The 144,179-nt window shown below is 39.4% G+C and overlaps 10 protein-coding genes and 1 long non-coding RNA gene across 14 annotated transcripts; 5 read left to right on the top strand and 6 right to left on the bottom strand.

Annotated features, from left to right (window-relative positions):
- Window positions 1–2,380: 2,380 nt before the first annotated feature.
- On the bottom strand, window positions 2,381–3,803 carry LOC144654938 (uncharacterized). The gene has a single exon (XM_078515174.1). The coding sequence runs from the start codon at window positions 3,629–3,631 to the stop codon at window positions 2,921–2,923; it is 711 nt and encodes a 236-aa protein (XP_078371300.1). The 5' UTR covers window positions 3,632–3,803; the 3' UTR covers window positions 2,381–2,920.
- Window positions 3,804–16,395: 12,592 nt separating this feature from the next.
- On the bottom strand, window positions 16,396–20,053 carry LOC144654937 (uncharacterized). The gene has a single exon (XM_078515173.1). The coding sequence runs from the start codon at window positions 19,453–19,455 to the stop codon at window positions 18,742–18,744; it is 714 nt and encodes a 237-aa protein (XP_078371299.1). The 5' UTR covers window positions 19,456–20,053; the 3' UTR covers window positions 16,396–18,741.
- A 41,314-nt stretch (window positions 20,054–61,367) lies between these two features.
- On the bottom strand, window positions 61,368–63,688 carry LOC144653935 (uncharacterized). Its single transcript, XR_013570846.1, has 2 exons — window positions 63,108–63,688; window positions 61,368–61,525 (listed from the first exon to the last, which is right to left on the bottom strand). It is a non-coding gene; the product is annotated as an uncharacterized LOC144653935 (long non-coding RNA).
- Window positions 63,689–66,190: 2,502 nt separating this feature from the next.
- Window positions 66,191–67,584, bottom strand: LOC144654935 (uncharacterized). The gene has a single exon (XM_078515172.1). The coding sequence runs from the start codon at window positions 67,368–67,370 to the stop codon at window positions 66,558–66,560; it is 813 nt and encodes a 270-aa protein (XP_078371298.1). The 5' UTR covers window positions 67,371–67,584; the 3' UTR covers window positions 66,191–66,557.
- A 132-nt stretch (window positions 67,585–67,716) lies between these two features.
- Window positions 67,717–69,407, bottom strand: LOC144653965 (uncharacterized). The gene has a single exon (XM_078514102.1). It carries the CDS (start codon window positions 69,006–69,008, stop codon window positions 68,343–68,345), a length of 666 nt encoding a protein of 221 aa, XP_078370228.1. The 5' UTR covers window positions 69,009–69,407; the 3' UTR covers window positions 67,717–68,342.
- A 754-nt stretch (window positions 69,408–70,161) lies between these two features.
- LOC144653827 (alpha-mannosidase 2C1-like) lies at window positions 70,162–103,390 on the top strand. 3 transcript variants are annotated; one of them, XM_078513932.1, is made up of 35 exons: window positions 70,162–70,271; window positions 72,333–72,458; window positions 73,173–73,269; window positions 73,977–74,003; window positions 74,687–74,757; window positions 75,072–75,249; window positions 76,116–76,216; window positions 76,484–76,575; window positions 76,981–77,087; window positions 77,238–77,348; window positions 77,541–77,633; window positions 77,915–78,031; window positions 78,145–78,182; window positions 78,648–78,705; window positions 79,072–79,163; window positions 79,752–79,805; window positions 80,431–80,557; window positions 81,284–81,374; window positions 81,922–82,013; window positions 82,154–82,184; window positions 82,835–82,893; window positions 83,423–83,588; window positions 84,314–84,399; window positions 84,551–84,645; window positions 85,072–85,176; window positions 85,389–85,461; window positions 87,186–87,272; window positions 87,955–88,098; window positions 88,829–88,938; window positions 91,929–92,008; window positions 93,000–93,083; window positions 94,118–94,182; window positions 95,050–95,153; window positions 101,492–101,609; window positions 102,762–103,390. In XM_078513932.1, the coding sequence occupies exons 1-34, from the start codon at window positions 70,168–70,170 to the stop codon at window positions 101,601–101,603; spliced, it is 3,177 nt and encodes a 1,058-aa protein (XP_078370058.1). In that variant the 5' UTR covers window positions 70,162–70,167; the 3' UTR covers window positions 101,604–101,609; window positions 102,762–103,390. The 3 variants fall into 3 exon arrangements, with proteins under 3 accessions (XP_078370058.1, XP_078370057.1, XP_078370059.1); XM_078513931.1 differs by having other exon boundaries at window positions 101,492–103,390; XM_078513933.1 differs by lacking the exons at window positions 70,162–70,271; window positions 72,333–72,458; window positions 73,173–73,269; window positions 73,977–74,003 and adding an exon at window positions 74,488–74,544 and having other exon boundaries at window positions 101,492–103,390.
- LOC144653884 (neuropeptide FF receptor 2-like) lies at window positions 97,363–99,554 on the top strand. Its single transcript, XM_078514012.1, has one exon. It carries the CDS (start codon window positions 97,651–97,653, stop codon window positions 98,782–98,784), a length of 1,134 nt encoding a protein of 377 aa, XP_078370138.1. The 5' UTR covers window positions 97,363–97,650; the 3' UTR covers window positions 98,785–99,554.
- A 124-nt stretch (window positions 103,391–103,514) lies between the features above and the next one.
- Window positions 103,515–106,043, top strand: LOC144653891 (prolactin-releasing peptide receptor-like). Its single transcript, XM_078514017.1, has one exon. It carries the CDS (start codon window positions 104,494–104,496, stop codon window positions 105,499–105,501), a length of 1,008 nt encoding a protein of 335 aa, XP_078370143.1. The 5' UTR covers window positions 103,515–104,493; the 3' UTR covers window positions 105,502–106,043.
- Window positions 106,044–111,282: 5,239 nt separating this feature from the next.
- LOC144654934 (prolactin-releasing peptide receptor-like) lies at window positions 111,283–115,103 on the bottom strand. 2 transcript variants are annotated; one of them, XM_078515170.1, is made up of 2 exons: window positions 115,051–115,103; window positions 111,283–112,837 (listed from the first exon to the last, which is right to left on the bottom strand). In XM_078515170.1, the coding sequence occupies exon 2, from the start codon at window positions 112,743–112,745 to the stop codon at window positions 111,555–111,557; it is 1,191 nt and encodes a 396-aa protein (XP_078371296.1). In that variant the 5' UTR covers window positions 112,746–112,837; window positions 115,051–115,103; the 3' UTR covers window positions 111,283–111,554. The 2 variants fall into 2 exon arrangements, with proteins under 2 accessions (XP_078371296.1, XP_078371295.1); XM_078515169.1 differs by lacking the exon at window positions 115,051–115,103 and adding an exon at window positions 114,263–114,838.
- Window positions 115,104–123,949: 8,846 nt separating this feature from the next.
- Window positions 123,950–125,905, top strand: LOC144654663 (neuropeptide FF receptor 2-like). Its single transcript, XM_078514858.1, has one exon. It carries the CDS (start codon window positions 124,302–124,304, stop codon window positions 125,250–125,252), a length of 951 nt encoding a protein of 316 aa, XP_078370984.1. The 5' UTR covers window positions 123,950–124,301; the 3' UTR covers window positions 125,253–125,905.
- Window positions 125,906–141,569: 15,664 nt separating this feature from the next.
- Window positions 141,570–143,007, top strand: LOC144654225 (substance-K receptor-like). The gene has a single exon (XM_078514315.1). It carries the CDS (start codon window positions 141,693–141,695, stop codon window positions 142,752–142,754), a length of 1,062 nt encoding a protein of 353 aa, XP_078370441.1. The 5' UTR covers window positions 141,570–141,692; the 3' UTR covers window positions 142,755–143,007.
- The last annotated feature ends 1,172 nt before the right edge of the window (window positions 143,008–144,179 follow it).

Raw genomic sequence — 144,179 nt, 5'->3', positions numbered from 1 at the left:
CGAAAAAAAACGGATGACGTGACACGAGGTGACGTGACGCGAAACAAAAACGTGCCGTGGATGTTGTGTTGACTAAAACACGTCACAAGGCGAGCGTAATAATTTTTTATAACAGTTTAAGCGTAACTATATGTAGTTCATAGCGCCAATTCCGTAATTTATCACAAAAATATTTAAGTGTAACCTTTGAATCTTTTTAGCATTAAGTAAATTTGTTTTGTGAATATGTTTACTTTTTTTAGCAGCGAATAAAATTTGAGAGAAAGATGCGCGTTTCTGCACGACTTAAATAGATCAAGAACGGATGACGTGACACGAAGATGATGTGACGCGAAACAAAAACGTGCATGAATGTTGTGTTCACTAAAACGCTTCTTTGAATGTTTTCTTACGTGAATGGGTCATTGATAGCCTATGCTCTGAGGCTTCGTTGAGCGAATTCTATTCTCTTTTATCACCAGAGGATAAGTGTATAAGTGATCCTCTTTCGATTTGTTTTGTGAAATTCAATTTAGTTCCCTGAAAGAGAGAGACCCTGGAACGAGGTTGAAGAATAATTTGTTTCTGATTGACATGTGCTGAATGCGTTTAAAGGACCCTTCTGTCAGCACGTTTCTCGTTTAATGCATGAATTAATTGCGGTTTTATATCGGAATGGAGTGAGTGAGTGAGCCCATGAGTGAAATAAATCGTCATTTTTAATACCTCATTACCATGAGGTAAAAAGTAGCAGAGCGCGTGAGTTTTCTTCACTTTCTGTAGCGCCAATAGTAGATACTATTTCTTTTCTTTGTTTTCTGGCATCACCGTCACAAGTTCCATACATCAGTCACATACCGTCACAAGTTCCATACATCAGTCACACACCGTCACAAGTTCCATACATCAGTCACATACCGTCACAAGCTCGATACATCAGTCACACACCGTCACAAGTTCCATACATCAGTCACACACCGTCACAAGTTCCATACATCAGTCACATACCGTCACAAGTTCCATACATCAGTCACACACCGTCACAAGTTCCATACATCAGTCACACACCGTCACAAGTTCCATACATCAGTCACACACCGTCACCAGTTCCATACATCAGTCACATACCGTCACAAGCTCGATACATCAGTCACATACCGTCATAAGTTCCATATATCAGTCACATACCGTCACAAGTTCCATACATCAGTCACACACCGTCACAAGTTCCATACATCAGTCACACACCGTCACAAGTTCCATACATCAGTCACATACCGTCACAAGTTCCATACATCAGTCACATACCGTCACAAGTTCCATACATCAGTCACATACCGTCACAAGTTCCATACATCAGTCACACACCGTCACAAGTTCCATACATCAGTCACATACCGTCACAAGCTCGATACATCAGTCACATACCGTCATAAGTTCCATATATCAGTCACTACCGTCACAAGTTCCATACATCATCACACACCGTCACAAGTTCCATACATCAGTCACACACCGTCACAAGTTCCATACATCAGTCACACACCGTCACAAGTTCCATACATCAGTCACATTCCGTGTAAATTCCCACCGTAACAACACCCGTTACTTTCAGATTTAATTGATTTAGCTGTCAAAGGGTTCAGTACCCCAAGCAGCAGGGCCGTACCTAGGATTTTTTGTCTGCGGGGGCAAACTTCGCTAAACTCTCCTGCAGGGCCAAACTCCAATATACTAGCTACCAAAAATAGCCCAGAAAAATCAAACACTATGTCAAAAATTTAGTTTTCTTGGCGGGGGGCACTCTTTTTGTATAGGAAAATTCACGGCATCTTCGACGTCACAAACCGCGCGAAAACACGCAAAATTGCGTGGGTTCTCGCGTGGAAGTACCCGGAGTTGCGTGATCTCAAACGTCGCAAGTTAAGTCACGTTTTTCTCTGCGAGAACAATACATCGCGTGCCTTTGTTCACGATATCGTGTGACTTTCTGTCACGATTTCGCGTAACCTGCAGGAATGGCCAAATGGGTTAAACTGTTGTGATATGACGGAAAGTATATATAATAAAAATCTGCAATATTACAGCGACAAACTGATGAGTGGTGTCGGATCTCTTGACGACCTAGTTTCCCTCGCAGCCGTTTTTAGTGTCGTCACGCAACGCTTCTCAGTAACCGTAGTTAAAACGGAAAATATAAAAATATGCTCGTATTGTTCTAATTCTGGAATCAATTCATATATAGTAGATGCCTTATCCATGCAAAGTCGTTATGCTCAATTAGGCAAACTGTAGACTGTTCACAGCCCTTTATTTTTTCGATAAATGATCATGAGTGCAGGGAAAGAACAGCGAGAGAACTGGTGGACAGTCTAAGCAAAATGTAAACTTACTCTTTATTTAACTCTTTATTATTATTTTACGAACATTTTACAACAAATTTTTAACCAGAGTAACGTTTTTTATTTCTTAATGAACTCTTTATTAGTTTGCAAAATACATTTTGAAGCGCGGCATGAGTCGATCAGCTCTCGGATTGTGCGATAATCTGGCGTTGATTGGTTCCACCTTGTAATTCCTTTTGTGATACTATCTTTTAGTTTTTCAAACCATTGTTTATACAAAAATTCAAGCAATAACTTATAACTTTACTGCCGGGCTTAGTCAGATTTGTCGCTGCCGGAAGATATGAACACTAATAAGCCATAAGTTAGCCTATTAATAATAACCTATAATAATATAACTCCACCCTGAAAACTTTTCATCTCTCGGCTTTATGAAAATCCATTAGTGCTCAAAACCGATTATTCTGAAGGCTGGGGGGCATAAAAACATCAGTGTGGCTTTTACACAATTTCTCTTTACTTTTTCAGTGTTGCCGCTAGAGAGGTGGTGCTGATGGAACAGCAACTCCCCCTGATACTCTCTGTGTTGCTTCAGTCTAAGAAGGGGGAGGCTGCTCACTCGCTGCCATTGTTTCAGGGTTGTATGGTGCAGGATTTGTCGTGCGCTGGTGCTGTTCATACTGTGCTGGGGGGTGGTGGGGGTAGCTTTGTATGACTCTAGCGGACGGTTGGTTGCTCTGTATTGTGATTCCTTCTATTACTCTGCCGTGACGAAGTGCTCTCTGCCGACGGCAGCAAGCGCAGGCAATACACAAGGAGATCATGATGATGAAAGCGATTGTGCCAATGATTGGACCAACAATGATGGCGGCGGTGTCGGCGGCGGTAGATCTAGAACTAGAACAACGATCATAGCAGTCTCCGTCACAACATTTTTTAATACCCTGGCAATCAGAGTCAGTGGAACAAGAATACCCCCGGCAATTGAAACCATGTCTGCATTTTTTGTTACAACAAGTCTCCGTGGTTGAGCAATCAGAATCAGACGAACAGGACTGACCGACACAACTTGATCCGTAAACACATTTGCTATTGCAACAACTCTCCCCGTTAGAACAATCGGAATCAAACCAACAGGACTGACCGACACAACTCGATCCAGAAACACATTTGTTGTTGCAGCAGACTTGACCCCATCTGCAGTCACTTTTGGAAGTACACCCATCGCTTACAGCAAGTAGCGAGAAAGCGATCAGGGCAACTAGTGCCGCGTATTTGAAGAGAATTGCGAAATAAATTGCTGCCATATTTAACTCCTTATCGACGGTTTTCTCCTTACGTATTGAAGTTAACTTCGAATGTCGCAAGTAAAGATCAATCACGTCGAATTATAACGGCTGCAGTGGCGTCAAAGCACGTTTTTCCTGCTACCACATATCGCGTGCCTTTTTTCACGATATTTGCATTTAACACGTACGAGAAATGTAATTTGTGATGATCTTAAATTAGCATAAATTACTATTTTGCCGGCACGGATCAGAGGGCTGGGTACGGGTTTGAGGTGTGCAGTGTATAGTGGGATTTGAGTTTAAATAGGTGGCCGTTAGAAAGGTGAGACATTCTACGGTCAGCCTTTGTCACGTTTTGGTCAATGTTTGGTTTTCCACCGGACAATACTAAAGTCAGAGAAATTATTCCTCGGAACAATCGTGATCTTCTTGGTCAGATAAAGAATCTTGTCGCGACTATAATTTCAGTTTTACCAATATTTTGTCTTGGTTCTACGAGATCGAGCGATGAGGTGCCGCTGAGCAGATGCGGGATGTTGAAAGAAGCGCGTTGCTTCTCCTTTCGTTCAATAAGAAGAGTAATGAAGATCAGTTTAGAGCTAACAAATCGGTCCTAGAAGCAATTGAAGACGATATCGTTGGTCTTTGTCGTAATGACTTTGACAAATCCAAGAAAGCGTTCTATCGGGGAATGTCTTTTAATTTTAGTCACCGTTCTGCTTTGAAATGCAAACATCACGACGTGGCGGATGTCGGACGAAGACGATGAGAAGAAAACTTATAGAGCTGAAGCAAAACCAGGTCTCTGTAGAGACTCCTTTCTTGTGCTGGTCCTGCCGACTTACGATCAGAGTAGCTAGGCAACAACGCCCAGGATCAAGGTGTAGTTTGTTCCATTTTACTTTTGGTTTGATTTCTTTTTTATTTAACAGTTTATTCATGTTTTGTTTAAAGGCAGATTGCGTAGATCACTTCAGTTTTGGAAAGTAATTCCCACGCCTTGTTTCATAATAGGCACTATTAGTCGGGCTTCATGTTGCCACTACTTATAATTCCACGGCTTTTTGTTACAACGAACAATTAATCACTAATTCATTGGTGCTGAAAATTTATCTGTCTTTGTTCAGATCACTATAACGGGCTTATTAGTTTTGAGTGTATCACTATATTTTCTACACCTTCTATCTGTTCCTATTTTGATTCCTTGTTATTGCGTTTATTGATCTCGGTAGCTTTTTGCGCATACATTATATTGTTGCTACGGGCTAAGGTTTCCCGTTAGTCTCCTGTGCATTTTACGTCCTACAGTATTAGTACTTTGCTTTATGGCTTTTTAGCCTTCTGCTTGAAGAGCACGTGCCCTTGAGGGGTCTATTATATGAGATTGTTTATGTTTTAGATTTGAATACAGTGCCCTTGACGGGTCTATGATACGGTGATCGAGATTATTTATGTTGAAGATCTGAATACAGTGCCCTTGAGATTGCATAGAAGAGCCAATATTGTTGGAATGCAAATAAACCATTATTATTATTATTATTATTATTATTATTGTTTATGTTGAAGATTTGATTACAGTTCCCTTGAGGGGTCTATGATATGAGATTGTTTACGTTGAAGATTTGAATACAGTGCCCTTGAGTTTGCATAGAAGAGCCAATATTGTTGGAATGCAAATAAATCATCATCATTATTATTATTATTACCAAAAATAAGTCGTATTTGTAATGTTTGCTCAAATTTAAGTCAGAATGTATTTTTAGCCATTGTAAATATTTTAGAAATAGACAAATAAAATTATTACTATTATTGTTATTATTATTGTTGTTGTTGTTTTTGTTGAAGATGTGATTACATTGCCCTTGGGGGGTCTATGATATGAGCTAGATTATTTATGTTGAAGATTTGAATACAGTGCCCTTGAGGGGTCTATGATATGAGATTGTTTATGTTGAAGTTTTGAATACAGTGCCCTTGAGGGGTCTATGTTAAATGATTGATAATGTTGAAGATTTAATATAACTCCCCTTTAGGGGTCTGATATGAGACTGTCAATGTCAAGTATTTATATATTTTCATAGTGCCCTTTAGTGGTGTATAGAGTACATGTATGTTTCTTGTCGTTTTGTTTCTTTCTGGAGTAAGCGTTCATAAATATTGAATTGCGTTTCTCTGGAAGTTGCTTGTCTGTGTGTATTAGCTTGCTTAGTCTCTCTTTTGTTCAAGTACCATGCGCCTTTTTTCCTAGCCGGGGTTTAGTTGTAATGCCTCATATTTTTTCTCCCCTTTTTGTTTGTTTTCACATATTCCTTTATTATCACTTTGTTTCGTTTTTTCTTTAGACATTTCTGGCACGAGGTTATAGTCTTCATCTACATGTGATACAGGAGAGGTGTCTTTATTATTATTAAAAAAAAAAAAAAAAAGAAAAGAAAGAAAATGAAATTTTATACAGCTCTTGTTTTTGAGTGCTTCAGCGATTTCTCTTAGTTACACAAGAGTTTTCAACAGATGGAGATCTTTTGCCTCAACTGTGTTGGGTACCAGTCCCATCCCTGTAAAGCCCATCAATTGTGCCTCGTTCATGCAGTTATAGAGGATGTTACATGGTTGCGCGGAGATATGAAATTTATCTTCGAGTGTTCAAATCGATATCGATTGATTTGAACACGAGAAGATAAACTTCATATCTCCAAGCAACCATGTAATATTCTGTTTATTATATAAACCTACTAATTACGATGTTTTTGACGATTTTCCGAAGATTTCCGACCATTTTCCGAAGATTTCCGAAGATTTTCAAAATGTTGTCCGAAGATCGTACGAATGTTTCCGAACTTTTCCGAAAATTTTCGAAGATATCCGAAGATTGCCGAAGACTGGCGAGGAAGATCCGAGGATGTTTTGACTTAATATCGATTTTCTTTGGCACATTAAGCATTAAAACAGGGCAAACTTGCCAAAAAATGTTCCGAAATCGATATCTTCACATGTGAAAATAACATGTTATTTTTACGTGTGAAGATATGTTTTTTTCGTGCGAAAGATTTCCTGGTATTTCACTGATGTTTATATAATAAAATGCTTTATTCGAGCACATCAGTGTTTTCTATCAGTTGTGCATTCCATGGTTTCAAGTCGCTGCACGATCTGGCAAGCTTGAGTGTCCCAATTATCCTTCACTGCTATAGCAGTTAAAGAAAGTACGGTCCACCAGCTAATCACTGAAAAGAATGCCCTGAATCAAGGTGTAGTTTGTTCTGTTTTGCGTTTGCTTTCAGTTTTGATCCTAGTTATCCTATGGTTTTTTCATACTAGTCGCATTTAGCGCTTTTCATCTTATTTTACATTAATTCAATTGTTTTTGTATTTTATTTCCTAGATCATGAGTCTGAAGCTTTGCCATTGCCATTTATTGATCCCTCTTTTCGTTTACTTGTTCTGTTGGTGTATTGTGATATTAAATCTGGTGTCAAGTAAAAAGATTGTGTTTAATTATCACTTCAGTATTTTGGAAACTTTTTGGTGCACCTTGTTTCATATTAGGCACAATAAGTAGGGGTTCAAGTTGCCACTACTTTTAATTCTGGGGTTTTTATTACAAGAAACATTGTTAGATTTACCAGTAGTGATGCTGGAATCTGTTTTTGCTAAGATCGCTTTTAGGAGCAATGTTAGTTTTATAATGTTGCTCTGTCTTTGCCGAGATCGCTATTACGAGTTTTTTAGTTTGCAATGTTTCGTTTTATTTTCAACACCTCCAAAGATATTTAATCCTTTATCTATTCCTATTAAAAATTTGAGGAAAAGCGTTTGTATTATTGATCTTGATCTTTGTAGCTTTACGCAATAATTTTAGTATTCTTACAAGCCAAGGTTTCGCGTTGGTTTCCAATGCATTTCGCGTCCCACAATGTTAGTACATTGCTATTTGGCTTTCTATCCTTCTCCTTGAAGATGACGTGGCCCTTGATATGTGCCGTTTACGGATCTATAATATCAGTTTGTAATTTTCGATCATTTGTTTAACAGTGCCTTTGATGGGTCTATGATATAAGATTCTTAATGTTGAAGATTTGCATACAGTGCCCTTGAGCGGTCTGTCATACAAGTTTGCTTATTTTGAAGATTTGTAAACACTGCCCTTGAAGGGGCTGATGTGAGACTGTTGATGTTGAACAATTGTATATCAGATAGTACCTTTGAGTGGTATATAGAGTATGTTTGTTGTAGTTTTGTTTCTTTCTGGATAAAGCGTTCATAAATATTTTATTGTGTTTCTTTGGAAGTTGCTTGTCTGTTAGCTTGCTTAGTTTCTGTTTTGTTAAGGCAGGTTGGGGTTATTTTTAATTTCGTATATATTTCCCCTCTTCTTTGTTGTCACATACTGTTTTATTTTCACTTGTTTTTTTTTTACGTTTTTTCTGCAGACATTTTTGACACGAGGTTCTGGACTTCATCTACCTGTAATACGGGAGAGGTGTCTTTAATAATGGAGAAAATGAAATTTACAGCTCTTGTTCCGGGGACTTAGTTACGCAAGAGTTTTCAACAGATGGAGATCCTTTTATGACTTTTATACAACTGTGTTGGCTACCAATCTCATCCTTGTGAAGCACATCAATTGTACATTGATCTGCAGTATCTGCTGGATTCAAGCAAAATAATCAGTTTCCTTTATCAATTGCGCTTTCCATGGTTTCAAGTGGCTGCACGATCTGTGAACTACCCACTCAGATGATGGTCTCTTTCAAGGAATTTCCGCTAACATGGCCCTTTGGCCTCAACCTCTGTTGTGAACAATTAGTTACATTCTGTTGACACTCTCTAGCAAGTAGATGAGAAGTTCAAAATTATAATCACTTTGCTCTAGCCCTTTCTTTTTATCTCTATATGTTGGCTTGGCTGGCCAACGCACCCAATTTAATCAATGTCTTGTGTGTCCGGATGTGTAGTGGAGGCAAAATATGTAATTTGTGAGGATCTTAAATTAGCATAAATTACTATTTTGCCGGCACGGATCAGAGGGCTGGGTACGGGTTTGAGGTGTGCAGTGTATAGTGGGATTTGAGTTTAAATAGGTGGCCGTTAGAAAGGTGAGACATTCTACGGTCAGCCTTCGTCACGTTTTGGTCAATGTTTGGTTATATTTGTTTTTCCTATGTCATCAGTGGATGCAGGATTACGCTTCGTTTTGTTTAAATATTTAGTTCTGCTATTATAATTGTATCACTGTAAGATTGTATATTTCGAATGACGCTTCGTCTTGTTTAAATATTTAGGTTTGCTATCAGAATTGTATCACTGTAAGATCGTATATTTGGAAAAGTATTTGTATATTTGGAAAAGTATTTGTTTACAGTAGTTAGATAATAATACCCCAAACCCCCAAGGGTTGCGCCACTGCCTTGGTCGGGGCCACACGTTCCCCGTTTTCTCTACTTGCTGGTTTTTAGGGGTTTTCGTGTCCGGCTTTGGTGCACTTAGTATTTGTCATTTATTCATACCTTGTATTATATGTTGAGATGGAATAAACGGGATGTTGGCTTGGCTGGCCAACGCACCCAATTTAATCAATGTCTTGTGTGTCCGGATGTGTAGTGGAGGCAAAATTTGCGAAAGTACATGCTGCCATATTTAAATCTCTTAATCGACGGTTTTCTTCCTTCCGTAATGTGGTTAACTTCGAGCGTCGCAAGTAAAGACCAATCACGAGTTATAGCGAAAGGCTGTTACGTCACGTTTTTCTCTGTGAGAACAATTACAATATATCGCGATCGCGTGCCTTTTATCACGATATCGCGTGACTTTTCTAATGATATCGCGTGACTTTTCTCAGGCTTGTTTGTCTGTTAATGGAAAAACTCAAAAGCTGCGTACTGTGTTGGTTTAGATATTTCCGTTGTGAATTCTTTGTCCTTTACAATATTACGCCTTTAATAAGGTATGCTGGGTTGATTTAATTTAGAGCCAATATGATAAACAGTTATAGTAATAGGACTATTAAAAGTTCAAGCAAGCAAACCGTGTACGATCTCCTACCGGTATACGTTGGATCAACTGAGTGATCTTATCGGTTTGACACATAGAAAACTGAATTTGAAAAGCAGAGACCGATACAACGTAGAATAAGAGAATTAGTTTTGTACTATATTTCGACTGGCCAAACCAGCCTTCTTCAGGTACAATGGAGTTTACATTGGCTATGTTTAAATTTATATGGTGAAAATGGTATCTTACGAAATACCGGAAATACGTAAAACTAAATACAGGAAATATGTAAACAGTGTACTAGTATAAAACAAAAAAATTAAAATATGCTAAGCTTAAAAATGACAACAAAATAGTATAAGTAAACAAACTAATAGGTTTCTTCGCGTATAGTAATAGGGCCGCGTCGAGTACAACTCAGAGAGTAATCTGGCGAGTAATTTCAAATGAGCTGTGTGGCAGCATGAGAATGATTTTAAATTGCGAGCGCTATTAAATAAATATTCGATTGTTATTATTATTATTATTATTATTATTATTATTATTATTATTATTATCGTTAATTTGATTGTTATTATTATTGTTATTGTGCTTTCACTTCTTACTTACTGCAACCATGCTGGTTGCTCTTTACAGCAACTTATTACTTAAATCTTTTCTTGCTTACGTTTATTCCTGTGTTTGACTATCAGCTCAATGACAACAGCCATTGAAATTGAAAAGAAAAATACAAAAGCTTTTGTGTCTTTCGTGTTTTACTGAATATATAATCATCACACATTTGGGAAACACGAAAGGTGCGAGAAGGCCATGCGAGGAGAAGTGGCCTTCTTACACCTTTCACGTTTCCTAAATGCGCGCCTTAAAACTACACAGGCCCCTGCTATGTAGGCTTATCAGACTTAAGTCAGCCTTTTATAATATAAACAATAATACAACTCCCCTCTGTAAAACTATAAATCGTTTAAGTTTATGAAAATCCACTGGTGTTCACCAGTTATTTTAAAGGCTGGTGATCATTAAAATCATCAATGTGGCTTTTACACCACTTGAGTGAAAGTTCCTGGGTAGGGTAGGATTCCTTAACTTTACCAGTGCAGTTGCTAGACAAGTGGTGCTAAAGGTATAGCACGGTAAAAGGGTTTATAATTGGGAGCACAACCCCCCCCCTCCCCCCCCCCCCGATACTCCCTGTGGTGCTTCAGTTTAAAGGGGGAAGGTTGTTCTTTTGCTGTCATTGTTTCGGGGTTGTATGGTGGAGGATTGGTCAGGTCCTGTTGCTGTTCATACTGTGCTGGGGGGTAGCCTGGGTAGCCTTGTCGGTAGCTACAGGACGGTGGAACCTGTCCTGGGTGGGGTGGGTTGCATGCTCTGTATGGTGAAAGTGGTTGCTGTTTCTGTTGGTTCCTCTTTTGCTCCCAGACGACGGCAAACGCAGGAAACACACACGAAGGTCGCGATGATGAAAGCGATTGAGCCAACAAGTGATCCAACAATGACGGCGAAGGTAGAATCAGAACAACGATCATACGAGCATTTTCCGTCACAACAGTTCAAACGAATTCCACAATCAGTGTCGATGGAACAAGAAGACCCCAAGCAATCGGAGCCAGACATAGGCGTACGGGCACCTTCGGACCTGGGGGGGCGGAGACCTTATTGCCCGAAAAAAATAGTGACATGCGTTAAAAGCTGAATATAGAGGCAAATAAAATGGACAACAAAACGTGCATTGAAATAGTCGTGTACAAACCTTGCCTGCTTGCGATAGTTCTTTAATTTATAAGTTCATGGCGAAGATGTCAATGCCGAGGCCCTTTATCTTGGAAAATATTTTATTTCTTCACTTGTTTAGCAAAAATGGAAGTATTTTTGGGGAGCCAATTTACATTGTCCCCCCCCCCCCCTCCACTTGAAAGTTATACAATAGCGTGCATTCAAGGGTAAATGGGTTAAATCATTACGTTGAAAGTTTTGAGCTAGCCCTTAGAACATTTGAGTCAAAAATGTTTATATAATGTTTATAAAAACATTAGCTTGATCACATTTGTAATAGCTTCATCAAGTTCTTACACTGGATCCACCGCACGCATACGCTTAAGCTATGGAAAATCCAAACTTCTGGTCGCCCTCGCCAATTTCCTACTCACTTCAAAATGATTAAACTGACGGGTCACGCAGAATTTGCGAGAAAAATCGAACATGTTTATAGCAATTTAAGAGAGGAAACGAAAGCAGATGAATGAGAATTTAGGCTTTTGAACCAAAAAGTTCGGAATATTTCCAATACTTTTTCTGTTGATGTAATTCTTTTTGAACGTAATGTTGATATTTGTCGGCTTATTTTCAATATTTTTTCTAGGCTTGTTGCCCGAGTTCTAAGCATTTTGCCCGAAAAATTTCGGCACGTGGGGGGGGGGGGGGGGGGGCTGCATATGTTTTCTAGGGCGTCTGGGTCAGCGTCTGATGATCTTGTGTTCCTAGTCGGCTAACGATTTCTTTCTGAAAACTTCACGAGGCAAGAAGTTCCGAGAAGAAAAAGATTCGAGGCAGGTCTTGCAAGATTTGTCTAAAGATTTTTCTTAATGTTTGTTTCCTATAGCTTCCCTTGCAGTGAGGAATGTTTTTCAGCCGTTTTGTCTGTGCAGGAATGTTTTTGGTAATTGCCCAATCCCCCACTCTCTATTCCTCAAAAAAAAAATGATCGATTCCTTATTAGATGCGTCGCGGGTTGTCACGTTATCGCGTGACCACTTAACGATATCGCGTGACTTTTCCACAGCACCCGTTTTCCGTTGGATGGCAGCTTAGCAACCTGCGAACTGGAAAATTAATTACACCATGACTATTTCAAAGGTCGTTAAATGAAAGTAAACTCCCTACTTCAGCAGAAGTCCATGTCCAGCACAATCAGCAAATCACACGTTTACTGTCAGCTACGTATTAAATGCCAATAACTCCCAAAAAAAAAAAAAAAAAAAAGAACGCGAGTTGTCACGATATCGCGTGACTTTTTTCATGATATGGCGTGACTTTTTCATACTAATATTGCGTGACTTGACGACTGATTAAATTTGATAATCTCCGTGAGCGTCCGTTTTAACATTACATCGCAGTCCTACCTGCAAATATAACAACATGACTTTTTATGGAGATCGTTTGTATCATCCAGCAAATCACAAATTTATCAGCCAAGTACATAATGTCAGTGACTCAAGGGGCATTAATCCAGGCTAGTTTGTCATTCAATGGTAAATCCTTATCTGCATGTTAAGTAGTCTAGGTGTCTCTGTTGTGAATTCTTTGCCCAACAAAAGACTGAAAGACAACCCGGGTTGGGATAACTGGGAATAATCACTCCCATTTTAGTAATTACCTCTTTGAAAATTTGAGGCGTGGGTTAAAAATAACTATATTTGCACATAGTTTATAGAGGTAAATGGTTAGGAAGCCTGGCAAAGTTCTTTGTTGTATGTTTTTGTTCGCTATTTTGGGGGTTGACCCTGCACAAAAACTGACAAAATACAATAGGTGGTTACGTGTGTTCAGGTAGCTAACCAATAGAAACATTGGGATTACGTAATTCATGCATAGTGTATGAACACAAAACAAAAGATGTGCAGGGTAGTGGACCTTCCAACATAAATCAAGGCCTCTTTGTTTGCTCCTTTGATGTTTGCCGGGCTTCCTAACCATTTCCCTCTATTAACTATGATTTGCAGTACAGCTAGTATGTTGTACAGTTTACTAAAGACTTTTATTAGGAGCTACATATAATTATTTTAAAATTATATTGTTCCTTTTTTCATAATCCTTGTCATCTTTCAAATCTGCTTAATGACACTGTAGCATATATCCCATATTCCCAGAGCCCTTTTTTATACCTCTAGCAAATGCAAATGCAATTTGTTCTTACAATACAACAAACCTATTACTGAAATCTTCCGTGCAAAATATTCTGATGCTTGACTTTGTTCAATGATTAAATTCTTCACACATAAAAATAATAATAAAAAACAAAACAAAACAAAACAAACAAACAAGGCTTTGTGCCCCTCATGTTTCACTGAATATATTATAATCTATGGCACCCTTTGACTCTGGCTTTTCTTTTGTAATTCTTTTGCCGGTTTCGTCAAACCGTTTCTTATAAAAACTTATATAGCAGTTTTGACTGCAAGATTAAGCTGAGGGCCTGTTTATATGGAAGAGAGTTGTCCCTTGTTGGAGGGTTACCCTCTCCCCCGAGCCATCTTTTAACGAGCGTTTATATGAAAAAAGTTGTCCCTGTTGACCGAGCCAAAACTTGGCCTTCTCGGTTCAAAAGACTGGCGAGAGTTGTTTTGAAACATCTATTATGGTTGCTTTTTTTCTAAAATCAGGAACGCTAAATCGTCGACTAAGACCTTTTTTTGGATTAATTTACCACCGACTTCGATTTCAATCAATCTGAGATTTTGTTTTAGCTGATTTTAGCGTTTGCGCATGCTCCGTTTGTGTCAACTTGTCCCTGGTAGGCGAGGCAAACTGTTTATATGGCAAAAAGTTGGCTCGCTCCCCAGGGTCACCCTACCTTCAAAGCGAGTGACCCTCCACCCAGGGTCACCCTGCCCCCCGAGCCAACTTTGCAATTGTTCATATAAACAGTTCGCAGCTATTTATAATAAAGAAACGTATGAAAAGCTCTCTCGTCTGGGGTGGCTCGGTATGGAGGGTAACCCTTCTACCAGAGACAACTCTCCTCCATATAAACAGGCCCTAAGTCAGCCTGGTCAGAAATGTCGGCTTTCTCGTTACCCTGGGTCTAACTAAGGGCTTTTAAACTGCTGCTTTAAGAGATAGAGAGGTTACTAACACTTATATATCAGTCTTGTATAATATATATTATCGGGTATATAACAGGCTATGATTCCTCTCTCTAAAACTACTTAGTACTACTATTTTTCAAACGCCATGCGATGTTAACACCTTAGTGTCCCTGTGTTGTTGCTAGACAGGTGGTGCTGATGGTGCAGCATCATAAGACGTTTTAGGAGCATATACTCCCCCTGACACTCCCTGTGGCTCTGCAGGGTAAGGGGGAGGCTGTTCACCTGCCGCCATTGTTCCAGGGTTGTGTGGTGGAGGGATATTAGTCGTCTGTTGTGGCTGTTCATACTGCACTTGGGGGTGGTATGGGTAGCTTTGTTGGTAGGATGGCGGAACCTGTCCCAGGTAGGGTGGGTTGCTGTGTACATTACCAGTGGTGGTGACAGTAGTTGTTGTTGTCCTCTGCCCATCTATTACTCTGCCGTACGGGTTTTGCAGCCGCCTGCGACGACGGCAAGCAAGGAAAATGATCAGGAAAAGTACTGAGCTAAACACGATTGCGCCAACTACTGATCCAATAATTACGGCGGTAGTATCAATGCAGTCGTTGTACGAGTATTGGCAAGTTCCGTAACAACATGTCATTCCAGAAACTCCGACGCCGCAATCAGAGTTGCTGGAACAAGAAGATCCCCAGCAATCGGACGAACCCCAGCATTTGCTGCTACAACAACTTGAAGAGCCGGGGCAATCGCTACGAGAAAAACAGGAGTGACCGATGCAACTTGAAGCGGCAACACATTTACTGCTACAACAACTCTCCCCGAGAGAACAATCAGATGAATACGACTGAGACGAACAAGGTCGACCGACACAACTTGATCCTGCAATACACTGTTTGGCGCAGCACACTTGGTTTGATTCGCAATCGCTCCGCGAATTGCAATATTTGGCATCGTTCACAGCAAAGAACGAGAAAGCTACCAGGGCGAACAGTGCCACGTGCTTGAAGGAAGTTTAAATACGAACGGTACAGGTGCCATATTAATTATAAGCTCTCTTTATCGACGCTTTTTCTTCCCACCCTTTTGGTTTATTGTATGTTGCAAGATGTTTCGGTAAAACACTTCATATTAAAATACGATCGCTCCTAAAAACGACCTGTATAATACTTTGACGTAACATTGATTTGTCACGGTCGCGTGACCTATAGATTATCGTTTCTTTGCTTTTCATTCTCGTTTAACGCCCGTTTATTATTGACGTCAATTCACATCAGTTGCCTCGAAACCGGAATGTCCTATATCATAGATCGCCCCTAAAAACGATCGCATAATACGATTAGTAACGTTGACGTAACATAAACGCTTGCGAGCAGATTTGTCACGAAATCGCGTGACCTGAAAAATATCAAATTTCTTTGCTTACGTATCTCTATTTAACGCCCGTTTATTATTGACGTCAATTAACATCAGTTGCATCTATCTGAAAACTGGAAAATTATGATCCTATATACATAAGATCGCCCCTAAAAACGATCGCATAATACGATTAGTACTTAACTTTGACGTAACATAAACGCTTGCGAGTAGATTTGTCACGAAATCGCGTGACCTGAAAAATATTGACTTTCTTTGCTTACGTATCTCTATTTGACGCTCGTTTATTATTGACGTCAATTCACATCACATCAGTTGCATCTGAAAAACGGAAAATTTTGATCTTAACTAATCATGCTGTTTTAGAAGTTGTTGAAGTTAGTTGGAATTTGGGCATATTTTCACTGGGAAAATGGGGTTTGGGTCACTGGGACTGGGAATCACAAACAAAAAACAATAGAGCTGGGAGTGGGATTGGGGAAAACGATTGACTGGGAAATAAAATTTGGGCAAAATTTGGGCTTGGAAAATAAGATTTATACCCCCACCCCCTCCCCTCCCCAAGGACCCTTGATTTAGTACATCGAATCATGGCAATGACAATGAATTAAAAAAAAGACATTTATTCAGGCCAGCTAGTTAGTTTACGTCAACTACAAAATCACACATCACTACAACAAAGTAGTGGATTCTTGTGACAATCAAACTAAGCTTAAAAGATGCCGCCTCCTTGACTTTCTCAAGTGGTACAAATTATTTATATACAGGCTTGACCATCATTATTTCATTCTATTTATCCTTTGATCAATTTTAAGGTTCACTTTAAAATGTTATGGTGAGTGAATGGAACACAGGGACCACGGAGCATTTTTCCAATTTGGGGGGGGGGGGGGGCTGACTAGTTACTTGAAGTGGGGGACTTTAGATACTCTTCTCTTAGTGAGTCTTTATTTCTTCGAAAGTATTGGGGAGGGCTTTGCCACACCAAGCCCCCCACCCCCAACCCCCACCCCCTGGCTCCATGGTTCCTGGAATAGTGGTACCCAGGCTACCAATCCTTTTGGTCAGAGCCAAACCTAAATGGATCAGGGGTCCTCAAATTATAAATGATTCTGGTTAAATAAGCAAGTATCTAGTACTGCAAGTAAAACAGCCCTGAGATCTCTACATCAGCCATGTTAGAGTCATGTTACAGCAAGTTGGATGCTCTTAAGTTTCTGGGGGAAATAACTACCGACATATTAAGCCTAAAATAGATAATTATAAATATTTTTTATCCCCTCAAAAGAATTGCCAAAGCCTTCCCTTTCTTGCTTATCTAATTATCTTTAAACTTGAAAACTTCTTGTGTTTCACTTAATAATGGTTTCCTGGTACTTTTTTGTACAACTTTCTCTTATTTTTCAAACCATAACTAAATATCAATTTGACGGCAACTTAAAAATTATGCATGACTTATTGTTTTAAAGTCAGCCTGATTGGAAGTGTCAGCCATCAATAAATCTCCTCTATCTGATAAATTTATACGTCTTCAAAGTACATGTAAAACCTAATTATCAAAACTGAGTTCTTTTAAAAGCTGGAAGGCACTTAATTAAAACTTAATCATTATACATCACTGTATTTGTTCACAGTTTGTTTTGTCAAAAAGACTCTTGCACTGGCAGAATTATGCCATCAACTGAATCACACTGCTACACAGTGTGCCCAGACCCTTTGATTGTGGTAAAGTGGACAAATTGTAGAAACGAGAAAAGAAACAGTTTTCTTTGTTGTCTCTCCTCCTGACAAAGAGTTAGTATGTGTCTGTTACCTCACAATCCTGCAACCTGGCTTAAATGTGTTGTTCAAGAAAATATCCATACCCCTCCAACAGAAGACTTTTTGGTTTGAACTCCCCAACTCCTCTGAAATTTCCATATTTAAGCTTCATTAATCAAGCCAAGTGGCCCATACCAACTGATCTTATTCCGGTGTCCCTAGCATTGAGCGACTAGGAGTATTTCTACTCCCCTCTGGATGGGATGCTAGTCCATTGCAGGATTACCCCCAGCACAATTCACCAGTATCTATTTAGACCCTGTTTTTATACACCTGGATGAAGAGAGGCATTATGAGAGTGAAGTGTCTTGCCCAAGACACAATAACCCCAACCAGGACTGGAACCAGACAGTTCAATCCAGAGTTCAGTGCACAAACCATTATGCCAAGTGCCAGGTGCGGATCCAGGAAAAATGATGACCATTTCCTGATAACAGAAGCGCCGAAAGCACGAGCCTCAGGTCCTTAAAAACATGCTCTCCTGACAAAAAAAAATTAGATTTTGACTCCCTTAAGTGCCATTTCCGGGTATTTTCGGATAAGATGATAACAAATTATTTGATTTTTGGATGTTTAGACTTGGAAATTTCCTTTAACATAATAAACACTAAAATATTTATTTGTAATAAAAAATTTGACCGATTTCCGTAAAATGGTGGAAACCAGTCTGGATCCGCGCCTGCCACTCCTAGCCTCCCACATTTATCTTCGTGTTTCCTTTTAAACTTTGGCTTGTGCTGGGAATTTCCAAAAATCTTCCCCTGGGGTGGGTATGGATGAGACCTTCCAAGGGGTTTTAGCGACAGGTGACATTGCGCCAAAATAGCCAAAAATTTAGTGACCATCTTAAAAGGGTGTATATTTGCGACAGCAACAATGTTTCCCTCACCAAATAGGCACAGGTTGGTTGAAAACAAGCGACAAAGTGACATCAGAAACCCCCTTGGAAGGCCTCATGGATATTTCTTGGAACTATACACAATACATATATTGATTCACTACTTTGCTATGTACAATAATTTCCTTACAATGTGATAACAATGACTTTGTTTTACTTGATCCTTTTTTCTAAGAAGTCATGAAGTTAAAAATATATTGTCACAACTCAGCTTTTTGCCTTTGATCTTGTTAGACAGGTGGTGCTGATGGTACAGCACCATAAGATGGTTTAGGTGCATATACTCCCCCTGAACTTCTCTGTGGTGCTGCAGTGTAAGGGGGAGGTTGTTCACTCCCTGTGGTTGTTGCAGGGTTGTATGGTGGCGGTACGGCCGTCTGGTGCTGTTCATACTGCGGTGGGGGGTAGTATGGGTAGCCCTGTTGGTAGGATGGTGGCACCTGACCATGGTAGAGAGGGTTGCTCTGTGTCGCACATCTTGTAGTAGTGGTTGTTGCTGTTACTCTCCTTCCAACGATGACTCTGCCGTGATGAAGTCTTCTACGACGACGGCAAGCGAAGAAAATGCAAAAGGAAATCAAGATTAAGAGAAGAATCGATCCACATACCGAGCCAACAATCACGTCTGTTGGATCGTAACAGTAATACGAACAAGATCCGAAACAGCAGTTTTCGCCGTCGGTTCCGCAGTCAGAGTCGATTTTACAAGAATATCCGATGCAGTCGGAGCCAGCTTTGCATACACTGTTACAACAACTTTCATCGCTAGAACAATCGGAGCCAAACGTGCAAGAACGACCTAGGCAATTTGAGCCATCAACACATTCATTATTGCAGCAGACTTTGAACGAACCACAGTACCTCCCGTGTGTACACCAGCCGTCGCTAGCAGCAATTATCGAGCAAGCAATCAGGGTAAAAAGTGTCAAAGAAGTCGCAGCCATAGCTCTGAAAATACGCCTGATCTTGAAGCGTTTCACTTTCTCGACTCGAAAACCGTCGCAATCGCAAGATAGACACTTCCCAGAATTCAGCTGGTCACGAGATCACGCTATTGACGTCACCACTGCCTGTGCAGCCCTATTTTTAAAATTTATTTACATTTCGTGCGGTGCTCAAATACGCATATCTTTTGATTATTTCTCCCTTTAGATACGTGGAGCATTTCGTTTACACAATCTTTTTGTCTTAAAAATGGTTTGTTTGTACATTATGCAGGTTTCATGCAATTAAAATTCGTGAGAGTTGTCACGTTATCGCGTGACCGATCCGTCATGATAAATGATACTCTTTGAGTACGTTGACTGATCAAATTGTCTCTAGTTCGTCATTCCTACGTCACATCACAGCTTACATTCGTTAACTGTTATCTTACAACTTGAAAATCTTCTATCATCATGATTATTTTTGATACATTTTACGAAAGCTGAATGCCCACTGCGTCAAATCTCCAAAAGATTACTTCTGAAATTTCGCACAGTTCTGGGCTCGTCACGCAACGCCAACGAGAAGAAGCGTTGCGTAAAGCCCCAAATAACAGCTGCGAAGAACTTTACCGTTCCCCACAAGCCTAGCCCTTTTATTCTTTGGCCTATTAAAAATTGCAATATTTTACTCTGGATGCCTTTTCTTCCCTTGGTTTCATGTTGACAACAGTTGCAACATGTTGCAACAGCGAAGAGGAATTTTTAAAATCTCCACTTATTGGTTGATATCCACTTTTACGTCGCATAGATGTTTTCCTTCTCGCGATTTTTACAACCTTTTTATCTGGGGCATATCCGTGGTGATACGTTATGTTTGGCAAGATTTTCAGTCGCGGATAGAAGTAAGAGATGGGATGCCTCGTTGTTCCATTTTGGTTTCGTGAAGTTTTGGAAAAGCTGATTCTTTGAGGTGAATGGTTGCAGACAAAATTGTCACGCAACCGCGTGACGGTTGTTATTGCGATTATCGATAGTTTTGCGTCATACCAGCTTACATGCAGAAACCGGAAAATAGCACAACGGAAAATATGCATAATCATGGTCATCTATCGCGTGACTGTTGTTTAAGGAGGTAAAAAAATTAATTCCCAGTATCTTAGGTTGATGAAATTTTAATTGCGATTATCGATAGTTTTGCGTCATAACACGGCAGAAACCGGAACAAAGCACAACATAAAATATGCATAATCATAATCATCGTTTGGTGTTTATTACAAATCTTCAGTTCGTTCAAAGTCCAGATAGCCAGTAATCATAATAGACCTTTTAAGCTTCGTTTGTTTGTTGAATAGCGAAATGCGCGATGTCTAAAAATAGAATGCGCATGACGGGTGATAACCGTCACAAGGCTCAAAAAACATTAGCGTGTTCTGAGAGAAATAAAAGGAATCTAGGCGAAGGAATCTAGGTGAAGAGTCGTGAATGGTTTATAATTAAATTACACAGACGATATGCAGCAATGATGCTTATAATGATGCAATTACAGGGCCGTAACCAGACCTTTGCGAAAGACGAGGCAAAATCTTGCTAGGGGGCCTGACCGGCATGCTCTCCAGAAATTTATGAAATCTAAGAAGCTCAGAACCACTTTCAGAGACATTTTTCATAAGGTATTTCTTGAGAAAAATCAATCTTGTTCAACTGGGGATTATTTTCTTAACAAAACATATCAGTTTTTAACTTTGGGTAAAAATCTAGACGAGGAAAGTGCCTCGTCTTGCCTTTTGCTAGCTAGTTACGGCCCTGCATGTTATTATATTCATGTATAAACGAAATGTGGAAATATTCAAACGACCTCAAACACTTTTATAAAGTTAAGGCGTTACAACGGTCGGTTTCGCAAGGACTTTTACACGAATGACTCGCTACTCTTTAAGAGAACAATAGAACAAACCACAAGACCAATGCCCCTAGCCCCCAAAACAATACAACTGCTACACCATTTCACTAGTAGAATTACAAGCTTTAATAAAGTGCGTTCTTTACTGTTACTTCAAAGAATCGGTGTTACAACTAGATCGAATCTCCGTTCGCATACACGAAAGAACTGACTCTCCTGACTCTAACCCCTTTTTTTATTTTCTGTTTTTGGTATCCGTGATTTGATTTGCAAGGCCCTGTCCACACTGACCGGGGTAAGTTTGAAAACGCATCTTTTTGTCCCCGGTTAGGCCAACCGTCCGACTGAAACGGCTTTTTCGGTCACCGAAAAAAGAGCTTTTCAAAAACGCTCTCCAAAGTGAAGAAATTTGAAAGCGCAGTAGTGTGGACGGCGAAAGTGTGGCTTTTTGAAAACACTGACGTCAAATAGTCACTGATGATCACTGTCAAAACAAAAGCTTTTTATCTGCAATTAGCTTTTTGTACAGCTAATTTTATTTAATTATTAGCTATACAATGGTAGGCCTAGACACAAAAAGCCGGATATTTTTTTAGGATTTTTAGAGCATCATGAGATTTTTAGAACTTTTGGGGATTTTTAGAAAAAAATGGGACTTTTGGGTGATTTTTAGATGATTTGAGGGAAAAGTTGTGTTATTTTCTTTGCCGCTTTATTTAAAATTCCTACGAAATGATAATTTTGACTCATTTTTTACTTATTAGTGGCTGTAAGGTGCAATCCAATTGTGCATGCACAGCAGTACTTCCTATTTCTACTGCACCCCAAGATGTCCAGGGGAAATAAGTTTCAAACATGGCGGAGCCAGCGGAGGAGCCAAGTAAAGCTATTTCTATTGAGAATGAGCCCAGTGTCACTCGAAAAAGACAGAACATTTTGGGATATTTAGGGATTTTTAGCAAATTTTGGAAATATTTAGAAACTTTTTGAGATTTTTAGAGAAAAAACTGGGAATTTCCGGATAGATGTTTAGAGCATTTTTCGGGATATTTGTGTCTAGGCCTATACAATGGCGAAGCGCGCGAGATCTTAAAATAGAATGCAAATGATCATGAATATAACCGCCATGAGGCTCAAAAAACATCAGCGCCTTCTGAAAGAAATGGAAGGAATCAGGCGAAGGTCTCGTTTTATGAAATTGTTTAAGGAATACCGGCTGCTTTAGAAAGTGTTTTAGGAAAATCGACCGCAATTTCGATTTGTTACTCGCGACGTCACTCGCGCGCTTCGCTATAGCTCTGTGAATGCGATGGAGCGTGTCGTTTCCAAATTTATCCGATTAATGTGGACAAAACACGTTTTCTACGGCGTTTTCAAATTTCTCCGTTTTCATATTTATCCAGATTAATGTGGACAGGTCCTTGATATCCATGTAGCCTGTACTCGGGATATAATAAAAAGCAGAGTGCAGTACTATAGTGCAGTCCACAAGTTTCCGCCTATGCGCACTTGCTACTTGTAGCCTTGAATATATATTGTCAGAACCGACTTGCTGATTGTACAGTACCATATGAGGGCTTGGGAACATGTATCCGCCCTGATCTTCCTGTTGATGCTGCAGTGTAAGGGGAAGGTTGGCCACTCGCTGTGGCTGTTCCGGGGATGTATGGTGGAGGAATGTGCGTCTGTGTCTGCCCAAAACGAGTTGGGGGAGGATAAGAGTAGCCTTGTTGGTAGGAAGACGCAACGTGAATGTCGAAGGGCGAGTCGCTTGTGGTGATAACTGTTCGCTCTATTGTCACTGTTTTCTCTCTACGACAACAGCACGATGTGATGATCCCTGCGACCACTATGAAGCCAAATACTGAACCGATGATTATAAAAACGGTGTCGCCAGGACCAGTATCAGAACTACTATCAGGATCAGGACCAAAACAGTCAGCTTTGCACTTGCCACTGCAACAATATTCAGTGCCAGGACAAGAAAAATCAGATGTACATCCACTGGGTGGCGTGCTACAACTTGATCCCTCAACACATTCATTGTTGCAACAAATTTCGAAATTTCCGGGGCAGTCAACTCTGTCGAAACAGCCATCGCTTACAGCAGCTAATGAGAAAGCCACTGTGGCAAACAAGACCAGGTGCAGTTTAAAGGAAACAACAACTACTGCCATAATTCTGTCTCGATGCGTTTTCAATGCACGGAAAAACTTCAGAGTACTTTGCGGCTCTGCACTGAGCTGTTATGGTCTAACAGGCGACTTTGATTTAGAAGGATTCAGCTTCACAGCACACAGACAAAGAAATAAATAACCATGCCTGTCAAATTTCCATAATTTGTATCCATTAGGCAACAGAAAATCAATGGGATGCCTTTTTTTTTTTGTATCAACAATGCTACTGCGCAAGGCCGGAAAAAGGTTCTAGCTCAAGGAAATAGTTTCAGTTTTGGTTAAAATCAAGTATGTTATAGTCCAAACGGTAAAGCTTTCTATTCCTCTCAAGAAGAAAAAATACACACAAAAGCAATCCACGTCGTGTTTGATTCAAATTTCGAATTTTCAAACATTAGTCGCGTTCATTCAACTGTAGCCTCAATTTGTGCGCGATGACGTCATTGTTAAGGCTGAAACAACTTCGTTCCCAGGGTCTCTCTCTGTTTCCTCCCAAGTCGTGAGAGGTCCCGGGAAACGAGGCTGAGACCGAAAGTTTTTTGGGGACACGTGAATAATGTTCTTTCTCTTCAGAAGCCATTTTGATATTTTGTATCGAGTGAATCCCGGAATTTTGAGTCTGAGAGAGCTGTACAAAGGGTCCTAGTGGGGTTCTGAAATCATAGTTAAATATTCGATGATTTCTCGGCTATCAGTTAACATATATGCGCATTTCAGCCCATTCAGTTTCAGCACAAACTGCGGGCAGCGTTGAAGCTGAATTACGATATCGATGAAGACTGATTTCTCAAACGAAATCATGCCAAGAAATTAAACCGGGCTACCTTGTAAATTGTTGCAACAGACTTCGTTCAGTCCGCAATATTCAAACTTATGGTATTTTTTGGTAATAATAAAAGAATATTTCTACTAGCGCTCATTCTATAAAAATAATTATCAAAAGCGCATTAAGGTCGCGGGGAATACCTACAGCATGAATAAATTCATGAAGGAAAATTTTGCTTGAACTGCATCTTTTAAAACTCTTATTTCTCAGCTGTTATGGGTACACTTAAGCTCAAATTTTACAGAGACATAAAGAAATGATGAAAGATTGTGAATGTCATCTTTTATTTGGTAGATTGCATTTAACGGCGATGTTATAGCCTCGTTAATGCCAAATTGGGAAAAACACAATTTTTGTGGCAGAGTTTGCGGAACGAGTAGGAGACAGCACACTGTGATCTTGTCAAAAACTAATCAGTCAATATCTCTAGAGTGTCATAACAGAAGCGGATTTTTTAATTTAAAGTTTGCCAGCAAGTTATGACGGTTTAAGTGCGCAAATTTGAATTTAATGTCTTCTACCTCTTTCTAAAAGCGCTCTTTTAAAATTCCGCTTCTGTTATGACACACCTATCTGCAGTGGCAAGTCATGAAGTTCTGTATCCGTGCTGTATTCTCTGCCACAAAATTGTCGGAAAAGTCCAAACTTTGAGATTTCCGAAGGTGTCCCGACCTAAATACGATCATTTTGCCAAGGAGAGATGTAATTAAGGTAATTATATTCCACGCTTTTATGGTGAGAACAATGCGTTTTTAAATAGGACACGATTGTTTATGCCGAATATTTTTGTGATTACTCTGAGTTGCAGAAATATTCAAATTTAGATGAAAATAAGCTCAAACACTTCCTACAAACTATTTGAACGTATATCGCTAAGTGTTGTTTTAAATTGGTTAAAATATCAAAGAAACAGGGATTTTTTACAAATCACGCGCACGCGCCCATATTTTTGTCCAGTCATAAATATCTCAGCGTAAAGTTGTCGATGTCAGTCGTTGTACTTTGTGCATACGCTTTAAATAAATGCATAATGATGAGCCTAAGGTGTCCCCCGCGACCTTAACATGACTATGAAACAGTAAAATCTAAATACCAGCGCAAATTAGATGAGATCATTCGAATACGTAATTGTACAGATTAAGTCAAGCGTGCGAAAAACATCTACCGTCAGTATCTTTCTACTCTAATGCCTTTTATTCCTTTATTTTGCTAGTCGCTAAGGATTCTAGAAATCATTAAAAAAACATGCATAAACGAAAAGTAAAAAGTCAGCTGTAGCCTAAGTACGATAAAGGCAAAGTTCAATCCTTATTCACAAGTTTCCGGCCATGCTGACTTCGCACGCATGTTTGCAGCGTATATTGTCACAACCGAGGTGCTTATTGTACAGTACCATATGAGGGTTTTGGAGTATATACTCCCCCTGATCTTCCCGTTGATGCTGCAGTGTAAGGGGGAGGTTGTCCACTCGCTGTGGCCGTTCCATGGATGTATGGCAGAGGAGTGTGCAGCTGCGATTGTCCAAAATGAATTGGGGGAGGATGAGTGTAGTCTTGTTGGTAGGAAGGCGCAATGAGACTGTTGACGGGCGAGTCGCTTGCGGTGGTGAAAACTGTTCCCTCTATTCTTATTATTGTTCTTCTGCGATAACAGCACAAACTGATGATCCCTGCGACCAGTATGAAGCCACTCTTACCGAAAGTGCTAGCACTTTTTTTGGCATTATTTGGCTTCGCGAGCATTTTTTTCACATTTTATCCCAAAAAGCACTGCTAGCATTATTTTGGATTTTCGACTGACTATTTGTCTAATTTTGTGTTAAAAAGCACAATCTGACTTTATTTATGGCGTCCAAAGATGCATTAGCCCTCATTTTAGTCAAAGGAGCCGTGGAGGCCTGGAGAATAGGTTTGATACGTCAGTGGTTGCCTTCCAGAAACCCAGTCCATCACGCTCGTTCCAAGATGACGTCATTCACGTTCTCATCGAGAAACAATGGAAGTCAGCCAGCCAAGGCAGAGATAGCTCGAGAGCGTACTCTGACATCAAACATTGATCGTTACATTTTATTGTTGAAAAATGTAACTGAAAATCTGAAAAATGTAATATTCTTTGTTTAAAAAAATCGGAAAAAAGTGAGCATTTTTATGTTACCCACGAGCACTTTTTAAAAAAATTAGCATTATTTTAGCACTTTTTTGGCAAAAAACGAGCACTTCTTTTAGCATTTAATGCTTTTTTTACGAGAACTTTCGGTAAGAGCCTACCAACTGCTGCAACGGTGTCGCCAGGATCAGTATCAGGACTAGGATCACAACCGTCAGCTTTGCACTTGCCACTGCAACAGAATTCAGCGTCAGGACAATCAAGACCAGACGTACATCTGCTGGATGGCGTGCTACCAATGCAGATATTAAGCAATGAGTGCTTTACGGCTCTTGATTTTTGTTATGATTGAACAGGCGACCTTGATTTAGAAGGATTCAGCTTCCCAGCACACAGACAAATAAATAAATATCCATGCTTGTCAAATTTACATAATCAAAATTAACAAAATCCATGGGATGCCTTTGTTTGTATCAACAGTGCTACTGCGCAAGGCCAGAAAACGTTTCTACAAGGAAATGGTGCTAGTTTTGGTGAAAATCAAATGTGTTGTAGTTCAAACGGTGAAGCATTCTATTCCTCTCAGAAAGAAAAATACATATAAACCCAAACTGTGTCTTTGTTTCATATTTCGAATGTTCAAACAAGCCGCGTTCATTCAATTGTGGCCGAAATTTGTGCGCGATGACGTCATTGTTAAGACTGAACAAACGAACAACCTCGTTCCCAGGGTCTCTCTCTTTTTCCTTCCAAGTCGTGAGAGGCTCTGGAAACGAAGCTGAGACAATCTCGTCCCCATATAGCCCTTTCGTTTCTCTTAGCTGTCTTGGCACGAGAAAACGAAGGGCTCTGGGGATATAGGATTTTTGAATTAATTTGAATTTTTTTGATTGCATGGCTGTTTGAGACAAGAAAATTCCTAAACGGGAGTCGAAAACGTAACGACTCTCTTATACATCTCATACATTCTTTTGAAACGTCATGACTGCATACATGAAGACCGAAAGTTTTAGAAGCTAGGACTGGAAATCTTGTGTCCCCAGAGCCCTTCGTTTTCTCGTGCCAACGCCCAGCCGGCTATAGCTAAGATGAACGAAAGAGCTATGGGGACAAGAATGTCGCTGATACAGAGAGGTTTCGGGGGGGACATGTGGATGTTGTAGTTTCTTTGATCACGAGAAGCCATTTTGAAATTTTGTATCGAGTGAATCCTTCAAAATCATTGTAATCCGCGGGATACTGAGTCTGAGAGAGCTGTACAAAGGGTCCGAGTGGGGTTCTGGAATCATAGTTAAATTTTCGATGATTTCTCAACTATCAGTTAACATTTTATCCCATTCAGTTTCAGCACAAACTGCGGGCAGCTTTGAAGCTGATGAAGACTGATAACAGGGAAGCTTCGAGCCAAGTGGCTTTCCGGAGCTTATCCTGGTTTCTGTAGCATTAAGCGGCTAGGAATGTTTGTACTCCCCCCCCCCCCCCCTGAATGTCGCCGGCACCTATTTATACACCTGGGTGGAGAAAGGTACTGTGAGAGTAAATTGTCTTGCCCAAGAACACAAAACAATGACCCCGACTAGGGCTCGAAATCGGAACGCTCGATCCGGAGTCCGACGCACTAACCATTAGGCCACCGCGCCTCCCAAGAGTTATATAAAAGTGTTTTTTCTGCTATCTGTTGAGATCAACGTTTCTCACTTGTGATCAGTCTTCCGTAATCGGCCTTGTGTTAGTTATTCAAACTAATAGGCCTTTGAGACGATTTCTGAAACCCATAAAGCTTATTAGCTAGTATAACAACGCATGTATAAAACGTTCGACTTGGAATAGTGATCTGACAATTAATCCGTTGGAAGCGTTCGTAGAATCTTGCGGTTAAGTACAATTTCCTAATATTCTGATAAACTGAGAGGGCTTTGTTTTACTTTATGTTTTCTTTGCGAAATATCGAAACTTTTTAAACGTGTATCATCGCAACCAAGTTGATGCCAAGTGCTAGACGGGTGGCGTTGATGGTATAGCACCATAAGAGGGTTTAGGAGCATACGCTCCCCCTGATCTTTCCTGTAGTCCCGAAGAGTAAGGGGGAGGTGGTTCACTTGCTCTTGTTGTTCCAGGGTGGTATGATGGAGCAATACAAATATAAAGTGATAAATGTTAATGATACATATAATGAGAGTCATTGTAAACACTTTTGTATTTTCAAAATGGCAATAAATATGTGGAAAAAAAATAGTGGAGCAATAGTGGTCCGCAATTGTTCATATTGCGGTGGGGTCAGTATGGGTAGATTTCTTGATATAGTAAGGGACCGGTCATTATTTATGTAGAGGGGGGGGGAGGGAAAAATATGTTGGAAAGGTCAAAATTTCTGTAAGGCCCCCCCTCCAGGCCATGTAAGTAGCAAGTGACCCCCCCTTCTTTATTCAATATTTACGTTATGACCCCCCCCCCCCTCACCTCATATCTTCTTTATATGCCTTAACTAATTATTAAATGCATGTTACATACAATCTTAATTGCACACTTGTTCTGATGCACAAAGGCTGGATCAACACTTAATAGTCAGCCAAGGCTTCTTTGCTATGGATACTCTTCCAGCAATAGGGCAAATTTTGGACAAGTTATGTGTATAGTAAACATACCTCAATTATTAACTCCTCAACTTTGGAAAAGTGATAGTTTTTACAAATTATGCTCTCATGGTGAACACAAATGTAATAACCATGCAAAATATAATCTTTTCCAATGATTTTCCTAAAGTGTAAAAGAACTACTTTCTTGTTGTTATATCATGTTTTATTACTTCTTGGGCTATTGCAGTGATAATCATTTTGTAAAAAGAAATAATTTCAGTCAAACCAGATATTAAAGCAGATAGGTCTGGATTCTTTTAATATTTAACTAAAATTTGAGATAACAATGGAGTTTAGAGTGCAAACAGTATTTCTGTAAAATACAAATCACTATAAAAGTTGTACATAATTAGTGGAGTTTAAACAAAAGAAAACAATAGAAATAGCATGAAATTGTACAATTTAGCGTCACTGTTTCACTTATAGTGTTTGCACTCTTCTATTTAACTGTTTTACCCACCTCAAACTGCTGATCCCCCCCTAAACTTCTTTACAAAATTTTTTAGCCCCCCCCTCTTGCCACTCTGAAATAGCCTTGACCCCCCCCCCCCTTTTTTTTCCCTCCCCCCCTCTACATAAATAATGACTGGTCCCTAAGAAGGTGGCGCCTGATCACCCAGGTAGGGTGCGTTTTTATGTGTTTCACCTGTTGTGGTAACGGTGGTTGCTGTTAACACTCTCCTTTGGTCGGCATTAGCTGTTCTACGGCGACAGCAAGCTGAGACAATACACGGCAAGGCTGTAACTTAGAAAAATTACTGACTTTATATTATAAGAAAAAACTATTATATAATGATAAAATACATCAAATAGAATAGAAAAAAGACATCAAACTGAGTACATCAAAGTACATAATAAACTAAAAGTGCTTCATATTTTCCAGTTCAATTGTAGGGCCCCCGAGGTGCTATTAAGATAGAAACCTCGAACTTGCCGTCTAATTGTTAAATAGTATGTTGTCAGCCTAATACTAAAACTTATTTCTCGAGTAGGTATAAAGTGTCATGTATATCCTACTGATTGAAACATGTTTCTAAACGCTGGTGATTAAATTTAAAGCTTTAACAGTCTTCCTCAAACGTGATTATTAAAAGTCAGAGATTTACTTGATGCTTGGCAAGTCAGGGACGTGCATAATTGAAGACCAATGTAGTAAGTACCAGTAATCACATGATTTCGAGTGCAATTTAGAATAAAAAAGCACGAGTAAATTTTTCAAAGGCTAACAAAATTGCACGAGCCCGCAGGGCAAGTGCAATTTGTAGCCTTTGAAAAATTTACAAGTGCTTATTTATTCCAAATTGCACGAGAAAAATCATGTGATTACTTGTTAATAATATACAAGCGACAATTTCGGTCACGCTTTGATAATTTTCGTGACAACTTCAGAGTAGCGCCTGGCTAAAAATTTTGACGTGTGAATTCATGCGTAAATATTCATTCACTCTCTGGAAGTGCTGCATGAAAAGTTTTCAGAACAGTCTTTTGACTCTTTTCGCCGTTGAATTTGAAGAATGTGAATGACAAAGCAAGGAAAAAATTTCTAAGGTTCTGCTGCTGTTCTTGGCTGAGAGGTATTTTTTTGGTACGTTTTATCCGTGCTGTGTTTGTGTTCGCCCGAACAGAAATCAACCTCAGTTTAACACATGTTGCTCTAGCTGACAAACTAGTCAAACTAGAATACCGAACTGAAATACTGAACTATAAAAATCTACCGAACGGATTTTCTTAGTACAGATGAGCACTCTGCTACAACTCCGCATTGCTACCTGATTTCACTGGACGTTTTACAGGTTAGATTTGCCTCTTACAGTTGTAAAACTATCTTTTGTGCCTTTTGTTGTTGGGCGAGCTTTTAAATAAACAAGCTTCGGCTATTATTAAACAATCATGAAATGAAATGCTTGCTCCTTCTGTGTTCAAAACTAGGTAACCGGTTCCTTGGAAGTCTGGTCAGTACTTCTTCGCGTTTCGCTTCAGAGAAGTGAAGCAATGTTTCGGCGAGAATTTTAATTTACTATCGGCCGTCGGCCGTGAGCTTATTTCCAATTTAGTTTATGTCTTGTCCTCTTTGCCTTTTTGATAATTCTACGTCTTTTACAGTAAGTAATGTTTGTTGTTCTTCTGTACTTTGCGTCGTTTTCAAGTCTTTTAATTAAAATTGCGTTATTTAAATTTTGTCTCACTTTCGTCCGCCATTTTGTTTGTTCAAGATGTATTTTTCATGAGGCTGTTGTCAATTACACCGTTTTGCACTGCTAATTACACGTTTTGCACTGCCAATTACACTTTTTGCACTGCCAATTACACTTTTTGCACTGGTTTGGGATAAATTGACGTGTTCTTAGCCAATCAGAATGGAGAAATTGCTGCTTGTATAATATTAGTTGTGTTATACAGGCAACCCAGATGGATTTGAAACAGCACCATAGGCGTTTAGAGAAGTATTCACTCCCCCTGATTTCTCCTGTGGAGTTGTGCTGTAAGAGGGAGGTTGCTCACTTCCATTTGTTGTTCCAGGGTTGTATGGTGGAGGATTAGTCGTTTGAGGCTGTTCGTACTTGGGTGGAAGATGATATGGGTACTCTTGTTGGTAAGGCTGTGGGGCCTGGCCATGGCAGGGTGTGTTGCTTTCTGCTGGGTATCCTGTAGCCATGGCTGAGGCCGAGGCTGTCAGTCTCTGTTCTGATATGGTTCTTTCGCGTGACGATTTCTTGCGACTGCAAATTCCGAAATGCACACAGAAGGAAACCAGACAACCGAATACGATTGAACCAACAACCGTGCCAATGATGAAACGGGTTCGATGGTCTGGCTTAGTACTACTTGTAGTAGGCGTAAATGAAAAACAGTCTGACTTAGAGCAAGTCCCTTGGCAACAGGATTCCCACTTGTAACAATCTGACTCAACTTTACAGGGAAATCCTTCGCAATTAGGGCTGTCTCTACATTCATTGCTACAGCAGCTCTGACCACCGGAACAGTCTCCATCATAGTCACAGTATCGACCGATACAACTCGTTGCGTTCTCGCACATATCATTACAGCAACTCTCGCCTCTGGAACAGTCGGCATCAGAGTCACATTGTCTATGGAGACAGCTCGATGCAAAAATACATCCATGTGTACTACCACAACAGACTTGACCGTCGCCACACGATCCCTCTGTACATCCGTCGCTTTTAGAAATTAGCAAAGACAAAGCGACAAGTAAAATCATCGCAACGAATTTAACGGAATGCACTGAAGCACCAAATTTACTCATTGCAATCACTGATTAAAACTCGGAATGGCTTTTCTTGATTTTAGTGCTTTTTGTAATGATTTTCCTACTGTGTCGCAATCTCGTGGTGTTGAAATTGATTTTGGATCACTGACGTCATATTGTATAGCCACGCAAGCGATCGACCCCTCGCATAAAGCTTTCCTTTTCATCTCTCGTAACAAGATCTTACGAGGTTTTCACATTCAGTTATTAGTTTTATAGTTTCTTTCTCTCTGAAAACAAATACACACTTGCAATATGAGGGTTTTGGCGCAAATCCAAAAAAATGCGTTCGGGGCTTCGCCTGGCTCGCCTGCCGGCTTCGCCATTCTCGCCCCTCACTGTTTTTTTGGATTTGCGTCCAAAACCCTCATATTGCAAGTGTGTCGGGGTTAGATGACAGCCTTTCAACCCATGCACATGTATCTAGGCAAAGGCACCCTTTTAACACTTGTTGAGGACTGTCCTAAAACAAGTGGCCCCCGCCAAGCCCCAAAGAACAGGCGCGCCAGAATTATTTTTCAATTGAACAAATGCTCTTATTGAGTAAACGAAGATGGGAAGAGGGAGAACTGGAGAAATTAACTTGAGTGTAAAGAAAAACTTGAAAAGATCTCGTGGAAAAGCGTTTACAACCTACAAAAAAACTAAAGAAAATGAAAAACAAATAACAATCTTTTTAACAGACGAGCTGATTGAAAAATTAAAAAAATTAGACAGCAGTGTTGTCGCAAACGTTTTAACAAGCTAAACAAAACTTGCACGCTCCGGTGAGTGCATAAATTATTGAGTAACACAGGAAGTCATTGTTTACCCTGTGCCAATTGCGTGGGAAACCCCCTTGACGTAATCTAATTGTTTTTTTTTTCATTTTGAATATTTTTAGCCGGAAAACAACTCAAACTCTTTGTATGTGTGTTTTGAGAGCTATGATTTATTCAACAACAATATTTAATTTGACTAACATGTAAATATACCGTGAAATATTGAGCTAAGAACTTTCTAGCACATAAAAGAACAATATAAGATCACGGTAATTTTATTTACCAGGCGTCATTACTATTTTTAGTTAATAGGTTATTTCCCGATGTAATGACGTCTTTTGTGACCAATCACAGTTAAAATTATAACTTTATATTATTCACATAAGCTTTTTTGTATTACACAAGCAAGTATGGCCGATGTATAAAGACGTTTATCAAACCTTCATTGAAAAAGAAGCAAAGACACAGCTTACGGACATGAATCATTTGGAAACGACAAACGAGGATCCGATTTTAATATTTCATATCAGCTATTCGTGCCGAAGCAATAATTACGGACAAAAATCAGACGCTTGGTCGTGAAGTTTGATCGCAAGGTTAAGTATATCGGAAGCTTGAAGACGTTTATCAAACCTTTCTAGATCAAAAATTAAGAAGTTTTAACTCAGTTTATCGACATAAATCATTTGTAGATGTCTAACGATGGGATGATACAACTTTAGCGTTTGCTAAACTTGACCAAAATTATCTTAGTCACAGGCAACATCACACGCCAAATGGGTTACGGCGTAACCCGAATTGACACTTAAAACGTCAACACATTAGAATACCAAATGGGTTACGGCGTAACCCGAATTGACAAAATTATCTAAGTCACATGCCTTAAAACGTCAACACATTAGAATACCAAATGGGTTATGGCGTAACCCGAATTGACAAAAACTTGCAAGTTTACAAGCTTAAAATATTCTGACGTTGTCAAGGAACAATTTACCTTAGTTACCGTGGCCATGAATGTCCGCCGTTGTCAACGAACAATTTACCTTGGATACCGTGGCCATAGATGTCCGCCGTTGTCAACGAACAATTTACCTTAGTTACCGTGGCCATGAATGTCCGCCGTTGTCAAGAAACATTTAACTTAGCAACTGAATAAAATTATTTTTACTTAACACACTTGTAATGTTTATTGATTGCTTATATTAATAGATACAATATTGTTTCACGGCTCCCAAGAAAAAAAAATAAATAAAAGTGAAATAACCCCCTGCTTCACACCTATTTTTTGGTCAAAACAAATAAATACGTGCGGCCCATCTTTTGCTGGCGGTCGCTAAATTATTTTGTCGCAGTCAGAGCGTGACGTGCAGGTCGAGGGGGCTTGGGTCTTTTGGAAAAGAAGGATCGTGGATCGTGGATCGTGGAAAAAGGAACGACAGCCTCAAATGTTGTTCAGACAATCAACAACCTCTTTAGTGATGACTCGAATATTTTTTTGCCACTCTGGCGTGAAATATTCAATCACAAAGTAAACAACAAGATGAGCGCAGACAATCATTCTTTCATTAAATGAAAAAATGTTCTATTGGACTGAAATTTTATTTCGAAATGTCGGTGGTGCTTTCGAGAAGTTTTTTTTTCATTTTTTGTCTTTCTGCTTTCATGATCTCTTGTCGTATTTTTTCGATGTCTGGCTGTGAATTTGTTTGTTTGTGTGCAAAGCTTGAACGTAAAGTCTCTTTAAGTTGACGATATTTCTGCATTTCTCGTAAGATCAGTTGAAACTCTTTGTCAGAAACAAGATTATCATTCAGAGCTTGTGAGACAGAGCTGTTTATCGAGTCATGTTTTGCAACAGCCAGAGCGAGGATTCTTGAGTGCTTATTAACTTTACGTTCAAGCTTTTTGTTGATAACTGACAGGCCAGTGGAAGCTGCGCCAGATATACCTGCTACTGCTGCAACAGGAACGCCGATAACAATTCCAACACCAGTAAGTGAAGTCGCAACAGCTCCAGAAGACAGAGCTGCCGTCACGGCGCCAAGACAGACCACGGAATAGTGAATAACTTTCCGGACTTTTTTATATTTTTTTAACACAAGCCTGTAATGCTCAGCTTCAGCGGATATTTCTTTTTCAATTTTACTTATTTCAGTCAGCCGAAAATTCTCGGCATTTGTTGGGAGGCTTGGATAAAGTTGTGTTTCCTCGCGATCACCATAAGCAGGGGCACTCGGGAGAACATTAGCAGATGACATGGCCTCGTATACATAAAAGTTAATTTTGTATTTAATTTAATTCAATTCCAACTCATATGTAAGATTTGAGCCGTTAAAATCGAATGGCTTTCCATTCTCATCTCTAATCGAAAGAGTCAGAGATGATACATTTTCTTCAGCAGAAACGTCGCGCAAGACGTTAAAATGTGTATTTTGGTAATAAACTTTTTCATACGGTTTTCCACGTATGTCAAAAAACGCTAAAAGGCTTGATGGCTTACCATTTAGCAAGCTTTGTTGCTTGTCGATAAGGTCACAGTTGATGAAGTAATTTTTAGGATTTGAAACATTATTTACCTCAATTGTTTCAAAAAATTCCTTTTCAATACTTGCGTAATTCTCAAACCCAGGCAAATTAAAGAACTTAATAAGACTTTCATTCAGTCCAAAAGTTTTTAAATTGGGCTCTTTTGCTTTTATTATCAATGAACGGCCTGCAATGCCTTTTGTTACAGAAAACATGTTTTTCTCTGGAAATCCTTTTTCAAAAATACTCCCAATGTCATCGAGTGAGAAGTTTCCTTGCCGTATATAACGCGCCTTCTCTTCCTTGTTCACTTGTTTATAAAAAACTATTCCATCCTTTTCCAAACTATTCCAGCTGTTGTAAAGAGAACAACTTAAAAGCCGGATATAGCTCGGTTTTGGAATAGGCTGGTCAAAATAAACAGTGTTCGGATTTTCTTTTGTGGTGACAGTCAGCACAACCATTTTTATATTAAATAAAAAAAAAAATGTTTAATATAAAAGAGGACCATGGATGCAAAAACAAGAGGTTTTATGAAGTGGATGAAAACCCCAGAAGCAACTACAATTTCTAAAGCGGCAAAAGACAATGCATGGAAACCTTTTCTTGCAAAATATCCAAACGCTGACCGAACAAAATTTGTTGCACAGGTTGAGTTCGCGTACAACCACACAGCAACGGCAGACATTTATTACAAGGCAGGGCAAGGCCATTTGATAAATGTTTTTGGCTCTGACAGCAAATATTGGAGCCCAGAGATGAAAAAAGCACTGGGGGTGAATCAAATTTCAGGCGGTTTTCCACAACAGCTGTCACCAAGCGGCGCAAAAGGCTCATCTTTGCCAATTCCCGCGGTTGGATTTCACGAAGCCGCACCGAGTTTGAAAAAAATATTTAACAGCCAAATCAACATCTACGTCACACCAGATCAATATTTCACAACGAAATTAAGAGAGATTTTTCAAAAAACAAAACTGAAGCATACATCAGGAAAAGAGTCAAAAAGGTGGCTTGCTAGCCAAAATATGGGCTATTGGCCACAGCAACTTAACTTTGCGGTATGGTGCGCGACAACAGGCTGCGGTATAAGTCGAGATATTTTCGATGAAGAGCACTCAGCTCTTAGCTTGCCACCGATTGTGCGTAATTTTTATCTTTTTCACGTTTATTTCACGATAAGGCGAATATTGTTTCAGATGGGGGGAATTCAGAGCGTAAGCGCCTTGCCAGGCGACCCCACTTTTAGCCAGTTCGACAACAAGTACGACGTGGCTTCTTACAAAAGAATATGCGCTGAGTTCGGTGTCGACCCGTCAAGCGATTTCCGTTTCACAACAGGCGCAAACCACGGACTTGGTAACGTTTATATCTGGATTACTAACATTGGACCAAACAAAACTGGAGCAAAATACCCCGATTACGATAAATTTTCGGACGAAGGGGGAGCTGCAAGCAAAGGTAACTTGATTCAATACATCGAGCCAGACGACGCTGCATATGCACAGGCAGACTGGTTTTGTCCTAACGGCACTGAAGGGCTTACTCAGGCAGGTTTGTCGAGAGTAAACCAGTCGATAGAGGCTTTTGTCTACTGTATTCTCGGTTCGCAGGTCAACGTTCGAAGTAGCATACTTGGAACAGGCGGCCGTGCAAAGGAAGCGCAAAGTGAGTTCCTCGTGTTGGTTGAAGACGCTATAAGGCAACCTGATCTGGCAAAGTCGGTCCAAAGATACCAATTAGCCATCGACGAAGCTAAGGTTCGGCTTAACCTTGCAGTCTGCCCAGGTGCCTGGCTGATGCCCGCTCGTATGGTGATAAACACAGAAAGCGTTGTTGGTTACAATAACCAGCTTAAGCAGGCTGTTGTTGGGATGAAATTAGGAGTGAATGATGAGGTTAATAAAGCTACAAAAAAAGCAGCTCTTAAACTGATGGCCGGAGGAAAATCAAAAATCAACCCACCAAACAGCCACCCTTCAAATCCAATACACAAGAGCGCCACAGCAAAAAAAAATCAGGCACCCGCCGCAAGCGCTGCTGAAACACCAGCTAGCAACGCGCAAAGCGCTAAAGCTACGAAGGCCGTAGCCAATGATTCACACGAAATAAACAAAGCAACTGTCGCTGTTGGCGCGGTTGGAGCAGCAGCTTTGCTCTACACCCTTATGCGTTAACGTCTCTTTTTGATGTATTTTTCAACAAGAAAAGCAACCACAGCAAGGATAAGCAGCCAGGTGTGCTCTGCAAGAAATCCAATTACTTGACCAGCGGTTTTGAAAAGAAATTTCGCAATCGAGCCAATGAGACCAGGCAGAGCTGATGCTACCTTTGAGCCAATATCACTTAGGCCTTTCCCCAACGCTTTGCCGGTGGCCTTCAAAGAGTTTGTAATGGCTCCAATAACAGAACCAATCGTGACACCAGCAGCAAGAAGTATTGCTGTTAATGTCACGCCATGTTTTTTGAAGATCTCTTTGATCCTCTCACGAAGTGGAAGCGCTCTTTCTCTTTCTGCAATCTGCGTTTGCAAACGCCCCAGCTCTTCGGTTCTTTCTGCGACTCTGTCTTCCGCTGCTTGTTTTTCAGATGGCGAGGCATTATCATCTTCAATAATTTTTTTGTCTTCCTCGTTTTGTTGTTTTATCTCGGCTTCTTTTTCTTTTAAATCATCCAACCCTTTTGTGTTGTTGAGATTTTCTTCCAAAGTGTTTCTTTTGCTCTTTTGGGCAGCGAGGACTGCCCTTAGTTGGTCGGCTTTTTTTTGTTCTTTTGCCTTATCTTTTGCCAGTTTTTCAAGAGCAGCAACTTCTTTTTCTGAGTTTTTTACATCAGCTTCAAGATTTTTATTTAATAGCTTAAGTCTTTCTACTTCTGATTTATTTTCAACAGCTGACCCAAGTTGATCAATAATGGCGTTATTTCGCTCGATTTTTATTTTTTTTTTCTACTTCTTCGATGGCTTTTTCTTTTTCTGATGCGATTTTTTGGCCCTCTTGAACTTGGATTTCAGATTCTCTTAATCTTCTATTGGTTTCTCGTATTTCTTCATTTTCTTGAGCAATCAGAGATTCCGCTTCTGGCCCAAGGGGGGCTTTAAACTTGTCTGTGAATTTTTTGAGAAGGCCAGTTCCGTCTTTTTTGAAAATTTCGGTCTCGCCACCTTTTGATCCAAAGGATACAATTGTAGTTTCATTGCCACTCTTTTTGCTAAAACCTATTGGGTCTAATTTTGCGAAGTTCACTTTGGGGAATTTTCTTTTGATAAAATCTTTAGCTCTGTCAATCATTGCCGGTTTGTCATCTTGATGAATAAAGCTTCCCAAAAAAGGTGTTTCTTCGTAGGATGTGTCTGGCAGCCCGCTCTGTTCGTGCTGCATCGTTTGCATTTCATGTTGTTCACCCCCATGGTAGGGTGTGGATGCCTCCCCGGGCTGAAATGGTCGGGTTGTGTCGACCTCTTGTTCCTCTTCATCATCGTTATCACTGTTGTGGTCAAGATCTCGGTCCAAATCATGGTCCTCGTATCCAAACTCACCACCACCTTCCGCCATCACGTAATTTATATATATTTTCAAATTAAACTTTTCAATTTAACAATAAAACCAATCGAGAGATGGCTGCTGTTCAAGAAAACCTTCGACCGGGACGCACAGAGAAAATACTCGGCGCACTGAAAGCCGAGCGCGCTGTAAAACGAATCACTTTTGACCGCACAGAAGCCAATCCAGAGGAAACGTTGTATGTTTCAGTGCCCAAGCTGAACGAAAACGAGGTCATTGTGCCCGGCTCGCTGGCGCTGCGCTTCAACATCGACTTGAGCGGAGGCCATGCCAACAACTTTCTGGTTGACAACGTCAGCCGAGCTCTGGTCGACGATTTTGTTGTAAAGTACGAAGGCACCGTCGTGCAGGACACGGTTGGCTATGACATCTACAAAATATTTGAGGATTTTTTCCTTTCGCAGGAGGAGCGCGACGACAGGGTGCCAGAGGGCATTCAGAGCGAGGACCTTAACAAAATTCGCTCAAATGCTGGCGATAAGAAAACTTCAGGTGTGGACGCAGAAAAAAAGCTGAATGAGATATATGGAAATAAATACCGCATCCGCCTGGATCACCAGATTTTAACTGACCATGGGGCATTTTATCCTCAGGCACTATACAACGATCTTGTGTTCGAACTGAAGCTCGCGGCAGCCGAACATGTGGTCAGAGGCTCAGATACAACAAAACTAAAATACAAGTTGACAAACATCCAGCTGGAGTACGAGATGATAAGAAGCGAGGAAATTGCAGATGAAGCGTTCAGCGCTTATTCGGGCGGCAAAGAGTTCGCTTACGACCACATCCAGCGTGTTAAAGTGGTGACTTTTGCAAAAGGCTCCGACACACGTCTGAATCTAAGGGTCAACCCGCAGAGGAGGTCCTTGAAAGGTATCTTGCTCCTATTTATTGAGCAATATAACAAAGGTGCAAGGAGCTCGGAAAAGTACATTAACCCGGACCTTACAAAAGTAAGCATCACTGTCAACGGCTCGCCAAACATGCTGTACAACAACGGCATCGAAGGAATGGACATTTGGGGAGAAGTTAAAAGATTCTACATGAAAGAAAAAAATAAAACGCAGCACATGACTCTGCAAAAGTTTTACACAGAAGACAAGTTTGGCCTTCTTATTGATCTGCGTTCCATGGCTGACCACTCGATGCACGGAAGCGGCACGCGCCTTGTGAACACAAAGGACGGTGTCCAGCTTGAGCTAGAGAGGAAAGCAAGCGGCTCAGGTAATTTGAACTGCCACATTTACGTAATCAGCGACGCCCAAATGAATATACTTGGCAGGCAGTTAGAATCTGTGCTTTTATAATTTTTCTTTGAAAAAGTGTACCTTAGGTACATATACGAACGAAGATGGATCCTGCCAATATACCCTTCAACGCCCTCATTGTGGGACCAACGAACTCAGGAAAAACAAGATACGTGGTCAATCAGCTTTGTGGCCCTTTCCGAGGCAAGTTTGACTACATCGTGCTCATCTGCCCGACTTTCGAGCACAACAAGACTTATTATCGCTTTGCTGAGGAAGATATTCGATTTTTTGTTTTCATTTGCGAGCAGCACGAGGTGGAATCTTGGTTAAGGCTTTCAAGATTTCTTTTTGAGGGTACGAACACGCTTATCATCCTCGACGACTGTGCTGCTTCGAAAGATGTAAAAGGAAGAACAGGGGAGTTGGTGAATCTTGCTTTCTCTGCTCGCCACGCAGGCTTGAGCATATGGGTGTTAACTCAAAAATTGACAAGCATAACATCCTCATTCCGCGAAAATGTTGCGGCAATCGTTTTCTTTTACACCCCCTCTGCCAAGACCACGAAGGCAATCTTTGAGGATTACGCTGGCGAACTTGCCAATGAGGATTACAAAGAAATCATTTTAAAGCTAAAAAAAAATAAGTTTTCGCATCTTGTCATTTCTCATCGCCACCCTTACGGCATAAAATTTTCTTATTGAACATATTTTTTAGAGTAATAAATGGCTGACCCGTTCGCAACTTCTCCTCCCGAGAGCGTCAAGGGCGCAGCAAGTGAACAAGAATTAGCTTCCGTAATGGAACTGCTAGGAGCTGAACCAGAAAGTACAGAAAGCGCTATGGCACTCATTCAAGGCCCTGACATTCCTGCTTTGCGTGAACAGCTTGCAATCCTTGTTTCAACAGGAAAAGCCAAAGAAGCAATCGGTGTGCAACTGACACACGAGCAGGTGAAGCGCTTGACAGATAAAGAAGTTGAAAAGTACTTAAAGAGATATGAGGCATACGTTGGATCCAAAACAACCGACAGCTTGATTGACAGCTTTATTTTTCTTGTTACCAAAGCCGTTGGTATGGCCGTAAATATCAAGGACGTCAATGATTATCAGAAGGAACTCAAAAACGACTACATTATCAGTAAAGAGCTGTCCACTTTGGCAGGCGGTCTGGCTTTGAAATGCGGCCGATTTCTTGCCGTTGCAAATGCTGCGCTCATCACAACAAAGCACATTGATTTAAACGAATTGACAAAGTTGCAAACCAAAGGGACTCTTGAGTCCCAGCGCCATGGCGCTGAAACACCAACTACTGAAGATTTTTCTGAGCAATGCTAAGAAAATGCTAAGTAATTACTGAACAATGCTTAGCAATTGCTTAGCAAAAAAGTTTGCTGAGCATTGTTCATTTAAATATTATTTTTTTCTCATTATATTATGGCCGAGCTCGAACAAACTCCGATCGCTCAAGAAGAACAGAAACAAGTTACTTCAACAACTCCAGCAACAAAGCCTGCCAAAAATCCAAAGCGAGTTGCTGCTGGCAAGCTTGCAGCTGAAAAAACAAAACAGGCTCGTGAAGCACAGAAAAAAGCTGCTGTTGAGGCTGCTGCAATAATTGCAAAAGAAAAGGAAAAGAAATCTGCGGCTGCAAAGCGAAATGTAACACCACCGGCCGTAACGGAACCAGCTCCGCCCGAGGCTCAGCCGCAATCAAGCGGTCTCACCACAAATCAATGGATATCTTTGCTTGGTATCGGCGTTGCAATCGTTACAACTTATGTGAAACGCGAAGACATAAAAGCCTTTATAAACGAAAAAAGAAGTCCAACATTTAAAGCTCCGCCAACTCTTATAACTGATGACACACCAGTTACAGCAGAAAGTATTGGAAGGGTTGCAACGCGTTCTTCAGACACGCCTTCGACAATCCAAAATGCCATTAGACCTCGCAAACAAAGAGGAATCCGTCCGATGGATTAAAAAATTTCTTTTGAACATTTCTTTTTCATTTATTATACCGACAATGTCCCTTGGTTTTATTCTTGACAGCCTTGTTAAAGGTGCAGCTATGGCTGGTATTGCATTACTTTGGTTTGAATTTTCCAAAACTTGCGTTAAAACCGCTGTTCGGGTGCAAAAGGATGAGGATACAATTTTTAAAAGAGGTATAAAAAAAACAAAAGAAGTTGAATCTGGTGAAGAAGTTGCAAACTTTGCTTCGCAAAACGGTGAAGAATAAACAAAAAAAATTTTCAATTGAATATTTTTTATTATTTTATACTGAACCGCCATGTCTGACAACAAACTCGTAAAAACACTCATGGATGCCGCGACTCTCACTGGCCTTGCCGCCGGAATCGGCTGGGCTGCCAAAAAAGTTGTAAAAGAAAACTTCACATCCGACCCAAGCAGCAGTTTTATGAACTATGTAAAGTTCACAGCCGTCATGGCTGGCAGCGTTGCACTTAAACAGTATCTCGAGGACCAGAAAATTCTCCCAACCAATTAAAAAAAAATTAGAATAGTATAATAACAAAATGGCAAGCGTCGCGATTATGGCTGGCGGAGCTATCTTGAACGCTGCTGCTTTCATTGGCGGCAACTATCTTGCTCGAGCTTTGGGTGGCGGAGATGACGCCGCTTTGAAAGAAAAAGAAAGACACGACAAAGCTCTCGAGGCTTACCAGGCAGCTTACGCGAAGTACTCTCGCGACCGCACGAAGCTTCTCGACTGGATCGAAACCAACAATGAGATCAAACAGCAAGCGAAACAAAACTTTACGAACACAGACTACGCTTTCAAACTCTACAACCAGGCACATCCTGACAAACAAATGATTCCTCCGAAAGAACCCAAGTTCTCTGATTTTTATCAGCCAAGCGAGCAGCAGAAACAAGGTGAACTGATGTTTGTTGGCGCAGGCGCTCTTGCTCTTGGGTACGCTGCCTTTCGGTTTCTTTAAACGTTTCTTTTTTTTCTTGTATACGCATGGATGCAAAGATCTCAAAAGTCTACTATAGCCCCCAGGGCTATTGGAAGGGAATTGCAGCGATAAAAAAATTAGCCGAGGCGGCCAAGGTTTCCGAAGATGCCGCAAAAAAGTGGCTCGTTAAGCAGGCCCTTTGGCAGATCTACCTTCCGGCACCACGATACGTTCCTCGCCCAAAATTCGATGTTTCTTCTCCAAACGCGGTCCACCAGGCGGACCTTCTTTTTCTGCCACACGACAAACTGCCGCGAGGGCGAAAAGTTTACAAATACGCTCTGACTGTTGTTGACGTTGCCAGCCGATTCAAAGAGGCCGAGCCTTTGACCTCCAAAGATTCAACTGAGGTTGCAAAAGGTTTTCAGACAATTTACAGGCGAAGTGCACTAAAATGGCCACAGATGCTGCAAGTTGACCCTGGTCGCGAATTCATGGGAGCTGTTACCAAAGAAATGGAAAATCACAAAACCTATATTAGACGCGGGCGTGTTAACATTCACAGAGATCAAGCTATTGTTGAACGTTTTAATCAAACACTGGCAGGGCGCCTGTTTGGTTATCAGTACGGTGTCGAGATGAACCTGCCATCTGGCCAGCGGTCGACAGCGTGGGTAAAAAGGCTACCCGAAGTTGTTGCCGCTCTGAACAACGAAGTAACCAGTCTTACTGGTAAGAAACCTGCTGCTGCAATCAAAGAAAAGGCTGTTTCGTCAAAACCGTCCTCAAAATATACAAGACCTGTTGGCAAGAAAGAAAAAAAACTCCCCTCTCTCGTTAATGTGCGCTATCTCTACCAACCTGGCGAGCTGGAAGGCGGCGTAAAAAGGGCTACAGATCCGATTTGGTCATTAAAAGTCTACAGCATTGAAAGGTCTGTTACTAAACCTAATCAGCCAGTTCTTTATTACTTGCACGATGGTCCAAAGCGCGGCTTCGTGCGTGAAGAATTGCTTGTTATTCCTCCAAATACACAGTTACCACCAAGCCCTTAGTGCTTGAGCCCCTTGGGCACTCCTGAGTGGCTTTTTATTTATTAAAGCACTCTAGAGAGACCTTTGCTTGGCGGCTAGTTAGTTTTTTCACTCCCTTTTATGGGGCGGTGGGCTCTTTTTTTTGCCCCTTCTCTGCAAGAGCTTCGCTCTCGTGCTCCGCACCCATCCGATAGTGCCCATATGCCAAAGTGTTTATCCCATCTTCATTTATCCATCTCTTTGTGTCAAATGGCGACAGCGATTTTTTGTTTACCACTATTGAATGCATCTCGTGGGCATAGCTTCTTAGCATGTGCATTTCGTGAAAGCTTTCCTTGTTTTGAAAAAGTGCATCTTTGAAGTCTTTATGATTTATCTCATTTTTCGTCACGCACTCTTTCACCCCCTTTGCCTTTTTTATATTTTTTTCGTCCACTTTCAGCGTGTTACAACATTTTGACTCACTTGCTTTCGGATGTTTCTCTTTTATTTTTTTGACCAATTCTTCGTCGTTTGCCATTATTACCTACATTTTTTCCCCTTCGCAAGTGCACTCTTTTATTTTTGCCTCAGGAAAGTTTTTCTTTATTTTTTCGATTTCATTTTCGCTTTCACCTTCTGTCATTATTGAATACATTTTCGGCCTCAAACAAACACACTCTGAAATCAGTTTTCCTGCGCATTCGTCTTTCATTTTCCCCAACACCTTTTTGTTTTCTTTCGAATAAAGTGAATGCTCTTCGGGGTAGTCGCTTGTGTCGTACTCGCCGATGTTTTTTGCCATGTCCGCGTAAACGTCTTCTGTTTCTATCACAAGCAAAAGGCTGTCTGTGTCTGTATACAAAAGCTCGCAACGCTCCCCGTACTCCTTTTTCAGATGGTTGTAAAAGAAGTCATACATGCATAGCTTGCTTACGTCAAGGATAGTCATGCCTGTGTAGACCGGTTTATTGAGAAACAGCTTACTTTTTCGCATGTCTATTCCGACAAGATCGTTTGAAAACATCACGTGCCTTGAATACAATGGACTTGCGACCAATTTTCTTATTTTATTTGTCTCGTCGCTTCTTACTATTCTTATGTCTACACGGTTTCTCAGGTTTTCCATTGTTTTTTCCAAAAACCGAGTTGTTCATTAGCTTGTAAAAGGTCTTTTCAAAGTTGTTTTTTGCTTTTTTTCGGAATTCTGTGTTCATCCGGATGTAGGGCTCCATCCAGCATTCCTGTTCAAACTCTAAAACCCTGTGCACTTTTTTGAGTTTCATTCCCTGTTTTAAATAAAACTGCAAGTTTCGGTAATGCACGACGTAATTGGTTTTGTCTTCAAGCGTTAAAACAAGCTTTTCAGTGTTTGGGGGGTTTAATTCAAGATCATTCATTAATTTCTTTTGGTAAGGCGAATACATTTCTTTGTCTATTTTTTTTTTCTCTGGCGCTAATGGGTAACTGTCGTGAGCGTCATGCAGCTCTTTCGGATATTCTAACTCCACCTCCATAATCCATCCAGTTTTTGCATGCTCTTTTTTTGTCATTATTTCTTTTTCTGTTGGCATAACCTTTTTCCATCTAAAACCACTTTTCGGAAGCGGCTTGCTCATTGCCCACCCGTAAAGGTTATTCGCATCGAGATACATTATGTATTTTTTTGGTTGACTCGGATCAAATCCCTTAACATATGGGTTGTTCGCCTTTGCATATCTCTTGCTTACCGACGAAATCCCGCCTCTTATTCCCCTTTCGACGAAGAGGTGCATTTCGTAGTCTGTGAGTAACTCAAGCTCCACACCTGTCTTTTTCAAAAGCGCATCCCAAGAAAGACCTGGCGACGTGTAATAATTTGCGGGATCCAGATTGTACTTCTCAAGGCATAATTTTCGAAAGTTTTCAAAAACGTCCGCTAACAGGGTAACGTCCGTTTTGATATACAAATCGTGGTAGTCTCCAAGATTTTGGCAGCCAAAGGTTTCCCACACTTTTTGCGCGTGTGCATACTCTTTGTCTGTTATGTGCTCGCCTGTAAGTTTACTGTAGAACTTTTCTTTTTTCGGCAAAGTTGTTTCTTTAAATCTTTCCCATGAGTCCATGTATTCATAGGGATAAATCCCCTTTTGTGTTAACAAGCCAAATTTTTCTATAAAAATGGTTTTTGCTTCTTTGTATCCTTCATCTGTTATGTGGATGTTATTGACAATTTGCCATTTTTCTTTAGTTTCGTCCCCACCTTTAAAAAAACTTTCACTCAAGTTGTTATAATTAAATTCCTCCCACACTTCAACGTATTCGCTTGGATATTTTCCGTTGTCTAACAACAGTTCACTTTTTTCAAAGAAAACCTTTTTCGTCATATTTAATGCATCCTTCGGCGTATCTTCTACAAGTTTTTCAAGCTTTCCAAGTAAAAAGTTCAAAGTGTCAATAAACCTTAAACCCCCCAGTGAAAATGTAATGTATTTTTCCATGTTGTTTGCAACACACTTTACCTCTTTCTGTGCCTCTTTTGAAATCTTCGAAATTGACTGCATCAAATGGTGAGCATCGTAGCCACTCAGGTTATGAAATGCAACTGGTATTTGAATATTTTTTGGATTTATTTTCATCATTAAGTTACACACGTTGTGCGCGGCTCCTCGAAAATTGCCTGTTATGTGACAATGATCCCTCACCGCATCCTTGTAGTTCGGCTGGATAAGCGGCTCTTTGCACGCTAGGCAGTTTTTTTGGTTTTCAGCGGCTAATTTGTGTGATTTTTTTTCAAGCTTTTTTAGCTTATAATGGTTCCCGCTATTAAGAGTATTCGCCAATTCTATTCTTTCGTAATAGCATTTTTTGTGTAACTGTCCTAAGTAACCAAACTCCTTTTTATTAGATTTAAGCCAAACCGGCAAAGAGTCTAAAAAGTTTTGTTTCACCAACGATTTTTCGCAGATGTGGCAGTTTTCGGCTTTTTTAAAGTTTGCCCAGTCTTTTTGCGTCATAAGGAGAGGTTTTGGCTTTGACAATTCACATCTTATTTTCTTTTCTTCAATTAAAAGACAGTTCAAAAATACTTCAACGGCGTTTTCTCCTCTGTAAACGAATGGTTTTTCGTGTTCACCATCACTTCTTACACGCGTGTAAGCGAATCCGCATGCCTCGTGCTTTTCTGTTTTGTACGTGTAACTTTTCTGGCGGTTCTCGGGCGTTTCTCGGCGCTCTTTTTTTAACAATGCCTCGCCGTCGGCGTAAATCGTATAAGGCGCTTTCATTTGTTTTTGGTAGTTTTTAAAAGAAAGGGTGTTTTTCTCCTCATCTGGCATTTCGATTCTTGTTGGCTTGCCTTTGACCCCATTGCAATACTTTTTGTGCTTTTCAAGCAAGTCTTCTCTTGTAAAATTTGTCAAACACATCATGCAAAAGTGTTTTTTGTTACTGTGTTTGGTTTGGTCGTGTAACAAAGCGCTAATTCTTTTTATAAAACAGTAGTGCTGTTTCAATCCTGACTCAATCAACATAAGGTTTATACGGGGTATTTTGTTTTCTTTTTCGCTTTGTCTGAGAGGTATCACACACCCGTCTTTCAAGTGCCACCCAAAAACATTTATTGCAAGGTTTCTGTTTTGCGCCTCAAGCCTGTCAATCTGCTTTAGGGGTGTCGGAAAATCGATTCCGTTGTAGTTTATGCCGTCATCAACGGGATATTTACTTGTTCTTTGAGGATCTTTTCCGTTCGCAGGCGGGAATAAAGCAGCTCTCAAAGCCCATTTTAAACACTGGTTGTCACTGTTTTGCACGTTAATAATTGCTTTTTTGTTTGCCAGTTTGGGAGGCAAAGGCAAGTAAGTTCCTCCGCGCAATGGCCGATAACGCGCAACATAGGTGTACGCCCTTGTTATTCTTTCAACAACCCACCCCGAGCCCCTCTCCGACCAAGCCTCGATTTCTCCCTTTGCTTTGTCAATAAATTCGTCAAACTCTTTTTTTATTCGGTCTTTGGTGTTTTTTGTAAAAAGACGCGGTTCTCTTTCTCTGAAATAGTGCTCCATGTGTTGCGTAACTCCGTTTCTTTTCATCGAAAATTTTACTTTAAGCCCGAAGCTTGCTTTTATGTCATTCAATTCTTCAATTTCACTTTCCAAAAGATCATAAAACTTTTTTTTGTGTTTTTTTGCAAAAATTAAAAGATCTTTGTTGTTTTTTTCGGTTTCGGGTATGTCCATTTTCCATACTCGGAGCCAATCGTTAAAATCGGTGTTGGCCAGTAAAAAAGACAAATTTCTTTGCGGGTTTCTTTGAAATTCACGGAGGTTTTCCTCCATCATAGCTTGCAAAACTTCTGACGAATATCTTGCAGCAGCCATTTGGTGCATATACAAAGTAAAAAATATTTGTTCAATTGAAAAATAATTCTGGCGCGCCTGTTCTTTGGGGCTTGGCGGGGGCCACTTGTTTTAGGACAGTCCTCAACAAGTGTTAAAAGGGTGCCTTTGCCTAGATACATGTGCATGGGTTGAAAGGCTGTCATCTAACCCCGACACACTTGCAATATGAGGGTTTTGGACGCAAATCCAAAAAAACAGTGAGGGGCGAGAATGGCGAAGCCGGCAGGCGAGCCAGGCGAAGCCCCGAACGCATTTTTTTGGATTTGCGCCAAAACCCTCATATTGCAAGTGTGTCAAATCAATTTTATTTTCGCGAAGTGCTTGTAGCTGCATTTTCGCTTATGTATGACTCTGTAAATCAGGGTTATAGCGTGACTAAGGGCTAATAATACCAGTGACCTCCGGATGTAAGGCTTGTGTGATCTGTGAGCCAGTAATCCAGGTGTCTCCAGTTCACGTCATATGCCTGATTACACTGCATAAGTCGATACGCGAAATCAATACTCAAATTACGCACTTAACTGTAATTGCGAAAGATGAATTTCGACTATATAGCCTTTAAATTTGTCCGTTCGCCTTCCTTATTGGCAGCAATTCACTTTCCCTGTCAAACGGCACATCGACATAAGTAGTCAGGTAGATAGCTGGCTGGCAGAGCGGAAAGTTAAGTGGGGTAGAGCGCGAAGCACGAGCTTCCTCCCACCCCCACCCCCTCCCCTTGAGCTGGCTTCCCCCTTACAGCCTTTGTAGATTGCATGAAACCTCACAACCTCGTTCCCAGGGTGTTGGAAACTCAGAGGTAATGAGAGAATTGCATTGAAACATTTTAAAAATCTAACATTAAGGTATCAACGACTATACAGGGTAATTTTAAATTTATTCAAGCTTTCTCACAGTACCTAATTGTAATAACGTTACGTTGTCATAGAATCAAAGTCTCTTCGAGATACCGACTTTTTTTGCATGAAGTATGAGTCGAAGGTTTATCCTGTGCATTGTTCTTCGAACTTATCATTACGGTTGCTTTGTAGTTTAGTTTAACAATTTCCTATCTTCGCGGAGGAAATGTAGCCATATAATTTTGTCAAAAATGGCTCGTCCGCGCCGGGTATTTATACACATATTCCTCAACATTACACAAATAAACAGTGCAAATTTCACCGAGATCTGACAATTCTATACTTTAAAATTGCAAGGACCTTTCGAGGCAGTCGATTACGGCAGCGAAATTAGCAAATGAAACAGCAAAATATGCGTTTGACGCTTTGTTTTTGTGACGCCATATTTGAATTGTTATAGGTAGACCGCTGTTCAATGTGTTCAAGGCCGTTGCTGTATGAAGACGACTGGGGACGAGTCAGGCGTTTTTTCGCTCCCCGCCCCCACCCTCTTGCTTCTTCTGTTTTGTGCTGGCGTCCAGGTCTCTCGCCGTTCTCACCGAGCGCTCATCGATCGAAAAACACGAAAAATAGAGGGCTGTGGACAGTCTATGCGAGGGTCGGATATCAAGACAGCTTCTTCGTGGGCTTAAGAAGGATTAAACAAAAGCCATATATACAGTGAATGCTATCGAATTATATTTGAAGATGAAATACGAAGGAATTTTGCTGTCTTTGACTGGAATTCCACTCGAACTGCGTAGATACGATCGCATGTTGTAAAGCCGATTCATGCAACATTGCTGTCAACGCGAGGTCACGTCCCTAACGACCTAGGCTGATGACGAAATAGAATGGGCGCTTGTAGCGACCAAATTTGGCCTAAAAAAGAAGCCTTAAAAGAAGCCCCTATCTCTTGCATTTGTTTTAACTTCAATAATATCTTTGAAAAGAGCAAGTTTTTTGGTATGGTTTATTTTTGACGTTTGTAATTTTTAAACGATGTAAGTGCTAGTGGCTATTTATTCGTGTTTTAGTTACGCAATCCATTGTTTGTGCGACGCTTTTTATAGATCACCTTTCAGACACACGTGCGTTGAGATAAGAAAGCTGACATGTCACTTTTAACATTGTTATATAACGTTTGTAAATGTGACAAGTCACGTTTTTTCCACGAGATCGCGTGATCACCCACAGCGGAAAGTAATCCCTTGAGAAATTAAAATATTCCCTTGAGAAATTAAAAAAGTCCCTTGAGAGTAGACAAGAATGTTCCAAATTTTGCCCCACATAACTGCTATTCTCCTATTTTCGCTTGTAAACAAGCAAAAAAAGTCGCAAAAAAGAAAAAAAGGTAAAAAGGAATTAATTAGCGTAGTTTCATAGCTGATAGCATTTAAAACTCATGAGTTTTAATCTGCACACTTTTTGTCCACTTTTTATGCTGCAAGATTGATTTATTCTTGTGTTGAGGCAATTTAAGGCCATTTGTACGAATAAATTTCATACATGCGCTTAATTAATTCCTATTTTACTTTTTACTTACTTTATTTTTCACATGGCTCGTTTTCCTTTGTTCTTCCAGGCTGATTATATTGAATAAACCCCGCTAATAAGTTAGCAACTGTCTGAAAAGCTGGGGGCGGCTTTGATTGTAACAGGGGAGAGTGGGGCTGATATTCTAATATTCCCCTAGGGGAATATTATAGTTGATAATCCCCTAGGGGAATATTACGGTAATATTCCCCTCGCAGCAAAGCAACAAGCCTCGAATTACAAACAAAGCTATCCGTTTTAGATTACATGCTCAGAGGTAGCGAGAGAATATAGCACTGAAAAATATATAGAACTTTTCAAATTCATTAATAATTCATCAAGTTAAAAGAAAGAAAATCATGACCTTGAAGGAGGTTTGGTACTTATATCATATGTCATTTCTCCGCTTACTCCGAAGCTTTTGTTTCGATTGAGAAGATGTATCAAAAACTCGAGATAGTGTTTTATGGGCTATCCAAACACCTCGAATTTCGTCAAAACTATTACGCTGCGTGCCCTTTTTTAAAACTCTCATCTCGGCCGTGTTTGGATATCCCGCCGATGAAACACTGTCTCTCGATTTTTAAAAATTAACCGTTAAGGTGTAAACGAGTATACATCTTTTTCTGGTATTACCACTGGATATTCCAGTATGTTCAATAAAAGGAAACAACAAAGAAGCTTTCTTTGATGGTCAACCCACATGTACAGCCACAGAATGATTTGTCGGTAGGGTACCCTAAAGAGTGTTTTGATAAGCAGATAATCCCCCCCGGATCTTCCTTCTTGTATTTCACTGAAAGGGGGAGGTTGTTCACTTTGTTCTGCAGCTGGAAAGATCTGTTTTTATGGCGGTAGGTGAAAGCTAGGAGAAAGCGATGGAGACTGGGGAGAAATGCTCTGTGCTGGCGGTGGACTTGGTAGTGTAGGTTGGTTCTAGGGCTTTCCACAAGTTGCTCGAGATTTCCCAAAAAGTTGCTCGTAATTTCTCAAAAAGTTGCTCAAAAGTTGCTCCAAAAATCCCAAAAAGTTGCTTCTGATAATAAAAGTTGCTCGAAAGTTGCTCCAAAAAATCCAAAACGCTGTTTCTAATCAAGAGAATTTCTCTAAATACATGCTTATTTCCCTTTAAGGGTAAGATTTACAAGCCGTTGTGGATAAAATTTGTTAAATAACAAGGATTTCTTTAACTGAGAAAAATCGTGAAGATATCGATGACGTCATGTTTGATGACGAGTTCTGTAATGTTTTAATGCAGAATGAGCCGAAAGTTGAAACGTCTTCAGATGTTCCTCGGAAATCTTCGGTAAACTTCGTAAATCTTCGGAAACGTTCGTATTGCCTTTGAACAACACTCGGATAATCTTCGGAAATCTTCGGTCTGGAAATTGCTCAAAATGCAACAAGTTGCTCGAGACGAAAAAAGTTGCTCGAAAGGGAAAAAGTTGCTCGAAACATGAAAAGTTGCCAAAAAGTTGCCAAGCAACTTGTGGAAAGCCCTAGTTGGTTCTGTTCATACGACTGTGGGGGGTTTAATGGGTCGTCTTGCTCAATAGATGGCAGGGTCTGATCCAGATGAGGAGAATTACTCTATGCTCTCATCTCCGTCTGATCTTCTACTTCTCCATCGCGTGCATGTTTACAGCACCGGATACGGTCTTTGAATATAACATACAAAGCGCGTAGAAGCGAGTAGAGAAAAAGAGCGGCAAAACCAAACCAAAAAACATACCAAGCAGGATGGATTTCTCCTGGGCAGTATACGTCGGAGTACTGAGAGAAGACACATTTCCCGCTGCAACAGGTATCGGTTCCGCAATCAGGATCTGTGGAACAAGACAATCCGACGCAATTGTCGCCAGATTTGCATTTTTCGCCACAACAACTCTCACTGGAGCTACAATCTGAATCAGACGAACAGTTCTGACCGAGGCAGTTTGATCCATTCACGCAGGCATTGCTGCAGCAACTTTCCCCAAGAGAACAATTCGAATCAGACGAACATGATAAACCCAAGCAATTGGATCCGTAAAAGCAATCACCATTGCAACAGACTTGATCATCTTCGTGGCATTCATCGCACAAATTATCGCCTGCAACAACTAGCGACAATGCAAACAGTGCTAGCAATGTTATGATCACTTTTTTAACGGTCAGGACATCTGAAGCCTCATGTGTTGTGGCTTTAACCGGCATTTTCTTTACCGACGTCATCCGTTTGCGCAAGTTAAACGAAATTTAGTTCTCGGGTGTGGAAACAAAAGATTGGATTCGTGATAATAAATCATGAATAACCGATTTCAATATGAATATGTAGTGTTAAAGCATCCGGAACTTTTAACAACAGTCGTTAGTTAAGTTCCGTAACGGAATAGTTAACATTGTCTCTAGTGGCGGGAATCGCGGGATTCAGACCTGAAGGTAAGTGGGGGGTCCGATCACCGAGACTCCAAGAATAAGAGGGGGGGGGGGGGGGAGCGCTCTCGAAAATAACTTTTCTCGGCCCTTCAGGTCTTGGTTTGGCCTGAAAATAAGATGGAGGCCTCTTAGATCCACCACTGGCCTTTCTGCTGTCAGAGGCTTATTTTCCTTTATTCAGTTTATACTGTTTATTTCCCTGAGCTGACAAATACGAATGAAAAGAGGTCTCTGCAAGCAGGGCCGGGATGGACCGACGCGTACGTTCCGAAAAAAATAATGCATAGATGAAGTTCATGTTTATTTATCTTATCTAGTAGCGTTTTCTCTCGCTCGCGCGATCGCTTAGAACTCCCGATCTGAGTGGCTTACTAACACGATGAATTATTTTGATATCGATTGCAACGTACATTGTTCATCTTGAACAACCCTTTCCAAAAGTGGGGTTGATGCGATAGACTGAAGGCTAAATTCTGTTATTAGACAATTATTTTCAGTGTTTAGATAGGAATTTTATGGCAGGTCCAAGTCGGATAGCTACAGTGTGGTGACTGTATAAATTGTTAGAAACTAAATTGTTTTAAAAAGGGACAATGTCATGTTATAATTATAGACAATTTTTCATTTGACAAGGGGGCAACAGTAGTCGCTAATAAAAAGGATGATTTTATATATTTTTAATTTTTAATCTATTATATTTTTAATGATGTATGTAAATTTCTCTTCCTTTTATCTTAGTGTTAGTTAGTGTGCTAGTTTTAAATTTATAAATGTAATTCTTAATTTTTAGTATAGTAGGTCCACATCAGCCCTTTGGCTGCCTTTTTACCCAACCTACTTTTTTTCAAAAAAAAAAAAAAAAAAAAAAAAAAACAGTTTCACTTCAAAAGCTTAAGAGCCAGAGTCATATGGAAACTACGAATAGTGGTCCAATTTTGTTAAAAATCACCATGCAAGTGTATTGAAGCGACAAACAACTGATATTATTGTGATGCCATCAGGAACTTTAGATCTCAACTTGAAAAGGTCAGGCTGATTTTTTCAAGTTTTGTCCTTGTGGACTGGAAAAAAACCTTAAAATTATTATGGCTCCCTTCTTTCTTCAACAACAATTTATTTTCTATCTCCATCTTGATGTACTAGGTGCATTTCATGTACGAGAAGACCTATTCGGTAATTTTAGAACTTTTACCGAAAAGCATTAAAATCCGCGTGACAGTGTCCCTTAAAATTTTCCGGAGGGCATGTTCCCAGAACCCCGGCCCCCCTAGTAAGATCTTGCCTCGTCTTTACAAAGGTCTGGTTACGGCACTGTTCTTTACCTACTAGTTCTTCAGTTAGAATAATGGGAAAATAAAAAGGAAAAATATACTCCACCTCAAATATTTTAGTTATATTGTAGTGGCAGTAAGTATCTTGATGTAATGTATATGAAATGATTCATATATGAACTGCGGATGGATATATGAAAGTGATAAATGATCATCGCAGTGAATTTCCAATTTAAGCAATTGGAACAGTGCCGTAGCAAGGGGAGGGGCCGGGGGGACCCGTGCCCCCCCAGTTTTTTTCCCAAAAAGGAAAAACAGACCTGTATAAAATGTTGAAAATAAAATTTTATCTTCCGAGGGGTTTGAAACAATAACATTTGTACTTCTTTTCATTTTTTTAACGTACGTAGGGTGATGTTAAACGGCCAAGAACTAAAACAAACCAGAAATTAAGACCAGAACGTACTATGATGACTATGAAAGGTGAAAAATTTGCTGGTTTCAAGATACAAAGACAGTCCGTTTCCTATATAATTGACGTTGCAAGTGTTATACTCTCTTCAGTGGTTTGCTGAGACAGTGTAGGAAGTAAAATAATTTGCGATATGCGTAAATCACAAATAGCTCTTGGAGAACGCTGGAAATAGCATTTCCAAGCTTCTAGATTTCAAAATTTTCTAGGGGCGCATGCCCCTAGACCCTCCTAGCGGCTCGCGCCTCCGGCGCTCGCGTAACCCCCCCCCCCCACTTATTTTACCCTTGCTACGGCACTGTGGAATATATAAAGTAGCCTCCCGTTGAAGCCCTGAATTTTTTTCAGGCTTCTTTATTCCAATTGCTTAAATTGGAAATTCACTGCGATGATCATTTATCACTTTCAGTAAGTATCTTCAAGCTTTCTGGTATTACCACTAAATATTCCGGTACTATAGTTCAATAAAAAAAAACAACAAAAAAGGTTCCAGTTCACTAAAACCACTGATGTTAAACCCATTCATTAAACCGATGGGTGTTTAGCGTGGCAGATACTCCCCCTGATCTTCACTCTTGTAACTCAATGTAAGGGGGAGGTGGTTCGAATTCACTTGGTTCTATTTGTGAGATCTGATCATATGATGGCGGGGGGAAGTTGGAAAAGTTGTGATCATAAGGTGGCGGATTTTGGGGATAGTTGCTTTGTGCCGTTGTTTCTGTCTGAGTTGATCCACAAGGGGGAGGTAGTGGGGGTTGGATTGGCTCTATAGGTGGGAGCTGTTCATTCGACGCTGGGGGGCTGCACGGGTCATTTTGTTCCGTAGAGTTGCTTACTACTCGCGCAATCATTTCCGGTATTTTTCGGCAATGTGGTATATAGTCAAGATAGCATTTTAAGTATACAAAACAGACGATGGTCATGCCAAAAATTGGAGCAATAACGAACATCATCACATGTACAACGGTACAGTGGTACCAAACACATTCTCCAGCGCAACAGTATTCAACATCACCGCAGTTACGTTCAGACAAACAATACGATAGCTTACGATCTAACGCAGCCATCGCCAGACTTGCATTTCTTGTCACAACAACTTTCACTGGAGCTACAATCTGAATCAGACGAACAGTTCTGACCAAGACAGTTTGATCCATTCACGCGGGCATTGCTGCAGCAACTTTCCCCGCGAGAACAATCCAAATCAGACGAACATGATAAACCCAAACAACTGGATCCGTAAAAGCAATCACGATTGCAGCAGACTTGATCATCATCGTGGCATTCATCGCACGAATTATCTCCTGAAACAACTATCGACAACGCGACTAGTGTCAACAATGTCACTTTTGCAACTGTGAGGACATTTAAGGCTTCTTGTACTGTGGCTTTAACCATTCTCTGTTACTATCGACGTCACTTCGTAAATTACTTCTCGATACAGTACAGGCGGTGCTGGACACGGTTCACGTGACATTTTTCGACCAATCATTTGTCACCTTGGTGGAAGCAATGACGGACAATTTTGTCGCGGGATTTTAAGAAGGTCTCATCTTTTTCGTGCGATTCCGGCGAAACTTTAACGGTTATTACGGATTATTTTATTGGAGCTGGAAGAATAATACCTAGGCCAGTCATATGTCAAGTTCTGAACTAAGGGAAGCGATTTTTCTCTCAAAACTAGTCCATTGAAATCATGCTATATGGTAAAGGGTTGTTTGGCGCAAGCGTTCGACGTCGATGAAAATTTGCTCATTTCTTGACAAACAAGGATCAGTACTGTAGATTATTTTTACGTAGAACGTAAGTTCGATAGTTGAACTTTAAGAAAAGTGCGGTGGGCCCGGGCGAGCCCAGCCGTTTTAACGGTCAAATTTGGACTTGAAGTTGGGGTTTTTTCCTTGCCGGATATGTCACTTAGTTCTCTTCCATTTCGCGGCATTTTGCGGGAGTTGATGGTGTGATTTCTGTCGATGTTCTTACAGGACAAGGGCTTAATTTGGTACTCCCGTTGTGTATTTATATTTTAATGTTCACGTGCCATTTTTGTTATTGTCGTGTTTATATCATCTTTTGTTTGGCCGATATTTGGCATGTCGGAGCGATTGCCCAGCCACAGGCAGTTGAACTATAATGCTCCCGCAGTCGACGAATAATTATCCTTCGTTCAACATGCTTTACACATGTATTACACTTATCGGCTTCGCGCAACACGCTTTAGTAAGAACGAGAAATTTGCATGTACTCCACTTATACTTCGCGCACCCGCTTTAATTAAGAACGAAAAATATTCAGTATTCCACTTATCCTTCGCGCAACATAAACAATGAAAAATATGCATGTACTCCACTTATCCTTCGCGCAGCACGCTTTAATACAACGATAAATATACATGTGTTCCACTTATCCTTCGCGCAACTCGCTCGAAGAACTAGAAATATGCATTTGTTCCACCTATCTATTCAAGAAGAAGAATATTAAGTGTTTATATCATCATTTGTTTGGCCGATACTCGGCATATATATCAAAACGGCCGTTGGGCCCTCCAAGTAAAACAACTCAGCGAAAATCCATCAAAAACCACGATAGGGCAAACTGCGTTGCCGGGCCAGCAGTACATCGACGTACTTCATTCATTACTCGACATTTCTGAAAAGCAAAGCGCCAAAGATAAGTTCAATTTTAGCCCGTTTACTTCGATCACAAACGTGCTAGAATCGAATAATATTTCCAATAGTCGACCAACCGCGATGTTTCGAATCCAAAATATGAGTTGTTCCGCCGTAAAATTTCACCTTTATGAATCCAGCAATATTAATACGCATCTATGATCATCTATAGGTGCTACTAGGCTCGCGAAAGATTTGATATGGATTTCCTCCGATATTTCTTTCAGCATTGGAATATCTTCGCACCGCGAGGAGATGTTTACCGATCGGCGATCAGACGATCATAAGTGCAATTGAAAATTTCTTCCGGCATGCTTTGCGAGTCGTGTCCAACACCGCCTGTTCTCGATACTTCCTTGTCCATTCTCGTCCCCAGAGGCCGCGATCCCGGGTGCTGACCAGAAGGATCGCGGCCTCTGGGGACGAGAATGGCGATTCGCGGACTTGAAATTGGAGCCGGCCAGAGGTCTCGATCCCGGGTGCTGACCAGAAGGATCGCGGCCTCTGGGGACGAGAATGTTCCTTGTCGATCTTCCATGTTGTAGCCTGCGAGAGCAGACGGCTTTTTCGGCTCGAGTTTCACCCGCCGAGAAACTCGAGCCGAAAAAGCCGTCTGCTCTCGCAGGCTATCCATGTTGTAACGCGTGAGAACTAGGCATGACTTTGTTTTTTGTTGAAAATGAGCTATACTATAAAACTAGATTTCACTATGCTGTTTTATCTTTGATAGTGGTGGAGTGTAAAATTCTGAGACGTTTTATTCTGGGGAGGACTGCACGCGTACAGTCTGACCGCTGTGAACGTTCGAAAGAAAAAAGACAGCAATAAAAAGAAAAAAAATAGGAAAAAGAGAAACGATGAATGGGAATTGCCTACATCTGTGGTTTAATTTGTGAACAAGCACAAAACACCACTGAACTGGAACTCTGGGATTGGATCAACATTACTAGAAACCGTATAACGACCTAAAACGAAACGTTCTAAAAAGTATCGACCGGTTAGTTATACGCAACGTGACGCCATTTAAAACCGCTGGTATAAACTGGAGAGAAGTAAGAAAATCAGTGACTTGCCTGCCGTTTCTCCTTGATCGTATAAAGTGTGACAGGGATGGGGTGGGAGACATCTGAATTCCCGCTTCCCGTCTGATGTCATTGATTTAGTCACGTAACTACCGTTTTTCACAAAAATTCCGGGACCGTTCATTTTTTATGGGGGGGGGGGGGGGGCGCTGGTGGGATTTGATAGATAGTCACTGTTATATATAATGGCCCCCCCTTCTTCATAGAAAATTTTTACCTGGCCCCCCTCAAAATCCATTTTTTTTTCGATGACCCCCCCCCCCCCCGTCCCAAAAAAGGAAAAAACAATAATAAAGTGACATTAAAATATATCGCGCCTCGTGACTAAAGAATGTATCAGTGCACAAAAATCATATCCCCAAATAGCTGGCATTGCCTCAACTGTGTATTGTGGATGCAATCTGTTATAATTAGTATGGGTTCTTTTCATTAATTTTGTAACCAATAAGCTGTTGGGTTGAGTTAATGTCGTTTGGTACATAACAAAGAAGGAGGGGTCCGGGGGCATGCTCCCCCGGGAAAATTTGAATTTTCAGAACCTCAGGAATGTCATTTTGGGCATTCTGTCAAGATATTTTTACTCTTACAGAAGCCTCTTTACAACACTTAAAAGCCGGTAAATTATTTTTAGTGACCCCCCCTTACAGACCATATTTTTTTGGCTGACCCCCCCTTTTAAGCCAATATTTTTTGGATGGCCCCCCTCAAATCCCACCAGCCCCCCCTACCTCATAAAAAATGAACCGTCCCTCAATATATCCTCACTATAAAATTGTGTGACGACGGCAGAGACTTTTGGCCTGGGATGTAAAGGAGCAAATTGTTAACTACTAGTTGCTGATCATAGGCGGCGGAGCAGGGGGGGGGGGGGGGACTGAAAAAAAAGAAAAAAAAAAAAAACGAAAATTTGGGGGAGCTCAGCCCCTCACATTTTGGTGCTAAAGATATCACGATCGCAGCATAAAATTGGTTTGTCAAGGTATTCCGTCTCGTGAGTGAGTTTAATCATCTTCGAAACTTCCTTGGAAGTGTTCGGGAAACTCCGTTTATCTTCGGAAAAGTTTGTAAACAATTCCCACCGGAGCCCTTACTCTCAATCACCCCGGTTATAGTTAAGTTATGGAACGAGGCGACTCCGAAGGTGAGAGAGAGCGAGAGCTCCAATACGGCAAGTACAGAGGTCATCGCTGCGGGGAGGTGGGTGGGTCGCCAATGCTTCAGTCCTCCAGCACTTCACGAAAAGACAGAATACACGTGTACTGATAAGCTATATATATACCTGTACATAGTCAGCGGCATGGCTTGCAGTTGCCAAAGTAACTGGGCACATGGAATGGGAAATTAGGGTGTTTGTTCGCGCGGGCCCCGGTGAGAATAGTAAACAATTCCCACCGGAGCCCTTACTCTCAACCACCCCGGTTATAGTTAAGTTATGGGAACGAGGCGACTCCTACGGTACCCGCTCACGTAAGCCCCAAGCTAAGAACAGCCAACCCCGTTCCGAGGCTCTCTTTCTCTTTGCCTTCTTTGTTAAGTGGGTGATTTCTCGGTACATTTTCTTAAACTTGAAAGAAAACAAGAGTCTTCCTCCCAAAACTCAGAAAGCGTGTAAGCATTTACAATAATATAATTACGGCAAGACACTAGTAAAACATAGCAAAATATGTCACCAAAACGAAACTAAAGGGAACAGCAACAAAAAAGCAAGCAAATGGACATTTCTAACTGAGTGCTGGGGCCCGCCATGCGGGGTTTTCCCCCCTACCAAACGCAATATCAGCTCCAAAAGATTAAAGCCCGAAAAATACCGCAACCTCGAGATCAAAACCGAAGTGAGCTCCCCGGAGTCAACCAGGACCACGAAAATAGTATATAAACGGTGTCTCAAAGATAACATACAACGACTTGGAAGGGGAAAAACCAACCACACGGCGAGCCCCGAAATACCCCGTCTAGGACAGAGTGTAAGGTTTTAGATAACCCCTTTCGGGACAAGCCGACGCGGCGGTTAATCTCGCCTCCAGATACAACGATAATAAGTGATCTTTTATATTTTTTCCATTTCATTTTTCCTCTATTTTAGTTCTCTTTTCTTGTTTTTTTTTTTTTTTTTTTTTTTTTTTTTTAAGTTTCTCATTTCTGTCTCATCTTGTAACTTGAGTCTTCTTTTTCTCAATATCTTTTTGTTAATCTCTTCATTTCTTTTCTACTTTTTTCTTTTTTTCCTTCTCATTTCTTTTTCTTACTTCTTCTTTCTCTTATTTTTATCTCTTCATCTCTTTTCTTTTTTCCTTTTCCTCTTTTCATTTTCTTACTTCTTCTTTCTCGTATCTTTTTTATCTCTTCATCTCTTTTCTCTTTCCTTTTCTTTTTCTGACTTCTTCTTTTTCTCATTTTTTTTAACTCTTCATCTCTTTTCTTTTTCCTTTTTTAACTTCTTCTTTTCCGAGGGTCTGAATGGGGGGGTCCACATGTCGGTAGTCGGTTAAAAATTCCTTACTTTGTCGGTTGTCGGTTAAAATTTTCGACCTTTGTCGGTTGTCGGTAAATCTCATTTAATGATTAAAAGTACAAGTTAATTATTAATATTTGTTATTTAATTTACGCAGTTTTAAGACTTTAAACTCTAGACGATATGAACATTTCTAATAATTCATTATTTGGTTGCACTTAAACCTCGTTAACTCTGTTTTTTTAAGCAACTTGTTCGTCTAGTACCGATAAAATCAGTTTGCATCAGCAAATGCTCGTCAAATATTACTTACACATTGAGCGAAACTGAAATTTGGACCGTTCTCAGAAAAGAATAAATTTAAAGGCAGTGTTATTCATTTACCAATAAAACAGAAAGATGCTTATAAACTCTTTTACTCGCTTCTTCTATTTGTAAGGGATTTTTCTTTTCAATTTTTGCTTTCCTGAAAAATGGACGGTGTATACAAACATTCCGTTCAACAAAACAGCAAATAAAAAACGTGGAACCAAAGGTTAACCACGTTAATGTTTGAGCTTAATACTACAGAACTACATGTGAAACATTTAACTTCGCTGCACACTAAAACTAATACGGCTAATAGAACGTTCCACACACCGTTGAGCTCACTGCTGCTTTCATCCGATATTAAATTTGGAAGCTCAAGCAGCCACTGCCCATCTGTTACAATTACAAATTTTCACATTTTTCCCGTAAGCGTTTTCGCCAGGCGAAATAACTTCAGCGAGAACCCTCCAATGCCAAATTAGCTTGGAAACACCTTTATGAGATTTCTTTCCCACCAGAACCCGGTTACGATGGCGTTCGATGGCAACCTCCTCGCCCGGGGGGGTTGGGACTCACATATGAAAGTGACGGGGATGCTCGTCTCGCTTAGGAGTGTAATTTTCGGATTTTTGGTCTCGCTAAGGGTGTTCCGGGCAAAACGCCAATATTTTTAGCCATAATGGTCTCGTTTAGGGTTACACACGAAGAAATATACAAATATAGCTTCTATTCTTAGTTTTTTGGTATCTTTTGGGGGTCAAGAAAAGCTTGAGCCACACCCAGATTGGTCTCTTTTAGGGGTTCTTTTCAACATTTCCGACGAGCATCCCCGTCCGTTTCATATAGGAGTCCCCCCCGGGCCTCCTTGCCTTACAATCACTTTAACAATCCCGCTCATGGCCTGTCACCACATGAATAACCAACGCGCAGTGAAAATACAACAGCGGGACGCCTTGTGGCCTCGATTACCAGCCACTGTTCTACAAATGAACCTCCGCTGCTGCTCGAAAAGGTGACAGGAAACTTTATAATTGACTAAATTTCGAATTGGTGTGGTTACTTCTGAACTAGACATTTCCTAAGCTAGACATAAATTCAAAATACTGTTCCTTCTGAATACAAACGTCCGTATAACATCGGACCATGTCGGTTGTCGGTTAGAATTTATTTGTCGCTAATCGGTAATTTTTTCCTCGTTTTGTCGGTAGTCGGTAATATTTTTCGCCCTTTGTCGCTAGTCGTTTAACCCCATTCAGACCCTCTTTTCCATCTCTTAATTTCCATTTTTTTCTTTTTTGTACATTTCTCCCATGTTTAAGCTTCTCCTTATTCCTCCTCTTCCCGTTTTACGCTTTTTTTTTGTCTGTTCCCTAAATAATGTAATTAAACAATAACACAAGAAAAGACAAACAATACCGACAGCTAACGAAGGGACAATAGGAAAGTAGAACAAAAGGTGAGATCGCAACGCAACCAAAAAGGTGTGACAAACTAGTTGAAGAGGTAAACAACAAGCAATGAAATATAAAATACGAGAAACCACGCCAGAAATAAACTAAATACTGAAATACCATGCAAAAATACCGATAAATAAAAAATGCAGACAAAATACCAAAGAAAACACTAAGGGGGATGAATGAAAACACGTGGCGTGAGACAAAGCGACGAAAACTAAAGGCCATGAAACGAAATATAGGGACAAAAACCGAGTAATGAACAAAACCTTAAAAACAAACAAACAGACAATAAAACCAGATCGGATAAGTAGAACCCAACTAAAAATACAGAAAACAGGTAAAGGGAAGAAACGAAAAAGCAAGGGAAGGGCCGCGAATGAGACAAATACACCATAACTCCGGACGCGAAGGTAGCTTCACAAACACCGCAAACAACACAATGCAAAATAAGTAGAATAGGCTAAAACCGTATAACAAACTAAACCTGGTTGAGGAACGGAAGACTAACATGCGAGCGAAGACCCAGATAACAGACCTCGGACTCTTCTCTGTAGGAATTGCTAGAGCGCTAGCGGGTGGTGTATTTGCAGTTGGCACGCTTGAAATAGAGAAGCAGCGGCGAAGTGAGGATAAACATGTTGAACGTATAAACGAGTCAGACAAGTAGCCAAAACTTCAGGATAAGAGCACCAGGACTTGCGTAATGGGCAGACGGAGGGCGCAGCGATGACGCTAGAGTAAACGAGGAGCCGATGCAAAAGTACGCCAGCACTTCACGAAAAGACAGAATACACGTGTACTGAGAAGCTATATATATACAGTGGAACCCCGATATAACGATATGCCAAGGGGGCAGTAAAATTATATCGTTATATCGAGGAATCGTTATATCGGGGTTCCGTCCCATACATTTTACTATTGCCGGGACATAACATATTCATCGTTATATCGGGAATATCGTTATATCGAAGATCGTTATATCGGGGTTCCACTGTACAGTGGAACCCCGATATAACGATATGCCAAGGGGGCAGTAAAATTATATCGTTATATCGAGGAATCGTTATATCGGGGTTCCGTCCCATACATTTTACTATTGCCGGGACATAACATATTCATCGTTATATCGGGAATATCGTTATATCGAAGATCGTTATATCGGGGTTCCACTGTACCTGTACATAGTCAGCGGCATGGCTTGCAGTTGCCAAAGTAACTGGGCACGTGGAATGGGAAATTAGGGTGTTTGTTCTCGCGGGCCCCGGTGAGAATAGGAAAATTATCGGAAACATTCGTAAGGCCTTTGAACAACAATCGGAGAATCTTTGGAAATCTTCGGTCTAGAAACTATTTAGAAAACAAAAAGTTGCTAGAACGGAAAATTTGCACCAAATATTAAAAACCTGCTGCGTTATTTTTGGACAGTCATATAGCCCCCACGTTCCCAAATGCCTCTGCTATTGGCCTCCTGTGGAAAAGGTGTGGGCTTTTGACCGAGGAATCAGATGGTTGCTATGGCTACAATCTACCAATCAGAGTTTTGTTAATAGATTTTTTTATTTATAAATTTATAAATACTAAAATCCCATTAACAGCTACAATAACCATGCAGCATCATAGGCTTGCAATGCATGCTGGGGGCTGAATACTGGAGTTGTATCCCTTTTTACACAAATTACATGTCTGAGGTAAAATAACCGGCACTGCACTATACAAAATTACAGTAAACAAAAACTGCACTAAGCAGTAGTTGAGGGAAGAGACACTTAACTTTGAAACTCCGTAATCCCATTGAGTCAGCAGGACTAGAGAACAAGAAATTGGAATAATAAAATATTGTAATTTGTTTTTTCTAAAGGTTTGGACATTCAGGTTAAGAAAATTAATGGTTTCTGTGTTGCTTTTTATGTGGTGCCTAACAGAAGAAAGATTATAGGAAATGGACATACAAACGAAGGCTCAAATGTGATATCTACTGGGAGGTTATGTGTAATGTAAATCTGCCAGAATTTTTGGCCAAATTAGTTAAATGTATTGATCCGCAAATATCTGCTTAAATCCAAATGTTGTTACCTATAAATATTGGAATGGGTAAAATTTCGGTCAGTGCAGTGTATCAAGCATAATCCAAAACAGTCGACCAAACATGGATAAATTTATATTTAAACCCATGATCCGCTGTGTTTGCAGGATCCACGTATACCCGTACATCATAAATCCATACTTTGAAATAACCTTTTGGCCAAATAGGCTGATCTTAACAAACCTAGTAACTCCCCATTCATGTGCCTGTGCATTTCCATAGCAATTTGGCAGCACATAATTATGAAAATTAAAATGCAACATGATAAATTTCTGCAAAGAGGCTAAGAGAAAATGACTATCATTAGGATACTGGTATGTTAATAGCCAGTCTCTTTTTGAGACTCATAAAAGGGGTTACCGGGTATGTAATAAAACTCACTTGTGGTTTGGCAAGTTCACAAAGTTGTTAACAATATTGCATAATTTCAAAACTGCACGAAATATTCAGCAACTAAATAATGCTTTCTCTGGTTGCATGCAATATCATGGCCAGCTGACAAGCTGCAGTGGTGGATTGATACAGACCTTCAGATAAGTGACAGGCGGATCATCCAGGCCCTAGAATAAGGGGGGGGGGGAGGGGCACTCTCCAAAATAATTTTTCATGGTCCTATGGAGGCCTAAAACTAAGGTGGGGGCCCCCTCCCCAAGATCTGTCACTGAGCAGCCCTTCACTCTTAACTTTAAGTTCAGTTGTGCAGGCACTTATTTGGGGGTCGCACTTTTTTGAGGACAGTGCTCTTAAAAAAAATAACATAAGTTAATGATAACAAGAAAGAGGGCAAAGAAATATAGCCACTTGGAACTGAAAAGCATTATATAATCCAGGAAAATACATTTCTGAGGCTCAGGTTAATTAGCATTTATAATGTTTAGATTGAGTTGTTCTGTACTTCAACGCTTTGTTTTTTTGTTTTGTTTGACTCCTCAAACAATTCAGTCTTACGATGCTTTGTTTAAGCGTCTCATTGTTGTAAATGAATGCTGGACTTATACTTAAAGGCAGTGTTCTTATTATTGTTCTCTTATGTGACGCTTGTCGTATTTATTTATACTTATATATTATGGTAATACTTTGATCAGTGTTAATTTGTGCCAGGCACCACCATTCAATGCATCACAATCAGACAAACTATTCTTGCCAATTAAATAAAAATGTTTAAGTCTCATGCAGGAAGAGATGAATTTCCTACAGCACCATAGTTATTTTGAGTTGTAGACACTCCCCCTGATCTCCCCTCTGGTGCACCACTGTAAGGGGGAGGTGGTTCACTTGACTTTGTTGATCCAGCATTGTATGGTGGATACTGCACATACTGCGGTGGGGGGTAGTATGCGTAGCCTTGTTGGTAGGAAGGTGGGAACTCTCCAAAGTAGGGTGGGTTGCTTTGAGTGACTGTTGTTGCTGATACTACTCTCTGCCCTTCAATTATTCTTCCATAAGCTGGTCTGCGGCGTCGGTAAGCAAAGAACACACACAAAGAGATCATTATTATGAGGAAAAGTGTTCCAAATATTGAGCCAAGTATGATCCAAACAGCAACGTCGAAAGAGCAGTCGTGATAGCCACATTCGCCGCCGCAACAGTATTCATAAACACCCCCTGTACTGCCGCAATCACTGTTTGTCGAACAAGACTGTCCAATGCAGCCATAACCAGACTTGCATTTCATGCTACAGCAATCTTCACCCGAGCTGCAGTCTGAGCTAGACGAACAGTACTGACCGAGACAATTCGTTCCATTCACACAGACGTTATTGCAGCATGTTTCTCCGGTAGAACAATCCCATTCAGACGAGCAGGAGTAACCGGAACATTTAGAACCGTAAATGCAAACCTCGCCACAGCAGATTTGATCATCTTCGCAGCCACTGCACCATCCTTCAGTCAACGTAAATAGCGACAAAACGACAAGAAGTAGCAATGCCGCGTTCTTTACGTAAAGTATGAAGTGTTGAGATGCTGTAAATTTGGCCATATTAATCTATAAACTCGTTCGTGTACTGTTTGTTGCTGTTTGCCGCCACGCTTTTGCGCAATTCACTTTCGCGTGCTTCGATTGACGTCATTGCTTCAAGTCGCGTGACTTTCCCATGACGACACGGAAAATCGTGAATCGTGGAAATGTGGCCCTTGGACCTGGAGCGGCAACTATCGGAATGAGCCATCACGATAAATCAGCACCTACATTTCTTGTATTTTAGCAAAATTATTAGCAGATGGGTTAGGGCTGTGACAGCTGGTGGAAGTGGGTGAAAAATATAGTTCCCTGATCTTTCTCTGGAGATGATAATTTTCTTTTTTCCCTGATAATTCTGAATTGATGATATGTTGGCAACTTCATAAATATATAGGAACATTTATTTAAAAGCCAGGATTCATGGTCACTTTCTAAACCCAAGAATAATTTACACTTGCTCACCTGGTCTGTAATACATTTTTTTTATTTCTGTTCAGTTGAGCCAAACAGACAAACAAACAACAGAATGAAAGAACCCGTCAAAGCCAAATAACCACTGACAATACTATTAACCATTTCTTCAACCTCGTTCCCACCCAGGGTCTCTCTCAGGGAGAGAGGGAGAGAGGGGAGAGAGAGAGAGAGAGAGAGAGAGAGAGAGAGAGAGAGAGAGAGAGAGAGAGAGAGAGAGAGACCCTGTGGAATGCGGTTGCCATTTCTCGTAGGCAACCAGCTTCTACTGTTTCAGTCAGTACGCACTTGGCTGACTTGGCCACTTACGGAAGCTTCGATAGCCTGCTAATACAGCCGCCTCTCATTCGCGTCCCGCATCGAAGAGCGAAACAGTGTTTCGCTCTTCGTTGCGGGACGCGAATGAGAGGCGGCTGTATTCGCAGGCTAAAGCTAAATCTGTATATCTATTTTTGACTATATCGCTAAATCCTTGAATAATTAACTAGTGGTCTATAAATCAGGTACTAACAACCTTCACTATTGTTCCAGAAGTGGTGCAGATGGATTTTGTACAGCAGCACCATAGTTACTTTGCGGTGCATACACTCCCCCTGATCTTCCCTCTGGTGCACCACTGTAAGGGGGAGGTGGTTCACTTGACTTTGTTGATCCAGCGTTGTATGGCGAATACTGCACATACTGCGGTGGAGGGTGGTATAAGTAGCCTTGTTGGTAGGACGGTGGGACCTGTCCCTGGTACTGGTAGGGCGTGTTGCTTTGTGTCGCACACCTTGTGGTGATAGTTGTTGCTGTCACTCTTTGTCCCACTATCACTCTTCCGCGGTAACGCCGACTCGGACGATAACAAGCGTAATAGCAACACAGTGAGAGCAGACAAAGGAGAATGGAACAGCCTATGACTATGCCGACAATGGCGCCGACATTGGAGTACAAACAGTCGTCATCAGAACATATTCCATCGCAACAATTTTCCCAAGATCTACATTCATTGTCGTCGGAGCAAACATGTCCCAGACAGTCAGAGCCATACACGCATCTGTTTCTACAACAACTGTCCGTGTTACTGCAGTCATACTGAAACGAACAGTGCTTATAACCGCTCGCAGATGATACCAGTGGGGAAATCACCACTGCAAAAACTGCGAAGTATCGAAGAAAACGTCGACAGAATGATGTAGCCATGACTTTGAAAGCCTTTTCGTTTCCTTGATGTGCCGGCGTAATCTAAGAAAATAAAATGTTTGTGTTGTAATACCTCACATACCGCAGATCAAGTTTCGTTGGCACTGAGTTTCCCAGGCCAGAATTCTCCCGTGTTATATGTGCATATGGCTTTGTGTATAAAATTTGGTTCGCACTAGAGAGAACTAGAGAGTCAAGAAAATTCTTCAAACGCACGAAACTTGTAAATAACTAAATTGTTTTCACCAATGCGCAGGGATTGTTTTGTTTGGGCGTAATAAAAAAATTCCAGGATCACGCGATACATCAAACAATCGCGTGACTCTTGACGGACTGTACACCTGCAAATAAGAACAATGTAATTAAACTGGTTGTTGTAATAATTAAATTTGATGTAATTTATTCATTTTTCACACACATGAAATACGTTATGAGATAGACTGAAATACTGTACCACATTTGCGTTGAAAATCAGCCTTTCCCCAGACCTTCTAATTTCTCTTAAGATTGTCGAGCGCGAGCAAAATAAAAACCTGGTTTTCTCTCCCGCGCTTTGCGCTAGTTCTCGTGTGCTCGCTTCGCTCGCTCAGTTTAGTTAAGAAGAAGAAAAAAAGAAAGAAACGGCTGTGGACAGACAAGATCGATGTAGAAATAAGCTAGCGAGAATAGTTTCGTAACCAAGGGCACAATCAAGTGCGTAGCTAGAGCTAGAATGTTTACACTTAGAAGTTTACTTTCCTTCACTTAAAAGTTTACTTACCGCTTTCTCTTTTTGTTGAAAAATAAAAGCTTGCCTTTTTTGCCTCACACCTTTTGTGTACCTATATTTCTGTCCCGGCCACCGTAACCTGTAGAGTTTTAATTTGAGCAGTTTTTTAACTCTGAAGAACCCAGGAACGGGTAATCTGGGTGAGACAAGGTATATAATAGAGACGAAAACAAAAGCAAAAAAGCACGCTGAAATGATGGAAAATTAAGTGAGTGTTTACAATTTAATTCCCCGCAGTTTCAAATTTTGTTTCCCAAAGCTTGTTGTCACGTCAACCCAGGAGAAAACTGAGAAACTCATGTCATGCCTCTGGCAAGGGAGGTGAATAAGCCGGGGTCTGGGGACCAGCAAGATTGCGTGACTCCGTGCCAGTCACGGAAGCGAACAACAATGGCGGACAAACACAGTGCGCGGAAGAACTGGCGATGTACTTTAGAAAGAGCAGAGAAATTTATTTCCTCCCAATTTTTCGCCGATGTCAACTTGTTCAGCAGGTAAAGTTGTCCATAATTTTATTTCTGGAACGTGTATGTTAATCAAAGTTCCCACAAAATCGGTCAAATTTTAGTTAAATCATATGATTCGGCATTTCAATTCGGCTTCTGAATTTCAGCTGTCCGAAGCTAAAAGTGTTTGGAATGTGAAGTAATGTACATGATAGAAGGTTTAGAACAACAAAATTTCATTTGCGGAATGTGTTTTAAACTTTGCTGAATAAGTGTTTGCCAAGAATATTTCTTCTTCTTTTTTTGCGTGACTGAAAGTGCCACATCACCATGGCCAGCTAATAATTATACCTATCAATTCACGATCATAACACACTGCACTATAGTCGCTTTATAGAAGTCTTAAGTACATGTAAGCTTTATGGACATGAACCTTCAATCAGCAGATGTTATTTTGCTCAAAATTAACGGTGACGATGCTCTGTATTGGAAATTATGTCTCCTGGTTGTGTTTATCCGAAAAATTTTGATTCAAAATAATGCGGTAAGTTTGAAAGATCATCATTCAGAGTGAAAAAGAAAACTGCAGATTATTGTTTACATCCTTCAATCTGTTGTTACAGTCAACTGTCGCCTTGTGGACAACCGGCTATTGCGGACACTCGCTAGCCAGATATCCCGGGCGAAGAGAGATTTGACTGGAAATGACTCCAGCTATTAAGGAGGGTAGCAAAAGGTTTATGGGGGACACATGAAAAGGCCAAAACTTAGATTGTGATGTGGGAAAATAGGGTAAAAATTGGACCGTGATGTGTGAAAATAGCTAAGAAAGGCATGTGATTGGTGAATTCTGCTGTTTTAAGTATATGTGACACGTGAATGTGGTTAAAATTTGTGCGTGAAACAGCAATGGGCGTCAAAAGTCCTTGAGACAGTTGGATGAAATTGATACTAATTTAAAATTCCCGTTTTTTTCACCTTTAATCTGCTGTCGCTTCTGAACCACTCCCCCTCCCCCCTTCTCAATGTTGTACTCAAACGAGGCAAGTCTTGCAGATAGTAAATACAACATTGTTTCGGGGGGAGGGGGTTATATTGAAAGGGTGAGGGGTAAAATTTGTCCAGGGTACTCAAAAAGTGGCGACTGTCTCAACACTTTTGGCGCTCATTGAGGATGACAATACTCCCTTTGTTTCCCTCCTTATGGACTTCCACTATAACGGACACTAAATGATGCCTCAAGCGTGTCCGCTATAACGAGAGTTGACAGTATATCACAAAACAAAAGATTGGAGAAATGAAAAAGAAAACATCTGGCATCCATTTCCGCTTCTCCAATAATTAACCATGCAGTCATCATCTTTTTAACAGCGTAGAGGGATTACCGTATATGATCTAATAAATGCCTGGGGTGTCTATTACACTTAGGGGTCCTAGAGGGGGCATTTATTACAAAGAGGCGTTTATTTCACTTTAACTGTAATAAGGTAAACAAAACAAATAACACGTACATGTATTCAGGGATGTCGCTTAGGGCCAAACTGCCAGCTAATTTCACTGGCTTAAAGAGAACTTAAGTCCGGCTGAAATTTCTCATGAAAACAAAGAATTAGGTAAATGTTAGAGCTCCCATTAAGGCCAGAAAAGCCAGCTGGGCTCGTTAATAAGCTGGCTAAGTGGCCTTGCGCATGATGTTGGTAGACAAAGCAAAATTAGCAAAAATCGAAAGCAAAATTTGTTTTATAATCGCTATAAATACTCCGGCTGGAGGCCATGAGTAATATTTTGGCCTTGATTTCTTTGGCCATCACAAATCTGCAAAATTGTGCAATCGAGTGACGTAATCCCATTGTGCTTTGCATACCATCTGCTTGACCCCAAAAGAGAAAAGAAGCCATTGATGATCGATTTAAAGCCCGAGTCTTTTGTGCCATGGAACGGATTACAAACTTCCAAGGTCTTGTTCCCTCTCTGGGGCAAGTACAGATTGCTAAAACCTTGCTGGTGTGAAGAAATTCATTACTGAAGTGGCTCAGGTGAATTTGTAATAGTTTAACATCTATCGATCAGCACATTTTGCTTAGAGCTGTCAACTTGTTCTTGTTGTAGATTATATCCCAGGAAACTCTCAGTGAGTTCTCTCACTCACTATGCAGCTCCTGGTCGAGTCACATACAATGACGCTGTCAGTGGAAAGTTTGTTGAAGCCCAAGTTGGAAACAGCTTTGGTCCAACGTAAGTTACAAACTTTTAATTCAAAATTGTATAGTTCAGAAACAGGAGGGGTTTAACATAATTTTCAGTTAGGGAAGATGGTAAGTGGGGGGGGGGGGGGTGGGGTAGGGGTAGGGAGAGTGACTGAAAAGCTCAATGTCTTGAAGAGATGGAAAACTGAGAAGAATGGTGACATTATGGTATTTTTTCATGTTCTAATTGGGCGGGAATTAAGGGGGCTGGAAGGTTCCAATACCTTTCTCAGCTCTGCATTGCATAACATACAGATCATATTTCTGATTCAATATTTGCCTCAATTTTTAACAACAATACAACAATGAAGACACTTGTGGGAGGCCCAGTTGCCTTATGGTTAGCGTGCTTGTCTCCAAGTCGAATGGCCCGACTTCGATCCCGGCCAGGGCGCTGCGTTGTGTTCTTGGGCAAGACACTCTTCTCTCACAGTGCCTCTCTCCACCCAGGTGTATAAATGGGTACCTGCAAATTTACTGCTTGGGGGTAACCCTGCAATGGACTAGCATCCCATCCAGGGGGGAGGGGGGGTAGCAATACTCCTAGTTACTTAATGCTATGGAAACCGGGATAAACTCTGGCTGTATGGGCCACTTGGCTTGGGGACACAGACTTTGCCTTTACCTACCAACAATGAAGACATCGAGTTTCATGCAATAAGTTGGTTGTTTATGACTTTGGTTTCACCGGTTTCCAATACAGGTGGTCTACGCATTGGTTTAAAGTTGTGATGGACATTCCAGAGGAGTGGAGAGAAGAAGAAGTACACTTCAGATGGAATTCTGGATCAGAGGCCATGGTAATTTAATACAACTCAGAAAATAGACAATTAGTTATTTGTATTATTTAATTATTTGTAGAAATTCGTAGGGAGTAACTTCCCAAAGAATTTGTTGGGGTGGGTGGCAACTTCTTGAAACGTGTATGTTATTTAAGACCAGAATGCCCTTCTTAAGAGATGAATAAATACAAAAAAAGAATAGTTTCTCCCTTACACCTAATTTCAGACCAGAATAAACAAACTGTACTAGAAGTTTGAAAGAGTAACTAAGTATGAGTTTATGAATTGGATTTTCTCTAATAGAGCGGTTTCCACTTGAGTGTCAAAAGTTATTCGCATTTGCATTGGTTTTGCATTACAACGCTTAGTGATTGGTTTAAAAATTTCACACCACTTTCTCAGCCAATCAAAAGTAAAACCAAAACCAATCATGACTCGCTCATGTACATTTTCTCGCGCTTCATGCTGGCTACATGTATTTTCTTCGAGTTTTGATTGGTTTACTGGATTGTCTGTGTTCTTTGTGATAGACTAGAATGATAACTTTGGTTTTGGTTTTAGGACAGTCAACTGAAAACTGCTCTATCATTACTGAATATTAATTATTGATCATAATTTGCAAATTGTTTTTTTTGTTACCAGTAATCAGTTTTACAACTTGTTGGTAAAATCTAGCATTTTTAAGTGCTAACTTTCCCACATCCATTGTATGATCTAAATGACAGGTATGGCAAGAAGGAAAACCCAGACAGGTATGATGTAAACATGCACGTAGCTGCCCCTGGTGGGACTCCCATATGGATTGAATGGGGCAGGGAAGCTCCTCATCTCGCATAGGGGTGTAAATTTTGAATTTTTTGGTCTCACTTAGGGTGCTTCAGGCAAAACGCCAATATTGTTTGCCATTTTTTAGGTCAAGATCGTTTAGTGTTGCACATGAAGAAATAATTATACAAATATAAATTATATTTTTTTATTAGTATTTTGGTATCTTTTAGGGGTCAAAAAAAGCTTGAGCCACACCAACATTGGTCTCTTTTAGGTGTCCTTTTCAAAATGTCTGATGAGCATCCCTGCCCCTTTCATATGGGAGTCGCTCTCCCGGGGTAGCTGCAGTTTGAGGAGGCAAGCCAGGGACGGTGTCCACCCACCCCTGGATGAAAGAATGATGGCCTGATGGCTAAAAAACCTTTAATGCAAAGTTGGAAGATGAATATCAAAAGTCCAAAACAAACGACAGATACATATTGCAGACCTATATATTCACACTACATGAAGGCACAGTAGATCTATGTATGTATTGCGTACCTATCTATTGATTGTTTCTCAGAATAAAATGGTCAGTTTTTTGGAAGCAAAATGGCTCTCAGGCATGACAGAACTTTCAGCATTTGCTATTTACATTTTAATATGACAGTGTTTTTTTCCCACACAGGGTTTAACTGGTGCAGATGGACACCAACAAAGAACAGATTATGTGTTCTCAACCAAAGCATCCCCTGGCAGGTATAAAAAAATCACAGTATTCAATTAAGCTTTCGCTATATTTTACATCTTTTTCTCACATATACCCGGCGGTGTCCGAGCAAAAGAAGGAAAATTTGGTGGTATGCAGTGGGCAGGTGCGACTGGCCGAACTTATGGTGGGCGTTGTTAAAGCGCCCATATGTAAATGAAATTCTTTATAAGCAACGCACACCTCTAATATAGTGCAAGCACTGTCGAGCTACAAAATTAAAATCGAAGTAATTTACTCTTACTACGTCTACAAGTGAAGGATAATTTATCGATTGAATGAATTATCATTGTTTTAAATTAAGGCATACTTTGTACGTGGAAATGGCCGCCAATGGTATGTTTGGTGCTGGGAAAGATGGCTTGATTAATGCACCTGACCCTACACGAAAATACACACTGTCTATGGCAGAGATCGCTGTTTTTGACACTGCAGTTTATGAAGTGTTGATGGACCTGACCGTTATTATAGACTTGGCTAAGGTACGAGATAACTTCAAAAAGTAATAAAAACTTGCAAGTGATTGTTAGGGAGGCGCGGTGGCGTTATGGCTAGTGTAATAAAGTACGGATTGAGTGGTCTTTTTTAGAGCCCTCGTCGGGGTCACTGCGCTGTGTTCTTGGGCAAGGCACTTAACTCTCATAGTGCCTCTTTCCACCCAGGTGTATAAATGGGTACCAGCAGCATGAATACTGGTGGGTAACCCTGCGATAAACTAGCATCCCATCCAGGGAGAGTATAAATACACCTGGTTGTTTAATGCAACAAACCGGTGCTTACACGCCAGTCGTATGGGCCATTAGGCTCGCACGCGGACTTTTTTGGAAGTCATTGTAATAATGGTATCAAAGTATCCCTATAATTAAGAAAGCGCGTGTTAAAAGCCAGCACGAGCTGTTAACGTTATTCTTATGTTTTCTTGCCGTTTTTTAGGAAACAGAAAGTTTTCTCCGTGTTTTTATCGGGTTATGGAAATACTCGTGAAAGCTTGGGAGAACTCGAAAGCGCAAAAGCTGTGAAAACACTCGCCTGCGGGGCCTGCTCTTCAGTACATCATTTCTCGAGCTTCCACTCGTATTTCCACAAGTCGATCTCTTTGTTGAAATTGAACTGCGCGTCGGGATAGGTTCATATTTGTGCAATATTAATTTTAAATATGTTTATCATGTAAGCAAATCGAAAATTTCAAATGGAATTTAACGACAACTGGCTTTTTCAGTCGGCTTAATGCTGTTCCCTGCAAGTTTTATAAGAGTGCAACGAATAGTTTTTGGCCGTTCTAATATAACGCGTCTTTTTGTCCGCAAAACTCTGTTCTTTACCTGTTTATATTTTGTTCTATCAACAGAATCTCTCGCAAGAAAACCCGAGAGCTTTTCAAGCTCTTTACACTGCAAATGACATTGTTAATGCTTGTCAGGATTTGTCGGACAGAACATCATTCAAGAGGTAAGGTATACACCTGGGATCTTCTGATCCATAAACGTTAACATGCAGGGCTTTTATGGCACTTACTAATCTAATGAGAAAAAAAAGAGAGTTCTTGAAATCCTGACTCGAGATGCTGATTCGAGATCCTGCCTCGAAACCCGAAATTAAAACCCAGCTCGTGATCCTCGTTCAAGATCCGACTCGATATCCTGCTTCAGTTAATACGTAGTTTATCTCGCCACACAGATCTATAGTTTTTTTATGCGTATTTCTTGTCTGTTCCAGGGCTCGCGAGATCGCCGCCAGATTTCTCAAACAAACCAATGGTGAATCTCAGCACCAGGTACACGCGGTCGGTAACTGCCATATTGACTGCGGTAAGCCGATTATCATTCCTGTTAAATGAAGAAAAGTTATCCCTCAGTCATTTAAGTTAACTCTTTCAACGTCGATTCTTTCCATGCAAGACTTGACCGGATTCACGGTTAAGGCCTGGGAACGTCCAGGAACTTTGTAACGTTTGATAGAACGATTTTCACTTGAGTGTCATAGGGAGCTAGCATTTGCTTTGGTTTTGCATGACTTTTTGCTTAGTCGCGCCACTTTCTCTCAATCCTGATTCGCTGGCACACGTTTTCCCGCGCTTCGCGCCGGCTACATGTAGTTGCATCGAGTTTTGATTGGTTCACTGGATTGTTTGCGTCCTTTGTGATTGGCCGAAGTTATTACTTTGAGTCATATTAAAACATATTGATGCCAATTGTTTTTGTTATATTATTTAGCGTGGCTGTGGCCCGTCGCCGAGACAGTGAGGAAGTGTGGTCGAAGTTTCGCTACAGCTGTACGGTTGATGGAAAAATATCCTGACTTCAAGTTTGTTTGTTCTCAGGTCTGTGTATTTGTTGGATTTGTTTCTATGAACTAGTTTGTTGGAGGAAATCTTCCCACTCTCAAGAAGTGGATTTTTTTGTTAAACATGTTTATTGAGGTCGTTAGTGTTTTAATCTTTAATTGACTGTATATTTTATTTCGATTGTAGGCGCAACAACTTGAGTGGGTTAAAATCCATTACCCGTCTTTGTTTGATGAGATCAAGGTGTTTGCCGCTAAAGGACAATTCATCCCTGTTGGCGGAACTTGGGTGGAAATGGTAAAAAACAGTTCATGACTCGTAGCTTTTTTTGGATTAATGCGCACTAGAAGCAGGCCTAGAGTGCGCAGGCTTTTGCTGACTTAGTCAGCGTTATAGCATTGTAGGTCGAGTTTATTTCCTGTTCTTGTAAAACCTGCTTATAGACGCAAAATGATTGTGAACTTAAAATTCTCTGTATTTTTTCTTCAGGATGGTAATATACCCAGTGGCGAGTCTTTTATTCGTCAGTTTGTAGTTGGACAGAACTTTTATCAAAAAGAATTCGGACAAGTTTGTCAAGAGGTGAGTTTGATCAAAAACAGCGTTATTGTTGTTTTTGTCTTGTAGCGTTGATGAACAAGGAAATGGAAGACTCATTGTTGGTTCACCTTACCTGCTCAAGAGTGGGCTCAAATTCGACGATTAGATAGCGCAAAGAGAGTTTCAACGTTCGTTTTTTTCTGCTTTACGATGCTTTCTTCATAGCGTCTATGGACATTCTTGGTCTGAAAGTGCGTTATCTGTTTTACCAATGACACGACTGACATTTTGTTGTGGTTGTTGTTATTGTTGTTGTTTATTAGTTCTGGTTGCCAGACACATTTGGTTACTCGGCCCAGCTCCCACAGATCATTCGCGGAGTTGGAATGAAGTACTTCTTAACAATGAAACTGAGCTGGAGTCTCATTAACAAATTTCCGGTAAGGGATCCTGTATATAACTGCTTTTATGTTTTTGTATCTCTTGCTTGCGCTTTGTTAGATTATTATCTTACATCACTTGTTACTTTTGATTTCGACTGTTTCTTCTTCAGTTTCACACATTCTTTTGGGAGGGAATTGATGGCTCAAGGTAAACATTGCTGTTTTCTAATTTTAGCTCATTAAATCGCTTCATAGATTTCCCGGGTAGATCTGCATTGGGTAGGTAGAGAGGTACTAGAACAGGTCTTAATCTGGTAGTACAATTGGTCTAGAACGGGCGAAGGATTTTCATCGACGACGCTTTTAATCATAGGGCGGTTGATCGTTGCGTTGCTCAGTGACAGTGCTTTATTATCCTTCCGGCACAAGACACAAAATTGTCAACTGACAACCTAGCGGTGAGAGATGGACACGAATGCCGACTGTTTTTCAATGCTCTACGAGATAAAAGAGACTAAAAATAGTACGCAATTAGGAATAATATTTTTTTGTTCTGTTAAGTTATCAGTTGTTGTCTAATAAAGAACTCTTTACATTGTAGTTTTTTTTTTTCTCAAATAAACAAAAACTCATGACTGTCACTTTTAATGATTCCGTTCTCCTCTCTCCTCAGATGTCTGGCACACTTTCCTCCCGCTGACACGTACGAGTCTCGTGGAAATGCCGCTGATGTAAGTTGTAATGCTTACACTTACAGAAAATTTTATTTTGAGATTGAACGAGTGCGCATGCCAGTGATGGCGGAAAGATGGGGTTCAGTGAGGTAGGCCCGGGTGGGGAGGGGGTATTCAAAAGATTAATTCAGGGAGGCTACGCTCCGAGGTCTAAATCTTTACCCTTTTATATGCCAATTTTTTTTTACAGTAAAGGTAACCCTAAGGCCTTTCATATACCTTTGATAGAAAATTGTACCCACTAACATATACCTTTAACGCTCATAGTCAGTGATAATATTAATGATCTTATTAAAGAGGGAGTTGTCTAATATTGTTTCGTTGAGGGTTAGAAAAAAAAACACTCTCTTATTCTCTTCTTAGGTCATAAAGACAGTTAAACAACTAAAAGACAAAGGACAAGTGCACGCCAGTATGCTGCTGTACGGTCATGGAGACGGAGGAGGGGGACCCTCGTGAGTACTGACCCCGGAACCTCTCTTAGGTGCTCTGGGATATCCCTGCTTAAGAGGCAGAGTACTATATTCAGAGAGGAAGCCACATCAGCCCTAGCTGGTTTTCTTGCGGGTCCTCTATCCAGGTCGAATTAAAATTTTTAAATGTTGGTTTTTCAGGAGGGAGATAAACCGGAGAAACGGGAGAAAAACCCTCGGGTGAGCAGGGACGAGAACCAACAACAAACTCAACCCACATATGACACCAGGCCGGAATTGAACCCAGGCCACCTTCGTGGGAGGCGAGTCCTCTCGTTGCTGTGCCTGCTCCCTATTGATCAAATGCTTCTTAGCAACCCTGTTCACAAAAAAACACGGGGTCAGTCAAATCGTGGGGGTGCGTGGTTGAATTAAAACAGTCAGAGCATTTAACTGAATCAAACTCTTTTAAAAGAATAGGAACTGAGAAAACAGGTATTGTGTTGAACACAGAATAAAGCACTTTCCTTTTCGTGATGGCTAGAAGTTTGGAGGTTGGTAAATTATCGCCAATTACTGCCTATGTTGTTTCTAGTGTTGTAACTCGAGTTTTATTTTGTGCCATTGCAGAGAAGACATGCTTGAAATGTTGAAGCGAATGGAGGATGTAGATGGCTGTCCGAGGTAAGACAACGTTGGACGACGTTTCTTATTTAACTTTATGTTGGAGGGAACGTTTTTCGTCTTCTGACCGTCGAAAGAATTGTCTTTAATTTGCTTTGCTTTTACATTTACCGAGCGTACGTGATTTTTTGTGGGAGGCGCGGTAACCTTATGGTTAGTGCGTCGAACTCCGGATCGACCGGTCTGGGTTTTAGCGCTGGCCGGGGTAACTGTGTTGTGTTCTTGGGTAAGACACTTTACTCTTAGTGCCTCTCTTCACCCAGGTGTATAAATGCGTACCGGCGACATAATGCTGGGGGGAGGGGGGGGGACCCTGCGATGGACTTACTGTAGCATCCCATTCAGGGAAGAGTAGAAATATTCCTAGCCGCTTAATGCTACAGAAACCGGGACAATCTCCAGCAGTATGGCCCGATTGGCTGGTTAAAAAACTTGTATATAGTAAATTACAACAAACACGATTTCTTTTTACGGCAACCAATTACAGAAAACAAAATCCAATCGTGAGTTTGCTTGTGCGCATTTTCCCGTTCTTGGCACGGGTTACATGCTTTTGGCTCAAGTTCTGATACAGCTACATTCTGTGAACTGTGCGTAATGTGATTTTTGTTTTTATTTGATTTAGGGTTAAGCTGTCAAATCCTCAAGACTTTTTCCATTCCCTTGAGTCACGTGACGCTGACAAGCTGTGCACGTGGGTCGGTGAGCTGTACTTGGAGCTTCATCAAGGAACATATACCACGCAGGGACAGGTAAACAAACAAACAAACAAACAACAATCAAGAACCAAGCAAACAAACTAAAAAGCAAACAACTCAAATAGAGATAGCAGAAGTTTTTAATTACGTTTTCGTTTAACCTGATGCTAAAAGTTTTTGCGGTCTGCTTTCGAACTATTATCTATTACTCTGGTTTTGGTGAAGAAATTATTCTACATGACACGAGCGTGGGACAAAGAAAAAAATCTGAGTCCCCGACGGGAATCGAACCCATGGCCTACCAGATACCGGTTGGGCGCTCTAACCAACTGAGCTACGTGAGACTCGCTGTGAGCTAGGCCATTTACTCTGGTTTTATTCTAATTCTGTTCTCTGGCGCAAGTCCGAGAAAATATATCGAATATCATTCTTGTCCCCAGAGTCCCCGATCCTTCTGGTCTGCGCCAGGGATCGAGACCTCTGGCCAGTCTCGATTTGTGAGCATGCGCAGAGTACTCGTTCTGTATTTTCAGCCAAACAGACTTGTCAGATTTGACAATGAGTCCGTGAATCGCGGACTTCCAGTGTTGGAGCCGGCTAGAGGTCTCGATACCTGGCGCAGACAAAAGGATCGTGGACTCTGGGGGACGAGAATAATCGATTATTCGTTCATTCTTTTATGCTCTGGACTGGAGTACAGGTACCGTTAATTTTCTACCCAAATGAATATATTAATTCTATATAAGAACATGTGTGCATTTTTTAAACACGTTCTTTCAGATAAAACAAGGTAACCGCCGAAGTGAATTCCTCCTGCATGACGCTGAGTTCATGTCGACTCTGGCTTTCGTATTAGGAGACACCAATCCAGGTAAGTTTTATACAGTCATACATGGAATGAGATCTTTGCAGTTATGCAGCTACTAATTGGTTGTACTGAATGTGCTTAACAAAGAAAAAGGTTAGAACAGGATTCGAGCCCATGACCCTTGCGATTCCGGTGCAAACGCTCTACAACGGAGTCTCTGCCCTTAGTGTTTCTGGTAGCTTTTGTGGGTCAATTGTAAGAAGCATGTTGAAATGCTATAAAAATTATCAAGTATAGCCCTTTTTCTACTCACATTTTCCCCAAGGTCTCCTCATTCACAGTTTCCCAATTTAACTGCATTGCCAGTTTACTCGAGAAATCTCTGAGACTAGACTTGCATCAAGTCGCCCTCTGGGCGAGCGTAGCGAGGCGAAAAGCGTTGCGAAGCGACGATCGCGTGTGACGAAGTCGCGAGAGGGCTGAAATACCTAAACCGCGCGTCGAAGGACTTTAAGAAAGTCTGCTATGAGTTTTGCGGCGTGCATACCGCCACGGTTGAGTTCCCGCGCGCAAAGCTAACTGATAGTCGGTTATTTGTTTTAATATTTAGAACTCTATCCAGCCGACGAACTTTTAAGGATCTGGAAACTCATGCTTTTAAATCAATTTCATGATATTTTACCAGGAAGCTGTATCAAACAGGTGAAAATGTTTTTTTTTTTTTGCATTAATATTTTGTCTCGGATGGCCAGGCCAAGTACGACCTTGTTTTTGCTTGCCCGCCGGTACAGCACAATACTTTCTTTACTAAACTAATTCATCAAATCTTCTGCATTTCACAGGCTGCTGACGACGCGCTGGAAAGCTATAAAGGTACGCTTAAAAGATGGATTTGATGCGCGTTTTACCTTAAATTCTCAGTTCTGGTCGGGTTATTTGAATCATCATCATCATCATGATAAACTTTATTTAAGCTCGAATTTCAGAGAAGCTTTACAAGCTAATACAACAAAATATTTGATAACGAAAAATTAAAAATAGAAATTGCTATTTACATATTTACAATTGACTTATATTAACTAATTATAAAATTGTCATTTACATGTTGCATGAATTGGCTTTGCTGGTGTGCTTTTTGAAGTCTGAGAAGTTTCATAACCTTATAAAATTGGGTAGAAAATTCCATTCTTTTGTTGCCAGATGAGAAAAGGATTGGAGACCAAGAGTTGTAGTTTTAGGTTTGGCCATTTTCAGTATATATATTATAGTTTCCACGCAGGTTGTATGAAGTAGAACGGAACGAGAACATGTTTCTCATATAGGCCGGATAGCTATTTGAAAAATAGACTTTAGTACAAGATAGTAAGGAATTTACAGATGCGTTGATCATGAAGTTGGAGACAGTTTACCCTGTCTAGCAGCACTTTATAAGGCGATAAATATGAATTTGAATATTGATTCTATACTTTTATTGGTACCATATGCACTGGCGTTCATGTAGATTTCAATCTTAAAATTTTCAGAGATCCTTGAAGGCACCGGGCGAATATTCAACGACAGTTGCTACAGGGTGATATCTCAGGTATGAAACAAAAACACGAGAGAAAAGCATTTGGTATATTATTTAAATTGTGCTACTCTTCTTATGGAGTTTTTCCGTCCATTTTCCTTGGGAAATAGGCAAAGAGGACTGCTTACTTCTTTCTGGTATACGTTTTTGTTATCGCGAATTCTATCTAGTACAGAGCTCCCTCGCATAAAGTCACGGCGGCCATATTGGTTTTCCCAAACAATGACATTTCTGTTAATTTGGAAATGAGTTCTTCTTGTTTAAGAGACCAATATGGCCGCCGTCAAAACGCTCTATACTGTACTGCAGAAAGAGGTTCATGGTTTGCTTATTACTGTGGATAATGTGCTTGCATAAAATTGATTTGTTGCTTTAATAATCAATATTGTCCATTGGGCACCATTTTTTCGACTGTTTTGCTTGTTTACAAGCAAGAAAAGAACAATAGTGGACAAGTTGTTCTATCTCGAACCACATTCTTGTATTTTAACATTCACGCACTCACACACATTCTGTCTCACTAATTCTTCAAATATTTTAGCTCAACTCTGGCCAGAAGAATCACGTGACCAAGCCGCTCCTTATCAATTCCTTTTGTTGGCCGAGAAGTGAAGTGGTCGCTCTTCCTGACGAATTATGGGAATGCTTATCCGCAGAGGAAAAGTCGTCGGTAAAAAAGCAGAGCTCAAAGGAAGGAAGACCCCTCGGTAAGATACGTGCCAAGTATTGAAATGTAAACGTGTATATCCCCAATGTTAGATACTACGCGCTGTTATGTTTTGAAATCGTTAATGGGTTAATTGGTTACAGCATAAAAGACCATTTGAAAACATTCGTGAAGGTGTTGTTGATGTGAAGCAAAGCAGTGCATGGCTTACATCTTGCCAGGGTATTTTACTTGAGATTTTTCTCTTCCTCCGCACTCAACTGTCAGTTGTCATTGGTACATCTGGGTGGAGAGAGGCATAGTGAGATTAAAGTGTCTTGCACAATAAACAACAACAACAAAATAAGAATGTCGTCAGCCTTATAATTTTTGACGTAATATATCAAACACAAGAAACAGTGTTTCATCGGGATATCCAAACACCGAAAACAGAGTTGAAAATACGATGCGCAGCGCAGTATTCTTTGACAAAATTCGAGGTGTTTGGAAAGCCGATGAAACACTATCTCGAGTTTTGTTATGTCTTTTCGAAAAAATAAGGAGTAAACGGAGAAATAAAATCGTAAAATATCTATGCTAATTAAGACCGGGTATCTAAACCTCCTTTACGGTTATGATTTTCTTTGTTTTTACTTGATGAGTTATTAATGAGTTTGAGAATTTCGAGTGCAACGCACTAAACACTAATCCACTGTACCTCCATCCCTTGCTCTAGTCCAAACTACCGTAGTTTTTGTCACTCTTGAATTTTTCTGTTTGTTTCAGTATTGGCTTCAGTTCCGAGCATGAGTATCAGCACCGTTAGGGAAACACCAAGTGAATTACACCATGTTTCTGTCTCATTTGACCAGGTGAGTGATTTTAAACCTTCTTTGCTATTTCATTCCCTTGGAATTCTTATCCTATGATAATTTGAATTTAAAGGCGTTGTTGCTTAACTGGCTGTGAAAGTATGAGCTGTCTTATCTAGTGAAATACATTTTGTTCCACCTTCTGCTTTAGTTACAAGGATCTGTTGTTTTGGAAAATGCCTTGGTTCGGGCTGAAGTGGTCAGAGGAGGCTTGGTGAGAAGTCTCGTGCACAAGGCCAGCGGCAGGTAATGTAGTCATGATTGATTACAACATATCAAATTTACCATGTGCACTGAACTGTAGAGAGCCGTTTTTTGTCAAGTAATTGAAAATTGCCGGGTTCTGCAATCCATTGTTGTGATGTCCGTTAGTTCTTACGCTCGTTGCCTTCAGCGATCATCATGATTTGAAAAATAAAAAAAAAAGTTGTAAGAAGTGTTCAAAAGCAGTTTTGGAAGTAGGCGCTTTGCTTCTCTTCTTGACCTTGTAGACTAAAACAAAGTGAATCGCCGCATCAAGTTGGGGTATATGTACATGGTTTACGTTTGCGCGTTATGTCTTTACCAGTCCAGGAAAGGGCTAAAACAAGACAACGCACAAAATTAAAACTAATAAATCGAATGAACATGGCTTAGTTTACAACGGAGTTGACAGATTGTTTTTAATTTCAGGGAAGCCATAAGTCCTGGTTATTCTGGAAACCAGTTTATCCTGTTTGACGACATTCCATTGTTTTGGGACGCGTGGGATGTAATGCCTTACTACCTTGAATCCAGGTTTGTATCAAAACGAGACCACAGTAAACAAAGCAAGTCTCCTTTTCCACCCTCTCCCCCACCACGAAAATCCCGGTGTTTAAATTTCCGTGTTCCCTTTTACTGGGGTATCCCTCGGAGGTATCCGAAGGATTAAGAAACATGCTTCTCGAATTGCTTCAATATCAGTCAATTTATTTGCCTGGTGACTGTGTTTATTCCAATTCAAACAGAAAGCTACTGCTCCCCACATCATCTGAAGAATTTAAGATCTTGGAAGAAGGCCCACTTAGAGTCTCAGTTGAGGTAGGTATTACGGTTATAGTATCTCTTTCAAGTCTTTGCAATTCCGCAACTGTTTGTTACACGGAAGAGAAAAGTCCAAAAAAAATAAACAGGTAGTCATGTTCGGGTTAGCGATAGGATAACCAGAAGACAGTATCAAACAATCAATCATCAATCAATCAATCAATCAATCAATCAATCAATCAATCAATCAATCATCAATCAATCAATCAATCAATCAATCAATCAATCAATCAATCAATCAATCATCAATCAATCAATCAATCAATCAATCATCAATCAATCAATCAATTAATCAATCATCAATCAATCAATCAATCAATCAATCAATCAATCAATCAATCAATCAATCAATCAATCATCAATCAATCAATCAATCAATCATCAATCAATCAATCAATCAATCAATCAATCAATCATCAATCAATCAATCAATCATCAATCAATCAATCAATCATCAATCAATCATCAATCAATCAATCAATCATCAATCAATCAATCAATCAATCATCAATCAATCAATCAATCAATCAATCATCAATCAATCAATCAATCATCAATCAATCAATCAATCATCAATCAATCAATCAATCATCAATCAATCAATCAATCATCAATCAATCATCAATCAATCAATCAATCACAATCATCCCATCATATCACATCATCATAATCAATCATCAATCAATCATCAATCAATCAATCAATCAATCAATCATCAATCAATCAATCAATCAATCAATCATCAATCAATCAATCAATCAATCAATTAATCAATCATCAATCAATCATCAATCAATCAATCAATCAATCATCTATCAATCAATCAATCATCAATCAATCAATCATCAATCAATCAATCAATCATCAATCAATCAATCAATCAATCAATCAATCAATCATCAATCAATCAATCATCAATCAATCAATCAATCAATCAATCATCAATCAATCAATCAATCAATCAATCATCAATCAATCAATCAATCAATCAATCAATCATCAATCAATCAATCAATCAATCATCAATCAATCAATCAATCAATCAATCAATCATCAATCAATCAATCAATCAATCAATCAATCAATCATCAATCAATCAATCAACTTTAATAAAAGAAGGTGACAGGGAGCAATCAGCAAAAACCGATAAACTAACGGCCCTCGAATTAAAAATTACAACCAATTAATATATAATAAAGATAAGATGTTCTACATGACACGAGCATGGGACAAAGAAAAATTCTGAGTCCCCGACGGGAATCGAACCCATGGCCTCCCAGATACCGGTTGGGCGCTCTAACCAACTGAGCTACGAGAGACTCGTTGTGAGCTGGGCCATTTTACTAGGTTGATATGTGACACGCGTCCTGCATACTGCTAGGATCAGCAATGTCGAATTCATCAAGTTTTGTAGTAAATAATAAAGATGGTAAATTTTAAGCTCGGTAATAAACAATAAAGATAAGATGTTCTACATGACACGAGCATATACTATTTAAAAAATTTTATATATATAGTATATGGCTGATAGTTGTGTCACGTCATTACGAAGTTTGTGCACGTCATCATGTAGAAGTTAAAAAAATCTACTAATGCAACATTGAGAGCAATGTTGCGTGCAGCAATTACAAGTGGACACACAGTTGTGCATGTTGCACCATGTGTCCAGGTTTTAAAGCTTCTCTGTACTTATTGTTGTCGCGGTTTTTTTTTTTCTACAGTTTTCTTTAAAGATTAGCGAGAAGAGTTCTCTTAAACAAATCGTGTCTTTAGATGCTGGTGCCCCATATGTTAAATTCCATACAAAGGTAAGATATTCCGTGTAAACGTCTGCCCTTACAAAATCCATGGTGGTGTTAGATTAACATATACAACGTCTTTGATAAAGTTTCATGCATATCTTCAACCCTCGAGCTCCAAGTTTATTTTTTTCCTTAGTGGCCATTTGGCCACCAACTGCTCAAGTTTGGTCGCCAGTGAAAAAGTTTAGTCGCTAAATTAAGCTCACGCTTTCAATCCTTCTTCTAAATTTAGTCGCCAGGCTGGCGACTTCGGTTCCAATTTAGTCGCCAGCTCCAAACTTTTAGTCGCCATGGCGACTCAATTGGTCTTACCTTGGAGGGTTGTAATAAATCCCATATACACGATTTAAGGCTGTTTTTGCATTAAGTAGCGTGTAACGTGGGGTTTGTTATCGCTTGACGAAGCTCTCTAAGAATGTTACATGAATTGCGACGGACCTTTGCGAAGAAAAAAACGTTTCTGATTAGTTTATGTTTTAAAAATTTGTTGCAATCTAATTGTTTAAGCAACTGTTTCTGAAGGTTTTCTTAACATACGTAGCTCACAAGGCAATATACCTCACGTACAGTTAGTCTTTCTGTGTGTCGGTAGGACAAACCAACAGAGACAATGATTATGAGGCAAAACTGAAGTGTAATTTTAAAAGACTGAGTATATTCACTGGTGAAACTGACACTTTTATCACAGGTTGACTGGTTTGAGAACCGCAAATTTCTAAAGGTTGAATTTCCATTCGATGTTCGTTCAATGAACGCTACTTACGAGATTCAGTTTGGCCACCTACAACGACCCACGCACTGTAACACCAGCTGGGACTGGGCCAAGTATGAGGTGAGCAGTCTGTCTGTCTGTCTGTTTCTATTTTTTTTCCACTGATGAAGGGCTAAGCCCGAAACGTTTGGATTTTTTAACTATTTTAGAGGCACTTTCAACTCATTTAGTGAGAACTTTGTTATACTTTTGTACTTTTACAAGTGCCACGCAGCACAAGGAAATTTATTTTTCCATTTATCATTGTCTGTTGCTATGTCTGTCTGTTTCTCTGTCTGTCTCTCTGTCTGCCTGTCTGTCTCTCTGTCTGTCTGTCTGTCTGTCTGTCTGTCCATCCGTCTGAATGTCTGTCTTTTGTCAGTCTGTGCATGTATCTCTGTGTCTTCGAGCTGTTTCTAGTTGTGTCTTTGTACCTGTTCGTTCCCTTGTTAAGTTCTGTAAATTTTAGATTTTAAATTCCTGAACATCTTTGTAAATCCTCGCAAATGCACGCGAACATTTCGCATTTTTATATCACTGTTGAACAACGCTACTTTTTCTTTCAAGCGATATAGTACAGGGAGTAAAACTAAGCAAGTAAAACAATTGAGAAAACAAACAGTACTTCGGGTGTGATTTTGACAGTTTTATTTCAGTCTTTTGCATCACTCAAAAAGATTCCTGAGAGTTGCTGAACGCTATCAATCAATGACGTTACCCTTATTTTCTGTTAATGTTATTTAAAAACGCGTGCTTGTCTGTTTTGTGCAACGATAACTCACTAATGCTAGTTCCCATGACTTTACAACAGGTCTGTGGTCACAAGTGGGCGGATTTGTCCGAGCACGACTGGGGCGTGGCATTAATGACCGATTGCAAGTATGGTTACTCCACTCACGCCAACGTCATGTACATATCACTGTAAGTTGAACGTGTTTATTCACGTGAATAGCCGTTATGTTGTCTTTCCGAATCAATTTACTTTCGGCTTTATATACCACTTTAGCACAATTACTGTGTACCATTTTAATTTCAGTTATATTTGAGGGCATCGGCTAAAGCACCACTGCAATTCACTTTCAGTTGATTAATCAGCAAAATCTTGCGCTAAGTTAGTCTTTTCAGCGAAGCAAGCTCACGCATACACAATGCAAAGTAAAATCACTTTCTGCCGATATTCGCTGGTGTATTCTGAAGGGAATGTTATGGAGAAAGCTTTCCTTAATTTATATATGACTCGTGAATTACTCTATTGATCTGTATTGTTTATCACATTACGATTTGATTGTTTAGTAATTAACTTAGTTTGGCATAGTCAGTCACTGCTAATCTTGTTTTGTGTTTCATTGGTATATTCTGAAAGGAATGTCAGTCTAAAGCGGTGATTCATGAATTTTGCCACGATTGTTCCATATGTACCTTACTTTCTCGTAGACACGGCGTTTATATATTCGATGCGGCTGACGTTAAGCAAAACAAAGAAACTAATGCAGGACGACTTATTTCAATGTAAACTAATAATCACTCTTTACTAAGGAACTACATTTTCAAAGATTTTGTCTTTAAACACCTTTAATATTAAAAATTCCGTTGAAATAACATCATTAATTGTCGCACTTTTTACTCAATTACTATCACCGGCTTTCAGAAAAAAAAAGCAGTAAAATCTACACCCAAGACAAATTTTCGTTTTTCAAGCATAACCTAAACAATCAATTAGAAGAACAAGTTACATGTATAGACATCAAACTCGTCCCAGGCTCTTTACTCCTTGGTTTACTTTAGTAGCGTCAGGCCTAGGGCAGAGCTAACGGCCATCAGGAACCCGCTGAAGGAAACAGGCGAGCCCGCATCACGACACAGGTCACTGTCACAGCAGATGACATCACACTCTACTCTGTCGCTCCGGTCTTTTTCGCAGGAATGCTTCGCAGCTTTACAACCTTCATCGTTGCTACAGGAGTTAACCACTGACGTACTGTCGTGTGTTTTGTACCACATCCTCATGCATTTATCAAACTCGTTTAAACAGGTCGTTTCTTTGCTCTTGTTTGCCTCCAGACCATCCTTTGAGCAAGTGTCTTCTGTGCCCGCGCACGTGTAACACTTGATGCCATAAACTGAAATGAAAGAAGAGCAAGATTGAGCAGGCACTTGCAAGAAATCCTACCCTTGGAAATTTTTATTTATTATTGAGGTATCAGTTTATAAAAAATGAAGTTGCAATTTTCCGTGAACGGTATTTTTTTGCGTGGAGGTTATAAATATAGTAAAAAGCCGCAAGTAAGTACCTGCATTTTCCCAAGTCACGTCGTGCCGTCGTGGTCACAGTTAGCATTTCTGAAAGCTTTTCATATCAAGAATCTCAAGCCTAGCATCAACGAAGGACTCGAAGCCTCTAGAGAATTAGACCTGTTTCTCTAATTACCAATATTTCTATACTTTATAACGTAATATAAACACGTCTTAGATATTTAAGTTGCTGTCTTGTAACATTATCATTACATGACTATGACTCTGTAGTAGAGCCGAAACATTGTATTTATAATATCAGTTTTCTTGTAACAAACCAAAACTTGGTTTTTACAACGATTTCATTTCTCGGCCTTGCCTTCTTCATTTTGTTCAATTAATACTCGAAGTCCTGGCGGATTCCGTCTTAAACAACTATCTGATTCTACTGATCTTATCTCAGCTCAACAGCACTCTTATTTGAAGTTTGGAGTTGTAATTAAACAAAGACATGAACTTACCAGTCGAAAGAACTGCAGAGAAAATGAAAATGCTCAACAGAGAACCATTCATTCTTAGTCCTTCTCAAACCCCGCTGTTTCTTGTGTTTAATTCAGCAAACCAGCGACCTCAACATGGCGACGCTTTGAAAAAAGGTGTTAATGTGACAACAAGAATTCCATATATTGTTTTCCCGCGTATTTTTTGAAGCTTGTTTAAGCTATGACATAATACCCTAGAGTATAACGCAACCCTGTCTGCATTATATTCGTCCAATTCAAAATTCAAGCGTTTTTTCGCATGTTATTTATCATGTTATTTCGTCTTTCGTCTTTCGTACCGTGTATTTTTGGATGCATTGAATTTGATTTCATGCTGACTTTAGAGTATGCTTCGCCACAGATTGTAAGTTTTACTGTCTTTCTAACGGTTTGTTCAGGGACCGCGGAGCAGGGGGGTTTGGGGTGGGGGGCTTATCCCCCCTCCCAATATTTCCACTTCAAGTCACTAGTCCCCCCCCCCCCCCCCCAATAAGAAAAATACTTCGCGGTCCCTGGCAAATGTCATTCACCGAGTCGGAACTCTTTGAAGAATCTAATTGCGGGGTATTCTGCAGTTTAGCACTAGTTCACAATGTCAAGATAAAACTAACACGATTACACACTGATTTGTGGATTTGAATGGTTTTTGTGCATTCTTAACTGTGGAACTGTAGTTTGTTTCCTTTGACTTATGGCAACGTAGCCTTTTGCTACAGTTTATATCATGGATATTAAGCAATATAATTCTAGTTATAAAAATAGATAACCAATCAGGACACGCCAACATCACAAGACGTGATATTCTCGCTGAAACGCTCGCAATTTTCGTTTACGTGTCAGCGCATGCGCGGAGCAAAATTATACACGAGCAAACGAAAGATACTTGAATTGTTCCGTTTGCGTTCACAAGACACCCACGTCCAATGTAATAACCTCATTTCCATTTCCCTTCATGCAAGCTGCCCTCGTACTCTCTGTTTTTATGCCGTGGCTTCTCTTCTTGCAGTTCATTACCCTTGTTAGAACAGTTCAAGTTAACGGGGGTTCGAGTTATCCGAGTTCTAGTTACCGTGGTTCTACCGTAGTTGTAACCGTGACGTTTTTAGAAATGTTCGTGTTGCTGTCCTTATTTGGCAGACTACGTTCGCCCAAATCCCCGGATGAGGAAGCTGATATGGGATCACACGAGTTCTCTTACGCAGTTTATCCACACTCGGGTATGATGACTTCATGTCGTTATTGATATTTTTATTGTTGTTAAATTTTGCTGATAGCTTGCTTTGACAGCTCACTTTTAAAGAGGTTGCGCGAGGTTACGCATGATTATTTGGTGGGGGAGCGGGGGAGGGGGAGGGGCACACTTTAATATGGTGGCGTTAAAACCCGTATCATTTATTGTGTGCCCTCAAACAATCCCATAAGCACTTGCGCGGCCACTTGGGCCCAATTCATCACCCTTTTTAGGCGATGACGTCAGTCAAGCCTTATGCCAGAGGCAGTGGGCGGAATTTGTACCACTCTCTGTTTCGATTCTGTTGCGATCGACCGATCAATAGGACTCAATAGAACCGAATGAGTTAACAAGAAATCGCTGCAAAAAACACGAAGCAAAATACGCCTGGAAAATTAGAAAGGACTGATACAAAGTATGAACGAAAGAGACAAATTATGTATTTGCGAGTTTTATTGAATTCTGTGAACAGACATGATCACATCTCTACATTTACTAATACAATGGAAACGCTTGACCTTACGTGTCGCTCGCGAGAAGTATTGAATATCGTATATTGAATGTCACACTACAAAATAACGCAACTTTTTGTTGAACAATCATTCAATACAGAAATTGTCAGCTACTTTTATTTAGTATACGTTTATTTTCCTGAAAATTAGCTAAGACCCCCTTGGGAAACGTCATCGCCTCTGCATGCACTGCATGCCGTTTATTCAAATTGACGGTTGTAATGTCATGTGGCTATAACAGCAATCCTAAAAGAGGTTTGTCTATTTTGTAACATGTTGATTGAAGTTTAACAATTTCAACTCAAAATGTTGAAAAGACTGAAACTGTTTTTTAGTATTGATGATGCGTCATTGTCGTCGTCGTCATTATTACATGAATATTGCGGTTTTTACTAAAATGGTAATCTTACAAATATTGAAGGAATAGCTGTTGTTAATGGTTTGCTTTTCTATTGCATTTCCAAGGTACATTCCAAAGTGCGCAAGTCATTCAACATGCATACAATTTTAACCAGCCAATCTCCGTTGTACCAGGCTCAGTATGTGAAGGTAAATAAAAGATTATTTTTTGTTCTTTAAGTAATGTTTTTATAGTTGTTTCTTTTATTGTTGTATGCTTCAAGGACTGCGTGCCATGCGAAGTGGAACCTACACGGGACATACAGTTTATGAAAATTGTCATAATTACACGAGTCTAGTCAGTTATAAAAACGCGACAGATCGATCCAGGAATCTTGCCCATGTGGGCTGTTGTTCAATTTGTGATTTTGTATGTGAAAGGGGCGGGGATGCTTGTCGTCTCTTAGGAGTGAAAATTGTGGTTTTGGTCTCACTTAGGGTCAATATTCCTATCCATCACGGTATATTTAAATGGCCGTTTACACAGTCGATTTTTGGTGCGATTTTTATTGCACTTTCCATTTTAACTAATGTCGCGCTCGAGCTCGTAATGAAAATCGAAAATGTAAACTAGGGGCGATTTTGTCGCCGCGTTATCGCAGAGGGTCGAACAAGTTCGAAACCTGCGATTTTGCGGCGACAAATTAAATTGGCCGCTAGTTTACATTTGTGATTTTCTTAGCATACTCGAGCGCGACAAAAGTTGCATTGAAAAGTGCGATAAAAATCGATTCACAAATCGCCTGTGTGAACAGGCCTAAAGGATTACACGCGAAGAAAAAAACGCCGTCATACTATACAAGTGGTTTAGACCGATCCGACATGACACCCTCTTCACGGAGCCATCTTCTAATGAGCGTTTATAAAAGAAAAGTTGTCTCTGCCAACCAGGCTAAACATTGGTCCTCCCGGTTTCACGCATGCTCTGTGTGTCCAGACTTGTCCCTAGGAGGCCAGTCAAAAGAACCAAAGTGTTTCCTTGGCAAAAAGATGGCTCGCCCCCAGGGTCACCCTACCTTCAAATGAAGTGACCCTCCACCCAGGGTCACCCTGTCCCTGCGCCAACTTTGCAATTTCTCATGTAAATAGTTTTCCCTTGCTTTGGCTTGGCTTGCTTGAGGATATTTCTCCTACCACAAACAATTTTTCTCCATATAAACAGAATTTTTTTTTGTCTTTCGCAGGTTTCAACGGAAGATCCTTTTTTAGCGTGGATAACCCAGCGGTGATATTAGAAACAGTTAAAAAAGTACGTACTTAGAGTGATAAACATGTGAATTCTCCTTACAACATCGACACCTTATCAAACAGACTGGATATGAGATTAAAGAAATTCGTCAACGACGTATTTTTGTCATTACCATTTATTGTTAACTATTTTTAAGAGAAATGTGTAGGAATTCGCAAGAAGAATTCAAATTTTGATCAAAAACTTGTGAAATTTACTTGTCAGACTGTTATTAGAGCCGTTTTCACTTGAGTGTCGCAAGTACCTAATTCGCATTTGCTTTGGTTTTGCATTATTACGCTTAGTGATTGGTTTAAAAAGTTTGCACGCATACTAACCACAATTGGAGTGGATCCAATCATGACTCGCTCACGCACGTTTTCTCACCCTTCGCGCCGGCTACATGTACTTCCTTTGAATTTTGATTGGTTCACTGTATTGTCCGCGCCCTTTGTTATTGGCCAGAGTGATTACTTTTGTTTTTGTTTTACGGCTCATTTGAAAACTGCTCTATTACATATGTACTGTAAAGTACTGGTATATGTTTTGTTTTGTGTTTGACTGATAAACAATTAATTTGATAGCAAGTCGCTTGGTTTGCAACAGAATTAATGAATTTTAAGGACTGCACCTAAATTTGGCATTGTCTTGTCGACTGTATTAAACCAACCCTTTCAAGTTTTTAAAAAAAATATTTTAAAAAATCAAAAAAAAAAATCAAAGGCCCTATTTTGAAAACTGAAAGGTTCGCTAGTGTAATCGTCCAGATGAGGGTAGTTCTCAGTAAAAAGAACTGTTGTTGGTGACTGACATTTCGATAACCTGAGCGGAAATTTTAATTTTATTTTAATGTTAGTATTTAAAATAGACTTTTTTTCGTTTCTTAAGGCGGAGTTAATACCATCAGCAGCAGTCGTTCGACTCTATGAAGCGTACGGAGGCCACGCTCGCACCCGGCTCTCGACTAGTCTCCCCGTCAAGAAGGTCAAAAAGTAAGTGATAAGTAAAGTGATTGAAATCGATAACCACATTGACTCATTTCCTCGATTTTGCTGTCTCCGACTATCTTATATCACACTACATTGTAATTATAGTTTTTGCAATGTAAAAATACTTTTGATAGAGGTAAGTTAATATAAAGAAAAAAAAGAAGGCTCAATAACATGGAAAAAATACTGGAGCAAATTGTAAAAAACGACATGCTTTATTCGAATTTTTTACGCGCACAAACTTTTAATATTCGCATTACAGAGCTAAAGGTATAATGATTTCGTTTCGCCCTTTTGCCGGAGGTTAGAACAGATTTTTGACGCCGGCTCATCAAAACCGTTTTACTGTAAATACCTGGCGACAAAATTCTAAAGAAAATGATGTGCAGGGGCCTTTTAATTTGTCTCACGGCTGCCCTTTCGGCACATGAACTTGCGTGTTGGCGCGGCATTTCCGTGAAACAAAGGCCTCGTTTGTACTGTCGCCTTAGCCTAAATTTAGGTGACTTTAGAATTGCCACGACCGAAATTCAAGCTGCTTTTGCCTCTTCGGCGCTTAACCACGCTTTCAAATCTTTTAAAAATACCAAGAATTTATTTTTGAAATACCTTAAAGTTACTATTTGTAATCCGAGGGCCGCTTGTTCAGTAGTTTACTGTTTGCCGTTACCCTCTTTTAAAAAGATGAGTTGATGACTATTGTGAACGGCTATTAATTTTCGCGAGCTGGGCAAAAATCGCTAAATTTTGTGGTCACTAAAATTTTTCTCGGTCAAACTTAATACTCGTTAAATTTAAGTACCCCCCCCCCCCCCACCCACCCTAAAGGGAAATAAAATTGAGCATAGTCGTTTTGAAAATTAAATTCTTTGTTCGTCCAATTTCAAGTGAGTTTGTTCTTTTATTGAACATTTATTTCAATCTTAGCTATATGTTCATTAAAAACTGGTTTACACGCGATATCACTAACTTTGTAAATTTTTCGGAAAATCGCTAATTTAAATAGTCGCTAAATTTTGCTCTGAAAAAATCGCTTAAATAAGTAGCCGCTAAAAATAGTAACCTTAAGGTAGATAATGTTAAAATATTAAAAGTAATTTACCCCTGTATTGTGATATTTACATGTTAACGCAGAATGTGTGCAGCTAGTTAAGAATAATCAACTACGACCAGCCTCGTTTATGCCGACACGAAATTGTGTTGATTGTTAATATCTGTATTTTTCGTTCAGATTATTTTAATTGGTATTTCTAATTTCTTGTTATTTAGTACTGGGAATATTTTTCACGAGTTCTTTTTTTTTTTTTTTTAATTTTCACGATTCAAAACCAGAGATACAAATCTTTCGATTTAAATTCTTAACTCGTTTCGTAGCTCCGTTATTAGTTTATCTCCCAAAACCGTATTTTATTTTAATTGTGGCAATATTTAAATTCAAGGACTCTACAAACATAAAAAACTGTCAATAAGCCGTTGATTGATTGATTGGTTCTTGTTGAGGACAGAACAAAGTGAATCGAATTTTAAAAATTGTTCAGCAGTACTAGTCGCAATAAAATTATTTTTCCGGCTAATCTACAAATTCAAAAAGCTAATGCAAAATTTCACGACGTTTATACTCCAATTTAAATTAATATAATCGAATTGCTGAAACAAATAATAAGTACTTTCGACTCGTAAGAAGCCATAAAGAAAATCGATGATAGATTTTGCTTTTGGATTAAGGGTTTTCTTTGTTCTTCAGGAATAATTTTCCCGTATTGCTTACGTAAGGTAGCAACCACCCCAAAATGCATGCATAAAAACAATCACCTTATTTTTACCACTAGCAAAAATACACCTGCTTAGAAAGAACTTTTGTCGAGTAAATGTATAACTTAAGTCCGTTTTCCTATACCACTATCGATAAATTTTCGTCCGCGACACTTCGTGTGAAATCCAACCACAAAATTCAAACATTTGAGTAATTTATAACAGTATCATCAAAGTGTGTATACGTATGATATATCCCTCTTAGTTTTCTTTCTTTCTTTAGCAGAATATTTCAAAAACTGCTGAACGTACATTAGAGTTTTGTTTTCCCGTAATTGCAGGCACCATGCTGCCTTTTTAGTTTTATTTTGCCTTAACCTTGAGTTGTGTGAAAGAAAACAAGTTGAAATATATGCGTCCATTAGGCACTCGTCGTTAACACCTGTGAACCCTACTGCTTCAAACAATGCTTTTAATTATAAGTCTTGCCAAAGCGTGTCAGATACGTTGTTTTAATTTGTCTTCTCAAGGACAGTTTTTTCTAGGCGTTAAATAATGTATTTCCTCCGCTTCGGATGTCACGCCTTTGCAAGGTTTTTTTCTACGCCTACATAGGACAATTTGCAATATTTTGATCTCAATTATTCGCTTATAAAGCCGCTTGATTGGGGCTCTTGTCTTCACGATACATAACAGTGTCGCTTTAAAGTTCATCGCATTAATTTGACGAGCGAGCATCAGTAAAAACATGAATGAAACAGCGAGGGGAAGAAACCTTTCTGGGATGTGCCGACCAACATCACTTATAAATGCTACGAGCTTTCGCAATATGTCAAATCAGACTTGTTCTTCGGAGCCGACGCGAAACCCACTCGGAGAGGCCTTCATCGGTCACCCATTCGGAGAAGCGTACATTCTGGTGACCACCAGTTTGTTTGGCGCGATTCTTGTTGCAAGCTTAATCGGTAACAGCCTAGTAATCTTCACAATCCTTCGCCGTAAAAGCATGAGAACTTCGTGCAATTACTTCATCATGAACATTGCACTTTCAGACATTGGGGTTGGAGCGATAGCAGCACCGTTGCGTATTCTCGAAATCTTTGCGTCGTGGCCGTTCGGTGACTTCATGTGCCACTTTTTGTGGCCTATCCAAGATGTTTTCGTTTGCGTTTCAGTTCTGACTCATACCACTATAGGCCTGGAGAGATACAGAGCTATTGTCATACCTTTCAGGCCGAAGATATCCTTACGCAAGACCAAAATTATCATCGTTATTTTATGGCTGGGATGCTATTGCGCGAGCGGTATTCCGCAGTCGTTCTTGTTGGAGTTGACCGAAATCATGGGATGGAAATACTGTTTTATCCACTGGCCTTCATTGCTATTTCGTCGTTGTTACATTATTTATCTCGTTATTGTGTTCATATTAGTCCCGTTAGTCGTTCAAACATGGTGCTACATTCAAATCGTCACGGCTGTAAATAGTAGAAAAAGAGAGTTCGGCCAGTCGACGCGCATAGTATCAAGAAACAAAGACGATGGAAAACAGCAAGAGGCAAGAAAGAAACGACTTATACGCATGTTAATAACAAGTTTGGTCGTGTTTCAATTGTGTTATTTACCTCGCGGCGTACTAATGATAACCCTGGAGTTCCAACCTGTTGATGTTATAAATAGCCAAGGTTTTGCCTATGCTGATTTAATTTCATTAGTCTTGTACTATTGCAAGCACATCGTTAACCCAGTGATTTTGTTCGCGATGAGCGCCGATTTCCGAAAGGCTTTTGTGGCCAGTGTGATTAAATGTAAAAGGACAGAGCAAAGTCTCACTAGCTTGCAGCAGATGACTCTTCGAGAATCGCCACAAGAAGCGACAGTTTAGATAACTTTACTACGATTACCGGTGATCAATGCAAGGAAACTCCTTTTTCTATTTCACCGAATTTGTGCAATACAATCCGTTGATAAATGTAAGTCGGTTTGGACGGACAAATTTGGGTTGGTCGTTTTTCTTTGTGACTTACCACCGCAGAACCACACAAAAAGGAAAGAAAATTAATATTGTAAGGCGCGAACGCACATGCAATCCGTGACAAAAATTGTCTATATTTTCCACTTTTCTTCGTTTGAGACATTTTATGATATATTTTACAGTATGCGTTTTCATAAAATAATCAAGTGTCCTTCTTTTACACAAAAAAGGACTACTGTTTGCTAAAGGCAATCAATTGTGATACATTGTTTTACCGAACGTTAATTTAGGATTTTACAAAGTGTTTCTGTACTGCAAAATGCCTCATTGAAGGTTGTTTTCACGACATAAATTACTTTCACTATTTACGTTTTTCACGGTTTGCAAAATATCTCCGCGATAATTAAGAGATACGAACGCGACAATATTATGCGCGTGAAAAATCGATAAAAAATTACACATGTCGACTTTTATTCATTATTAATCATCTTAACGCATTTGTGAACGTTTCTGTGGGTATTAACTGGTGGCTTGGATAAGTGCAATGTACTTTAAATTCGACTTAGTGAATTATTATTGTTTAGTTAAGACAATGATGATTGTTGAAATCAATATCATGGCTGTATTCTCTCTCACTTGAACCTCCCATTAAAAATCTCAACGGTATTTTGAGTTTCATGTTTTTTGCATCCTTCTTCTTTGATTAATACAGTATAATTTAAATCTGTATTTCTCTACTCTGATCGAGTTACTAAATATTATTAATTTTTTATTTTTTTACATTCCTGGCTGGGAAACATAATTTCTATCCAGCTGGCTGGGAACTTCCTGTGCCTCACGCTGGGAAAAAGGAACAGATAATTTTTTCCAGCAACAATGAAAAACACCTGGAAATGCTTTTATATCATTTATTTTCCTTCATTTGGGTGAAATAATGCATTTTACCATAAATTTTCGTTGGGTGCCCCTGTAAATAGACTTGGCCGCTGCCAACCATTATGCCGCCTTGCCATCATTCTCTATTACAGAAATTGCAGATCTATGGACAGATGTCTTCCATCGGATTGCATCGTCGGGTTTTTAATTAACGTGCAGTAGCTCTAGAATTTTAATTTGAAAATACAGTGTATCCCGATTTCTTAAAGCTCCCAATGTAACTCGAACCAAAGTCGTTTCCCTTGGGTTTGTTTCAATTAGTCGAAACCTTCAGCCTTCTCGAAACCCTGATTCCTGAAACGTTTTTTTTTTTTTGTTGCCCTTGGAGGTTCGAAACATCGGATTTACTATTTTTTAAAAAAAGTTTCATTTTTCGTTTGTTGCATGTCAGTTGAATGCCATTATTCCTCTGACTACAACAAAAGAGGCGCGCATCATCACTTTCCTATTTCGTATTACAAAAAAGGTTCACTGCATTTAAGTCAGTTTTCTTTGATATGTACTTCTTTACAAGGCTAATAATTACGTTTCCGCACTGCTTTCCAAAAAAGGCAGTCAGTTTTGGCTTGTATGAATATGATCTCGCGATAAATAATTTGTCATTTTAAAAAATGCGAGAAAGGTTGTCTTGTTTTGTAAAACTTTTAACAGTACAGTAAAAACCCGCGTGTAAGAACCTACTTTTTCAGAGTTTGGCAAAACAGGTTCTTGTATTATTGACAGTTTAGGCTAAGTAGGTTCTTAATCAGGTTCTTAATTTCTACAGAGTAGACATTGTTGTTGATTATCAGAAAATAGTAAAAATCTGGTCTGTTCTTCATTTTGAATATTTATTAATGTACCCGTGTTGCCAAAAGTCCAACAACATATTGTATAACCCCGGTAACATCACCTTTCTGGTTTTTGGTAAAAAATATATATAAATTAAATAGTAAACCCTACATATAAGAACCTGTTGGAATTTGTTGGCTAAACAGGTTCTTGTATTTTGGGGTATTAAAAAAGCAAATTTCTGCCAGAAGGTTCTTAAATCCCTAGGTTCTTACACGCGGGTTTTTACAGCTAGACCGAGCTGAGTAAATAGTGGTGCATCTTGGAAAATTAAATCCTACGTGACGGGCCGACGTTCCTCAAGTTTACCCAAATGCAATCAGTTTTCTCCAATTTTGCCCATCAAAGACAATAACAAAATAGGCGTTTTATTTGGTTTACGTTGTCCCTTGTTCGCATCATCGCTTTCCTCTCCCTTACTAGTATTTCGTATTACATAAAAAGTTCAGTGCTTTCATTGCCTAATAATAACTGCGTTACCCATTCAGCTGTCAAATAAACAGCGCATATTTAGTGCCGGCCAAAACTCTCGCTGCTGCACACAAAAATAATGCTTGACTCAAATGTATAAATATTAGCCTTGTAGTCCGAATATGTCGAATATCTTTTAACTTTCCTGTACATTGCAAACTGATTTCCAGTGACGTTGGTTTTTTTTTTGTTTTTTCCTGTTTGTTTTCTTTTTACTGTCGTGTAAATCTTTGACACAGTGTCGCTCTTATCAGTCAGCGGTAGGGATCCAAGAGGTAATTGCGTGGTGTAACAAACATATTGTGGTTAACACCCTGTCGCTGACCGGTATGAGCGAAGGCTTGGGAAATTGCATTAAAAGGGAGTTTTTCCTTTGCAGGTGCAATCTTCTGGAGATCCCGGATGACGATGAGGTGGTCACGTGCTCTGGTGGTCAAGTGGAACTTAGTTTTCGCCCATTCCAAATAACAACACTGTTGCTTTTCCTTTAATAACAGGTCGGGTTGAGAAAAAGTTAATGAAACCTATCGCTCAGCAGTTAATTAGTCATTGTCAATTAGGCGGCACTTGATAAATGCTGGTGTCGGGAATGGAGATTTTTTCGTCTGAGAATGTGCTTCGTTTATCACGTTTATTTTGGTGATATGTTCAGGGTACTGAAATGACCAAATTGCCGTGTATTGAGAAAATTGATTCTCACATCTTCATGTACTTCTCAGTGAGGATTCCTTAATAGAAATAGAAAAGTTTCGGAAAAACAAACAACAATTTTGATTCATTTAGTTTCAAGTAAATTTACTCTCAGTTGGTCTCATAAAGTGTCACAGTCCTGCGACTGAAATGTGTTTTTGTGCTATATCGCTCGAGGGCCTAAAAGGTCGGGAAAAAACATATTATATTGGAAAGCTTTTTTCTGAATGCGAAAAATTCAATTAACCTTTTGCAAATTAGTTTTAAACATAAGTTATTGTACTTGCATAAAAGCGAAGAGGACAGGATTTTCACATACATGCATTAATATATTAAAAGAGGAATTTTTCTAGTTCAGTCTGACAGAAAGTTTGTTACAAAATGAAAATAAATACGCGAGGTATCAATTCGATATCAATCAAGATTCATAAGTAGAGTACTTCGTTAAAGTAAATGTAAATGAATACTGTTGTGTAGCGTTTCAAAACAATCTTTTTGTTGACCTTTGTTCACTGTAGCAAAGCTGCGAAATAGCTTTGTTCGATTGCGTTTGTTTGAAGGCTCTACAGTTTGCACTATTTCATCTGTTTCCTGCGATATGTTTTTTTTATTTTGGCTAAAAACAAATCTAAGAACAGCTTTAAATTATGGTTTGAAGCGGATGGTCACATATCGATAAAATGGTCCAAATATTTTGAATTTCTGCCGGGCCGACAAAGGGATCAAATTTGCTCGGATATCCTTTCTGTTGGTTATTTGGTTGTGTTTTTAGAGTTGAGAACTGATTAAATGAAGATTTCGTTTCGTAATTAAACACAGGTAGGCTAATAATCGCCAAAAAGCGGCGCCCGCTTCCTTAAAGCCATATCAGCCTCCTGCATAACGTTTTGCCCGCGGTATATACGCAGACAACTCAATAACTTTAATTCCTCTGACCCTCATTTCGTTTTTCGTTTTAGCTCAATAACTGCCAAGTACGTGCCCAAAACTTCATTCTCGAGGCTTCTTCCCTGTGGGCCTGCTTGCCCCAGCATCGCTGGTGATCGCGTCATGTTTTTATTTCATTGGAATATCCCTTTGATATTTTATAGCGTCATTTAGCAAGAATAGGTTCAAACGTTACCGACAATAACAGAAAACTTGCTGTTGGATCGGAGTCTCTGCTATAAAGAAGCAATTATCGAGTTTTGAATTGGGATTAGCCTGTCAACATGTTCCTTCTATCCCTCGAAGCCAATTTGGAATGGCACGATATTTTTTGAAAAAAAAAAATAAATAAATACCGTAAATAAAAATGTCTAACTTGGAACTAGACACAGCTACTTTAGATAAGATCTTATGTCGCAATCGCTGTTTTATGCCCTATCTTTTTTTTCTCCAAGAGATAAAGCAAGACTAAACCATTCAACTAGGCTTTTCAGCACAGTTGGTGTAAAGCACAAATGAGTAAATGAGTCAATGGCCGGTACTCAAGATGTTACTCAAACAGAGAAGAAAAGTAAATGCTAGGTATACAATTCATTCGCAAGATGACAAAGTTATAACAACAACACATTTAAAACAAGAAATAAACTTTTTAATGCCCAGGTCTAAGACTCGTTATTTCTTCTTCTTTTAGTTCTTTTTTAGTTTAAACTTATAAGGACGTTTATCAGTTTTCAACATCCAAGCAAGTCAGCCCCAAAAGAGTTGTGAAATCTGTGCTCAAAGTAGTTTTTAGTCTGCTGGCTTTAACAATTGCCAACATCTTGACCTTAGATAACAGCGGTAGTAAAAAAGCCCTCATCGCCTCCAACAGTGTAAATTAGCCGTCTCATGTCTGCGCGGTTTCATTTTACTTCCTACGAGGAAACGAGGTGGATGACCTTGGGTTCTGAGGTCCAACATTTTGCGCATTCACTAAGTATTATTTCATTTCCTTATGAATGTTTTCCAGGTGTTGTGTAATATACTGTGGAAGTATCCATTTATGGCCATGAACACACCACTGTTATCTGTAGCTGTTGCAAATCTACCGTGAAATTGAAGACTTGTATCATATGCGTCCACGTGTGTTTTGTTACCCGCTACTCTTGACCAAGTGGGGGGAGGGGGGGGGGGGGGGAGGAAGACGATGTAGGATGTTTTACCCCGTTTTATAAGTCATGCATAGATTTGTCGCGCCAAAGAGCAAGGGCTTTGAGCGCTCTTTTTTGAACTAAGGAATAGATTTTGCCTCGGTTTGAAATTGCGGCCTACAAGACCTTTTTATTGGACATACTCGTTTCAAACATTCAAGAGGAAAGGAAAGTCCTTTGAATTTGATTTAAAAAAATGGCTTCACGTACAACAAGAGGGTTTGAGCTTGGAGGTCAGGTCTGAAATATGGGGAAAAAATGTTCAAAGAACCGAGGGGCAGACCCCCGCCAAAAGTACAGAGGAGTCCCCCCGGGTACTCATGACATGTTTGGATCATATTATATGTGGTTCATAATAAAAACAAGTCAACAGAAAGTCATATTGATAAGACAGTCTGCCGAATTGTTTGCTGCTGTGAGGCTCATTAGTCCGACAGGCACCAGCAAACGGCATATCAAGTTTACTTTTGTGAAAGTACACCATCACAAAACGCGCTAATTGTGCCCAGTGGCCATCATTCACTTACAGATTTAACAGGATTGAGACTAAAGAACTTAGCCGGCAGAACTGACGATGGCAGAGGGGCCGACTTCAACCGTCGCTCAGAATTTTTCGAGCTCGCCGGCATCGTTCGCAAAGCCGCCGTCGCCAACGCAACCGATTGGAGGAGACCTCGAAACTTACGAGCAAGCTTACAAGATCAGCCTAACTATTCTTTTTTCAGCCGTGATATTTTTTGGAGTCTTGCTCAACTCCATCATAGTGTTCACAGTGTACCGTTGGCCAGAGATGCGAACTCCTTGCAATCTTTTGATTGTGAACATTGCCGTGGGTGACTTGGCCGTAGCGTCCCTGGCAGCCCCATTGCGAATCATAGAAGTGTTCGTTGGGTGGCCATTTGGAAACTTCTTATGCGAGGTTCTCGTTCCCATGCAAGAGTTGTTCGTTACTGTATCAGTTGTCACGCACACAACAATTGCGCTAGAGAGATTCAGAGCCATCGTGCGCCCGTTAAAGAGACGTTTGTCGCTTCGAAATACCAAGCTCATAATATTCGCGATATGGCCCGCGTGCTATGTGACGTCTTCTCTGCCGCTAGCCCCCATATTGAGGGTACAAAAATACAACGACATGGACAGATGTATGCCAGAGTGGCCGTTCGAACTGTATCGTCCCATTTATCAAGTGTATCTAGTCATTTTGTTCATTGCTATCCCGCTCTTTATACAAACTATGGCTTATTTCAAGATTTTAAAGACGCTACAGACCAGGTTAACGCCAATGTGCGCGCTGCCATTGAACAGAAAATTGACTCGCGCGATACAGTATCGTAAGCGCAAGCGACTTATCAAGACCCTCGCAATCTTGGTTTTTGCATTTCAAGTGTGCTATATTCCTCGTGGAGTGATGATGATGGTCGATGAATATGGCTACGACAAAGTGGACTTAACAAGCTTCTTGTATGCAGATCTAGCGACCTTGATCTTATTTTATTTGAAACATGTTATGAATCCCATCATACTGTTCGCCACAAGCAGAGATTTTCGCCGCTGGAGCTGCCTTCAAATCTTCTGCCATTGATACGAATTCACGACGATCGAACATTTAAAAGGTTCATGACCTGTTCTGTGGATTTTCAGTCTGACAAAGTACAATGAAACATTAAGGGACATCTGTCAAATATGCAATTTTTGTAATTGTTCAAATTTGGACTTAAAACTAGGCTGAAAAAACAACCTGTTCTTTTCAGCAAAAAGCTTTCGACAATCTTTTATACTAAGACATCACGTCTTTAATGAAAAGGCGAAATATTTGAGTGTTTAGGATTATTAAATTCCGACTTTTTCAGTAATTAGGCACTTATTACTATCTAGGTTGACGTTTTGAAAAACGAGAAGCGTGCTAATGGCCGGATACTGATTTCTCTTTTCATTTTCAATTTCCTCTGTTTCCTTTTACTTAAGAATTTTTTTCAGCTGACGTGAAGCTGTGGTCGGAAATTAAAGATTAAATAATGAAAAGAACAAACAACGATCAAACAGCTCTACTGGTTGTAGTTTGGGGTGAAAAAGGTCCTGGTATGATTGCTATCTGAAAAAATAAAAAAGGGATATATTTCAGAAGTACGTTTTACTGATTAAATTACATTCCTTTCAACAGCGACGGTTTTTATTTCATCATGTGGGGCATGGACAATTCACACTAAATATTTTAAGCTGCGTTATCGCAGTCGCCTGTCAAAGTTTTTCATCGTTCTGGTTCTCAGTGAAACTAAATTGTCGTTTTTTGAACAGAAGAAGGAAGGTATTCTATTATTATACAGGAGACTGGAAACTTAATGTTTCCGTTATTAATTGCATCCGAAACGCAAGTTGAATGCTTGAAATACAACGCGTAAACAAAATATTTGTGTTTGACCGAGTTCGTGTTGTTAGCGTAAACTGAAGTGGTTCTTAAAATTAAACTGTTTTCCAAATCCTCTTGAGAAATAAAAGCGTACACTGGAATTTATTTTTCAGTCTTTTTATTTACTGCCATAAAGTCATTTTTTGGACGTCAAATTGAACGGTATCTTTTTCGTGTCCACGTGTTTTCAATCCACAAAACTCTGTGTCTTGATTTCAATATTTCTGCCACAAGAATGACAAATATTTCAACATGTTTACAATATATAGTGGATGCAAAAAGGAAAACTGATCCAATTATAAAAATCCCTAATAAGACGTTAATCCAAGAGCCCCAATTTATGTCATGAGGACTGTATAGGGTTTCCTCAAGATGTCCGGCTAAACCTAGCTCTTGCGCAAGCGACCGCGAAGCGTTTGAAAAAAATAATAAAACGTATACCGAATTTATTTGATAAGCGCCCAACCTCGAATAATCGCCCACCTCGAATATTAAGCGCCTATCCCTGTAGGTAGGAAAAGTTAATAAGCGGCCAGCTTCGAGTAAGCGCCCACGCCCACCCCCCTTCAAAAAATACTGAAGTGCACAAGGGGAGTACTTTGATTATTATTAAAATTGAGATTGAAAATGACTAAGTACTACTAATAAACTTTCCCGAAGACCGAGTTTTCTTAGTATTTTACAGACACTTTCAATGAACAGTTTGTTCATTGAATTTTAAAAAATTCTGTTTGGTACATCTTCACGTTTCATTGTTATTCATTGTTTTGTTATAAAATTAACTTACTACGTGCGAGAAATGGTGAAAATTTAATAAGCGCTCAGCCTCGAATAAGCGCCCGCTCCTCAAGTTCCAAAAATGTAATAAGCACCCAGGGGGCTTTATCGAATAAATATGGTAATATCTTTACCCACCCCCACCCCACTTCGTTGGCGCTCGTTCAGACAGTCCCCGCGGTTTATATTTTGGCTACGCGCTCTCCGCGAACTTTAGAGAAAATAGACACAGACTATATTGACGCTTTTTTTATTGTATTTCCTCTCAACGTGCATCTGTTACGCAGGTCATGCGTAGTCTTAAAATGAATCAACAACAAGTCCCACAAATTGAAGCTTTCGTTATTCGACGGTGCGATTAAACCGTACAGCGGGTAGCTTCGTAGAGCAAGAATATTAGCAATTACACCGGTATCAATCGCAACGGGAATCTCAGTCCCAATTCGTCTGGAGTTTCTCTGTAACTTCCTCGAGTAACTTCTTAACATGAACAGCCTCGCGTCTTAACATGAACAGCCTCGCTATTATTAACGAATTACCGTACCCAAATTCGCAAGTAGCCAATCAGAAGCGCGATCTACTGTCCTGATATCCTACGATATCAAGTCACTGACTTGATATGCCACGATATCATGGTCACTTTAAAGTAGTGTTATTGTACGACGAATTGAAAAGGGGTTAAACAGAATCTCGTAGTTTAAATAAAGCTGTTTACTGGTCATAAAAGGAGAAAAACTTTCTTGCCAAAAACTAAACTTGAGCGCGCACGCCAATTGCGTTTGCCGACAAGTACTGAAACATTCAGACTGAAACAATGGAGTTGGAGTTTTCAAATTTTTCGCAAAATTTTGATTTTGAAAATTTAGAGAATGAAACTCCAAACAAACGTACAATGAATAAAAGTCAGGAGAGTAACTTGATAAAAGTGTTGAAGACCAAAAAAGTATCAGTACAAGCAGGTCATTACAATTGGCACTATGTACCCGGCAATCAAGACTTCACTGAACAGAGCAATACAAATATCACCGGATTTTTGGCTGAATTTGGGTACGGTAAACACCTAATCGTACCAGTTTTGGTACGCTTCGGCGGCATATCAGGCTCGTTTGGTCTCGCCATGGCCAGACCAAACGAGCTTGGCTTTGCGCATTTCTTCAGCTTCGTTTCTATATTGTTTATATTTGTCTATAAATATCGATTTTTTTTTGGAAGACGCGCGGAAACAACTAATAATTTTTCAACTTGCATTCCATTTCTATCCGAGCCATCAGCATCCAAAGACGCGCAGAAACAACTAATAATTTTTCAAGTTGCATTTCATTTCTATCCGAGCCGATCCGCATCCAAAGGTGCTTGTTGACAGTTTCTGTTCTCTAATATAGCAATTTTTAATAAGAAAAATAGACTATATTATTTTTTATATTTCGTCCGACACAAATGTACATTTTGACTGACCAAAAATTCGTAAAAAAGACCATCTCCTCATTCCAACAGCGTCCATATAGTTTGAACCTACAATTGTTTCGCCTTCTATGCATAAACACGTTATCAAGTAGATAAAATGCGCTGTTAAATAAAGTTAATAAAAATCTGCGATATCACAGCGACAAACCGATATGTGGTGCCGGATCTCTTGAAGACCTGGATCAGTAACTTAGTTAAAACGAAAAATATAGACGGCAAACTGATCCTGACGGCTAAAGCGGTCAAAAATAAACAAAGTGGATAAAAAAAAATAAAATATATTGAAAAGACTTTTCCCAAAGTTTTTTCAATATATTTTAGTTGTTTTATCCACTTTGTTTATTTCTGACCGCTTTAGCCGTCAGGATCAGTTTGCCGCCTTTATTTTTCTGTTAAAGTTATCCGCGCTTCCAACAATCGTGCAGGGACCTAGCCGGAAGACCTTTCCTGAATATTCTCTAATGAATTTGGAATTCCCACCCTATAACCAAACCCAGGGGGGTGGTATCCGCCAAAATGGGCACCAGGCCGGTGATTTTATAAAAATACAAATGTCATCGCTGAAAAAGAAAATCAGTTCGTTAAAATAGCAAACGCTCAAAGCAAGGGACCTGTATTATTCTTTCTCTTTTTTTTTATTTCTTTAAACCGCAGCCTTTTGAAATAAAAATGAGTACCACTGCAGTTTTTTCTTCATAAATTGCTCCCGCTTGGAAGCGGTTTTCTTCAAACAGGTAACAAATTGTTTAATTTCCCCTCATCGCGTGCAAATCAAACTAAAACTGTGAAACCGCCACCATTGATAAGTAATTATCTGATAAGTTGGGCTTTATCACGCAGAGAAAATTAATAAAAGATTGGTTATTTTCACAAGAGCTGCCATAAATATGATTTCATATATCATCAGGCTTATTTTTCACATCCCAACAGAACTGCAAAAATATTTAACAGTTTTCAACATCAACGCTTTCTCGCCGCATTTATTTCACTCCATACTTTTCAATTTTATCTGCCCAATGCGTTTTAAAATTCTCAGTTTCATTGTGTTTATTTTGCGTCCAAGTTGCTCTAGCGTGCAAAGCTTACCCTTAACGATTGAACTTTTAAATAGCCTGCGGCTTGCGTTCAGATGAGCAATTTCCTTAGCGATTCGGCGTTTGCAGGCCGAAATTAGACACTGGTCATCAAGCACGCTTACGGAAATTTAAGTCCTTTACTGATCATTCCTCAATTTTATCTTTATAGGTGAAGGCTTTTAATTAAACCAGCCCGGGCAACCTTCTTGTCTGAGAGTGAGATATTAAAGCAAACGTGAAGAACTAGCGTCTCTTGTAAGAGAACGTCTGCGTTTGGCGCCCATCCCCCCCCCCCCCCTCCCGTCCCTTTCTACCTTCCACAAGCGCGAGGGCATGTGTTAGGCAAGCACTTCTATTGTCCTTTGACTTTGTCAGTAAACCCTGTGGGATTTCCTAAAAGTCCGAATCAAAATATAAATCATAAAGAAAAGCAGTAGATGCCAACATATCCGCTTGTAAATAATTCTTGTCTGATTTCATGTTGATTGAACAGATCCGCATCAAAACCCAACAGGGCTCAGATTATCAATGCTAGAAAAAGATTCTATGTTAATCGTTTAATTCTGTTCCTTTTTTGACGGGCGTAAATTTATATTAATTTGTGAGCATATGAACCCTTTTTTTAAATACGATTTGGGCTTTGGAAACGCATAAAACGTTTCTTTTTTATAGGAAATGACAAAAAAATTATCGTAAACAACTGAAAAGGCTTGAAAACATATTATATGTACGAGGTTTTATTAACGGATAGCCGGACCCGTGTAGAGACAGTCCACTGGGGGATATTCTGCTATAAAGATCTTATGTTAATTTTAAAACCAACCATAACGTTAGACATAACAAAGAATTGTCATAATGCTATTAACCTCCAACTAAAAGCTAGAGATCTAATTGTAGGTATGGCCAAGTTGTCTCCGGCCGCGGGAAGTTATGGAACTGAAATTCAAGTAAACTTTGCATTTTTAGCGCAAAGATAGTTCAAACAGGCCAGCCAAGAGATTTTTTTCATGTTATTTTTACCATAAGAACGTTCTTAGGGAAACAAGGTACAAAACAGATTAAAACGTGTATTTTAACACCAGTTACCGAGTGGTACTAAATTAAATGTTTGTTGATTTTTAGATTGGCATATTTTTTTTTTTTTTTTTTTTTTTTTTTTTTGCAGGAACTAATTTTTTACGATTGGCAAAGAATAGCTTTTCTTGCCAAGAATTGATTTTTGTGATTTTCAGGAAGTCTATTTCAATTGCTACATTTTCGTTTTCTTTTATCTGAGTAACAGTCAAAATGTAGGTCAAACACTGTACCATGGGGATGTTAAAATGTTTCAAAATAAGTGCAACGTCTTGTTCTGGAGTGGCTGAGTGTTCTGTCAACAGATTTTGATTAAATTCTGTTCCACTTTAAACATCATGCCCAAGGTATCGCAACCATTTTCGTTTTTGGCTCACCGATATTCCATAAAACCATCAAAGGAAAAGAGGCGTTTTAGTAGGCACCGACATAATTTTTGATGCACATCTAAAGATGATACTGTTGCATGTGTACTGATTTTTGCGGATCATGACATAAACCGCAAAAATTGCTAAAAATAGAACTCGCAGAAATAAAAAACCACGAGTTGTATACTCGCCCCCCAATGAGATGCGCGGTCTCCCACAAACGGGTAACAAACTAATTAATTTAGCCACAACTCACGCAAAGTCAAACTTACACCGAATTATTAACTATTTATTCGCACAAAAAGTTGGATTTTACAAATTAATATTCACAAAAAGCCAATGAAACTTCCTTTTGATGATTTCATTTTGTGCAAATCAAAAAACTATAACTACAGTATTAAATTAGTATCAGTTTCTTTTCTATGTTTTATGCTCGCTATGTTTATTTAATCTGCGACGGAAAAATGTTTTAAACTTGGTGCTCCCATATTTCGACCTCTTTTTCTTCTGGTTCTTCATGCAGGTTTTCTGCCGGCTTTACGTTACACCTTTGAGATTCCGTAACGAGGGCGTTTTCATCTCGTTTAGAACACGTCCCGCAAATTGTCACAATTCCGCTTCTGAAGTCTTCGCTCATTGTAAACAGAATAAAAGGGTTTATAACATGTTTGAGATAATACAGAGCCAATGCTACTAGATCAATGTAGGTAAATGTAAGACCAATTGAAGCAGGATTAGCAAACTCACGATACAGCATCGTTATTCCACGCGGAAGGTGACAGATTTGGAAAGCTACGACCAAAACAAGCAGCATTTTCACGAGTTTTCGTTTACGCCTCACGCGCGCAACGCTTACCACGCACGAAGCACGCGAGTTAGAAGCGGACATTGATGCACTTTCTGAAGGTAAGCTTTTTTCGGTTTGTTCGGCTACCTCTACAAGTATATCACTTTTAGTCCTGAGAGTTCGTATGATACTTCCGTAAGCATAGCTCTGGATTACGAGCTGAACCACAATGAAGACCAAAACCAAGTAGATCTCGTAAATTCTGCGATAAAGATCGGACCATTCTGGAAAGCAGTACAGCTCACCATGGAAGGGTTGCACTTTTAGCGGGATGGCTAATGGCAAACCGGCGAAAACATAGCAAAACAACCAGATCCCCAAGTTGACGTATTTTATCTTCGTCATGGACAACCGCTCCTTGAAAGGGGTGACAGTTGCTCTGTACCGCTCAAATGCGATTGTCGAATGGGTAATCACCGAAACACAAACCATGACATCTTGGAGGGGAAGGATTAACCGGCAAAGCGCGTCTCCAAAGGGCCAGCCGTGCAAATACAGATCAGCGATTCTCAAAGGGGCAGCAATTATGGCGACTCCCAGATCTGCTACAGCGATGTTTGCAATTAAAAGCCCACAAGGATTTCGCAGTCGCTTCCACTTCAGAATTGAGCCTAGCACCGATATGTTGCCGACAAAACCGAAAGCAAAGATAACTGAGAAAAATGCGATGACCATAATTTTGTACGACAGTGGGTCGAACAGTTCTCCTTGGTTCTCCGCCTCATCTTGCTCGCTGCCATTTCGCTGAGGTGTCATGGTTCGATTTGAAGACAAAATATCAGTGCTGGAATTGTTTAAAGTCGAGGATGGCATCTATTATTCAAAGGATGAGCCTGCTTTCTTCAAGTTGGCGGCAACTTCGACTAAATTATTAATTCACGAACTAGGTTTGTTTTCGTAAAATCCTGCAAGAATAAAATAGAATAGAAGACGCATAATTATTGGACTCAATATATTGATTAAGTAATTGATAATACATCTTGAATGTGAATCTGAAGCCATTAAGTGGGATCAGTTTAAAACCCGCCTTTCTTTTCGTGATTTCATATACAGTAATCTTGTCAATTCTCCGGGAACCCTACCGAGTAGGCAGCCGTTTTACATATAACAGAAGGATATATTTTTGCATATATATTTTGGAAACGGCGTACGTTAACCCCAAAATTGAAAACTATAAACTTTATTAATTACACATAATACATATGTGTAATTATAAACTAGCAAACATATAAACTAGCAAACGAAACCCGAACCAAATTAAGGGAAAAAAGTCGTAGATTTTTCAGGCAAGATGAGAGAGATCGCCGTCCATAAAAAACAGGTTAAATTACTTACATATAGAAAGCACCGAACAAAAATTCATAAAGGTAATGGATGAATTTGTTTATATTAAACAACACCACGGAATCGGTTTGCACCCACAAGTGACAGAGATAGATGAGCGAGCGACGGAGTTGTAGATAGATGTTACGAAGGGAGTGGAAAAAAAAACTTCGACCCACATTTTTAAATCTTTCATAACCAAGTTATTAGAAAATAATACTTGTAGATTAAAATTATAGTCATTTAGTATTCAAAACCGCCATGTCCGGCAGCTGCGCTGAGGAAACAACATCAGTATTGTGGACCACAAATGTGCCACTGAAGTATTTATTAACGGCGGTTTGCCATCGATATGATACGTTTTCACTTTGGCATTCTTTACATATCACTTTTCCATTTAAATTTATGTCTGAAAAGTTAAAAAAAGCGCGAAAATATTGCTTTTGTCATGTCTCATTAATGCCGTGTTTTCACGAGAGAGGTTTATTACGGTTATTATTTAACCACGGTTTGGTAACTTAACTTCAGGTATTAGTAACAGACTGAGCTGTTATCACTGGTAAATAACTAAATAAGGCAGGTTTACGCGGGAAATTTGGCTTTTCTGATGACCCGGAAAATACAGCCTGCCGCTCAAAAAAATTACCAGTAACATCGTTTCTTTTGTTAGCAAAGCTCGAAAATCAGAATGATTCGAGCGGGCCGTTCCGAAAAAGTTTTTAGGAACCTTCGACGCTATTATTATTTCCTTGCTTTGCTATAAACGGCAGTGTAATGGGAGAGTTGAATCCATTGTCGTTGCTTTGAAACTCTCATCAGTGTTAATTCAGTTTTGGTATTTCCCGAGACCCGCAGTTTCATTACACTAACATGCGCAATTCGTATCACCGTGAGAAACGTCTACTGATTTACTTGACTTGATATTTGTTTTCTGCGTAGCTGTTTAGCTGCTTCTTCCTATTTAACGGGAGCCTTAAATTTTAACTTTTGCCCTTTTCTCCACATACCTTGATTAGAAGTTGTCTTCTGTTAATTGCGACCATTGATCAGTTCCTCTTTTTTTGTATAAGTGTTTCCGAGGCACAATTCGGCTAAGCTGCCACTGACGATGAAAGGAAAACTAAATATGGGATAGATCTTTTCTTTACACGAACATTATTTTGCCTGTTAAATTGCACCCTACTTTAAAAGGAGAAAATTTTACTGTCAGCTATTCTGCATACATTTCATTTTGGGTTGCTCACTGATAAGAGCTCGTGAACACTTGCCGCCAAGATGTCTCGCGACGCCTTTCGATTTTCCTCGGTTACCTTCGGTTACTGAGGTAAATCATGCCCGATCAGGCGACAAACCTGGTTTGGCTTGGATTAAACGATTGAAATTTCTACTTTTTTTAAAAAAAAATGCCCTCTCGTGAAAACACGCTGCAAGTCGGCTAAAAAATTCAATCCACTTATTTTTCGTTTTTACAAGGACCTGTACCGACGATTGAACCATTAAATTTAATAACATCCGATGTTTGCCATATCTAGCAAGACTGTACAAGATCGAAAAACAAAACCAAGTTTCGATAGTAGAAAGCTCAAGCCAACGTTTAGCTTACAAGATACTGAGGAAGGAAAGCTTCAGAAAATATTTCGCCATGCATATGCTATCAGCAAATTGCTTTCTTGATTAAGGGGCGTAACTATATAGCTATATAGCTAAAAAAAATACATGTTATTGTTTAGCTTTTCTTCTTCTGGATCTAATATTTGTTTTACACTTAGTCAGAAGATTTTAAATATACACCTACCTGAAAGGGAGGATTTTTGGGTTTGCCTTCCTACAGAGCGTAATAAAGTGATCTATCTCCAAACATTAAAGGGTCCATTATAAATTGCATATACCACGCTGTTTTTCGTGCTGCGTCTCAGTGTAAAAAACGTTTGAATTCATCGTCATCCTGATTCATTTCCTCTCAAATTTTCCTATTTCATTAGACCATTAACGTATTGATGTTTAACGTTTTTATTTTTTACGGGAAACCGCCAGGAAATGACGAAAGGGCGGCATTTAAACAGGAGAACCATAACAAATGCACAATGTTTGTCTAATTTATTATTCTTTGGTGGAGCTTCAAGTGTAAATAGGCCAGAGGGTAGTGCACCCTGAAGCTATGAAAGTACGTGCTGTCACAAAGAGTACTGTTTCTGAGCCTTTTTTGGTCTGAAAAAAGGTATAGATTTTGACCATTTGGTATAAACAAGGCATGGTTTGTACTTTCAGGTCAGCAATTAGGTATAATTCTTAGCGGACACTTTTTAAAATCAATGTCATTGTTCATCACTTGAGAAGTGCGATTAAATAAACAATGGGAATTTGAAGCCCCTCTTAAGTGTTTGCACTAACCGGAACAGTTCCTGGTTAGGCTTGAAACAAAGTATATCGTATCCTTGGTCAAATCTGAATTAGGGTCGGAAAAATCGTTTATTTTGGTCTGAAATAAGGTAAGGGTTTTAGGAAACGTGTCAGAGAGAACCATCCAAATTTTCGGAGAGTAACCCCCTTCCCCCCCCCCCCCCCCGGAAATTCACACCAGGTGAACCCGTGAATATAGTAATTAACTGATGTTGACCTCCGTTCCCACACGTACGATTAACGTGTTCTGTTTATTAAACGCTTGCGTATAACTAAGAACAACGCCGGGCCCCGAATAAACGCCGGGTCTCCAAGCTGTATTTGAAAATAAACCCCTTAAACAATTATTAAAGGTTTAACATGCTTTAAAAACAACGTCTATTTATATTGCTGTCGCAAATAATAAATAAAAATCATTTCTAAGAAACAAAGGGCTTGAACAAACTCCTGGAATCAAATCCTGAAACGCCGGCTCTATCGGGCCAAGATTAAAATAAACGCCGGAGGTGTTTAAGCAAGAAAATACGGTACCCTTCAAAGATAAATACACTTAGGTTTTGGTGAATATTTCATTAACTTGAGAATTGCAGTCATATGCAAGGGTGTCATCTAAAGCCCACACTATTCATAACGAAACAAATGCGGTCTTTATTTCTTCCCGACGTTCAGAAACAGATTCGGTTTATTGTCTTTTTCGAGCCAAAATCCCACACTAATTGCTCGAAGGAAAATTGTAAAAGAGGATTAATTAACTTCGGTGTTGTGGTCAACCGCAATTTGAAGATAAATCGTTGTGAATGATTACGATGGCGAGTCGGAGTTATTTTAAATTGGAATTGTTCGGCAATATTAAGAATAAAGAGGACTTTCTCTTTTTAATATCCTCTAAGTAATTAACAAGTAAATTGATTAGATGTTTATCAGCAATGGTAACTAGTTCTATATCTTAACAACACGTTTTATTAAACAACACCTTTTCATCGACAGCTTATATTTTGAAGCTTTTATTTAACCAGGGGCCTCGATTAATCGTTATAAAAAAAATTTATGTACTCAGTCATGTTTCTCGGGAACAATGCTACGTTGGTTTTTCTTTTGAATGAAGATCTCCATTTTTCTCTTGCAAAATATTACTCAAGGTCATTGATAATTTTTTGCTATTATTCCTAGATCCCGCCACCTCGGGAAACCCGCTACCCGTTCTCTCTTTCCCCTACCCTCTCCCCCAACAGAAGTGAACTATGAATAGATATAACATGTAGACTGTTCACAGTCCCCTATTTTTCCGTGAAGTCGTAGAGATCGATCGTTCAGTCCGACGGGCCGCCATCTTGGTTTACAAACGCGAGCGAAAAACACCCCCACGCTATAAGCATCCCGCCCCGCCACCCACGGGATTTTTGCACTCTCCCCAGTTTTCGCTCGCGTTTGTAAACCAAGATGGCGGCCCGTCGGACTGAACGATCGATCTCTACGACTTCACGGAAAAATAGGGGACTGTGAACAGTCTAATATAACATGAAGTCGAGATCACAACGTGGTTACAGGCACGATTTGCTGAGGCCGCCGTGACTAATTAACAAATTCGCATCGTCTCTTTTGCGTCAACCCTGCTGTTGACGATTAATTTCGTCATTCACACTGACGTTGTCAAATTGTATTCGATTAGGAATAATAACGCATTCTGATTCAGTTGGTTGATTTTACTACTTTCGGGATTTGCTAGTTTTATACATTTTCTGAAAGAAAAATCACTAATGAATTTGATTTTTGCAACATTTGCACCGCAAAGATTTCATTCAGCTAGGGGAGCAGGGTTGGTGAAGTGGTGAGAGCACTCGCCTTCCAACAATATGTTAGTTTTCGACTTGCTCCGAGGGTTTTTCTCCGAGACTGATTAGCAAGACCGCTCAGTACAGCAACACCCAAATAAATTTTGAAACTGGATTTTTCTAAATAACGGCCAGTGTCAACAGCCGGCCTGCACCACTGTATTGCTCTGAGTAATTACTTTACCAATTTCAGTTTTTTCTAAATGTCAAATCTCTTTTTACTCATCTTGAATGTTTTGTGCACGCACTCTTGCCTATACAAATAATAAAAAACTGCAATATCACAGCGACAAACCGATGAGTGGTGCCGGATCTATTGAAGACCTGGATCAATTCCCTTAAATCTACTTATTACACATCACTTATTAATGATCATTCTTCAGACCAAGGGATGCTGTTTAGGACTGTAAACAAGCTTATGCAGAAGTCCCATGAGACGCGATACCCGCCTTCCCGTAGCAATGCTTTACTAGCTGATTCATTTGCTGACTTTTTCACTGCCAAAGTTGAAAAGATTCACACCGTCCTTGTAGCGAGAAACAGAAATCTATTGCTAGCTGATGATGATAAATTGCCTACAATCGCTGCTGAATTAAACAACTTTCATGAGGTCAGTCAAGAGGATGTCAAAGAATTTGCTTATAAGCCTCTAAGCAAGTCCTGTTGTCTTGATCCGCTTCCGGCATCTATTATTAAGAGCTGCTTCCCTATACTCCTTCCTGCTATCACCAGGATTGTTAATTCGTCATTAGCAACTGGTATGATGCCTGATGCCCTAAAGATTGCTTCGCTTTCACCAACCTTAAAGAAACCAACTGCCGACTTCAAGCAGCTTTCAAACTTGCGACCAATCTCAAATTTAAAGTTTATTTCTAAACTGGTGGAAAAGTGTGCAGCAGTTCAGCTAACGAAACATGTTATGACCAACCACCTTGACGAGACGTTTCAGTCAGCATACAAGGAATTTCACTCAACTGAAACAGCACTTCTTAGAGTACAAAATGACATCTTGTGTGCTCTTGATCAAAACAAATCGGTCATATTGCTGTTATTAGACCTTTCTGCAGCATTTGATACGGTTGATCATGCAATACTAATATCTAGACTCTCAAACCGTTTTGGAGTGAAAGGAACCGCATTGGCCTGGTTTAAGTCTTACCTAACTTCGCGTAAACAGTTTGTTAAAGTAGAGGAAGGCCTGTCGTCAAATCGACCCTTGCTTCGCGGGGTGCCTCAGGGGTCAGTACTGGGCCCACTGCTGTACCTCAACTACACTGCACCGATTGCTGATATCATCAAGCAGCACAACTTGCTATATCATCTGTATGCTGATGACACGCAACTTTATATATCCTTCAAGACTGATTGCTGTGTTGACCTTGAAGAAGCAAAGTTGCGTGTTGAACGCTGTGTTGAAGAAATAGATCGTTGGATGTGTAACAACTTATTGAAACTTAACCAGGACAAAACTGAACTAGTCGTCATTAGCTCCAAATTTCGACATTGCCCTGATCTTAAACATATTCGGGTTGGAGATGAGTACATTGCCCCTAAGTCTTCTGCACGCAACCTAGGAGTCATCATTGACAATTGCCTTTGTATGGAACAACATGTGAAAAAGATATGCAATGAGGCAAATTACCATCTCAGGAACATATCAAAGATTCGCAAATATCTCACTCAGGACTCTGCGGAAATTCTCATTCATGCTTTTATTGGTTCCAAGCTCGACTATTGCAACTCAATTCTGTATGGTATTCCGAAAAAGTTAATTTGTAAATTACAGCGTGTTCAGAATACAGCTGCTCGCATTGTCACGTTAACAAGGAAATATGATTCTATTACCCCAATAATGTTTAAGCTACATTGGCTACCTGTACAATTCCGTATTATTTTTAAACTACTGTTAATAGTCTACAAAGCACTCAACGACAAAACACCATCCTATGTTTCTAGTATGCTAAGTTTTAGAAAGTTCTCTCGGTCACTACGTTCCAGTGGCCAAGAACTGCTAACTGAGCCCATGGCTAAACTCAAGACCTACGGAGACCGCGCGTTCAGCACTGCTGCGCCAAGGCTGTGGAACAACCTGCCACTAAGCATCCGAAAATCGGCATCAGAAGACATTTTTAAGAAGAACCTAAAAACTTATCTTTTTAAAGAAGCCTATGACATTTAATTTTTATTTCTTATACATGTTTACTTTAAGTCCAGTTAAATAATCATGATATTTTTAGTTTTTAAATTTTTAACTTTTAAAACTTCACTCTCTGCATGTATAGATATTTTAGCTCAATAGATTAATTTAGTTAGGTATTTTTATATTTTATTTTTATTTTTTTAGCATAGTGATTGTAAAGCGCTATGAAAGATTAGCTAAATAGCGCTATAGAAATGATTATTATTATTATTATTATTATTATTATTATTATTATTATTATATTATTATCAGTAACTTAGTTAAAATGTAAAATAGAGCGGTTTTTACTTGAGTGTCGAAAGTAAATTGCGTTTGCTTTGGTTTTGCATTACTACGCTCAGTGATTGGTTTAAAAATCTCGCGCCACTTTCTCAGCCAATCAGGAGTAAAACCAAAACCAATCGTGACTCGCTCGCGCACGTTTTCCCGCGCTTCGTGCCAGCTACTTGTATTTGCTTCGAGTTTTGATTGGTTCACTGGATTGGCCGTTTTCCTTTGTGATTGGCCAGAGTAATTACTTTGGTTTTGGTTTTACGACACTCAATTGAAAACTGCTCTATAGACGGCAAACTGATCCTGACGGCTAAAGCGGTCAAAAATAAACAGAGTAGATAAAAAGAAAGAAAACTAGAATATATTGAAACAAACTTTGCCCTATATTTCTCTTGCCCATAGGCACATATATACTCACTAGCTTGTTTTCTCGGTTACTAGTTGTTCATCGCCAGCTACGTCAAGAGCTGACCGTGAGCGACAAGTAAAGCAAGAAGCGCGCGAAAACAAGCCAGTGACGTCAGATTGCGCAAAAAGGCAAGTATAGAGTGCAAAATTAGCCAATCAGAGCGCGCGCTTCCCTGAAGTTATGTTTTAATGAATATTAGTCGTTCAAACTCGCAATCTGATAGGCTTTCTTTATTCATTGTTGCCGGAAAGTAAAAACAAACCTACAATGAATTATTTTGCAATATATACCATATATAATGTATGAATAACTAGGTTATTTGAAGGGCCAAACAATAAACTAGGCCGCTGTTTGATTTGATTTTATAGCGACGTTGAAAGTTGACTCGGGAGAATAGCTGAAAATCTCATGCAGTTGTCAGCTACTTTTTAAAGTGATCAAACGACAAGAGAGTTTTCATCGAAAACGAAGTCGATAGCGCGTAGTGATTGTTTAATGGCACAAAATAAATCAATGTTGAATTTTATGTTGTTGTAAATAGCGGCGAGTAGTCAACATTGGCAGATTTACGGATTCGCATCAACTGAGCTAGTTTATACTACAGTGTCAAAATAATACTCGAAATAAAAAACCGAATTACAGGATTTTCTTTTTCTTTTTCTTTTTCGATATGTCATTCACTTTTCGAATGCAAATATCCGCCCAAATAACGGCGTTGTCACCGTAGCAAATTTTAAACAGCTGCACTATAAAGGTTGCTTAAATATTACGTAAATATTGCCTTGCTTTGGATTACATTTCCTACAGACTCTGTAAGATTTTATCATATTTGGGATAAATTATGCAAACATGAGTACGTTTTTATGACTTTATATGTGATTGTTTTTTCATTGAACAATTTCCTGCTGCTTGAATTTTCTGACTCCATAAAAGGCACTCTTGCAATGATGATAGATAAATTTTCTTTAACGATTGCCATTTCATAAAAGTTAATCTGTTCATGAAAAATCTTAAAGCCATTATTTCCTTTGCTGTCTTACGACAATTATATTGCAGAAGAAATATATATTTAACTTGAGATTGGCATTGTAAGCTATTGTAGCCTATTTGTTTTCTACTCATTGGGGCAAAAACCGTACTAACAGCAAATAGTTCAGCAAATATATTCAGTAGCTTATTAAATACATACATGTTACAATCGAATACACTGTTAAAATATATATTAGTTTATGCATATGGCGGAACTTAATATTAATTTCCCTTTTGATTTAACTCTTATCTGCAACCGTATCTAATCATTATCAAAGATTCGCCCAAGAACTAATCAACCTGGATTCAATCAGCGTTTAAGGACGTTCGCGCTAATTGTTTATGCGCATCTTTACTGCGCACGTAATTCATGTCGCAACGTCACGCCACGTCATGCACGAGCGCGCGCGCTGAGAAAACTTTTCCAAACACATATAGGGTTGGTAGCCGTTGCGTTAACTTCGCTTGCAGTTTCCTCTCTTAAACGGTCGGTGACCCCCACTTTTTTCAGGATATACCAACTTTACCGATAAATCTCTACTGATTGACAAAAAATGAGCGAATTTCCAATGTTGGAACTTTGTTATTTTTTCATTTTCTCCCCTCGCGCGCGACCAAATTAGTCACATTTTCCAGTCTCGAGTGTTCGCAAATCCAATTCTTTGAGGCAAGATTTTCCTTAAGGGACTTCAAAACCGAAATATATTTGTAGAATAGACCCACTTAAATAAATTCAGACAAAGAAAGTTAGCCTACATCAATTAATTTAAAATATTTTGTCGCCCGAAGCCGCTGCGGTCATATCGAGTGACGAAGTGAAATTTATCCAAATACGCGCCCTATTTCGGTTATCGTATTTCGGAAACGAAGTCGGTGACCCCCACTTTTTTTTACATTTCTGATAAAAGTAACTAATAAACTAGCTCTGGTGAAATTTTAAGAAAAATTGCAATGTTGGAAGATTTTCGCGCGAACGTCCTTAAGTTACAGTCGAAGTTGCAGCCAGAAACATAAAAGTTCTGGCGGTCTTTTTCTGTAGTTTTGGGCGATGCAACGCTGTGCAAATTAAAGCTACCGGAAGTGGGAGGAGGGTAGGGGTGCACACAGGGTGCACATGCCTGTAGCTTTGGGATGGTTGGATTCAGCTTAGCATCAGGATGGTTCGAGCTTTCTGCCTTGTTGTCACCCGCGGGGTTGAAATAATTAAAAATCGACTAACAATAATCAGATTCCCCAAATGAAGTACGAAGACGAGGGTCTAGTATAAAGTCTGAACTTACATAAAGCAGAACTCTGATTTTAAGCTGAAACGTGACGGAAACTGACAAACTAACTACCGTAAAATTAACTAAGCTTTGAACCTTGCATTTAATTTCGCGTCTAAACTGTTCAACCGAGCTTGTTACGGATAGGTGCCTAACAATACACCATAAAAAAGTCATTGTTCACTTACAGCAAAACTTCCTCCTTGAAAGGGACTTTCCACCAACTTTTAGTGAAGTTTACCGCTTGCTAGCAAGACGGGAGGCACGGAGTCTAACACTGAGGACCTCCAGGCCGACTTTATTCCAGCGCTCAACTACTGGAAACTTCCAATGTCCAACGTCCAAATGCTTCTGCTGCTTCTACTTTACAAGGTTCAATGTCCAAGGCTATATATTCACTCAGTAAGTACGCCTGAGATTCTCCCCGAGTACACAGGTGGCTCAAAACATGGCACTCGATCAGAAAACCAAAACGTACCCATCTGAATATACAAAGCAAACAAGCATCAACCAATCAAATATAGGGGGCACAAATGTTTAAGCGAAAGATAAAGCATTTAATCTGTTCGTGAGAAGTCGTTGCCATGGTGTCAGGAAACCGCAAACATGTTTACAGCTAAGACCTGTTTTGAACGCTGAATAATCTCTGAGACAAACAAGGGAGGCGTTAAAAGAATGGCACATCTGTGGCCTGACCTCGGCTTACTAAACAGCCTTCGATCACAGCATATAACTAGTAAATATTTGGCTTAACGTTGAAGCCAAAATAGACAGTATCAACACTACCCAACAAAAAGGCAAGAAGACAACTGTATAGACTACTAGGGAAGAATTTTCGTTTTATTACGCTTGGTCACCCTGTGATTTCAACAAATTAATTTTTAAGTTAGCGTGGTATCACACAAGTATTATTACGAAAGAGTGTTTACAGCCGGAACGCGCGCGCATAAGCGTAAACCGTCATAAATATTTATTAAAGATGATAATAAAATATTTTTGATAATTTGTTTTGGGACAAAACGTGATGACGGTGGATTATTCACAGCGCATCCCTTTGATAAAGTTGTTGTGTGCGTAAAATCGACAGATTTGAATAACCATTTACCGAAGATTTTTTAGCTGGAGATCAGCTAATAACCATGTTACACATCGGGTAAGCCACCTTAATCGAAGCCCACTGTCGAGATTATTCAATAAACAATGCATTGCTTACAAAACAATAAAGGCCCACGAAAAAAGCTTTTAGGCAAATATATTAACAAAGGTTCAACTGCGTAATTGTTCGGCCGAGTTATTTTCCATCCGTATGACCTAACAGATTGATAGTTCAAAAAATCAAGTAAGGCGTGCGTATTATCATATTAAGTTCTGCGAATTTTGTCTACATAAGTGGGCACAACACAAGATAGCTCACAAGGCGGCGAGAGAACAAACTTTCACCGCCTAAAATTCGGAAGTTGTTTATCGGGAAATTAACCAAAATACGTGTTTAAAATTGATTCAAAATTAAGTGCTTTCTTTTCAATCTTTTGTTGATAAGTTGACGACGGCGTTTTGAATAATATTGTCTTTGCTAGGGAACTGTGACAGCCAAAACAAGGTTTTTTTCAACGATCGGAAACTCTCAGTGCCTGAAATATGGAGGGAAGAGTGGATAAAAACGCGTCTTTGTACAACAGTAACTCATCTTTCTCATCGAATGACACGTATCAACCCGCAACTATCGCTACAGTCCTATTCTCGTTCGTGATAGCGACTGGTTTTCCAGGGAACTTGCTAATTGTGACAGCAATCATCGCCCGCCAACAGCTCAGAGCGCCATGCTACTCTTTGATCCTGAGCATCGCCATTGCGGACCTGGGAATGGCACTGATTGCTGCTCCACAGCGAATTATAGAAAACTACATCGGTTGGCCTTTTGGTAAATTTATGTGCAATTTCCTTATGTCCATTCCAGAGCTTTTTGTCAGCGTGTCCGTTGTTACTCACACGGCCATCGCGCTGGAAAGGTACCGCGCGATCGTCCAGCCGTTCAAGGCGCGAATGAGCGTGAAGACGGCAAGAATGGCTGTCGCTGCCATCTGGTTCGCCTGCTACATCACCGCAGCTTTACCTCAAGCTATAATGCTCGATCTAGAGGAAGAGGTCGATGGAAAAGCTTACTGTGTTCCGATGTTCCCTTCGATAATTATTCGCCGCGTTTACGAAATTTACCTCGTAAGTGTGTTCATTGCTGTTCCTCTATTCGTTCAATCATGGTGTTATGTGAACGTTTTTATTTTTGCCAGGCGAGAATTGAATCTCTCCAAGAAAAACACAGTGAGGAGAGACATTTATGAACGTTGCAAGAAAAAGATTCGTTTGGTCCAAGTTTTGCTTTCCCTCGTGGCTGTTTTTCAACTGTGTTCAATTCCTAGAGGTGTATTGATGCTAATAAGAGAATTTGAAGGCGATGCCGCAATGGAGACAAACATGTTTTACTGGTACGCCGACGTGATTTCACTTTTCGCGTATTACATAAAACACATGATAAATCCGGTGATTCTTTGGTCTACGAGCAGCGAGTTTCGTTTTTGCTGCAGACATTGATTTTTATTTTCTCAGAATCGACCAGGACGTAGTCTGATATATCAATACTGACTCAAACCCCAAAAAATATAATCCCAAAACTAAAATTAGAATGGTTGCTTTAGATCAAGGTAAATGTCAGAGATCATACTTTAAACCTTCGACTAAGTTTCTCTTCCTAGTAATCTACCTTTAAAATACACCATGTAAATACCCATAGTTCAGTAAAAAAAATATCATATAGTCAGTTAAAAGACTCTTTATAAACATTACACCTAAAGCCCTTGCATGACCTTACTAACGGAAAAGGACAATAAGTCCTTAAAGAAGCTTAATGAAAAGGAAGGAATAGAAAGCTAACAATGATTTTGAAAAGAGAATCTGTCAGAGGAGCAATAATAAAACACAGTCTTTTTTTTTCTCTGGCAAGGTTACTTTTTAGTGACAAAAGATCAAACGTATTTACAGTTGACGGTTTTTGCGTCTTGAAATCTGAAGTAAGATTGACAGTAAAATGCTAATTCGTCGCTTCTTTTATTCGTTTAATATATTTTACATGTAACTTATGTGATAAAACAGGTGAAATTACGAGAGGCATTTTTCCGGTTTAATTGTTCATTGAACGAAATTATCATAGAAATTACATTATTCTTCCGCAAATTAAATGGTCATAACTCGAGCGCAAACTTTGTTTGATATCTTTATATTTGCCTGTCTGGGCACTGGGCTGAGGGTTTAACGACCTCAGTGACGTCACTGGTAAAATAAATGATGCTATCAATCTCAGTAGAAATTTAAAAAAAAAATCGAAATTACTTCTTGAGAATCTTGGGGGGCTTCTAATCTTCTAAGCGGTACGCTGACAGGAAACGACTTGAAAGCTTGTTTCTTAATATTACATGCAGGCTTTTGTCAAAGAAAATCCTTTGATATTTTGCCGGAAGTGAAGGGAAATGCCCAAGGCATCAAGTGACTGTTGTATTATACCGCTCTGTAAAATATCTTAATTTATATCATGGGTTACAAATTGCTCCTTAATTTTTGCGCGAAATTTCAGCGTTAATTTATAATTATTGTCAGTCATGTAATAAAGCTTTTTTCGAAAAAATTGAGAAAATTATGAAGTTTAGGCAAACGGTATTATTAAAACGTTTTCAATGCTTGGAGCTCTCGATACAGTAAACAGTCAAAAACCCACGATTGTGAGCGTAATTTGTTACTTGTGATATTAAAAGGTTTTCAAATGGTGTACTCATGAAATTAGGAAATAGTGCCACTTGCGAAAGGTTCGGTTGTTTCTTAGAATTTTGACAAAAATTAAAGCCAAAGCCATAACAAGCAAGAGGCAAGACGACACACTTGCCTCGTCTAAATGTTGACCCAAAATAAAAAAAAAATGAAATCTGTTTAGTTGGGAAAATAATCCCCAGTTGATCAAGATTGATTTTTTCAAGAAATACCTCATGAAAAATATCTCTGAAAGAGATTCAAAGCTTCAAGCTTTCAAAATTTTCTGGAGGGCATGCCCTAGAATCAACTCTGGCAAAGGTCTGGTTGCGGCCCTGATAGCGCGTCTATGACTGTGCGGACGTTTGAGGTTGCTAGCAGGCAGATGGACGTATTAATAACTGGAAGATCTTACAAGTGGAGTGGGGGAGGGGGGGGGGATAACATGTCACTGTATGTGGCAAAAAAAACGCTAAGTGAAGTAAGTGAAGCAATTTAAAACATTGCATCACATAACCCATTTGACGCAGCTATGACGTCTCTCAGGGTACAACCCATGCAAATAACAACAAACTTTTAAAACATGCAAAGCTGATTAAACAGCTTAAGATGTTTTCTTTCAATATTTTCAAAAAACATCCTGCCCTATTTTGATCAGCTTTTCATCTTTTAAATGTTTCTTTATTAAGTTCATTGCTGATCCTGGAACTGGCCGCTGAATTACTAAGTAGACAGCTCTTTAACAGAGGGATACGGTCTGTGAGAATGCCGTGCACTCCCCTGGGTCACGCCGAGAATTTAAGGTAGTGCATAGCGTTAATTTTGGCTTTTGTTTGTGTTCTCCTTAAGCCTGGTTTTCACTAGCGACGCAAGCACAAGCGCAAACACAAGCGCGATCACGCAAAAAGGATAAATTTTGATCCTTGTGCTTGTGCTTGCCGCTAGCACAAGCACAAGCATCCAAATGCAACGCGCTTTGTGCTTTTGCTTGAGTCGAAGCCGTTTTCACGGAGATATAAGAGCTGTTATCTTTGCGCTCGTGCTTGCGTCGCTGGTGAAAACCAGGCTTTCAATTGAGAATAGCAGTAACTTGAACATTAGTATCGCGTCACCAGATCTTAATCATCCACGTTTCGTTTGCTGATCAGGCACAAGAATCGTTTGAGTTATACGTTGTACAGATAATTGGATGCGCTTATGCTATACATAAAATGACTTTTATTTTTCCGCCGATACTCAATGCTTGGTAAATTCATTGTTTACGGAAAACTGAATAAGGAGATTTGGGTACGAGCAATTGAGTGACGCTTACATTTTCTCAGCTGGCGTTGTAAAAGTCTTGCATGATGATATTGTTTGGCTCTGTTGCTGTGGTATCCCATAGCAATTTGAAAGAATTTCAAGGACAGTTCTTTGTTTATCATCGTCCGAAACAGAGCCCTTTGTCTAGACGCGGAAAGTGTTTTGGCGTACGTCATTAGTGACCGCTCTGCTTTCAATTCACTCTAAAGTACAGGGCTGTAGCCAGAAGAAAAATCTTACCGAAGCAATATCAGAAAAAAAAAACACTTTTTAGGTTTCCATTTACTTAAAAAAAAATTGAAGATTTTTGCCAAATCAAGTGCCTTGGTCCGCCTGTTACCTGCTACGGCCCTGAGTATATCGCTAATCAAAAAGAAACGAGGGTCTTTACTTTCAAAGCGTGAATCTTGATTTATTTCCGGTATTGCTTGAAATAAATATCCTTTTTGTAGAAGATAAAAAAAGGAGCTTGAATTTCTGCATGTAACAGATCGAATATAGACATCCTTATGTTCAGCCGGCTCTTGATGATTGCACAGTAAAACTGTCGACACTTGCTAGCTAGAGAGATGACCTAAAATTAGCTCCCTTTCGAGATTTAAGATTTTTTAGGTTCAAGAAGGCGCGCACCTTGTGAATTTATATAAAGACAGCGCCGGTCAACTTTACAGGTGGTTTTTACTGAGTTGATCCGTGTTAATTAAACAGCTTCAGGGTGGTCTACCAATTTCCAAGAAATAGTTTTAAAAAAATAGTTTTTCACTACCCATGCAAGGTGGGGCGCGCTGAAAAGCCTCTGTTACATGCTGACGAGAAACTACGCTGAAAAACAAAGAATATTTGTGGCTATTTCTTTTTGCTTTAAATATAATCAGTAGATGTTCTTAACACATTATGGTTTGCACTAATATTAAGTCTATAATCTAAATAGGTATACAAGCTTATTGTAAGTTATGTGAAATCCGGCGAACTAAATGAAGAAAGTTAAATTTCCTCAAGTGTTTTGCAACATCTCTAGTGGAAATCCTGCCACCTCAATGTAGCTAACGTTTCATTATTTGTTTTGTTTTTTTTTTTGTTTTTTTTTTTGCAATAAAAAGCTTTTATTGGTGTTAGGGCTTACAATACAAGGAAACAATAAAAGCTAACAGGAATAAAGAAAAAAAAAATAATAAGAAATTATAAAGGTATTTACATGCGTTACAATTTGTTTTACATACAGTGCATACATTTATCGTTAAACTTAATTATACAAGGATACAAAGAAAACGTAGAAATAGTAGTATTGAAAAAAAAGATAACGTACTTGTGTTTATGAGAAAAAAAAAAAGAAAAAAAAAACTACAAAAGATTTTCATATATTTCTTTGAATTCAGGCAGTTTGTTATTTTGGATCGCGATTTCTCTTTGTATATTAAGTCTTTCTTTTAAGAGTGACAGAAAACTTTCGAAGCATAGTTTTTCATCGTGTAAGCATTTACAGAATATAGTGTATTTCGCAATGAGAAGCGTGTAGTTTAAAGAGTACGAGTGCGTCTTTTTGTCAAGAATTCCATATAAAATCATACTGTTTGATAATGTGACCTTTTCTTTAGTTTTGCTGGACCACCAGTTTTGAAATAAATTCCAAAAAGATAAAGTTGAAGAGCAATGTAAGAACTTGTGATCTAAAGAGTGTCTGTCAGTGAGACATTGAGGGCATAAATCACTATCTGATATTTTGGCTTTAAAAAGGCTAACTTTTGTTGGAAGGATATTATGAATAAGCTTATATTGAAACATTGATATCTTTATGTCATTTTTTATCTGGAAGGGTAATTCATAAACTTTGTTTAAGTTTGCTCGGTTAAAACCGTACCTTAAAATTTTGCTTTCAGCGGTTGGGGGTAAAAATACGTTTTTTAACATAGCGGAGTAGACGTTTTTGGTAGAAATTATGTTTGTTTTATGATTTCCATTTTCTGCTGTTTCCCGGGGAGTTCTTTTAATTGTTACTTTCCAGTCATTTGGAATGGAATTGATCAATCCAAAATATAAAGTAAAAGGTGTTTCAAGATGAAATTTTTCGGAGAATTGTTCAAAAGAAAGGAAACTACCATCATTTTGGAGAAGGTCTTTAATACGTAGAATATTTTCTTCAACCCAATTTTTGTAAAAAGGTGTTTTACCCTCGATTTTTATGTTGCGGTTGTTCCAAATTATTTCGTTGTATAGAGATGTGTTGTTCTGAAAGGCTTGTTTTGAGCTCTGCCAATGTTTTAAGACTTCGTGATAGAAGCCTGGGAGGCGGTTAAGTTGCAGCGAGTTGATATCATAATTGCAGAGTGTCAGAAAAGAGAGGCCTCCATGATATTCTAATGCGCTCTCAGGGATTATCTTCCAGGACGCGTCAGTATTGGTTTGCAAACGCGGTATCCAAGCAACCTTTAAAGCTTTATTCATGATGTTAAAGTCAGTCATTTTAAGACCGCCGTGTTTTTTTCACCAATGATAGTTGATTTTTTTATCTTTGCGGGCTTTCCATCCCAAATAAAGTCAAAAATCAATTTCTCGATTTCTTTGATAAAATTTTCTGGAATAACAAGAACAGATGCATTGTAGAATAATTTTGAAAGTCCGAAAGTTTTCACAATGTTTATTTTTCCGTAGAGTGTTAAATTTCTTCTCTTCCAACTATTAAGCGTCTTTTCTAAGTTCCGGATTTTCTCTGCAAAGTTTAACTCGTTGGTTTTATTTGTGTCATACGAAAAGAAGATACCAAGAGCTTTTATTGGGTCCCGCGGCCAACGAAAGCCAAAGGGAGTTTCGGTTTTCTTTTTCCATGGACCAAGCCACATTCCCTCAGACTTTGTTGTGTTAATTTCTAGACCGGAGAGGTTTTTGAACTTATCAAGTAGAGTTAGTAAGTGGTCAACACTGATCCAGGCCACGAACAAAAACAGTGGTATCATCTGCGTATAGAGAGACTTTAATTTCTTTCTCACCTACATTAATGCCTTTTATGCCGGTATCATTTTTAATTTCTCTTGCGAGTATTTCTATGCCAATTACGAACAAAAGTCCGGACAACGGACAACCTTGTCTAACACCTCGTTCTACTAAAAAGAATTCCGATGCAAATCCATTGTTAAGAACACAGCTGGAAACATTGTTGTATAAAATTTTAACCCAGGTTTTGATGTTCGGCCCAAAATTGAATTTTTCGAGGCAGTTGTTAATAAAATCCCTTTCAATGGTATCGAAGGCTTTTCTGAAGTCTATAAATAGGGCGATTCCCGGAATGTTATTCTCTTCTGTGTAGTTCATGATGTCGGAAATTAAACGAACATTTTCACCAATGTACCGGTTTTTAATGTAGCCGGTCTGATCGGGATTAATAATTTTTGGAAGTACTTTTTCTAGCCGTTTTGCAATGACTTTCGTTAATATTTTATAATCAGTATTAAGAAGCGAAATTGGTCTAAGGTTATCGAGTACAGTAGTGTCTTTGTTCGGTTTCGGGATGAGTGTTATAATTCCCCGTCTTTGAGATATCGATAGTTTACCGCTATCGTAGGCGTAATCAAAACATTGTAACATATCGGTGTGCAGTTCTTTCCAGAAGTGTTTGTAGAATTCTGCTTGTAGCCCATCTGTACTTGGCGATTTTTCATTTTTGAACTCGTTTAAAGCTTTTAAGCATTCCGCTTGAGTCACTTTTCCTTCGCACGATAACATGTCGTCATTCTCTAATGGAATGATGTTTTCGTTGAAACTGCAGAGAGGATCACTTAAAGTCGCAGATCTTTGCTTATTTGATGTATAAAGGGTTTTATAAAAGTGCATTTGTTCCTGTAGAATTTTGGATTGGTCGTTGGTGAAACTGCCATCTGAAAGTTTCAATTTTGTAGTTGTCTTTTTTTCATAATTTCGTTTTTCTAAGCCATAGAAATATCTCGTATTTCGTTCCCCGTGCTCATGCCACCTGACTTTGCTTCTAAGAATCGTCCCATTTGTCTTATGATGCATGATATTTTTTAAGTGGGATCTGATATGATAGATCTCGTTAATAACTTGCTTGTTATTTGGTTGTTTTTCAGCCTTTTTGTAGAGTTCATTGATTTGGTTTTGAGGTGAATTTCTTCAGATTTTCTTTTCTTTGCTTTATTTTTAGAGTATTTAATCGTAAAACCTCTTATTTCCATCTTAATTAAATCCCATTTGAGGGTTAAGTCGTCGACGTTGCTATATTTTTCTCTGAAGTTGGGAATTTCTGTACGCAATCTGGAGACATAGATTTCGTCTTTAAGAAGCGATTGGTTAAATTTCCAGAAACCGGGACCTTTCTTATGTCTCAGCTCATCGGATTTTACGTGTATCAGTGTTGCTGAATGATCTGTTTCGGGTGCATATAAAATTTTGCAATTTTCGGTTAGATCATTTAGTTTTCTAGAAATTAGGAAAAAGTCAAGGCGGCATTGAATTTTAAATGATTTATTTCTCCACGTATATTCCTCTGCATCTGGGTTTAGAGAACGCCAAATGTCATTTAGGTCGTAAAGGTTGCATAGTTTGTTGATTTCTTCGACTACCGCATGTTTTCGGTTGCCTGGATTACCACCTTTTTTGTGTTTCATTATTTGTTGACACCTTCAGATTCACTTTTACCGCGAACCGCAAATTATAAAACTCTAAGGAACACGTGACTAGACCCCGGCGTCACAATTATGGTAAATTCTTCACTTTTTCGACGACAAGAGGCGGGACGGTTTTCGCCGCGTTAGTCGTTTACTTCAGCTTTTGTTTGCCTAAATATTTGTTATCCCTCGTATGCCTGTTGCTGATAAACAGAAAGGACCCTTTTCTTTCATTTTATATGAATTTTAATGTTAATTGGCCAGTGGTCTTCTTTTCAGCCGTTTGAACAACGACTGATGTACGACCTGTAGCTAGAAATCCAATATGGCGGCTCAAAACAAAGAGGAGTCAATCTAAATTTACCAACTGTTCTTCGGCAAACGGTAAGCCTCAAACTGCAGTTTGCGGTTCGCGGTAAAACTGAGTCTTACAAAATCATCCGATAAGCCGTTTTGTGATTTCTTGTGGTCTAACCGGTGGTTTCTTGTGATCTAACTTTTTTCCAACTCACTCGCGAGGAAAACCAAGCTACATTGTGCAATGAGGCGCTCTGAGTATCCTTACTGGTCCTTACACAACGGATACTTTTATGTTTTATTCAACGCACGCGTATGATTATTCTTTATGCTCTTCTTATGCCCAAGCGTGTTCTGAAATCACTGCTACTGGTAAAAATAATCAATGGATTAAGAACATGCTTTATGTAATACAATATTAACGCAACCATATCAATGTACATGAAGACCGAACTCTCTGAAAAATCTCCGAACTCTCTCATCGTCATTAAAATCCCGCGAGGAACATAACAAAGTTGAAAAACAACAACAAGTTTAATGACCATTTTAACGAGGTTACTTCGCCGTTTATTACGCATCAAATCGTGGGACGTTTTCGCCACGCGACGGCGGGGACATTCACCGTGCGAAAACCTTTCCTTAAAATTCTCGTTGTTATTTCTGGATTCTTTGCCACGAAATTTAAAGCGGTGAAAACTATCTACACCCACCACTCTACTCATGCAAGTATAAGCCCAGATCTGAACACCAACTGGCAATACGATGAATATCACGACCAGGAAGATTTGAAAAACTTGACGAAAAGTCGTGGACGGAAAATTGATCACGCAGTAGTTCTCACCGTCGTGTTTTTCTGTACGAGAGATGATAGCGATGGGCAGGGCTGTTACAAAATAACAACTGAACCATGATATACAAATCACTGCTCTGGTAATACCCATAGAAATCTTGGTCATCATCGGCTTCGCTATTGCGCGGTACCTTTCCAAGGCTATCGTCGTGTGCGTCAAGACGGACACGCACACGAAAACATCTTGCATAGGAGACATTAACCTACACATAAATTCACCAAAAGGCCAGTGGGAGTAAATTTCCAAAATTCGCAAAGGGGCTGCAATAACAGCTACGGCCAGGTCCGCAATAGCGATATTCATTATCAGTAAATTGCACGGCGTTCGCATTTGTTTCCAGCGAAAAATGGTTGCGATGATAATAGAGTTTCCTACTAATCCAGAGAGAAATATAAAACTGTACAGAACTGTTGCAATGATAGAAAATGGACTTCCAGGAGGCCATATCTCCCGATAGCTTGCCATGCTCGCCGATTCAAACTCCGTTTCCACAATTTGTGTTTGTTGTTTTTCTTGCAGGTGCGCCACGTCGTGTAAACTGCTAAGTCGAGCCAACACGTTAAAATTTGTCTTTCAATGTAGGATTTAGATTGGTTCCCTTCATTGGCTACAGTGTAAATTACTTTTCAAACGAAACAAAAAATAATAATTTTATTTAATTATTGACCAGTTCGGTGGTTGGAAACGTTAACTTGGTTAAAAAAACGAAACTGTAAACAATATAAGGATGAATAAGTATTTAAAATTACAAAAGAAAATAAAAAAGGTACACCGAAAACATTCGACAAAAACAATTAAAAATAAAAAATAAATCGATGTGGCGATTTATAACGGATTATACTCGCGACTTCTTGCGCTTGATGTACAAATAATTATTCACTGAAAATGGGATTTGCCTAGACGTTGCGCTGTCGGGACGATGGGACGCCAATACCATTTAATTACAGTAGCTTACAGTGGTGCTCTGCTCTTACAAACAAACACTTTTTTTTTAATTTGAGGGACTGTATGGTGCCACAATATTTTTAAAGTAATGCAGCTTCAACGATTGCTTGAGTTTATCACTACAAAATTCACATCTGCTAGTATTGGACCTCACACTCGCAGCGAGCATAAATAACAAGAGGCATAATTAAAAAGGTGTTACTTTAGTTCATAAGTTCATTGTCGTGGGTAAAAAGAAAATATTCACTGAATGTTCAGTCGCATGTATAAATTTCATAAGCTGGTGGATCAAAAATTCCCTTGCAAAAAGCCATGAAATGGAAAAAGCTTTGGAAGCTCAATTTAGCGGGCTACAGAACCGTTTAAGCTATTTCGTTTATGATAAATTTAACCGTTCATGAGCTATTGTTGCCGGTCCTTTGGTCCATCTCTTTTCCTTTGACAATTAACTCTAATTTTGCTTTCGGCTCGGTCTCTTTGTTTTTTGTGTGATCAAATAAATATTACTTTTCTTTAAATTCACAGCACAGCTGGCCTGATATTTCAGTAGAACAATAATAAAAAAAACTGAAATCCGTTTTTGCGGTCATATATTACAACACTTCATTAAAAAAGGTGCTGTGCTCAGGCACATTCTATTATCTGGCTAGATTGTTTTTATTTATTATTTGGCTGAGTTAAACTGGAATCTAGTAATTTCCTACTCAGACTCCACTCCACTCTTGTTTGGACACAGCCGTGGGAGATCTGCAAGATGCTACAGAAAACGTTCTTTAATAGGGCTGGCCATTTCCGAGTTACCCAATGCCTCTTTTTCAAAATAAGTCTTCGTGCGAAACCATTCAAATGAAAATGAGTTTGATTTGCATGAAAATAAACCTGTAAGCGAAACTCATTTTCATATGAATGGTTTCGCACGTAGACTCGTTTTGAAACAGAGGCAAAGGGTATATTCGGCTTTTAATTATCGCTTCTTTGGGGCATTCAATTCGGGCCTGATTCGCGGCAACAACTTTAATTCAGCGATGCAAATGGGAGACGAGGTTTGTGCTTAAAGTACTACTGAGGTAAGAATATCTCTATTTTTACGTTTCTGCTATGTGTAAACAGCAAGAAAAAAACTAGGCAAAGAGGAAGAGTAGCTTACATTGAACCTGACTTAGACTGAATTCTGAGTAATAAGTTCAAGACAAAAAGCGAGTTTACTTGTCTGACAACCCGACTCTTACCATAGATAAGTTGACACATTGATGAAAATTTAAGCTGGAATACTCACATTGATTAAGAAATAGAAAACATGTTCCGTGTTTCTATCGAGTTATATAGAAACACGAGTGGAAGTTTGGGAGAACGAGAAATGCTGTGGGAACACGAGCCGACAGGCGAGTGTTTTCACAGCTTTTTCGGATCGTGTTCCCACAACATTTCTCGTTCTCCCAAACTTCCACTTGTGTTTCTATAAGTCGATAGAAACACGGAACATGTTTTCTACTGATTTCTTGAATAGTAGCCCGCTTCCCGTTTTTTTATACTCGTTTCCCTCCCCTCCTTAGTGAATACTGGGTCTTTGTGCTATTTGTATTGCTATTTGTATAAAAAAAAAAAATTAAAAAAATTATTTAAAAAAAATAAAAAAATATATTTTTAAAAAAATTAAAAAAACACACACAAGTAACACAACACAAGTAAACAAGTAACACAACGCACAAACAGTTGAAACAGACAGAAAACAATCAAATTAAGTAATCAAAATTGTGAAACTTTAGGATTATTTATCCTTCTGAGTTCTGAGTGCTGAAATCTGGATCACAGTCATGAAAAATGACAGAAAATGCTAGCAATTCTTTTTCAAGAAAAAACGGAAAAAAATGCTCGTTTTCCCAAAAAATGCCGAAAAAAATGCTAGCATAATCGAGAAAGGCCTACCTGCCCAACCTGCAGCCTTCCCCCGCCCCCCACAGTATAGTGTAACCTAAGCTTCTTGTAAAAACGTTGATGAAAACGTTGATGGTAACCCTCGCTGCTTGTAAACAGGGCCTTAGTTGTGTTAACACAAGATGATCGTATGGGGCATTCTGATATAACGGATACCATTACATTTAAAATAATTTTGCATATTACAGTAAACATTTTTATTAGACGTTGAAACAGAAAGTAGAGAAAATAGTTGAAAAATTATTCACAAAAAATAACCTATTGGCTCAATCTCTGTCCACTTGTTTATATTTCCTGCAGTTTGAGCTGTCATTCGATTATTTTTTCTGCAGAAATTTACATATCTAAGATAAATTAAAGTGTTTACGACTTCCTAAAAAACACTATAAATGATATTCATTTGTGTATTATAATACGAAGTCATCAGTAACTTTCATTAGGTGTTTCTCGGCACGATATTTGAGCCACCTCCAACCAAAAATAGTTTTTTTTTACATTTTATTTCATATTTTACTTAGTTTCCTGAACTTTATTTTGTTTAACGGCAGGGTGTTTTTTACTGTTTACGCAGAACTTAAAAGGAAATCTTTAACATATCATGTTTAAGATATTCTGAGTCAACAGTTAAAATAATAGCGCAGCTTTACAAAATGTATTTCAGAAGTGTTATTGAAGTATATTGGCTTTTCCGTCTGAGAACATTAGCATACCTCAATTGCCCTCATCATATCTTGCCTAATGCATCTTGAGTGAAGTTCTACATTCTCGTAAAGCTTGATAACTGAGGACGTTTTTTATACATCGTGAACTTAAGGCGTTCAATGAGGTTTCTTTTTGCGTTAGGGCGAAAAAAGCCTAGTTTCTCCGGCAGAGTCCTCGTTTACACAAGTGCTAAATGCTTGTTTTTGATTAAGGAGAAAACAGCCCTCAATACCATACAAAATACATTGTTAAACAGTTTTTGTTTTTATCTCCTTCCGATAAATCGATCCTCAAAGTCCAACACGATAAAAAGCCTTCTCATTACAAGTGTTATAGATGATTTCTGTATAATTTGCTTCATTGCGCAACTAGGATTTCTTCGAATTTTCCTACCACGACGAGGGTTATCACGATTCTGGCTTCAAGCTCGCACTAAATAAGCTGAAATAGCAAAGAAAAGAAAGAAGAGCGACGCATCTTAATATTTTGTTAGGAATTAGACAGTCGATCGAGTGATAAAATTAGTTAAAATATCTCAGTGAATCGATAGAATATTCATGAGATTTTCCAAGCACGCTTTTTCGGCGCGGAAAGAAGAGAAGTGTCACTTAAAGTTGAGGGTTTGATAGAACTGGCGATAGAAAATTGTCATATGCTGAGTAAAAGCTTTATCGTCGCTGTGTGTATGCGAAATATTAAGAGAAAAATACCCTTCGCGAAAATGAAGAATATTGCCTACACACGCAAAAGCAAACTTTATATCAGATACGTTGAAGTGGCTTTGCTTATTCTTGAAGCGTGTGTGTTTGCCATGAAGGCTGCATGCCCAGAGCACGTGAGGTATTTTCGCGCCAAATTTTACTTTAGGCTATGGCATTTAAAGGAAGCACGGATTGTAGCCAAATTTAGGCATGGAAAATGGCCAACAAATTCAGTGAAATATAAATGTAACTACTTAAAACAGTGAAGGCACATTTTAATAACACAGCAAATACAAAAGAAGGTACGGATGGCCGAAAGTGAAGAAGATTGAAATGGATTTTGATATGGGTTTTTGTTGTGCTGAACAGTTTCCTAAGTAAATTTTGTTCGCTTGTCACTTTACATTATATCGCCCAGGAGACACATTTAGCTACATTTAGTTGTAATGGAGCTATGGTTTTGCCTTTTAGATCCATAGAAAGTTTCAAAGCGAATATTTTGAAAAATGTAATAAAATAAACTTAACTCAGTCGTGATACAGTCCCTTTAATCTCATGTTTGAGGTTTGGACGCTTCCGGCAAGATAATTTAAAACCATTTGAAACTTAACCGTTTGTCGTTTTGACAATGGAGACTACACCGGTTATCGGTTTCTTTGTCCAATTTTTCTGATCCCTGCTCAGTCTTTGCTGAATTGCTAACGGAAGCTGAACCATTCAGTATTATTTAGACTTGATGATTTGTATCATTTCGACGAGGGCATGAACCATTTATTGGTTGAATATTCTATTCCACTAAAGACAACCTATCCAACTGCATTTTAACTACCTTACCGGAAGGAGAATTAGACCATTTCTTTCAAAAATGGACGAGTAACCAGGATAGGACATTTGGTAAAAATTAAAAAGCGATCTCTGGTTAAAAATTTAAAGATAAAAAAAAAACAAGCTTTCGACTACCAGTCTGGTAGTCGAAAGACTGCCAGCAGACTGATAGTCGAAAGACTGCTTTTTTTCTTTTCATTTTAAACTCAGAGGTCGCCTTTGAATTTTTTGGCCATTTCTGTTTTTTTCTAAACTGTTTGTTTTGTTGCGGTGAATATCTGTTCGGAGACCTGTTATCCCCTCAGAATTTCTTTAGTGAAATGTCACCTCGAACCTTCGTTATATAGGAAATAACATCCTTGTTTAAAGAGAGCTAAAATGTTGTTTTGGGTTCGGGAAAACGCCAACTACGATTTTCGGAAAGGTAATAATAATAATAATAATAATAATAATAATAATAATAATAATAATAATAATACTGAATAATAACAACTTTATTTAAACACGGTAAAAGAGTTTAAAGCTAAAAGCTTGTGGGGCCGTGTACAAATTAAAAATTTAAAAAGACATATAAAAAGACATCCTAATATTGAGAAGATAGAAAAAATTCACTATTATAATAATAATTTAAAAATTCAATAAAATTTAAAAACATCATCGTTCAGTCTGACAGTCTGCGTGGATAACGCCTCGAAGGTAACAATAGCTTGCCAATTCGGGTAGTCAGATTTTGTTCCCTAAAAGTTTCTACCACTTTAATGTGGAAATAACAAATCCGAAAATATTTCACCGTGTTGTAGTTTACACAAATATCCCCGGGAAAACAGTAAACGGCTCTCCAAGATTTTTCACTGAATTTTTTTTGTCGGTCACTAACGGTGCTTCTTTTTTATGCATGTATTTTGGCGGGAATGGAAGCCTATCTTAAGAAGGACAAACACAATAATTGTTCTTATGATATCCTAAAGGACGGTTCTCATATCCCCGATCGTTTCTATCGCCATTGTCAAAAAGTTTTCTTGCGATCAGGGTGATTATATATAAGAACATTACATAGACGATCGCTAACGTCTGCGGAAATTGGGACGATCACGATCGCTTGGATTTCCGTGTTTCATATCCTTCTAGCTTCTCCTTCCCTTCTTCGCCGTAAAACTGCAATAAGTGAGAAGATAGGAGGCCATGAGTTATTCTCTTTCATTGAAGGAATCTCACTTGGGCTAAAATGATTGTTTTTCGTAGGTCTTCGCTCTACCAGGCGATCGGGACGATCATATGAAAACCCCCGATCGCTTCCAATCGTTTTGATCGCCTACGATCGTCTCAGTATTCTGCAAACGAACCATGCGCTAGAAACGATCGGGGCGATCATATGAGAACCAGCCTTAACTAATAATCACCGCGAAATGAACAAGCTTACGTAAATTTAAGAACAAGAACCAAGTATGAAAAGAGTTTATTTTTTGTGCTTTTGCTTATAAGGCACGGCGATTTGATACGGGGCAACATAAAGAAAAAAAATCGTTTTCGTTTTTTATGCGTTTATGCTGATACCTGCGCTTGTGCGTGCGTCTAGTAAAAAACCAGAATAAATAGAATATGACACGGCTGAGAGGCAATTTTCTGCCTGTATCGAAAATTTAATTTAGGTCGGTAAAAACTCGTTGAAACTGTCCGCTCTGTTCTTCAGAGCAGGTTCCTAATTTTACGTTGCGCCATGTGCTAAGCAGCATGCCAATCACAGAATAAACTGGAACAACGTTATTTGTTTTGTTAGAATAATCCCGGGTTATACATGTAATTAAAAGGGTGGCCACAATAAACACGCTTTGTCACAGTCACCTCAATTCTGTAAATATGCTATTCTTTCTTAGTCATAATTGTTTAAAGTAAAAAACTCTTTAATTCTGTGTTGTTTGCAGTGTCTACATTGGGGGCGGACAAGTTTGAACCTTTTGCTGCTAAATGATTACATACAGGCTTAGATCTCCTCCCATTTTTTCAGCCTTTTGGTCTTTAAAATTAAATTGAGCAAGCTAAGTACACGTGTTGAAATAACTTTGAAGATCAAAGTAAAAAAAGAGAGCGTTTTTTTCTAGCCGGAATATTCTGTGCCATCGATGTTTGCTTTCAGTAAATCGTAAAACAAAATTACATTGATTCGACTGTCGTGATCTAGAAAGATGTGGCAAACTAAATTAAATTGATTACAAGGCTGGCAAAATACGGCTTGGAAGCGCAAACAACATTTAATTTATATTGGCTTGTATTTCAACTAGCAGAGTTGGTCTTCTTCGCTCCGGACCAGGGAAATAAAAAAAGCCTCAAAGATGTAGCAAATTCCAGGACGGAAAGAAATATTAAACTTCTAGATCCCTAAAAGATAAAATTTTATGTATCTTTGTCCCTCAATTTAGTTCACCTCCTTTTAGATCAAAAAGTGATCAAAAACTGAATTTTTCACAGCACTAGGGTATATTGATATCTTCAATTGAAGCATTCATTGAGTACTTTCTTCGATCTGGAGATCTCTTCGATCTCTTCGGTTACAGCTTTTGAATCCGGCGTATAGAGCTGTGACAGGCAAATAAATTCAGTAATTCTACAGGATTGTCTTAGCTTATCACTAGTAAGTGGATAAGTTGATAATAGGTTTGTATAATCTATGCCCAAGCCACGCCCCCAGACGAATTTATCAAATGCATTTTTAATATTGGTCGTGTAAGGCAATATTTGACTGCAAAATAGCTTGATTTAGCGCCAAAACATTGCAAAACGCGTCGCAAATGGTTGAAGAAACCCCGTTGAAATACTCATAACGTGACACCTCGTGAAAGGTGTTTTTTAGTTGCGGTGTACCACTTTAATTTCTGTTGTTTCTTCTATTGACAGGCCTTTCACATAAAACGAGATTGCTTTATTTTGACGAGGCAGGTGGTTACACACAGCTGCTAATGCAAAACTTGTGTCTTTGTTAGACGAAGAACTGATGTTATGTTAAACATTACTCAGTTGCGCGAAAAAAACCATCGAAAGTCACTTCCTTAGAAACCCGCTAAAATGCAGGAGCAAAACTACACCGTGGCGGGAAACGCAACCTCGGCGATGGACAGCTACGAGCTTCTAGCGCCCCCATTATTTACTGTAATCATCATAGTGGGATTTATTGGGAACACGTTGCTTATTTACACTGTGCTTCGCTGGAAAGAAATGAGAACCCCGTGCAACTATCTCATCGCTAACAATGCGGTAGCTGACCTTTGCCTGGTCGTTTTGGCAGCACCCTTGAGAATCGTGGACGTTTACCACGGATGGCCGCTAGGAGAGTTCACATGTCAACTGCTTGCGCCAACTCAGGATGTTTTTGTTGTGGTGTCTGTTCTGACTTACACGATAATCGCCTGGGAAAGACACAGAGCCGTTGTAGAACCTTTTAAAGCCAAGCTAACTTTAAGGAGCATAAAAATCGCAGCAGTTACAATGTGGGTAATGGCCTATCTTTGCACTGGCTTGCCTATTGCTTTTTTGTTAAGCGTGGTCACAATACAAGGGAAGCCTTACTGCATAGCGACGTTTGCATCCGACATCTCACGGCAGATCTACGAGTCGTACCTGGTAACCTTTTTTATAGTGCTACCTCTCCTTTTGCAAACGTATGCATATTCCCGACTTCTGTACCACTTAAGACAGAAAAACTCTTTCGAGAAGTCGTTTAGAGGCTCTGTCAGGTCAGAAAGCCGGGGCAGAAACAGTAGACAAAGCAAGAGGCGACGACTTATTCGTGTGACAATAATTCTTATAGTTGTGTTTCAAGTTTGTTACATTCCACGAGGGGTAATGATGCTACTTTACGAGTTCGCAAACGAAATAACGACGAGTATTTATTTTCAATATATCGACCTCGTTTTGCTGGCTTTATACTATGGAAATCATGTTATTAATCCGATAATATTGTTCACTGTGAGTACAGATTTTCGTTCGCGTTTTCCATGTAGATTTGTAAAATACTCTCGCACATTTTCTGCTTTTAAAAGGGTTTTCTCATCTCGTAAATCGTCACGAAATAGTCTATTCAGCGACGAGAAAAATCAATTTATAATCAACAAAGAGACCGCTCTGTGAAAACTTTGGGAAGTTATCTTATTGTATTTTCAGTGATTATAGCGATTAAAGTGTAGAATAGCAATAATTTTTCATCAATTGCATTTGTCAAGAGAAAATATTTTTTCTTTTGCTTTGTAGACGGTGTATTCGTGTCTTTGAAGCCATTGAAAAACTTGACGTGTTTTATGATGTATTTGCATTTAAATTGCTTGTCTCTATATAATTAAAACTTCTAGAAGTAAATACTCACTGAAATATTGTCTGTAAAATAAACACCGAAACAAAACTTAACATAATATTTATGCTCTTTGCCAATTCGTGTGTATCTAAACTGGTGTTTTGGATCGTCTAAGAGAAAAAAACAATTTCCTCCAAGCCAAATAGCCTTCTTACGAAAACGTGCATCTTGTCAAATGGCTGAAGAGCTTTTAACAGCTGCAGCCGACTTGCTGTGTTGATTGTTCATAAAGCACGTACTAGATGCTTCTTGGAAATTGTTGTGGGTCGGGGGTGGTAAAATAACGGCGATGAGTTTTTTTTTAAAAAAAATTCCCGTTACATATCGTATTATGTTACTTCCCATACCCTACTTCGAGGCAGATCTCTATTTAAGATTTGTCTAACTGACGAAAACCCATTAAAGTACGCTTAATTCTTAGGTGTCGTCAGTTCTGCTGGGATCGTGTCGGATCTCAGGACCAAAGATACAAAATCTATACCGTATTCTTGGGAACTGTTCATTTCTAATCAAAAGAATTACCCATATCAGAAGTAACCAAAGAATGTCGAATTACAAGCAGAACGAAAGTGTTATGTTGGAACTCTGGATGTGTGCTTCTTTTGTCTTCGGCTAACAAAACTCACATCTAGTCTTCGGCTAACAAAAAAAAATCCCGTTGCATATCGGATTATGTTATTTCCCATACCCTACTTCGAGGCAAATCTCTATTTAAGATTTATCTAACTGGAGTAAAACCCATTTTAATGGGTACGCTTAATTCTTAGGTGTCGTCAGTTCTGATCTGCGAGAATCGCGCCGGATCTAAGACCATAGATACAAATTCTATACCGTTTTCTTGGGAGCTGTTCATTTCTTAACAAAAGGATTACCCATGTTTCAGATTTATCTAGCTGGCGTAAAAAACCCATTAAAGTACGCTTAATTCTTAGGTGTCGTCAGTTCTGCGAGAATCGTGCCGGATCTAAGACCAAAGATACAAATTCTATACTGTATTCTTGGGAGCTGTTCATTTCTTAACAAAAGGATTACCCATATCATAAGTAACCAAAGAATGTCGAATTACAAGTAGAACGAAGGTGTTATGTTAGGACTCTGGATGTGTGCTTCTTTTGTCTTCGGCTAACAAAAAGGCACATCTAGTCCTCGGCTAACAAAAGGCACATCTATCAGAGAGGTAAATATTTGGTCTTTAGTATACGGTA

This window comes from Oculina patagonica, chromosome 5 (genome assembly GCF_052425735.1).
Source record: "Oculina patagonica isolate OP01 chromosome 5, crgOcupat, whole genome shotgun sequence".
In the NCBI taxonomy this organism is placed as follows: Eukaryota; Metazoa; Cnidaria; class Anthozoa; order Scleractinia; family Oculinidae; genus Oculina; species Oculina patagonica.
This window is presented reverse-complemented; position numbering and strand designations above follow the sequence as displayed.

Excerpts from the sequence above, each read along its gene's own strand:
- LOC144653827 (XM_078513932.1), top strand. The coding sequence starts at position 70,168 with ATGGCGGACAAACACAGTGCGCGGAAGAACTGGCGATGTACTTTAGAA. Across the intron at positions 70,272-72,332 it reads GATGTCAACTTGTTCAGCAG|ATTATATCCCAGGAAACTCT; the intron begins GTAAAGTTGTCC and ends TTCTTGTTGTAG. Across the intron at positions 84,646-85,071 it reads GTGCACAAGGCCAGCGGCAG|GGAAGCCATAAGTCCTGGTT; the intron begins GTAATGTAGTCA and ends TTTTAATTTCAG.
- LOC144653965 (XM_078514102.1), bottom strand. The coding sequence starts at position 69,008 with ATGGCTACATCATTCTGTCGACGTTTTCTTCGATACTTCGCAGTTTTT.
- LOC144654934 (XM_078515170.1), bottom strand. The coding sequence starts at position 112,745 with ATGCCATCCTCGACTTTAAACAATTCCAGCACTGATATTTTGTCTTCA.
- LOC144654937 (XM_078515173.1), bottom strand. The coding sequence starts at position 19,455 with ATGGCTGCGACTTCTTTGACACTTTTTACCCTGATTGCTTGCTCGATA.
- LOC144654938 (XM_078515174.1), bottom strand. The coding sequence starts at position 3,631 with ATGGCAGCAATTTATTTCGCAATTCTCTTCAAATACGCGGCACTAGTT.
- LOC144654663 (XM_078514858.1), top strand. The coding sequence starts at position 124,302 with ATGGAGGGAAGAGTGGATAAAAACGCGTCTTTGTACAACAGTAACTCA.
- LOC144653891 (XM_078514017.1), top strand. The coding sequence starts at position 104,494 with ATGGCAGAGGGGCCGACTTCAACCGTCGCTCAGAATTTTTCGAGCTCG.
- LOC144654225 (XM_078514315.1), top strand. The coding sequence starts at position 141,693 with ATGCAGGAGCAAAACTACACCGTGGCGGGAAACGCAACCTCGGCGATG.
- LOC144654935 (XM_078515172.1), bottom strand. The coding sequence starts at position 67,370 with ATGGCCAAATTTACAGCATCTCAACACTTCATACTTTACGTAAAGAAC.
- LOC144653884 (XM_078514012.1), top strand. The coding sequence starts at position 97,651 with ATGAATGAAACAGCGAGGGGAAGAAACCTTTCTGGGATGTGCCGACCA.